General features: G+C 43.8%; 6 protein-coding genes across 11 annotated transcripts; 5 read left to right on the top strand and 1 right to left on the bottom strand.

Moving 5' to 3' along the window:
• Positions 1-3,792: 3,792 nt before the first annotated feature.
• On the top strand, positions 3,793-10,866 carry GCM1 (glial cells missing transcription factor 1; the record flags this gene model as incomplete). The annotated part of the gene is made up of 4 exons (XM_061399388.1): positions 3,793-4,054; positions 5,073-5,185; positions 6,816-6,944; positions 9,053-10,866. Coding segments are annotated over 4 exons (1,239 nt in total), but the record flags the coding sequence as incomplete, so codon positions are not given.
• Positions 10,867-24,893: 14,027 nt separating this feature from the next.
• On the bottom strand, positions 24,894-47,128 carry FBXO9 (F-box protein 9). The gene is given in 16 exon segments (XM_061398451.1): positions 24,894-25,507; positions 27,222-27,373; positions 29,675-29,768; positions 30,229-30,324; positions 30,992-31,082; positions 31,282-31,400; positions 33,957-34,071; positions 34,850-34,980; positions 36,993-37,092; positions 38,861-38,920; positions 41,124-41,277; positions 42,481-42,570; positions 45,979-46,064; positions 46,067-46,207; positions 46,210-46,252; positions 46,255-47,128. Coding segments are annotated over 16 exon segments (1,755 nt in total). The 5' UTR covers positions 46,429-47,128; the 3' UTR covers positions 24,894-25,398.
• Positions 47,129-66,184: 19,056 nt separating this feature from the next.
• LOC133236429 (uncharacterized) lies at positions 66,185-66,438 on the top strand. Its single transcript, XM_061398452.1, has one exon. The coding sequence runs from the start codon at positions 66,185-66,187 to the stop codon at positions 66,302-66,304; it is 120 nt and encodes a 39-aa protein (XP_061254436.1). The 3' UTR covers positions 66,305-66,438.
• On the top strand, positions 66,334-96,594 carry CILK1 (ciliogenesis associated kinase 1). Of its 2 annotated transcripts, none has more exons than XM_061398450.1 (13): positions 66,334-66,434; positions 68,421-68,475; positions 73,134-73,255; positions 74,273-74,352; positions 80,995-81,127; positions 81,954-82,125; positions 82,538-82,705; positions 84,966-85,253; positions 86,328-86,515; positions 86,627-86,775; positions 88,959-89,087; positions 92,130-92,252; positions 93,018-96,594. In XM_061398450.1, exons 1-13 carry the CDS (start codon positions 66,334-66,336, stop codon positions 93,170-93,172), a joined length of 1,863 nt encoding a protein of 620 aa, XP_061254434.1. In that variant the 3' UTR covers positions 93,173-96,594. The 2 variants fall into 2 exon arrangements, with proteins under 2 accessions (XP_061254434.1, XP_061254433.1); XM_061398449.1 differs by having other exon boundaries at positions 84,942-85,253.
• Positions 96,595-100,193: 3,599 nt separating this feature from the next.
• On the top strand, positions 100,194-114,338 carry LOC133236421 (glutathione S-transferase A4). 4 transcript variants are annotated; one of them, XM_061398441.1, is made up of 7 exons: positions 100,194-100,280; positions 101,238-101,342; positions 107,139-107,190; positions 108,755-108,887; positions 109,730-109,871; positions 111,865-111,996; positions 113,740-114,338. In XM_061398441.1, exons 2-7 carry the CDS (start codon positions 101,256-101,258, stop codon positions 113,860-113,862), a joined length of 669 nt encoding a protein of 222 aa, XP_061254425.1. In that variant the 5' UTR covers positions 100,194-100,280; positions 101,238-101,255; the 3' UTR covers positions 113,863-114,338. The 4 variants fall into 4 exon arrangements, 3 of the variants coding, with proteins under 3 accessions (XP_061254425.1, XP_061254426.1, XP_061254424.1); XM_061398442.1 differs by lacking the exon at positions 100,194-100,280 and adding an exon at positions 106,166-106,247 and having other exon boundaries at positions 101,260-101,342; XR_009732885.1 differs by lacking the exons at positions 100,194-100,280; positions 101,238-101,342 and adding exons at positions 101,983-102,193; positions 112,773-112,902 and having other exon boundaries at positions 113,740-113,828.
• Positions 114,339-115,575: 1,237 nt separating this feature from the next.
• On the top strand, positions 115,576-141,702 carry LOC133236424 (glutathione S-transferase A4-like). 2 transcript variants are annotated; one of them, XM_061398446.1, is made up of 7 exons: positions 115,576-115,970; positions 129,238-129,343; positions 131,416-131,467; positions 134,040-134,172; positions 136,994-137,135; positions 138,524-138,655; positions 141,580-141,702. In XM_061398446.1, the coding sequence occupies exons 2-7, from the start codon at positions 129,257-129,259 to the stop codon at positions 141,700-141,702; spliced, it is 669 nt and encodes a 222-aa protein (XP_061254430.1). In that variant the 5' UTR covers positions 115,576-115,970; positions 129,238-129,256. The 2 variants fall into 2 exon arrangements, with proteins under 2 accessions (XP_061254430.1, XP_061254431.1); XM_061398447.1 differs by lacking the exon at positions 115,576-115,970 and adding an exon at positions 128,064-128,167.
• The last annotated feature ends 1,352 nt before the right edge of the window (positions 141,703-143,054 follow it).

Raw genomic sequence — 143,054 nt, 5'->3', positions numbered from 1 at the left:
CATGGATTAAACTGAGAGAGAAAGAAAAGGCAGTTCAGAGTGCTTCTTGCTCCACTGGCAGGGAGTCCTTGCTTTAACTGGAGTATTTGAATTGCTCTCACAAACACTGTAGGTTCCTTCTGGTTTGTGGGGTCTATGCCATTGACCAGACTGAAGGGGCCCCTCACCTTTATTTTATTTATTTTAAAAAAAAAGTATTTATGTATTTACTTGGCTGCACTGGGTCTTATTTGCATCTTCGTTGAAGCATGGGACCTCTTAGTAGCAGTATGTAGGACCGAGTTCCCCAACCGGGGTTTGAATCCAGACCCCTTGCAGTGAGAGCTTGGCATCTTAGGCACTGGACCGCCAGGGAAGTCCCATCCCTCACCTTTAAATCACGGAAATCTCAGCTTTCCTTCAAGACCACCTGTTCTTGTTTCTGCTGCCTTGACATCTGTGCTTTGTATTGGAATAATTCAAATCCACTGGTAGATTTCTGCAGCCCAGATTGTTACAGGTCCACATTTTAACGTTTTAACCTACCTTGTTATTACTTGAGAAGATAAAATGTTATGCTTTTGGCGGCATGTCTGAGGCAGAAGAGAGCACTGTTTAGAGCTTTGGATCAGAAGGAAGAGAAGAGAAGGTGGGTGGAGGAAGCAGGAGGGGCGGAGGGGGCTGCCTCTGGGGGCTGCCCGAGGCTGTGTGTTGAATTAATACCACTCAGATTTACCAGAGAAGCTGGAGGGAGAACTGGAGAACACAGCTCACTCAGCATCTTGGCCCAGCTGGGCCTCTTTCCTAGAAACTAGACGCAGTCGCCTTTGGAGAGGGGAACCCCACCCCGAGACACCACCTCCTTTCCCCTGCCCTTCTGGAGCAGCGTCCCCTTTCCTCACCACTGGACGGCACAGCGGAGCTATCGTTGCACTGTTCTGAGAGAGAAGCTCAAACCCAGGAGCTGTGCCCACGAAGCTTTGGTTTTATAGGGGCCTGGACTCCTGTCTTACATTTGGCTAAACAAGGTTTAAAGTGTCAAGTGACTTCTCTGGGGGTCATCTCCTAAAAGCTGCTGGCCCTCACACCCAGTGGCTGGTGTGTGTTGCCCAAGATCAGAAGACTAACAGCTAACACTGATGTGGAACTTGCTGTGTGCCAGGTACTGGCTTTATTTTTTATTGATGTATAGTAGATTTGCCACGTTGCTTTAGTTTCTGGTATACAGCAAAGTGATTCAGTTATACATTTATCAATATATATTCTTTTCCATATTCCTTTCCATTACGGTTTATTACAGGAAATCAAATAGACGTCCCTGTGCTATACAGTAAGACCTTTTTTTTTTTCTTTTTAGTATATTTTACATATATAGTAGTTTGCATCTGCTAACTCCAAACTCCTAATTTAGCCCTCTCTGCTTTCCTCTTTGGTAAGCATAAGTTTGTTTTCTATGTCTGTGACTTTATTTTTATTTCGTAGATAAATTCGTTTGTATCATTAAAATTTTTTTTTCCTTTTTTTTCCCCCTGCTGCACACAACTTTCAGGATCCTAGTTTCTTGACCAGGGAATGAGCCCAGGGCCTCAGCAATGAAAGCACAGAGTCCTAACCACTGGACCACAAGTCAATTCCCTGTATCTTTTTTTTTTTTTTAGATTCTACATATAAGCGATATGATATTTGTCTTTTTTTTACTTGCTTCAACTTAGTATGATCATCTCTAGGTCCATCCACGCTGCCGCAAATGGTGTTATTTCATTCCTTTTCATGGCTGAATATTCCATGATATGTATGTACTACAACTTCTTTATCCATCCATCTGTCAGTGGACACTGAGGTTGCTTCCATGTCTTGGCTGCTGTGAGTAGCAAGCACTATTTTGAATGTTCTGTGTATGGTAACCTGTTCAGTCTTCAAACATCCCTGTCGGGCAGGTACTCGCACGGCCCCCATCTCACAGAGCAGAAAGTGGAGCCCTGCGCAGGAAGGAACCCTCTCAGGGTAAGGCCCGCACCCTGGCCGAGTGCCTCCACAAGCTGTGCTCCTGCTAGCAGTGGACAAGCTCTCTGTGAAGGGCCAGATAGTAAACAGTTTAGGTTTTGTGGGTCATACAGTCTTGACTGCACCTACTGGACTCTGTCATGGTGTGTAAACGTCTTCACAGACAACACATATGAATGAACATGGCTGGATTCCAATAAAACTTTATTTACGAAAACAGGCACTGGGGACATTCCTGGTGGTCCAGTGGCTAAGACTCTGTGCTCCCACAGCAGGGGCTTGGGTTCGATCCCTGGTCAGGAAACTAGATCCCACATACTGCAACTAAGAGTTCACATGTCAAAACTAAGACCTGATGCAGCCAAATAAATAAATATATTTAAAAAAAAAAGACACTGGACTGGATTTGGCCCATGGTCCTAGCTTGCAGATCCTAGCTCTTCACTGTTAATTAGTACTACCTCTCATGTACATAAAACCTCTCATTTTTATTTCCTCAGACCCATTTCAATCTCCATGAAATTCCATACAAATGACAACTATCATTAATAATATAAAACTTAGTTTACAACACATCTGCTTTTCCAAGTACTTTTGTGGAGAGTGTTTTATCAATATCCCCATTTAAGAGAAGAACAAAATGAGGCTTCAGAGACAGCTGCCTACCCAGAATCGCATGTTACAAAGTTCTTTGGCGTCTTCTACGCTTGAACTCCAACTTGGAGAGACATGACCTCCTGGAGCTGCCCTTCCATCCTGATGTTTGCTTCTCCTTCTCAAACGTCTTGTTTTTCCTTTCTCACATTCTATGCTATGTTTTCTTGCTTGAGGAGCAAAGGAGAAGCACCCTTCTGGAGCTTCTAGAATCTAAACCCTAACCTTCCAGAAGCTTCTTGTTGAAAATGTTTCTTATACCAAGTCTCTGGAAGCTGCAAGAATGGGCACTGCTTAAGTTTGACCACTGAAATTGCTAATGATTCTCACTCTAAGAACTGGCCAAACGTGGCCATGTGCCATAACTTCACTAACATTCAGCCAGAGCTCCCTGCCTGCTAGGTGATGTGCTAAGTACTTTTGATATGTTATCCTATGTAACTCTCAGACCCACTCGAGGTAGGTAGGTCTGGTTATTTCTATTATACACATGAAGAAACAGAGGCACAGAAAGTCAAATAACTTATGCTATGAGGATTAAGTGTCCCGTGTCCCTGCCCACTTAAAGAGGAGAGTTTTGTTTAGTTGGGTATCCATGGGCAGGGAACTGTGTCAGTCCCGGGCAGGAACATGAAAGTTTTCAATCAAGCTCAACTTGTCCTTACTCCTCCACCCCGTTTGAGGTTCACGAACATGAGAGTAGAGCAAAGGGGAGAGAGTTTCCGCAGAGGAGGAAGCGGCTCTCCAGCCTTCCACTGCGTTTCTCAGGTGGTTTTGCATTAAACTCTCCACTTTCTCAACAAGCTAACCACCACTGCCCTGCCCCAGTGCCGTCCACAGCCATTGTGCAAGAGTATCATTGTGTTGCTTCATCCTCCAACATCCTCAGTGAGCAGTGGTCCTCACTCTCATCACCAAAGGCTAGAGGAGCATCAGTCGCGCAGAGGGCTGCATCACAAGCCATTCTGGTCCAGGGGGCAGATGTGGGATGGACCCAGTGGTCACGTGGCTGCAGCCAGGCTGTGCATGCTCAGATCACGTGGTAAGATCCAGCTTGGTCTTTGCCAGAGATACAGCGCCCAGAAGAGCTGCGCACCAGGCCACCTTTATGCCCAGTGGTGACTTCAGCTCAAACTATAATAATCTCCTTTGTGTTTTCATCAGAACGTGAAAAAGACGGACTGGTTCCAGGAGTGGCCTGATGCCTACGAGAAACACATCTACAGCTCCGACGACAGGAACGCACAGCGCCACCTGAGCAGCTGGGCCATGCGCAACACCAACAACCACAACTCCCGCATCCTCAAGAAGTCCTGCCTGGGCGTGGTGGTGTGCGGCCGCGACTGCTCGGTCGCCGAGGGCCGCAAGGTCTACCTGAGGCCAGCCATCTGCGACAAGGCCCGGCAGAAGCAGCAGAGTGAGTAGTGTTCCCGCCCTGAGGGGCCTTAAAGTTCTCCCTCCTCCCAAGGGAGGGTGGAGGAGACCAGGGCTGTTTCTAGAGATCATTTTAAGGACAGCCAGCCAGTCCCCGGGGCCCCTGTATTCCCATAGATCTGCCGTGCCCGCTGCACCCACCGCTAACACTGCTCCCCAGGGTTAAGATCTGATTTGGGGCCTCTGTTAAATGGAAGATGCATCACTCAGGGGACAAACAATAATTCATCAGTGCAGTCACATACATGAATAGTGTAAGAGAAAGTTGTGCATCAGGCTTGCCACCCTACACCTTGGGGAATGGGGTCCCCCAAATGATCTCAGTGAGTGTTTTGATCCGAAGAGGGGACCCGGGACTAAATATGAGGTTAGGCTCAATTCCATGCCATTTAGGTTCAGGCCATCATCACATGCTAATTCTTCATTTTTTTTTATCATATTCATCAGATTGTGAAATAGATGCATTCAGCATTCCCTGTGCATTGCCCACTTCAGACCTCAAGTTCTTTCCTTGTCTTTTGTTTTCCAAACTTGCTCTCAGGGCAGGATGGTATCAGTCATTTACACTTTAGTGGAAATTTAGCAGCTGCATTCTCTCTGTCATGTGGTTTTGCTCCTTGACCCTTAGTTCAAATTGTGAAGTGAAAGGATTTTTTCCTCTTTACAAAGAATTTGAAGTATTGGTAAATAAGGAGAGAAGGATTTTTTTTTTTTTTTTGCTTAAAAGAGCTCCCACCCCCTGCCCACCCCCAACCTGTAAAATATTCCTCTCAGTAAGTAACTGCTTCCTCTACCACCTGTGAGACTGACCTGGGCTGCTTTAGTGGTCTGGTCTCCTAGGCCCAGGAGTCATGCCCAGTGGGTGAAGGTCTGTGAAACTGTGCCCAGGTGGACTCTTTGCTGTGCAGGAGTCAAGTCTGACACAGGCAGAGCTGCACAGACTCAGGGGTCCGCTGGCCGGGCTCTGCCGGGCGTGGTCACCTTCCTCTGCTCTTTTGTAGGAAAACGCTGTCCCAACTGCGACGGGCCCCTGAAGCTCATTCCCTGCCGGGGCCACGGGGGCTTTCCCGTCACCAACTTCTGGAGGCACGACGGACGCTTCATATTTTTCCAGGTTGGATTTACGTTAGCGATTCCGTTTCTCTTTACTTCAAGAACTGTTCACAGAGCACGAGGGAGACTTGCCTCCGTGAGAGGCACAAGTGGAGGGGAGTCTGCACCCTCCCTGGGGGAGCCCTCTGGGCAAATGAACGTCTGTACCTTGAACCTTGAGAGAGGATCCAAGGGCAGAGCCCAGGTTCCAAGGGGGTGACATGCTGTCGGCAACATGAGCCCCCGTGCACTGGCCTTCCGCAGACCAGTAAACGTGGACACATTGCGTTACTCCCCTAAGCCCCAGTTTTTGGTAAAATGTGGTATTAAGGGGTCCTCTCCAGGGAGGTGGTAGAAACAATGGACCCTGAGAGCTGGACTGTTTGGATCTGAGTCCTTCCTAAACCTGCCTCTGAAAAGAAAATGCTCTGAATGTACAGGGTTTGCCAACTTCTGGAATATAACTATTTTCATCATGGGTGATTTCAAGTTGGTTTTCTTTAAGTTAATTATTTTAGTATACATTTTTTCATAATACTTACATGATCATAAGGTTGAACACAGGGTTTCATGGCAAAAGCATATCAAAAATTAATATTGAAGGTAATAGAGAATGAAGATATTAAGCTTGACAGAAATTCTCTGGAAAGATCTCTTTGGTAGAACTGCGCAGGATGACCTGAAATTTTCTTTCCTTGCTTTCCTGTTTGTTCATTCAGTATCTCCAACAAATATATTTTTAAAAATTTTAATTCTATTGGAGTATAGTTGATTTGTGGGGAGCTTCCCAGGTGGTGCTAGTGTTAGAGAAGCTGCTTGCCAAAGCAGGAGACACAAGAGACATGGGTTTGATCCCTGGAGGAAGGTACCTTGGAGGAGGAAACGGCAACCCACTCCAGTATTCTTGCTTAGAAAATCCCATAGACAGAGAAGCCTAGTGGTCCATGGGGTCACAAAGAGTCAGACATGACTGAGCATGCACGCACACCCATAGTCGATTTACAGTGTTGTGTTAATTTCAGGTGTACAGCAAAGTGTCAAGCCATTTTTAACAACCAGCTCACAAAATACCTGAATGGCCAACAGTTGGCTCTCCAGCTGGCTGGCTCTGGCACACTCTGGATCCCAGTTTCCCCACTTTACTGGTGGAGGTTTCCCAGGTGGTAAATCTCTCCATGCCTCCATCGCCTCCTACTCTGTAAGCTGGGGGTGATGGTAATGGTGTGGCCCTCACAACATTGCGCTGAAGATTCAAGAATATGTATAATCAGTGTTACTCATTATCACTATGAATGTGACGTGGCAGGGCTGGGGAGAGGCACCGTGCAAAGAAGGCGTGCCATCAGCAAAGGCCGGCGGGTTGGTGGGCTTCTTGTTCAGTCACTAAGTTGTGTCCGACTCTTTTCAACCCCGTGGACTGCATATAGTATGCCAGGCTTCCCTGTCCCTCACTGTCTCCCGGAGTTTGCTCAACCTCATGTCCATTGAATCAGTGATGCTATCCAACCCTGGGAGGATATTAAAAGGTTGCTCTGATCTTGTGACAACAGTCAACTGCAACAGCACCCAGTCCGACAGCAGAGAACAGGATAAGAGTTTACATACCATAAAGTACGTCTAGTTGTTTATTTCACTGCTTCTTCTCCTTTAAGTCAAAGGGAGAGCATGACCATCCAAAGCCAGAAACCAAATTGGAAGCCGAGGCCAGAAGAGCAGTGAAGAAAACGCACTCGGCGTCTTCCTCAGTCTCCTCGAAGCTGAAACAGAGCCCAGAGATAAAGGTAACCTTGCTCCATGCATCTTCAAAATATATGGGGACTTGCCAGCCCTGTGGTGGCAGCAGTAGATTTCCCTGTCATCACCTACAAATGAGGGCTTCCCACATGCCGCTAGTGGTAAAGAATCCATCTGCTAATACAGGAGACCCAAGAGATATGGGTTCTACCCCTGGGTCAGGAAGATCCCCTGGAATAGGAAATGGCAACGCATTCCAATATGCCTACCTGGAAAATTCCATGGACAGAAGAGCCTAGAAGGTGCAGTCCATGGGGTTGCAAGTCAGACACGACTGAGCACAAATTCCTAGGCAGAATCTATAGCAGGTCTTTGAACCTACAAAGGAGAGCCCCAAATCATATATCTTCAGGCTCACCTATGAGCTAGCATCTGGCAAAGAAACTGAATATGTGACTATGAATACTTTTCCTCTTAATGTCTACCATCCTTGTAGCATGCCCTCAACCATAAAGTCCATATAATTTCAGAATCATCTTCCCTACTATAGTTAAAAAGAGACCTGAATTAGTACTTAACCTGTGTTTGGCACTCTCTGTATTTCTGCTAGAACCAAAAAGAAATGATCTGCATAAAATCTGAGCCTCATACTTCTTCATTCTCCCCCAAAGCCAATGATTTCCTTCGTGCACTTCACCAAGATGAAACAACCAGGCAGTTTTTGAAAACAGTGGTCATCTGGGGACGTGGGGATGCCCACTTCTCCCCACAGTCAAACTGTGCTGTGATGTTCATGGCTTTCTGGGTGTTATACTGTAGGTAGGGTTTGTCTGCTTAATAGTGTTTTACTAATTCCTATACTTTTTCCTAGGCTTCCCAGGTGCTGCTAGTGGTAAAGATCCCGCCTGCCAATGCAGGAGGCACAAGAGATGCAGGTTCAATCCTGGGGTGGGGAAGATCCCCTGGAGGAGGGCATGGCAACTCATTCCAGTATTCTTGCCTGGAGAATCCCATGAACAGAGGAGCCTGGTGGGCTAGAGTCCATAAGGTCACAAAGAGGTGGACACAACTGAAGTGACTGAACAAGCATGCAGCATACTTTTTCTACTGGTCAATGGTCCACGTTTCAGGAGTACAGAAATTGAGCCAGTCCATCCTTGGAGGTTCTAATGTACCTTAAGGGAAAAAAGTCATAATTTGAGTCACAATTTCAGGGAAATAGGAGCCCCTGAATCCCAGCAACGGGTCCCTTATCCCACCTACCAACCCTGGCAGAAGTTGCAGGAGGTTTCTTCTCACTCATCCTTCCTGGTCGGTCTTTCCAACTCCATCCTCTTATTCCTCAGTTGTTGTGGTTGTGTAGTTGCTAAGTTGTGTCCGACTCTTTTGTGACTCCATGGACTGTGGCCTGCCAGGCTCCTCTGTCCATAGCATTTTCCAGGCAAGACTATGGAGTGGGTTGCCATTTCTTTCCCAGGAGATCTTCTCAACCCAGGGGTCCAACTTGCGTCTCCTGCATTGGCAGGCACATTCTTTACCACTGAGCCACCAAGAAAGCCCTATTAGTCAATAGTTTTACATAAACAAGAAGATAACTTAGTCCTCAAGCAGATTCTTTTCTTGTGATTAACTGGAGAATGATATACTTTCTCCATTTAGAAAAAGAAGTTGACCACATCATATGCCAGAGGTCTGTGATTCAACAAAGTGAGCTTGGAGTTTTGAGAAAAAAAATAAACTCTTGGAATCCATTAAAAAGTAGAGAAGTCAAGGAGGAAGTTGAGATTCCTCTGAGGATAATGTAAAACTCTGAAGCTGTGGTTTGATTTGTCTTACATAGCCCCTTACAAGTTTCTCACAGAGGCAATCAGGGTTTCAGATTTGCATTTGAGGTGGAATGTTCTAAACATTCTCCGTTCAAGTAAAAGAAGGGCCATGCAGCCCTTCCTGGTTGGTCAGATTTCGCGTTGAAATGGCAGCAGCCTTGAGTTCTTGCAGGCCTTGTGTGCTTGTGCAAAGCCCTAAGTGTGTTTGTGCTTCGAGTATGTAGGGAATGAGGAAAATGCACAGAGCACTTACTTGTGCAGGGTCACTCATGAGTGCCTGGGGTAGGAGGGTGAGTTTAACTTATTAACACGAGCTTTTGTCTTTCCAGCCTCTTCCAGGTGAAACACAAAGTTGGGAAAATTTAACTTGGTCTTTCCAGGAAGCTGTCCAACTGCCTCCTGGTTACAGCGGACACGTGATAGGTTACACTCCCCAGCAGAAGGCATGGAATGACGGCTCATCCTTCACCGAGAGCTATGGTTTGGGGGGTACCTCTGAGCTGGCAAACCTCACTCCCACTCTGGGCCCCCCTCAGCTCTACGACAAATGGGATTTGTCCCACAGTCGGGTCTCCAGCAGTGGAGACCTGCTCCAGCCCTCCATCTCTGGAGTCTTCTCTGATTACAGTGATCTGCAGACATGGAATAAGAATGTGGCTTTGGGACGAAGTCCTCTGAATGACAATAGTTGCCCCAGTTACCCGTTTCCTCTGACCAGCTGGCCCTACGACTTCTCCCCTTCCCAGAGCTCTTCAGAACCCTTCCACCAGCCGGTTCCAGTGGAACCACCAGCAGTCAAATCCAGCTATCCACCCATATGGCCAAATCAAGGGGGTGAACTTTATGAAGAGAAGGTGCCTGTGGATTTTAACAGCTACCACCCTCCCACCACATGCCATTCACCCCAGGAAGACCCTCTTCTCCTCACCCACACCTCTCAGCCTTATCATCAATATGCCCTGCCTGGCAAGAGCAACAAATGGGATTTTGATGAAGAAATGGGGTGCCTGGGTTTGGATCACTGCAACAATGAGATGCTTCTAAACCTCTGTCCTTTAAGATGATCCAAATCAGAACCCTTGTGCACTGCTGGCGGGAGTGTCATTTGGTACAGCCACTGTGGAAAACAGTATGGAGGTTCCTCAAAAGATCAAAAGTAGAACTATACCAGATGATCCAGTAATCCCACTCCTAGACGAATAACGGAATGAAACCAAATCACTATCCTGAAGAGACATCTGCACCACTGTGCTCACTGCAGCATCATTTACAGTAGCCAAGACATGGAAGCGACCCAAGACAGGTGCACGGGCAAAGAAAATGTGGTGCATGTATATATATACAAATATATATATATATACCATTGAGCTGTAAAAAAGAAGGAAATCAAGTCATTTGCAACAATATGGATGGACCTTGAGGGCATTATGCTAAGCCAGAAAGAGAAAAACAAATATTGTATGATCTTGCTTACATGTGGAATATTAAAATACCCAGATTTATAAGAAATAGAGATCAGATTTGTGATTTTCAGAGGCGGAGGGTGAGGGGTGGGAAAACTGGGTGAAAGTGATCAAGAGGTAGAAACTTCCAGTTTTAATATAAATAAGTCCTGGAGATGTGAGGTACAACATGACTGTTAGCAAGTCTGTGCCATAGTTAACAAGACTGTACCATATATTTGAAAGTTAAGAGAATAGAGCTTAAAAAGTATTGCAAGGGAAAAAAAGCTATAACTGTCTGGTGATGAATATTAACCACTCGTAATGTGGTAAACATTTTGCAGTATATGCATGTATCAGGGCATTATGGTGTACACTTTAAACTTATACAATGTTATTTGTCAATTATATCAATAAAATTATATCTCAACAAAACTGGGGGAGAAAAATGGCTGAAATCTTTTATAGCCATTTAAAAAGCTGGAGGGGATAGTTGGAAGAATTTCTGTAGGAAGTAGTTTTCAAAAGGCAACCACAGATAAGTCAGAATGACAATGGCAAGCAGAAGGCAAGACTTATTTCTTAATGTGAGTAAAATCTTGGCCTGTCCTCCTCCACTCTAGTACTATAGGAGTATTAGAGGAGTCTTCAGGGGTGCTGGAGTACTAAGGGAGTCCTCAGGAGTACTAGAGTAGACTTCAGGAGTACTAGAGTGCTCCACAGTGAGGATTGAAAACTTGTCCAACCTGTGGCAGGCAATTTCCTCTGCTCTTTTTCCCCCCACAATATTTGGGAATCTCAGCATCTAAGCTGCATTATCTGTTCCATTTTCAATGTCCTTTAAATGACCTCAAACCAAGCAGACATGAAAAGCCAACTACCCAGGATCTCAGCTAAGCCTTCTTGGAATGAAGGACCAGAGAGAGTGAAAGAGCTTCAGAGGAGCAGAAAGATGAAGATGCTACCACTGAAGTAGTTAGCACTTTGTCTAGTATGAAACATACAGAGTTGGTTTATAAGATGTGTCCCCTAGTTGATTTCTAAGACTCATCAAGGCAAGGGATAAGACCCAACCCTATTTCCTAAAGACAAAGAGCAGCAAAATTAAACGGCTACACGAAGAGACATTCCAGGGGCACCAAACAGTCTCCTTTCCTTCCTCCTCTCCTCCCTATCTTCCCCTTCCACGAGGGCTCCAGTTTTGTCCCATTTATCTTTATTTTTACAGTGTTGAACAGCACAGTTTCCAAATATGTGCTTGAAAATGTTTGCTTAGAAGAGTCCTTGTATAATTAACATGGCCATGGTCAGGCAGTTTATTTGAATGCCAGTTCATTTTTTTGCTGAAGTACTTTACAATAAAGGTGCGCCCAGACATAAAATCAGGAAAGAACCATGCAATCAGCGAATATTTTCAAAATAAATGCTCTTTTCTATTTGAATAGTAACAAATGCATGTGATACAAAATTGGGCTCCTAGTGTCCTTCTTAAGGCAACGTGGACTATTTTCTTCTCTGCTTTCCAAAGATTAGAGATATTCTCTGCATACAGTAATCCTCCCTTATCCAGGGTGTGGGTATGTTCCAAAACCCCCAATGGATACCTGAAATCACAGAGAGTACTAAACTCTATATATACTAAGTTTTTCCTATATATATCCCTATGGAGGTTTAGTCATTAAGACGTGTCTGACTCTTGCGACCCCATAGACTGTAGTCCGCTAGGCTCCTCTATCCACAGGATTTCCCAGGCAAGAATACTGGAGTGGGTCACCATTTTCTACTCCAGGGGATCTTCCTGACCCAGGGAATGAATTTGGATCTCCTGCATTGCAAGTGGATTCTTTACCAACTGAGCTACCAGGGAAGCCCATACATAACTATGGCAAAACTTAAATCATAAATTAGGTTCAGTAAGATAATATCCGGAGAAGGCAATGGCACCCTACTCCAGTACTCTTGCCTGGAAAATCCCATGGGCGGAGGAGCCTGGTGGGCTGCAGTCCATGGGGTCGCTAAGAGTCGGACACGACTGAGTGACTTGACTTTCACTTTTCACTTTCTTGCACTGGAGAAGGAAATGGCAACTCCAGTGTTCTTGCCTGGAGAATCCCAGGGACGGGGGAGCCTGCTGGGCTGCCGTCTATGGGGTCGCACAGAGTCTGACATGACTGAAGTGACTTAGCAGTAGCAGCAGAAGAAAGATAATATCTGAATTGCTGGCATCATTATTATTACACTTTGGGACCATTATTAAGTAATGGGATTAAGTAATGGGATTCTCCAGGCAAGAACACTGGAGTGGGTTGCCATTTCCTTTTCCAATTATTAAGTAAAATAAGGGTTATTTGAACACAAGGACGGTGATGCTGTAACAGTTGTCTGATAACCAACATGGCCACCAAGTGACTACCGGGTGGGTAGCATATACAGTGTGGAGGCCCTGGACAGAGGGGTGATTCACATCCTGGCTGGGAAGCCAGAAGGATCATCATATTGCTGTGTGTAGCTGAACTTTGATATTTTCATTGCTGCATTAAATTTATTTATTAGTACCTAAAATGCCTTTCCTCCATGCTCTAAGACAGGTGTCTCTGCTCGCTAAACATTTTGGCTCAAACTTCTAGGAAGAAGTGTCTCATGAAATTCACTACTACTTGGAGAGTCCCAGGAGTTTGCAGCCCCCAATCCTGCCTGGTCCTTGAGTGTAAAAAACCAATTAGAGACATGTAACCGTTGGATCCAAGAGTTGGAACAAAGTTTAAAGGTTGCTTGTGCAAGTATCTGAACAGACATGAATCTACTTGATAACTTCTTAAATAGAAGCTTATCCAGCCTGTGTTTATATCTTTGCAGAGAAGAGAAATTCTTTCCTTTAGAGCACAATCAGAATCACAATTTCATCAGGTGCTTTGAATTCAGGTCATTTCAAGGATGCCTTACTGTTCCCTGAGGACAAGGACTAGGTCTTCAGTTGAAAAATATTACAAGCCTACTATATATACCCAAGTAGCAAGACATCTGAATCTGTGTAACTCACAGAAGCAAAGGAAGGCCCTGAATGCTAGTCCTTACTACAACGGTGCAGTGGTCAAAATAACCTAACACAGGCCCTGACCACAACGCATGGAATTTCAAACTTTTGCACAGGATCCAAAGTACGTTTTAGACTGGGGACTGTTTGGCAGCCACAGCGATCACAAAGACGGGCCTTTTAAATTAGGCTCCATTGAATATTCAAAAGGCAAAAAAGAAAAGACAGGCTTAGGGTGGAGCAGGCTATGTATGGGGTGAGGCCATGGGCATGGTGGACACTCCTGGGTCTGGGAGGCTCCCCCTGCACCTCAAGAAATTGTCAAGGAACAGCCCCTACCTGGGTGGGAACTTCAGTTTCTGTTTGGTCCAAGGCTTTCTGGATATTTCAGCTAGTTCACATGTGCCAAACTAGGCACACTGCCCACCCCCTGCCCCAAACCTTATCTCTAGAAATGACAATCTTGATATTTAGCAAAATAAGAACAGAGCCTGAAACATCAGACGGGACCAAAAAACCTTTTACAAATCACAGCCATCCCTACCCAGCCCTCCCCAATCCCAAGTCCTTTTCCCATGCTTCACTTTTAGTGATGGTAGTGGTTTAGTCGCTAAGTCGTGTCCAACTGTTTCGATCCCATGAACTGTAGCCTGTCAGGCTCCTCTGTCCATGGGATTCTCCAGGCAAGAATACTGGAGTGGGTTGCCATTTCCTTCTCCAGGGGATCTTCCCAACCCAGGAATCAAACCCGGGTCTCCTGCATTGCAGGGAGATGATTTACCAGCTGAGCTATGAGGGAAGCCCCATAGCTTTTAGTTATGTTTAGTTTAGTTTTAGGTGTTGCCTGCCTCTAAGTGGCCTTGACTCCTGACAATGTTTTATCAGTCATTGCTTTCTTTTGTCAGCCAGCCCTACCAGTAGAGGTCAAAGGTAAACTGGACCTGGACATCGGGGCTTGGTTGAAAGATGACTGTCTTGGTGGCCAGTTGGGTACCTCCAAGCTCACGGCATGAGTGAGATGCAGAGACTCTTCAGGAGTGGGTGAGGGAGACATAGAGATCAGACTTGTGTTTGTCAAGGAGGGAGAGGGATGGACTGGGTGTTTGGGGTTGGTAAACGCAAACGATTACTTTAGAATGGATAAACAGCAAGGTCCTACTGTATAGCACAGGGAACTATATTTAATCTCCTGGAATGAAACATATTAGAAAAGAATATTTTTAAAAAAGAATATATATGTGTGTGTCTGAGTCACTTTGCTGTACAATGGAGATTGGCACAACATTGTAAATCAACTATGAATGTAAAAGTGTGAGTAGCTCAGTCACATCCGACTCTTTGGCACCCCCTGGACTGTAGCCCACCAGGCTCCTCTATCCATGGGTTTCCCCAGGCAAGAATACTGGAGTGGGTAGCCATTCCCTTCTCCAGGAAATCTTTCCAACCCAGGGATCAAACCCAGGTCTCCTGCATTGGCAAGTGACTGGAGCTACTATAATTTCAATTAAAAGAGTGTGTGATGGGGAGGGTTAGAGGAGATGGAATGGAGGATGAATAATTGCATGTGGGATTCAGAAACAGAGGAGGGAATGAATTTTAAAACCAGAACCAACTCTCAAATTCTCATTCTGTTGTTCAAAATAGAAAGACTCATCGTGCGCATGGATTTTGACCAGAATCCCTCCCTCAAATTGAGAGCATTGTCCGATGAGAAGAGGAGGCTACTGGCCTAGGGGATTTCAGTGGTTTATCCTTCCATCCCACAAATGGATGGACACTTTCTCCAGGGAAGTTTTTCCCTTGACCAGGAGAGAAGAAACGTATCTGACCTAGCTTCCATTGCCTTGCGAAGAAAAAATTATTTTGGAAATCTGAGCTTCGTTTGCTCAGCCTCGGGGTTGTTTATCTAGCTGTCACAGAGAGCTTGTGCTCCTTCTGGCACAAAATAAAATACAGGAACTGGACAGTAACCGCGAGACACAGCGTCCTTCAGGCTGACGCAGGCTGAGATGCGCAGCCTGGCGTTCTCATTCCTTCGTGTTCCTTTTGTGTGACCTCATGTCAGCATTTTCCTCTTGTGCACACGATGGAGCAGAACCCTGTTCTCTTTTCCCCAAGAGAGTAAAGAGCTTGTGTCTAGTTTGCTATCAGCTCAGGCTCCTCATACGCCCCCAGCAGACCTTCCACGGACCTGCCTTTTCCCAGATCTTAGGAACCATTTGGTTTTGCTCCGGTTATAAGGCAGATGGAAAACTGCCTTGAGAGGAACTCAAGTCTGAACTGTCCAGACTCCATCCGACTCCATCCTAAGATGCTGAAAGCTTTTCATGAAGGCTGGGAGAGAAGGTTAAATACTCTGAGACTTTTAAACATAATTTTTATTTTTTTATACGATTTTAAAGGTTACATTCCATTTATAGGTACTGCAATATATTGGCTCTATTCCCCATGTTTTACAATATATCCTTGAACCTACCTTACACCGGATAGTTTGTACCACCCAGTCTCATACCCCTATTGCCTTTCCCCCTCCACTGGCAACCACTATTTTGTCCTCTATTATCTGTGAGTCTGCTTCTTTTTTGTTATATTCACTGGTTTGTTGTATTTTTTAGATTCCACATATAAATGATATCATATAGCACTTGTACTTTCCTTTCTGACTTACTTCACTTAGCACAATGCCCTCCAAGTCAGTCCATGTTGCTGCACATGGCAAGATTTCATTCTTTTTCATGGCTGCGTAGTATTTCACTGTGTGTGTTTGTATATACACCAGTGATGACTGAGTGACCGAAAAACAACATCTTATTTATCCATTCATCAATTGATAGAAATACTCTGAGATTTTTTTATTGAGAATGTAGAATGTGCCAGATATGGTCCCAAATGCTTTCTAGACATTATTTATTCCTTTAAACAACAATGCAGAAAGTATGATTGTCTTCATTTCACAAACAAGAGAACTGAGCTCTGAGATGTTTTGTAACTTAGAAGGACACCCAGGAGACAATGTTGAGTAAGCATCAGTCAGGAGAAGGAGCTTTCAAGGGGGGTGGAGGAATTGGGGAGATGTTGGTCATCCTTGCAGAGAAAGGATGGATAAGTTCTGGGGAGGCGACGCACAGCAGGCGAGATAGACTTCAGGGCAAACTGCTAATGTGATCAGCATCCTTGATACCCAAGCAGGTGAGCTTAAGGTGCATCAGGGCTGCGCCAGTCACTCAGTGCTTAGAGGACTCAGGGCTGCAGTTGAAAACTCACAACATCCAGTGACGTTCATTAAGGACCATGAGAACCTGGCAAAACCACCCCGACAGTACTCCTCTGTGTCCCCGAGGTTCCCACACAAACACACACACCTCTGCACATCAACTGTCATGCTGTCTGCTGTTTCATTGGAATCTCTGTGGCTCCTCCTTCAGCATTTTACTGGTTCTGTGGTAGCAAAAGCCACCAGGGCTTAACCATGGGATGGAGACAAGGCACTCCATGGGGTGAGGTGAAGAATTCTGGGCAGGGTGTGGAAACATGCTTCAGGTGAATGGAGATCAAAAGGATGACTCTTAATGATAGCTTTTTTTAGAAATGCTCGGCATTTCTCAGAAGCCATCAGAGCCTGCCATAGTTTGCATGGCTAAATGATTGTCTTATAAGCAAAAATATGAAGCTGTCTCTCTGGCTTTCAGTTTCTTTGGTCAAGTCACATCATCATGGCATAGATGAGATATAGGTGGAGCAGCGTGCTTTGGGCTCTTAGTAACCCTGAAAGATGCTGCTGGGAAACCCATGAAACACTGGCCATGGAGATCCAGGTCTTCATCTTCACCTCAAGAAACAAAGCATGTTTGGGGGAAGCATCTGGGGTGGTGACAAGGTCAGTTTTGGGTGAAAAAAGCAGATAAAGACTGAAGATTAAGTAACGGACCTGGGCACTCCCATTCTCCTGACTCAGGAGTATGGTGTCAGTGTATTGGAGAAGTAGAAAGAACACAGGACTGGGTGTCAGAGATTTCATGGGGGAGGGAAACTTTTTCCTCTACCCTCTCAGATCTTTGAGCTTCCCCGGTGGCTCAGACGGTAAAGTGTCTGCCTACAGTGCGGGAGACCTGGGTTCAATCCCTGGGTTGGGAAGATCTCCTGGAGAACGAAACGGCAACCCACTCCAGTACTCTTGCTGGGGGCTTTGAGATAAAACTGCTGAAGCCAGTTGAACTGAATAAAGTGATTTATTTCAAATGCATATTGAAGGCCTCACAGAATGAAAGGAAAACCCCACAGAGGTGGTCAGACCCAGAGGTTAATACAAAGGACAATACATCTGTGGAGAAGAGATGAGACAGAGAAGGCCTCTGAGCTTCCAGGTGCGGTGCATGATGGGGTGGTAGACATACAGGAAAACTCATGGAAGATGAGGGTCATTTTAGGAAGGTTTGTGATGTGGATTCCTCTCCGTGCCATCCCTGAACTAATGAGAGTCTAGAGTCCTTTCCAGTGATGAAAAGTCATTTGGCTCTTCCTGGTGCTGGAGGGGAGGGTGGCACCTTCACATGGGAAATTTATTCCCGACTTTTAGGTAATCAGGGGGAAGGCAGAGAGCTTTTCCTGCAGTCCATTGTTTCTCAACTGCATTCAGCTCAAAGCAATCTTTATGTCAAAGTGGCATATTTGGGGAGGCACAATCTGTGTCCCTTTAGCTTCCTGTAACTTACTGACAGTCTCTTCCCTGCTACTCTGGAAGCAAATTGAGGGTAGGACTGGGTCTGTTTGTTCTCCAGACCCCAGCACAGGGCCCGGCCCATTTGTTTGACTGCTAATTAATGGGTGAATGGCTTTGAGCTGCTCTGAGTCTCCGTTTCCTTGTCTGTAAGGTGATGATAGTGCTGCCCAGGTGGCTCAGCAGTAAAGAATCTGCCTGCCAAAGCAGGAGATGTGAGTTTGATCCCTGGGTCAGGAAGATCCCCTGGAGAAGGAAATGGCAACCCACTCCAGTGTTCTTGTCTGGGAAATCCCGTGGACAGAGGAGCCTGGCAGGCTCTGGTCCTTGGGGTCTCTGAGAGTCAAATACAACTTAGCAACTAAAACAAGAAGACAAACATAAAGGTCTTGTCTTAGCAACCAAAGATCCCTTCTTACATTGATTTACTCTGCAGCAAAGGTTCCCAGGTTGGTCATGAGAAGGCAACAGTTTAATCTTTTTTCTTGATTTAAATGGAAGCTCGTCCTTATATGGGGGCTTCTCTGGTGGCTCAGAGGGTGAAGAATCTGCCTATAATGCAGGAGACCTGGGTTCAATCCCTGGGTCAGGAAGTTCCCCTGGAGAAGGAAATGGCAACCCACTCCAGTATTCTTGCCTGGAGAATCCCATGTGCAGGGGAGCCTAGCAGGCTACGTGGGGTTGCAGAGTCGGACAAGACTAAGCAACTAACACTAACACACTTCTTCCTTATCTGAATGTTCCCAGGGAAACATGGCAAGATGTGATGGAGAGCAGAGCAAGACTCATCACAACAAAATACTTGGGAACATTTTCTCATTTCGTCCACTCTTGTGACCAAGGTTTGGCTCAGAGTTTCGACCATGTGGATGCAGACACGCCACACTCATATCCCTTCCGGTAAGGAGATGGCCCAAGGGTGGGGATGGCTGGGACAGCACAGGTTACTCTCCAAATGCTCCATTCACCAAGGCCAGAAGGCAAACCAGTGTCCCAGCTTTGCACAGCTGCAGAATGGACTCTTTGGAAAATGTGGCCTTGAAATATCTCACTTGTGTTTTTATCAGAACGTTTCAAACATTAGTGGCAAATCTCTGGCTCAGTGGAAAACAGTCCTCAAATTTGGAGTTAGGCATCCTGGATCCTCTTGAAGACACTCTCTGCCTTGTCCTTCTTCAAGCAAGCCACACTTCTCTGGGCCTCAGTTTCTTCCTTTGATCTTAATGTCTAGGGCCCTCTTGGGTCCAATTTTTTTTTTTTTTTTTGATTGTGCTGTATCTTCGTTGCTGCCCATGGGCTCTCTCTTGTTGCAGCCGGGGGGCTACTCTTCATTGCAGTGCATAGACTTCTCACTGTGGTAGCTTCTCTTGTTGCAGAGAACAGGCTCTAGGAGCATAGGTGTGTGGGTTTAGTTGCTCCAGCGAATGTGGAATCTTCCCAGACCAGGGATTGAACCCACATCCCTGTGTTGGCAGGCGGATTCTTATCCACAGTATCACGGAAGTCCAGGTGTAATGCTTTAAGGTGGTTGCATCAGTACTAATTTGAATGAACCAAATCCAGGATCTGCTCCCTCAGGCATCTCTTCCCATTCTTGATGATGCTGGTGTCCCACCATCAGTTCAGCAGGACTGGCACCTGGATCTACTTGCTGGGGTGTGGGGTGGTGCTTTGTTCAATCACCTTCCCTGGCCTGAGCCCCCGAGTGATCAAGGACACAGCTAAGAGATGCTGGCCATGGTAAAGGAGAGTGGAACACTGCGGAGGAATGGCAGAGAGATCGGGTGGAGGGGGTGACCAGTGAGTCAATCAGCCATGGTCTTCCAGGTTCAAGTTCAGCCTGGCTGGGATAAACTCAGTTTAGTCCCTCAAAGTTGAAGCTCTCAAGAAGACTTGACATTCATCTGGCACTCACATGGCAGATCTTGGGGTTTAATGGTGGTGGTGGTGGTTGGGGGGTGAGCTGGAGAAGGGAGCTCTGTCCATAAGTCGCTTATAATTATCAAACCTTTTCTCTGAAGCATTCTGATGGGTAGGTCATGCTTGAATGATAGAAACTACAACAGAGATGAAATATAACCCCTTGAGAGCATCCAGCACAAGTAGATTGTGTGTAATTATTTAATCATTCATTGGCTGGAGGCAAATCAGAGAAGACTTCCAGGAAGAGGACTAGAACTTTCAAGGTGGAGCTGCAGGAGCTGGGAGAAAAGGCGTTCCAGAGCCAGCAGAGCAGAGATGCAGAGGAAGGGAGCTGCCTGGAGTGTCCTGGGAACCGGAACTAGTCTTGGCTGGCCGAGGACGTAAGCAGGAAGGGCTCCTGGAAAGGTAGGTCACTGTGAAGTCATCTGAGCCTAGAGTGCAAAGCTCGTGATTTTGGATTTAGCCCCGAAGGTCAAACACTGGTTGCTTCCATTCATCCTGCAGATGGTTTTTGTTTGTGTGTGTCTTTTTAATTTGATACAAATTTTTAAGGTATAGATATTTCACAAATAACCCAGCTTCTTTAGTCATGGGAAGATCTGGCCTCTTGGAGACATTCAGCAGGAGTCCAATAGCTGATTCCTTTCAGACAAGCCACCCAGAGACCCACTAGCCAGTATATGCCCACCTGGCCCACTGTGGCTCATTCGTGCCCTCCTGGGGACCCTGCCAGAGAGAGGAGAGCCAAGCAAGTTTGCGTGATGCCAGCTGGTATCATGGGTGCTAAACATGTTTTTTCTTGTCTCTCTCAGGTCTCAGGCTCTTCTGCCTACCTCTTTTGGGCTGCTCCTGGGTAGAATTAGGAAACCACTGAAAATTTGCCCAGTACACTATCAAGGATTTCCTATGATCTTCATACCATTCCTTTTCTATCAGCCTCTGGAGCATCACGGCCCTCCATTTACTTCCCCTGAGCTGCCCAAAGCCTGAGTGCTGCTCTAGAAGTCCAGACTCTTGCCTGTGTTAAGAGCATTTTTATGCATCAGTCAGTGAGGAACAGGGGGTAACCACATGCCCCCCGGTCCTGCACCCAGGCAGGCATCACTAATCAGTCACAACATGCTTCCGAGTTCAGACTCAGCATCAAAATCTTTCTTGACCACACTCCAGGAAACCCCACCAACTGATCAAGACCAGTCATGGATTTGTCATAAGCTGACTTCCCCTAGGATAAGAGGATTTCTGATATAAACTGCCCAGTCTAGATTAGGTCACAAGTATAGTCTTTGGGCTTTATTTATTTGCTTGTTTCAAGATTGATGGTTTCAGAATCTTTCTGGGGGCTCACAATCGCAGAGCTATTTTCCCCGCCTATGTGAGTGTTACTGTTCTTTTAGATAATCCTAGGTAATAATAGTTTCCATTTATAAAAGCCTATTTTGTGCCAAGGCTTAAGATGTGTAGTACTTCATTGTCATGGCAACCCTGCAGGTTAGTTACCATTATCCCTAGTTTACAAATATGGCTTTAGGTGTTAAGTGTCTTTGACTAAGATAATAAATGCTGGTAAGAGTGATGTTCAAACTCAGAGCTATCCAGCTCCAAAGTCCAGGGCATTTCTACTGTTTTACGCTATTTCCTTACTTCTTCCTTTCAGTTCTGAATTAGGGAGAAACGTTATGCCTTCACATTTGATGGAATAAGATCCTTTCCCTCCTGTTGAGACCCCAGGGACCCAAAGCAATTGTTAAAGTCTGAAGGATACTTAACCAAAAGACCCTTAATCTAAGAAGCCTGGGTGTTTGTAACTGTCACTTGTTCTGAATGGTACGAGCATCTATTCCTGGAGGCTTGACTTGTGGGCCCTGGGCAGGGAACTCGTCCTCTGACACAGTGCTGGTAGAGATGCCAGAGAGGCCGCCCCTCCCCTGCTCCCCGGTCCTGCAGTGACGAGGGTGATCTGATGGGAGTTGGCTGTCGAGCACCTACATGCCTCAGGCTCTGGCCAGGTGCTCTGAGCTCAAGTCCTTCACCCAGTCTGTGGTCTGTGCTCCACACTATGTCACAGCGCTCCCAGTAAACCCACTCCTCCCCATGGTCATGCAGAGTAGGAGCGCACAGACGGGAACAAAGGGAGAAGAAGGCAGGGACAAGGCAGGAAACCTGGCTTCTAGCCGGACACTTGGAGGGAATTCGAGTCACAAGGCAAAGAGAAGACATCTTTTGGCAGCCGTCCACAGTAACCTGGGATTCTGAACAGAATCCTAGATGTGAGAAAAGTGGAAACGGACAAACAGACTCAGCACTTTTTCATGCGGTCAGTGATTCCTGCCCATCAATCAAATGCAGGCATTGGTGACATTCTGAGGGAAGTTATTAGAGCCCAAAGCGGTCACTTCACATACTAGGAAACCATTAGCATCTTTTCTGTCAAGAGGAAGAAAAAGAGATAAGGACAAATAAGCTCATTATAAGTGAAATCTGATGAAAAGCTGGTGGAAGAGCCTTGGCAATGCCTGGTATGTAGAATGACTGTCCATCCCCACTTGCCCAGAACAGTCTCAAGTTAGCTGGTTGTCTCAGCGTAATTACAAAACACACTCTCCTTTCCCCTGAAAAGTGTCCTGATTTTGACGATAAAATGACTACATAGTTACCTTTGCTTCCATAGTAGGTTTCAACTTCCTACCCCTTTGGCCTGTGCACAGTTAACTGGGTTGAATGTATTTCCAGCATTGCAATAAAAGTTAGTCTGCACAGAAATCCATTTCATTAGAAAGAAGCCTCGGGGACTTCTCTGATGGTCCAGTGGTTAAGACTACACGCGTCCATTGCAGGGGGCATGGGTTTGAGCCCTGGTCAGAGAACTAAGACCCCACACTCCGTGTGGTGCAACCAAAATAAATGCATATTAAAAAAAAAAAAAACAACCCATAAAGGAGAATAACAAAGGTCTGACCTAGGGGATTAACATCATTAAACACTAAACACACAAACACAACACACAAAGAAGCCTATACTGTTGAGGAAATTTTCACACTCTCCCCCTCACTCTGCTGCACCCACCCACCCACCCACCCACACACACACACACACACACACACACAGACTCTGGCATCAGTCAAATCTTCGATCAGTCTTGCAAGGTTTTGTGCATCTCAATTCCACAATCACATGTCTATCGGAGTCAGAAGCAGAAGGTGCAGCTATGGAAGCTTTGAGTGGATTTAGGGGTGATGCACTGGGCAGAAGACGTTGGGAAGTAGGGCTCAGGGCCTCCCAAGCACGCAATAATTATCAATCAGACCCTTTGTGTGTGAAATGGGGATAGGTTGGCCACTCTGTGCCCCTTCCCATCTTGCCTACCCCCCTAACCTGCCCCATGATGATTCATCCCAGGATCCTTTTTGTATTCATTCCAAATAGAATATTCAGTTTCCTCCAACAGCCAAGACAAACTGCCAGATAAACACTGGCCAAGAAAACGGGGTTCTTGTTGGTGATTGAGGAGTTATGCATAGCCGGAGTCAGGGCTCTGTCCTCAGGATGGAGTTTCATTCTGGACACACCCTTTAAGTCTTAGCTCCTATCTCATGAAGCTTTGGAGGCCAATCAGAAGGATTTGGGATGCCCCCGTTTTCCTGTGAATGTGTAAACCAGCTCCCTCCCTCACCCTGACTAGGAAAAAAAAACTAACAATGGGACAAGAGCGCCCCCTAGTGTCAAAAAGTGCATTCATTCATTTGAAAATCTAGAGCCCCATTGGAATGTGTACCATTTTCTAGGGATTATTTTATTTAATGTTCACAGCACAGGGGTGCTTTGCGATCAGGAATTTAAGAGAAATAGCCCTCTGTTCTCAAAGAACCCAGTTTTATGGAGGGAGGCTGACATGTTTAAAAAAAAAAAAACAAAAACAGTGTGATAACTGCTGGGATAGTGGGAATATGGGGTATTTTGGGAAAACAAAAAGGGGACGCGCCCTGGTAGAATCAGGGAATGTGTCACAAAGGCAGTGAGCCTAACTAAGTGTTAATTAGCTCCAGTCTTGGCTCACCCATTCCTGTGGAGGTTGAGCTTGGCACAGAATTCACTGGCTTGCACTTTCTTGCAATATGCCTGCATTCCTCATCTCTCAGACCGCTGCAGAAAGCCAACCTAAATGGAATGCTTTTCCCTAAACACATACTGGATGGATGGTTTTCATCTTTTTTTTTTTTCGGTTGTGCCTTGCAGCATGTTCATCTCAGTTCCCTGACCAGGGATTGAACCTGCATTGGAAGCATGAAGTCTCTGAAACACTGAACAGGCAGGGAAGTCCGGTTTTCACGTTTAATATTACATTAGCTTCTCAAAAGGCCGTCCCCACACTGAACTGTAGAACTCATGAAGAATCTTTTAATGCCACTCTGAACTTGGAAAGCAACCGTGGTGGCAGGTATCAACTTCTGAAAGTACACAATACTAGACTTGAGCTGTATTTGAGTCAAAACCAAATCTGAACCTGGTAGAACTGTGCCGGACACAAACTTTGAAATGAAATACTCAGCACTGCAGCTAAGGTGCTAATATACAGGTCAAGGCCAGCTCTTTTCTCAGCTTGAGATCTGGAGGAGCTAGCCCTGGGTTTATAGGATCCTTTCCTGCTCTTTCCCTGGTGCCTCAGACGGTAAAGAACCTGTCTGTAATGCAGGAGACCTGGGTTCGATCCCTGGGTTGGGAAGATCCCCTGGCAAAGGAAGTGGCTACCTACTCCAGTATTCTTGCCTGGAGAATTCCATGGACAGAGCCTGGTGGGCATGGGTTGCAGAGTCTGGACATGGCTGAGCAACTTTCACTTCACTTTCTGCTCTTTCAGAGTCTTGGCCCCAAGGGAGTCTTCTCTTCTCACCTAATGTCACACACATGTAGGGGGCCTGGATGGGGTCCTGGTACAGACACTACAGACTGTAGCTGCCTATAAAGACTGAGATGACTCCTTTATCTGTGAGCCTTCGCTGGCTGCCTTAGGACCGTTCATTACTCTGACGTTTGAAAAAGGCTATCCAAATACATTTTCTTGAAAGAAACCTTTTATTTATGATCTTCACTGGTCAAACAGTTTCAAACAAATTCAGAACAGGGATTCACATTTTGAGCTTTTAGTTAAAAGATGCTATGTCATGCGTGAAATAGATGCTGATCCCATGGGGGTGCTCCCCTGACGCGTTTCAATACTGGGCTGATTGGTCAGAAGACAGCCTATGGGACAGAAGCCTGCTCTGAGGTCTGCTTGCAAAAGGGCATGATTTAAAACCTCATGTGGTTTTTTACAACATAAGTGTCCTGAAACTTAAAATAATTTCAACTTAATTTCAAAACAAACACCCCAAGAATCAACTTTCCCTTTAAATAAAAAAAATAATCAATTTAATACTCTTCTTGAAAGAACTCCGACAATGTAAAATAAGTTCCAATTCCATATATATATATCATATATATATATACATTTATAACTTAGGTTGCTCTGCTTCTCTATATACTTTTACTCATGCAACGCAGTGGGGGCGGACGTGAGGGCTACAGCGGCCTCTCGGAGAACGCGGTGTAGCTCCTCACCCTGGCGAACAGCAGCGGCGTGTACATCTTGTCGATTTCGAACGCTGTGACCGCAGTCTCTCCAGTAGATCTGGAAAGAGAGCCCACAGTCACTCATCACAAGGAGATTTCAGCTCATTTAAAATTCCTGTCTACATTTAGGGGGGGAGTTTAATTTTAGGCATTAGCCTTTTTTTTCATTTTTAGTTCATCTTAGTCAATTCTAAATAATAGGTGCATTGTGGAAAATTCGAAAAACATTAGAAAAGTGTAAAGAAAAATCACTCATTCCCACTCAGACAGGGCCTCAACCTTGATACTGAGCTTCACTGCTGAGGGCATACTTCGCTGCTTTATACATCATGACATAAAGCACTGCCTCACATCATTAAATCTTCAGAAGCCATTTTTGTGGCTGCATATTTCACTGTCTGCTTTTACCACATTTACTTAATCCCCCCTTTGCTGGAGGATTTAGTTTTCAGTGTTTGGCAATTGTAAATGTTTTTGATATCTTTCCTTATGCCCTTTGAAAAGATTCCCAAGGAACAATTTCTAAGTCAAAGGCTCTAGATATTTTATGGCTCTTGTTAAAAAACATATTTTAGAAAGAATTATAATCCTAGAAGAGAATTTAATGATTTAATATTTGCATAATCAACAGCATAATTTCAGGTTGAGGGGGAAGGAGGTGATATATTACCACAGCCTTTTATTTTTCACCTAAAAAAAAAAAGAAAAGAAAAGAAATAAACAAAAACAGAAAATTCCAGTGACTTCATAAATATCATTTGCTTGGCTCTACTTCTGGGTTTAGTTTCTTTGGAAAGAAAAAAAAAAAAGAATTCTACTTCACAATTATTCAGAGAAGCAGAAAGAAGACAGGAGGACCAGTAGATAATGGAGAGAAGCAAGAAAAAAATGGTCTTTTTGTCAAGACCTCCCAGATGAGTAGGAAGAATTACTCCTAAGGTGGAAACGTGACTGAGGAAGCTTTCAGCAACCTGTTTGAGGTCATCAGAGAGGCTGATGGAAGGCGACCGACCTCCAACCTGCCTCTCAGAACTCTGGACTCAACTGGCATGGAATGACCCTCGGGCACACACCAATATTCTTCCAAACCTCACAACAGCTAACATCAGTATCTACATGAACTGAAATTTCACTTTCCTAATTCTTACATTTTACTCATTTCAGTACTGTTCCTTTCTCACACTCTCTCATCTGTTCATTCACTGTTTCACACTAGTAAATCCTAACTCACAGGATAAAAAGTTTAAAATAGGAACCACTAATGGCTTTAAACAGGAACCACTAATTTGGCTTTGAAACACTGGTGATCATCTCAGCAGACTTCCTTTCCTAACTACAATTTACTTTAAAATCTGTGTATAATCCCTGGGGATAAACCAAATGGAAATAAGGTGAAAAATGATGAGACTGAAACATGGAGAAGAAAGAAGTTCAGGTGTTTCACAACTGCCTTGGAAAGCCAATGACTGCAGTCACACTCGTGCAGCTTAGTGGCCAGGCCCCGACAGACTCATGGGGGCTGCTCTCAACCTTACAGGGGAGGTGCCCACCTACGTGTCCATGGACCCTTAGGGGGAGCTCTGGACACTCCACCGGGCCCACTTTTAGTTTTCTTCAGGTTGGCTATTTCTTTGGTTTGCAGAAGATTATACTGTGGTTTTCCTTTGTGATCGAACATTAACTCTGAGGAATCAAACCCTACCTGAGTCCTCAGCTGGACAGGAAGGGCACACGGCGTCTGTACCCTTGAGGTTTTTACGGCATTCACCTACTTGTAAGTAATGTGACAAGAGTGGTGTATCCAGATGAGTTTGTTGAAGCTCTGGTGGCCACTGGAACACAGCTGTAGCCCCACATGAAAGTTCTGATCGGCTTCTTGCACAGGGGCACGGCGAAAATACCGGTATTTATGGTCAAGTGCTTTCTGTAAGAGGGGAGATGTGTGAGCAACAGTGGGGCCTCACTTCCCGGACAGACAGAGAGACAGATGGAGCTGCATCTATGCGGAAATACCTGAGCAATGTATTATCACATAGTTATCTGCACACAGGATAGACAGCTATACTGGTTTATCAACTGCCAACGTGTATCAGTTTGGTTCAGTCGCTCAGTCATGTCTTACTCTGTGACTCCACGGACTGCAGCATGCCAGGTTTCCCTGTCCATCACCAACTCCCGGAGCTTGTTCAAACTCATGTCCATCGAGTCAGTGATACCACCCAACCATCTCATCCTCTGTCATCCCCTTCTCCTCCTGCCTTCAATCTTTCCCAGCATCAGGGTCTTTTCAAATGAGTCAATTCTTCTTATCAGATGGCTAAAGTATTGGAGCTTCAGCTTCAGTCCTTCCAATGAATATTCAGGACTGATCTCCTTTAGAATTGACTGGCTGGATCTTCTTGCAGTCCAAGGGACACTCAGGAGGCTTCTCCAACACCACAGTTCAAAAGCATCAATTCTTCGGTGCTCAGCATTCCTTATGGTCCAACTCTCACATCCATACATGGCTACTGGAAAAACCATAGCTTTGACTAGACAGACTTTTGTGTATGAGTGTATATGTATGAGTGCCTGGAAATACATGAGAGCCTCTAAAAGCAGAAGACTTTTTCCTTTATCACATTATCTCAATCGGGATGACAACCTTAGGTATGACATGTAACCGCATGGTAGCTGTGTGACGGTTGAGGGGATGAGGATCCAGGATGGGCAGCCCAGGGTCAGTGTCGGAGATGGGAACTCAAACTCCCGTCCATCTCTAGGCCTAATATTTTCTTCTACTCGAAAACAGTGGGGCAGAAAGAGCAGAGTATGACTTATCTTTTGCAATAACGGAAAACTAGTCTACGGAGAAACAGATGTGACAAGGTTCACTGGAACCACACTTCTGTGAATGTTGCTAAAACATAAGAATGTCGACACTACATATGGTTTCACTGCGCCAGTCTGGAGTGAAAACTGGGCGTAGGTTGCGAGTGCCTAAACCCTCTTATTAGGTAACATTTTAACAGTGGGGGCCTCACAACTCCCCAGCTCTGATCTCAAGAAACTCAAGGCTATGATCACCATGATAGTAAGAATCTCTGCCCTTCAGATTGTAGCCCCTGATTCCAGGAGCCAGAGGGAGCTGGAGAAGCCACAGCCAAGGGCCACAGGACTCACAGATGAAGGACTAACTATTCCCATTGGAAGGACTGATGCTGAAGCTCCAATACTTTGGCCACCTGATCCGAAGACTGACTCACTGGAAAAGACCCTGTTGCTGGGAAAGATTGAGGGCAGGAGGAGAAGGGGGTGACAAAGGATGAGATGGTTGGATGGTATCACTGACTCAATGGACATGAGTCTGAACAAAGGCCAGGAGACAGTGAAGGGCAGGGAAGCTTGAAGTCCATGGGGTCGCAGAGTTGGACAAGACTGAGCAACTGAACAAAAAACAACAACTATTCCCTATGTGGTCACTGGGAGTGGGGAGTGGACTCAACACAAGACAAACCTCGTTCAGAAACTATATTCATTACAAGAACAACACAGAAATATTTATTCTAACTACCTCACAACTTCTTGGGTCCACATTGTGGTTTTTAACCAGGGTTAAAAAAAATGCACATGGAGAAAAGCTGGAAAATATCAGTCCCTTAATCTGATGAGAGAGTTTAAAATACTCTGGAATGTCACGATTCTGCCATTGTATTTGCTTGGCATTTTTTTTCCTTTTGCAAGAACAAGAAGAAGGAAATTATCTCACTTTAGCTTATTTCCAGGAGAAACTGAAATTCTAAAAATATCTCTGAAAGAATTACCCATATGAGACAATTTAGAAAGAAAATCTCCTATGATTCAAAATGAGAAAAGCCAAAAATACAGTCATATATAATCATACTAGTTATTTCACAGGAAATCCTGGCTTTACATTTTCACATGTAAAAAACCTGGGCCAAAATAGGAAACCTGGAGGACAAATAAGTTGATTTGATAAAAAATAACCACATTTTAGAAACCTTCCAGTTCTCTTCAGAGATACGCTGTTAAGTCAACGCCCGTTTTGTTTAACAGTATAATTTACAAAAGAGTACGTTTCATCCTTTCTAATTGAGAATGATTGAATGATTAAATACAACACTGTAAATCAACTATACTTTAAGAAAGAAATTTTAAGAAGACTCTTGAATGAGCAGGGTATGGAAATTAAAAGAAAACTGCCAATTCTGCCTTGCATACTTACTTCTTCTTTTTTCTTAGTTATCACAGCAAATACTTTGGTCTGATTGTCTGTATCTTGTGACAAGCGATAATGACCCAGTAGAATTGCATCCGTTCTAAAAGCAAAATCAAAAAAACACTTTAAATCTTTTTATCCGTTATGTGTATTTAAGTAACTGAGAAAGTAATGGGTTAGAAGTATTCACTCAATTAGCCTGAGGACAATCAGGTACGATGTGAGTAAACCTAGTTTCCAAGGCCCCAGACTTACTGAAGGAGGGCTTTAGGGAGAGGCCCAGGGGTTGGTATTTGTTGTTGTTTGGGGGGCGGGGGGTGGCGGGGAACTACACTGTGCAGTCTGTGGGATCCTAGCTCCCTGACCAGGGATCAAACACAGGCCCTTAGCAGTGAAAACACCAAGTCCCAGCCACGGGACTGCCAGATAAGTCCCAGGATCAGTTATTTTTCACAAGTGCCCCAGATGATTGCTTCTTTAATCATCCAGTAATAAGTTACATAATCTGCAAGCTACCACCTAGAATGTGAAGCGGACAGGAAACTGCAGAAGGCCACCACCTGGTATTCCTGGTGCGTAAGCGTGGAACAATGGACTGGGGCTCCTCGGGCGTGGTGAGCATCATCACGTGGCCATCCGGGAAGAACCTTACGTACCTGCGGGACAAGGCAGACACCAGAACGCCATGCGCGAATATGAAACGCGTCCCTACTTCCTGGTCCCCAGACCTACTTATGCACGGCTGTGAAACCGAAAGGGAGATGCCGCGGGCCAGAGGACTGGCACACATCACTGACACGGACGTGGCCCGTGAGGCCAGCAGCAGAGAAACAGAGCAGTGTGTTACCTTCCTTAGAGGGAGCCATGGGACTTTTAGTGTCACTCACCGAATAGAAATAAATTGGATTAAACATTGCTCTGTTAAAGTTCTGCATGTTTCTCCCTAAAGCACTACCTAACGTCATACAAAACAGAGGCCCAATGCTGTCTACCCCACAGTAGTCAGCACAGCCGACTTGTTCCTCGGTGACGTGGATACCTGGTGAGGATGAGCCTGAATAGCAGCCCAAGCGCTCTGATAAGACAGAAGACAAGGAGGAGCTCCAAAATACAAAGTAATTCTAGATCTAGAGCCAAGGGGAATTCCCTGATCTATCTTAATCTGTTGGCTCTTTGTCTGCAGTTCCTGTTAGAAACTGGATAAAAACACCAGGGGCCATTTTGTCTATAAACGCAAAAGCCACGTGAAATCAATGTCTGATAACTAATGCACTAACACTTGGAGAGAGAAAATTTTCACTCACTGAGTTACTACAGTTGTACCTGTAATATTCCACTTGGTGCCACGCTCTATAGAAACCATCAAGAGACTGCTCCCCTTGACGAATATAGGTGGTTTTACTGATATACACGCCTACAGAAAGAAATAGATTTTTTAAAAAGAACTTAATAAAAAACTTTTACCATCATGTAACATGTTTCCAGCTTTATTTTTATTGAGGTTTCCTCTAAATATGCTTACAGTACTCAGGTCTGGTATAGAAAAATGAAGACTTATGTATTTATCAAAATCAGCACAACAGATCTCTGTTGCTCTAAAGAGTTCAACTCACCATCAAATCGAACACGGGGCCTTTCCAAAAACATCTCTCTCCAGGATGTGTACGGAACAAGTTTAATACAGCTTCTGCCCCAAACTTTCAAGCAGGCCAAACGCCATATTTCAGGGTCTCTAGGGAATAAAAGCACATCAATATATTTAACAGGTAAGCCCTATCTGCACTCAGACAAGAGGAGCATTTCTGCCAACAGGCATCTTCTATTCAGCAACTTCAGCTACGCACCAGCCAGGCACTGTGCCGAGCACTGGGACAGACGGATGGGCAGGGCAGGGGCCCTGCTTTTTTACAGGGAAAGCAAACGAAAAACAAGAAAATGAGAGAAAAGTTTTAGGCAGTGTGCTCAGTGTGAGAAGAAACAAAGCTGGGTAAAGGACCAGGACCAGGTGGGTGGGAAACAGACTCTCTTTTCCGGGCAGGTGTCTACAGTGACAAGGAAGGGCATCCTGGCAGACGCCACAGCAGGTGAGGCCCAAGGGCTGGAGTGTGGCCAGCATGCTCAACAAGGGGCAAGAAGGATGATGTGGCTGCGGCAAAGTGACCTGGTGAAGTGCAGACGGCATCTGTGGAGAGGTGGTTGGGGACAGGTGAGGTGGAAATTTTGCAGGTGGCGGTGGCTGTTTGAGCGAAGAGGAGGCCACTAGAAGGTTCTAAGTACCACTGATGGTTTTAAAAGATGACTCTGCTGGTCTATGGAGAATGAGCTCAAGTGTAAGAGTGGAAGTTCAGAGACCACACGGGATGCCAATGCCATAATCCAGAGCAGGCCTAGGTGGCTGAGCCAAAATGATACTTAGAGAAACAGTGAAACAATCAGACCGGAGGCAGATTTTGAAGATGGCACCAACCCTAACCGTAACAAGACTTTGTTACAGGATTACTGCAAAAAGCAAAGCAACTGACTTGATTCTAACACAACACAAAATAATTTTAAATTCATCTGTAACTTGAAATAAGACAGAGGAACTATTTATACGGAAGCCAGACTGCAAAAAGAGACATCCCCCAAACAAACACGGCAATGTATTTTTTTTTTAATGAATACTTCTGCAACCAAGTTTTATCCTACCCCTGAAGATCTGTTTTAATTCCCTTTTTACAATGTTTTCTCATATATAATTAAAAGAAAAATTAATGGAGTAACTAGAGAGCTTGACAGGTACTTGTTAAATAGAAATACACACAGAACTATCAAAAAACAAAGCCGTCAAGCAATTCAAATGTTTTACCCAAAAGACAGGACTTCAACTGAAATTAGGTTATTTTAAAACAATGCATTTGAATTTTAAGAACCAAAATTATAAAAAGTTCTAGGGATTTCTTGGTGATCCAGTGGCCAAGACTCTGAGCTCTCAATGCAGGGGGCCCAGGATCGATCCCTGGTCAGGGAACTAGATCCACATGCCTCAACTAACACCTGGCATGGCCAAATAAATAAAGTAAAATAAATAAATATCTAAAAAATGTTCTAGATGCTAAGGATAAAGTATATATTTTTACATAAGGCACCCAGCCCTCATAAAACATTACCTGTCTTAAATGTTATACTAAACTACAATTATTCTTCACATGCAAGATTTTAAATGTATAGGATAACTTTTCCCCAGTTTCATTGAAAAGTATTTGACATACATCACTGTAAAAATTTAAGGTATACAGCATGATGGTTTGATTAACATCTATTGTGAAATAAATCACCATTGGTTTAGTGACCATCCATCATCTCATAGAGCTACAAGGAAAAGAAAAGGTCTCCTGTGATTACAACTCTTAAGGTCCACTCTCTCTTAACAGCCTTCTATCATAGAGTGATGGTAACCACAGCCAGCAGGTTGTACATCACATCCCTAGTACTTACCTTCAAACTGGAAGTTTGTACCTTTTAACCATCTTCCTCTAATCCCTATTCCCTCACCTCTGGTAGCCACAAATCCACAAATTCTCTTTTTCTATGTAGATTACTATATGTAAGATCATATAGTATTTGTCTTTCTCTGACTTAATTTCACTTAACATAAAGCCTTAGAAGTCCATCCATGACCATACATGGTGGCTCAATAATATTCCATTTTATATATGTGGATCTTCTTTATCCATTCATCCATCCGTGCACACTTTGGTTGTTTCCAAGTCTTGGTTACTATAAATAATGTTTCTATGAACAAGAGGCGCAGACGCCTTTTAGAATTAGTGTTTTCATTTCCTTTTTATATATACTCAGAAGTGGAATTGCTGGCTCACATGGTAAATCTATTTTTAATTTTTTGAGGAACTTCCATACTGTTTCCCATAGTAGCTATACCAACTTACAATCATACCAACATCCATGTTTATCTCGTCTTTTGAATGATGGCCATTCAAACAGGCGTGAACTAATATCTCACTATGGTTTTGACTTGCATTTCCCTAATGACGTTGAGCAACTTCTCGTATACCTGTTGGCCATGGAATATCTTTTTTTGAAAAAAACATCTAAGGTCTTTTGTCTATTTTTTAATTAGGTTCCTTGGGGATTTTTGCAACTGTTGTATGAGTTCTTCATATGTTTTGGATATCAATCCCCATCAGATATCTGGTGTGAAAATATTTTTCCCCAGTTCACTGGTTGCTTTTTCATGGTTTCCACCACAGCCAGAGTTGCTTAAAAAAAAGGAAAAAAAAGTAAATACCTGGCACAGATATAGAATCCTCTGCACACCTGTGACAACTGCTCTAATGATCTGAGGTCCAGGTCGCTGGACACCACCCAACGGAAGACGTACATCAGGACCTCCATTGGCAGAGCTGCAAAGGAAACCATCCTCAGTGACTCTCCTCTCCTTCCTACCTGTCACTTGACTGTCACATTCTCAGTGCAGATATTTTTATTCCTAAAATTTTATAAACCACCCTTCAGATCGTCTGGGAGCTGATAAGTGTATTTAACTACCCAAAAGAAATAATGGCTCCTAACATCAAAACACAAATATCTTTGTCTTTTCAGTACAAAACATCTCTGAAGCTACTTTCCCCTTTCCAGTGGAAGATCATTTCATTGTCAAGATATATAAAAATACTAGAAAAAATAATCTAGAATGTACACATATGTATGATCTGCACTGCATTATGTAACATTAAAAGATTATTTTCACCTCCTTGAAAATTTTCAATTGTCCTCCTTTGAAAAGTTCCCAGAGCAAATTAAACAACACTAAACACATGAAAAGAAAGAGAAAACATTCATTTTTAAACACTCAGCCTGTTTCAGGACTACTGTCCAACTTGGCTGAAGTGCCTGAAGATACCAGCATTTCTCCAGTTTTCTTAGGGCTGCCCCACCAACTCAAGATATTCACCCTCTTAGACCATCACTGTAAAGAAGATGGCATCCTCGACCAACTACACTACAAATTCCACTCTACTTCAGACCCTGAGAAGCTTGTCTACACAAATTAATTATAATTAGACCCCCCACTATACTTGGAACTAAAGCTACTGTATGACAGTTATCTGACCTTATAAGTTTGGAAAACTTAAATCTAAGGAAAAGTATTTCTAAGTTACAAGGAGCAAGAAGTCACACCTGATATATGAGTCTGACTGCTCTCAAGTTCAGGCTGACACAGTTTGAGCACAGACTCCTGAAACGTGAGCTGCTGTTGGAAGTAGGACAGGAGGTCTGCCATCTTGCTGTCATCATCAGTATCTTCAATGCTAAGAAAAGAAGGGAGGTGAATAAACCCAGTGCCCCAGTCTATACAACACAGCTTTGAAACTGATTTTTCACAGGACTTTCAAATTTGCTTTAGAAAAAGTCATCTAAAAGCAAACTTCTTACTACTCTTTTTCAAAAACATGGTAAAAGTTTACCCTGCCCTGCAAAGGGGTACCATACCAACTTTTTGAAGGAAAAAGCCTCAGCAATTTTAATTCCCACAGAGGAAGAATTAAAAATTTTTGGATATAGGTGTTGAGATTTAATTAATTAGTTTTATGATAAGGTAGAGATTTCATGAATTAGTAAAAAAGATAATTTCAAATGATTTTTTAAAAATCATATGTAAATATATCCTTTTAAGTGAACATAATCCATTCGAATTGAATAAAAATAAAATATACAGATGTCATCTGAGGTACTTACTTACCAAGAAGGCTTTCTAATATATGTACTTTATAACCCTTCCTTTAGAGGAAAATATATAATTTTAAAAAGCAGGGTCCATGAGTAATCTATTAGCATAAACAAATGTGTAGTTAAGAATTCTAGAAAAATATCTAGCTTTCCAGTTTTGCTGAGGGTAACATTAAAAATGATCAGACTTACAAAAAAGCTGGATGAGGATGAAGTTAGAAAACCAGGAAGGGCTTATTAAAAGACAACAAAATGGACATGTGGCTGAGGCTGGAGGGACTGCAGGGCTCTGCTACCAGCTCTTTACAGGAGGCAAAAAACCAGCAGAGGCTTTTAGGGCCTATTAGGTCTGATAAGAAACAACTATTATTTTGAAGGAATTTTCAGAATACCTGGGTCTGTATGACAGGATGGGAGAGAAAGAAATGCTGTTTTAATACAACCTTTCTTAACAGCACCTGGCATCTATTTATAAAACTGGCTAAGACCTGGGTCTAAACGACTCTCCCTAAATTTCAAGAAGGTTTAGAAAATCCTTGAACAAGTCTTTTTGAGTATGAACTACCTCATGTTGTTAAATCTAATTTGGTGAACAATTATTATTAGCACCAAAGTTCAAACAGGCAACAAATGCTGACTTCAATGGGATATTTTTAATATGGCTTAGTCAAAGCTTAAGTGTTAATACTATAAGCAGTTAAAAAAGGCAGTCAGTATAAGTTATCAATAAAGGTAACTTCTTAACTATTTCATGCCATAGGTTTTGTAAGACTGACTGATATAATATCTTATTACAAAAATTCTACTTTTCTAGGTTTCTTTTATGAGCAACGTCAAAGTATTGGCTTACAAATATGTTAATTTACTCCTTTCAGTAATTACTGCTTTTATTACAAGGAAAAAAAAAAAACTCTTTCATCACCTTATTTTTGTTATATCTGTTTAAAATGTGCATTTCTATATTTTAATCTTAAAATTTCCCTAATTAAAAAATTTCTACAACTTTATAAACAAGTCTTCATACTAAAGCACTTATATCTGGCCCTTATACTTTTAAAGAGATGTTAGTCTTAACAATATTCTATCTACAACCCAGTCTGACTAGAGTCTAGCATTTTCCTAATAAAAAACCTTTTAAAAAATGTATGGTTTCAAACAGATACAAAAGGAGAAAGTCTAATTACTAGTGTAATAAAACCCCATGTACCCAATTTCAACCATTATTAAACCATTATTAACCTTTTTCAGCTTTGGCCTGATTACACTTTAATCATTTTGACTTTATAGATTTCAGAAAGTTGAAACACGTCCATTAATTTACTCTTTTCAGTAATCACCGCTTTTATTAAAAGAAAAAAAAAATCCTCTTTCATTACCTTATTTTTGTTATATCTGTTTAAAATGTGCATTTCTATAATCTTAAAATTTCCCTAATTAAAAAATGTCTACAACTTTATAAACAAGTCTTCATACTAAAGACTATGAAACTTAACAGAATTAGCACTGTCTTCTTATCATACTAAGAGTCAACAGGGCAAAGACGCTTAACTTTAACAAATTCTATATATTACTGTCTATCAAATTATATACGCACTAGCTGTTTCCAACGCCATCACCATCTGGAGACCGGGTATAAGTAATCTTGAACTCTATATCAGGTACAAGTTGCATAGCCCTACGATAAAACTTGATGGCTAAAAGAAGAAATAAAGCTAAATTAGCTATGACCACACATTTTCGTCATTTCCTTTGATTACACTGATCGTGGTTTAATTTGGTAACTTTCTTTACAAACAACCAAATTCCCCTTTTCTATACGCAACATGAGCAGTGAGCAAACCCATTTTCAAACCCTACTAGTTCAGAAATAGTCTTTTTTCTGAAGCACTCACGTTACAGAAACTTAAGATGTTGCATTTTACCCTTATCTTTTAGCCCATCTTTTTCCTCAGCCTCTCACATACTGTCAGAAGTGATTTTATATGTAGTTGTCTTTCTCTGGGCTTTGAAAATGTCACTGCTGTAGCCCCAGCAAAAACAACTTTAAGCAAACTTCTTTCTGGTGTGCAGAGCTTAGGAAAATCAAATACTTCCTCCTGAGTAGAATAAGGTTTCTTTTTTTTTTTTTTTGGAATTTATCCTTCAACTTCATCTTCCTTTACTCCAGCTGCCTGTTACTTAGCTGCTGCTGCTAAGTCACTTCAGTCGTGTCTGACTCCATGTGACCCCATAGGTGGCAGCCCACCAGGCTCCCCCATCCCTGGGAGTCTCCAGGCAAGAACACTGGAGTGGGTTGCCATTTCCTTCTCCAATGCATGAAAGTAAAAAGTGAAAGTGAAGTCACTCAGTCGTGTCTGACTCTTAGCAACCCCATGGACTGCAGCCCACCAGGCTCCTCTACCCATGGGATTTTCCAGGCAAGAGTACTAGAGTGGGCTGCCATTGCCTTCTCCAAATAACCTATAAAACTTGTTTTTAAATAAATCTCCTGGCCAGGTGGTTTAGAACCAGACCAGTGAGAGATCATATAACTTGGGGCTGCAGAAGCTGATTAGTTCTTTTCCCTCAGGCCAAGCCCATTCAGTCCATCCACTCTGCCATGTTCTGCCACTTGGGGTGAGTTACTGAACACCACATGGAGACAGGACTCTCACAGGCTAATAACGACTGAGGAGGGATGTCATCATTTGGGCCCTTTTCGAATGTCAGAGTAAAAACACCACTAGAAGAAACTTGCAAATAAATGCAACAATTCTGAAAATGTTATCTGAGGGGCATTTTCCAATGACTCCAGCGCTAGCATTTTTTCCATGCCCCAATTAATAGCTTTTCTATCACGAAATGAAAGCCTAATTATAAACCTAATCTGGTAAACAGCCTCATCTCTTGGTTTACTTACATATTTCTACGGACCCAACAAAACAGACAATAAAGGCTGAAGGGTATTCCTTCTTGTATAATGTAAATTAAAATTGAGAAAAAATGTACATGTTCTTCAACCTGTCCTATGTATTTTCCTCCTCCAAAGAAACACTGACCTATAAAAAGAGCATATCCTATTTTTTAGTAAGTAACAATATTTTTAAGACTTTAATAATTAATAAATGTTAAATTCTAAATTAGAAAAGGTTATTTTACTCATTCTACCCCCATGACAATGTTTCTTAGCAATATTTTTGGAAAGAGATGGGTTATATAAAAGTACAATTTTTATTTTTCATGCCTTAAAAAAAAAATCTCAAATTTACAGAGACTGATGTTCTCATTTATTCCAGTTTTTAAAAAAAACTGGTCAGTAACAAAGAGCAAATATATTTCAGTTTTTAAAAAACTGGTCAGTAATGAGATGTTATTTAGAAATGTCATGACAAGATGACATTGGCAACCTCTACTCTGGCCTCTATTTCTGTAATATTCAGAATATTACAGAATATTCTGTAATAAAAAATCTGAGTTTTTTACCTTCATAAAGAGCTCCATTTTGTTCTTCTTCTACTGCTTTTAGGAAGAGTTCTCGAGCCTATAAAAACAAACAGTGAAAAACAATATTTGAAAATCTGTATTAAAAATGAGTTTGAGTAGTGTACGGATGGCCTTTTCAACGATCATGCTACAGCAGTTACATATCTACTAGCCAAACAGTGAATTTCAAGATCAACTTCACAGCTTACAGAAAAAAGTAACTCAAAAACGGATCAAGGACTCAAAAGTAAAACTTTAAAAACCTTTAGAAAGAAAAAGAAAAAAAAAACCTGGGAGACTTGGGTGAGGAGTTCTTATATTTGGACACCAAAAGCACAATCCATAAAAGGAAAAGTTGATAAATTGAGCCTCATCAAAATTAGAAACTTTTGCTCTGTGAAGCTCTCTTAAGAAAATGAAAAGACAAGCTACAAAGTGAAAGAACTTACAAGCCACATATTCAACAAAGGACTTGTACTTGGCATGCATAAAGAACTCTTAAAATCCAACAGTAAAAACATGAGCAAATCTGATTAGAAAAGACAAACATTTTTCACAGAGGGGCCTATAAAGATGGGAAACAGCACATGAAGAGTTTTGTAACATCATTAGCCATTAGGGAGACACAAGGACCTATCAGAAAGGCTAATATTAAAAAGTAAAGACAACAAAGGGTGACGGGGATGCGGAGCCACTGAGTCACTCATACACTGCTGGAGGGAACACGAAACGGTGCAGAAGCCCTGGAAAACAGTGCAGTTTCTTTTCACCAAATTGGCACTTACCGTGAAACTCAGCAACTGCACTTACTTAGGCCAGAGAGATGAAACCTTATGTTCATGCTAAAACCTGCACATGAATATTCATAGTGGCTCCAGTAAGAGCAGCCCCCAACTTGAAACCCACGAGTCCCTCAACAGGTGAGTGGTCCCACAAAGTGGGGTATGTACATGCCATGCAACACGAGTGAGCAGTAAAAAAGTGACAAACGACTGACACATACAACAACTGGGAGGGATCTCAAAGGAATTGCACGTTTTCTTGAATATCATATGAATATTACAGAAATAGAGGCCAGAGTAGAGGTTGCCAATGGTTAGGAAGGGCTGTGGAGGAGGTGAGGAAGAGAGCATATAACTAAGGAGGTAGGGGAAGGGGGCCTTGTGGTGACAGAACAGTTCTGTATCTTGATTTTGATGGTAGCTACATCAAGTGACATGTGTAATAAAGTTGCAGAGAACTGTTTATATACACTCCCACAGTCAAGTGCCTGGAAATCTGAATAAGCTCTGGATTGTACCAAGGTTCTATCTACTTCCAAAAAGTCTAGCTGAGGAAGGCATCATCATCAAGGGAGGATGGGAGGCGTGCACAAGACTGTCCTGGGTCATGAACCTGTGAGTATGTCCAAACTAAACTGAAATAAAGCAAATATAGACGTCTTTTGTTGTCACAGTAATGTCAATTATTTAACGGCAAATTTTTGTAAATGAAAACTTGGGTCTAATGGTGTGAAGGTGACAGCCCCTGTGGAGGAAAGGATTTGGTAACCTCCCCACATCCCTGGGCTCAGCATTCTCAGGCTCAACCATCTGCAGATCAGAAATGTTTGAAAAGAATTCCAGAAAGTTTTGAAAAGCAAGACTTGAATTTGCTGCACACTAGCAACTATTTATGTAGTGCTGACATTGTACTTGTGACTATTTACAGAGCATTTACATTGCACTGGGTATTACAAGTCAGCTAGAAAGGATTTAACGTGTACTAGAGGATGTACAAGCTTACACACAAACACTACACTGTATCATACAAGGAAGGTGAGCAGCCAAGGACACAGAGGGACCAGTGTGGTGAAATCTGAAACGGTGGGCTGTGTGTGCTTTGTGTGATCAAGCATGAGAAAGAGGTGAACCACTAGAAAGCATCTGCAATTTTCCAGGATAAGGAAGTAATCACTGCATCACTAAATTTATTCAACTCAAAATATAACCAAATACTACAGTAAGGCTTTTGGGAAAGTGTTAACATTTGAACAAATTTTTCCTCTTTGGGGCTTCTATTAATAAATTCAAAGGAATCTATCTTTTAGAGACCAAATGAACCTCAGGGGTGTTTGCATTACTAAAGAGTCCCAGCAAGACTGTGTACCTGTAGCAAAGGAGGAGTAACATATCATCCAAAGACCTATAAGAAGTCCTGAGGGATGGAGACACTGGCACACTTGTCCACATCTTTCCATGTACAACGCCCATAACACTTAACTTTTCTTCTTTCGCCAGCTCCTGCTTTCCTCTGGTGTCCGCTGCCCTCAGCAAAGAGCCTCGCGCTGCTCTGCACGGTCGAGATTCTAAATTGCCTGAGCCTCCACCCGGGGCAAGTTCAAACATCCACTGAGCTCGGAACCTCTGGAGTTGTGCCTGGGAGGGGGAGAAGGATGCCTTAAGACCTGCCAAGGAAGAGGACCTCACCTCTGGAACAATCTGTCAATAGTCCAACACCAATGTCCACACACATACATATTCTTGGATGAGAAAACACGGTCTTTAAATTACTACCACCAAATACTTGTTATCTTCCAAGATAATTTTTGCTTAAGACTTTGAAGAAACAGTGAAAGTTTGCTAAAATAAGATTTTCTATACAGGAGAAATCTAATGGTACAGGGAAATCAAATTTTAATTGGAATTGAAAATATAAGCCATCACTTAAGAGTCTAAACTTAGATGTTTTCAAGCTTTCTACTTGGAATACATCATCTCAAAATTCTGTGGGTAAGCATCAACTCTGTAATAACCATTCTTTTTTTTTTTTTTTTAAGAAATTATTTTTTTCTAAATATGCATCATTAAAAAATTTTTAAAATACAGAATAAGTGAAGCCTTCCAGTGTGGTGGGCTCTGGTGTGCTGCTTAGATACCCACCTCCACATCTGAACTGTTGGTAGTGCTACCAAACAGCCTTCAGCTGTCTGCCCTGTGGTTAAGGCCTCAGCAAGACCACACTTTCTTCCCAGGTGGGCCCCACCCAAAGACTAATCAATAAAAGTGATCAGTGACTGATAAAATTCTTCTTGTGGCTGATTATCTCTTAAAATGTTTAATTAATAAATGTTTAATATATTACTTATATATTATATATATTATGAATTAATTATATATTAATTTTTTCCATTAGTTGTCCATTTTTATCTATCTTATGTTCTTACTAATTTTATAAGGATATTATATTTACATGAGAGATATCAACCCTCTCTCTCTACATGGTAAATAGTTTTCCCAGCTAATTATTTCTCTTGATTTAGAAGATCTTTTGCTATACATAGATCTCAAACTTTTAGACGGTCAAATCTGTCAATTTTTTTAAGGTGATGGGTGTTACTCATGCTTATGCCTTGAACACTTTAAATCCATAACTGAATGACATAGTAGCTACTGATACTCCTTTTTACAGGAAAAGAAATCCGTAACATAGTTATAATTGAAGCATTTCAAAAACCAGTATGAAAACACAGCTATAGTCAATGCAAATAAGGACCTAAGAATCTTCGTAAGTATGACCAACTCCTGCTTATGTATGGAAACCAACAGAAAAAGAACTGAAGCACAAATGAAGAAACATACCTGCAAATCCGTCTCAGCAGGGCTTTCATTTTCATCATCATCATCTCCTTCCCTGACAGCTTCGGAATGACAATCTTCCTCAGCTTCTGCCTAAGAAGAAGGGAAACAAACAAACGCTGAAGAACATGCAGACACCAGTTTCCCTGGGTAACCTACACTGCCTACTGAGCTGCCTGCCCAGCGAAACACATAGTTGTCTCTCTCCATATAAATTCTTCACAGATGAGGAAAATGATTCCAGTTGGAAAAATCTGGTACTTCAACTTTTTAATACTGTAGAATACACTACTTCACTGATCTCCAGCTTAAAATGTTTGGTAGGTGGTTAAAAAGAACACTTTGTTTCAGATTTGTTTCAGAAAGTAACAGTGAGTGGCAGGACAGAGTTCAAATAGCTTTTGTTTCATGGATCATTTAAGAGAGGATATATAGCCCTCCAATATTTTGATCATCTGAGGCAAAGAGCCAACTCATTGGAAAAGACCCTGATGCTGGGAAAGATTGAGGGCAGGAGGAGAAGAGGGCATCAGAGGATGAGATGGCTGGATGGCATCCCTGACGCAATGGACATGAACTTGGGCAAACTCCAGGAGACGGTGAAGGACAGGGAGGCCTGTTGTGCTGCAGTCCACGGGGTCGCGAAGAGTCAGACACCACTGGGTGACTGGACAACAACATATAGCCCATATATGATTGTCCTTTCTTTATATAAACGGGAATGTTATTAATGTGTGAATGACTTTGTTAATATCTTAAATGTACTAGAAAAACTCATTAAAATCAAAGACATGTTAACAGTGAAGGTTTTTATAAAGAAGTCTCTTCCTTTTAAAAAAAAATAAATCCAGGTTTTTTATATATTGGATTGACTTAAAGTGGAATAAAGGGCTGGAATTACTGTGCATGGCTTAGGACTTAATAGAGGCCCCAGGTCAGTATCCTTCCATTTTATCCTTTTAGTCTCCATAAACGTTTGCTAAATAAAACTGAATCCTACCTTCCACTGAAAATGAAATGCTGCCCAGGTGCAGTCTGTTACCTAACACACCTCTTAGCAAGTAAGACTTGCTCAACACTTTTAAGTGTTCAATCCTATAAAGAAATGCTGCAATCAGGGAAGTGATCTAGAAGGTCAGTTAGAAATAAAAATAATACAATCTATTTAATGTTACTCATTCCAAACACAGGAAGTTTTACAGTTGACAGTTTGGGTTCTAACTTGCTCCTGGGACTAAGATGTTTGTATTAGCACCTATCTTTAAGCACAGCAACCAGATACACTTGCACTACTTCACAGCACAACACAAACAAGCCTGGCTTCCCATCTTATCTCTTGCAAGCAGACTTACCACAGAGGGGCCTGTAAGAGGTGAACTAGTTAGTATATGCTAAAGTGTTTGGCACTCTGGGAAGGCTGAGTGGTGAAGAAATAAACGCGAAAGGCCAGAGACTCAGAGGAACTTCCAGAAAACTGGAAAATATAAGTATTATCAAACACATTTTTTTTTTTTTTTTTGTCTCTTTAAGCTGAGAACTTGCTCAGTCATGTCTGACTTTGCAATCCCATGGACTGTAGTCTACCAGGCTTCTCTGTCCATGGGATTTTCCAGGCAAGAGTACCGGAGTGGGTTGCCATTTCCTTCTCCAGGGGATCTTTCTGACCCAGGGATCAAACCCAGGTCTCCTGCATTGCAGGCAGACGCTTTACCCTCTGAGCCACAAGGGAAGCCCCTTACTAAGAACATCACTAATGCAAATTACACAATAAAAGAGTTTGAATTTATAGATCTAACAAGTGTATTTCTCACCCAAATAAGGGTCTGCTTTATTACTGTAAACGTTAAGGACGGCTAATGGAAGGGGACCTTAGTCCCTGATGTATCTCAGTAATTCAGCCTCCACCTCTAACCCAACAGTCCTCCCAAACTGCCCTCAAGAGCGCCCCCTGCTCTCTCTCCTGCCACCTCCCACCCAATTTTTGCACATGCTACTTCTCTCAGCATCTGGAATGCCAGTGTCCTCTTCCTCCCACTTGGTGACTGCTGCTCATCCTTCAAGACTCAGCTCAGGGACTACCCCAGGAGGAAACATTTTCTGACCCCTTTACTTGCCTCTTTTGTTTTCCCATTACACATGTACTGGTATCACAGCACTGAAGAATTTTGTTGAGCTTTCATCTCTTTCACTAGAATTAGTGCACTGGCAACAAGATCTGGGGTCTGGCACTATGCCAGGCTGATAAGTGCTCAAAAAATTGGCTGAATTAACAAATAAAATGCCATGATAATATATAATGCATATCTCAAGAATGAGGTAAGGAGACAGGAAACGGATAATACAGACAGCATCTTTCTTCTTCCCTGAGTTGTGTGATAATAGAGCTCTAATCCACTGTGACTTTGATTTTGACAGTACGATGACAAAAACAAATCAAATTTGGGGTTTTACTGCATTTTTCAACTCAAATACCACTTGAAATAAGTAGGTCTTCGGCTGTCATGCAGAGATTTTCACTTTGTTTTACATAATTGAGTTTGACCTAACACTTTTCACCAGAGTAGCTTCATGTGTTCATCATTTTACTGTTTCACAGATGGAGTTAATACCCAAAGTTAAGTGCTTAATCCTGGTCAGAGAACTCTAAAAGTTTAGAAGCAGAGTTAGTGTTTTTTACTCTCCAAATTGACTTCATAAACTCATTCAACCATTCATACATTCATAAACACTCGGGTGTTTACTATAAACTAATGAGTTTGGCATCATTTCACTCTTGAAGATTCAACTTGGCCAGAGATTAGTTTCTCGCATCGACAATTTATTGGAAGCCAAAGCAAAGTAGCATGGGGCACAGACGACCTGTGCCAGCACGCAATAGCTCCATGGAACTTGCTTTGTCAATTTCTGGAGCTTTTCAGTCTCTCCACTTGGACTACTCGGGCTTTCAGGGCCCTGAAATGCGACAGAATCCCTCAAACCGCCAGCCAAAACCCTGCCCCGGGCACCACCGCGTCCTGGGACAAGTGCGTCCTAAACTCAGGACGCCTTAAAAGGCCAGAACGGCGGCTCCCTGGGCAGGTTTTGTTTTTGGTTTTTTGCAGGGAGGGGCGGCGATCAACAAGTGTCTCCACTTGCCAAAGCTCCCTCCCGATTTCAAATACTGCGACGGCTCACCTCAATCTATGTTTGCTGCTTTTAATAAAGGCAAGAGATTGGTTAAATATCCTCAGAAGGCCGAAGAGAGGCATTTTTCTCGGCCGTCCAGCAATCACTCTCTGCTAAACTGGAGCCCCCACCGGGGGTGGGGGTGGGCGGTCCGCAGGAAGTAACTCCGGGGATCCGGCAAGGTTGGCACCATCCTCTCCCTCAGGCCAGGACCCCAGGATGGTGGTAGCCTTGCAGACCCCACCCCTCGCAGGTTCCTCCTCCCCACTTCCCGGGGGCTCCCCGCAGGCCCGGGTCCTCCCGTCCGCCGCTCGCCCGAGCCCCTAGGCGCTTTACCATGCTGGCTGGCCGGCCGGCCGCGGCCGAGGGGCTCTCGGCGCCCCCTCGGCACCGCCCCCGCGAGGAGGTGCGCTGGGAGTCCGGTGTCTACTCCTGCCGTCTGCTGCAGCGGGGCTTAGCAGAGTTCTCGGTCGGAGAAGCGCACCAGGCATCGGCAGTAACTGCGGGCCCGGCGTACGGCAGCCATCTTCGCGGGGCAGAGGGCCAGATCGTGGCGCGCTGGGCGGCGGCCGGGGACTCGCGGAGCGCAGGGACGCCGGGGGCCCGCCGAGAGGCCAAGGACTCTGCGCGAACCGGAGCGCCGGCCCTGCTGGAAACCCCGGACGCCGCAGCGGAGCTGCTAGTCTGCTGCGGAAACCTGCGCCGGCGCGGCGAGCATGCGCACTGCCGACCCGCCGTCGCACGGCTCCGCGGCCCCCTTGCTGCCCGGTGGAGGGCGAGGGACATTCACTGGGTTTGCGCGCGAGGCACAGGCCGGGTTAGGTCATCGGGTGTCCAAAGGCCAAACTCGACGTAGTGTTCGGTTCAGTGAACTTATGCAAACTTGCTGCTGCTGCTGCTGCTAAGTCGCTTCAGTCGTGTCCGACTGTATGCGACCCCATAGGCGGCAGCCCACCAGGCTCGCCCGTCCCTGGGATTCTCAAGGCAAGAACACTGGAGTGGGTTGCCATTTCCTTCTCCAATGCGTGAAAGTGAAGTCGCTCAGTCGTGTCCGACTCTTAGCGACCCCATGGACTGTAACCCATCAGGCTCCTCCATCCATTGGGATTTTCCAGGCAAGAGTACTGGAGTGGGGTGCTCAAACTTCGAGTTAAGACCCTCAGGCAAGCGGTCCTAAGGTATCGAATTGGGTGCTCGGGATGGTCGCTACACGGTTCTCGGCGACAGTGGCTAGAATCCCAATCCAGGACTACAAGGAAACAGTGGAATTCCACTATCGTAAGGCTGTTATAATTACTAAGCTTCTCAAAAACACCTTTTTCTGGAGGCTGAGAAAAAGAGGCGCTCAGGAAAAAGCAGGAGAGAAAACTTAGCCCCCGACCCCCTGCAACGCAAGTCGCACTGCAAACCCCATCATGCAACGCGAGGAGGACGCTGGGGCTCTACGGCCCCGATAGACTGCAGCGACGGCTCCCGTGGCACACTGGGATTTGTAGTCAGCCGTTCCACGTAGAGCGCCGGTACTCACACGCTGTTCTGGCCCCGCCTCTTAAAGTCCAAACACCTGGTTTCACTTCCGCAGAAGGCATTCCGGTTTGGCTGGCAGTATATTACTTTCCAACACTGGACATTGTTTAAAATGCTGACTTTGGCATGCTGTGTGTAAACCTATCCTTGGAGCTTCTTACCTTCTTTAAGGAAACATTTATGGAGTTTCTGAGGTTTCTACTAGGTGTGGGTTACTAATAGTCACCAGGTTTTCAAGACCCTACTCGTGATTCCACGAATTCACAAGAGTTTAAATCTCTTATCCGTTATTTTATTCTGTTTATTTAGATCTTAGTAATGCAGTACATTTTTCTGCAGAAAAACAAAGGCAAAAGAAAGGGAGGGGTGCAGAATGGTGAGCTATATTATGGAAGCCCCAAGTACTATCTTTTAATATTAGGATCCATCGTTCTCATGGGTATGTTTTCATTTGCCTAAGTCAGCCACCTGTAAAAAGTACATTCTTACTTGAGAGACTAAAAATTTACCGGTTTGTAGTTTTTAAAGGAGACTGTAGAGCTTAGGTCTTTTAATAATGATTTTCCTCCCAATGGCCTCTTCTAAATCATATTTTGAAATTAAAACGGGGGAAAGACTAGATGTAGTCTAAAAGTAGAAGGAAATGCTATGTGTGATTTATGAATACAAAAGATCGGTTTTGCAAATGAGGAATAGGGTATTGAAATATTTTCAGAACTAGTCTATTTCATTAAACTGGTTGAATGCTCATGACATTATTTCTATTCTAATAAATGAACAACAAAGTTTAATAAAATAATTAGTATTTGTAACAATAAATTGAGCATCTACTTTATTAAAATGCTGTCATCTAAAATTTTAGAGAAGTATCCACTCTATCCACTGGACCCTTTTACATGGTTGTATTATTTCATCATATTATGTAATACTCACATGGTTATAATTTTCCCTAGGCTAGGACTACTGACCTAAGCCACTTACTAGCCCAGTGGACCCTTGTTAAAGGTAGATCAGGACAGTCCATTTGCCAATTGCTTGATCAACTGAGTTTGACTAAAACTGATCATTTTAAATACTTCAAAAATCACTTTTCATAGGGGTGATTATATGATTTGTTAGGCTGCTTCCTGTCTCCATATCTTTTCATTGATAATGACTTTCAATTCTCATTTGCCATATGGTTTGGGTGTTATGTAGGTAAACATGAATGTAGATAATTGTTATACAATTGCCAAGTGGACAGATGACCCTTTCCCATTTGGGACAGGAAGTCTAAGGAAGCTTGGCAGTCTTGTATCTTGTTTCTTCAACAGAAGCAAGGGAAAAGAGGGATTCGGGCCTTTTGCATAGATTCTTTTTGGAAATAATTTTTTCAGTTCTTAGAATTTAAAAACAAAGACAGTGAGAGAAAACTGGTATGAGCTGGGAGATCTAAACTCAGAGAAAGGATTACTGCTTTATTAATTTAAATTGTGTTGTTTAGGGCAATGTGTTTCTCCTGACCAGTAGTATTAGCACCAGAATTCTGGGGGAGAGGCCCCAGCAATCTGTTTTCACAGGCTCTTGGGGGTGATTCTGATGCCTCCAGCTAAAGTGTGAGAACCCTTGGCTTGGGGCAATTATGTGAATTTAAATCGAGGACCTCGATGCAATTTATTTTTTCAAAGCGGTTCAGAGCCAGGCCTCATAGGGATGATTTACCTTTGCAATATAACCAAGGACACAAGTGATGGCGTTTAAGCAGTGTTAAATTTCAAATAACTAGTTACACCCTGAGACCGATCTGTAGAGCGTTACCTAGAGTGTTCTCCACCTGAGTAACAATCCAGTTTTCCAAACTAAAGTTGCTCACAACATAAAAACTCTTGAAGTTCCAATGGATGCTAACACGCAGTCTGGTTTTTATTTTAAATATTTTTTATTATGGTTAAGTATGATGCAATTTGCTATCTTTAACCACGTTTCAGTGGCATTACAGATATGTTTTTTAAAGCCAGGAAAGCGTGTCCACCATGATCATCTGTAATGGGATGTCCTTTGAACGTGTATCCTCGGCCTGCATCTCTCCATCCTGATGCCCTAGACGGCCGTGTGGAGCTGGAGAGCTCCTCGGCGGTAGGCGGGACACAGGGCCCCTGGGCTACCGCGGGGCCGGGGTGGAGAGCCGAGCGCGGGGCTCGGCGCCCCAGGCGGTCTGGCCGCGGTGCAGGGACGCGCGGGGCCAGCGAGGGGAGCTGCAGGGTAACTTTTCCCAGGGAAAGCGACCGGTCGTCCCCACCACAAGCCTCTGAGCCTTTTGTTTGTTTTCCTGCCGGAGGCTGGAGAGCGGCCGGATCCCCGCTGCTCACCATGCGCCGGGCGGCCCGCGCCCCTCGCCGGCGCCCCCGGGCGTCTCTGCGCGGACCCCTCGGCCCGTCCTAGCGGGGGTCGCCCTGCCCCGGCTTCAGCTCCCTGGCCGGCCCCGTGCCCGCCCTCCGAGGAACCGCGCTCCCCGCAGGGGCGGGCCCTCGCCTGTGCCGCGGCGCCGGTAAGTGGGGTCGGAGATGAGGGGCTTCCGCCGGGTGACCTGTCACTGGGGGTGATGGACCCGAGCCGCGAGGGTCTCCCCCACCCCCTGCGGTGGCCCCACGAGGGAATGGAGGGCGAGAAGGAGGCTCTCGGGTTGTAGTTTCTCTCGGCGGTCCTGTGGGTCTCTCCTTGGCAGAAAAACTCCCATTTCCTCCGAGTCGGGAAGATTTTGCTGGCTGTTTACCTTTTAGCGTCAAAGGAGGGGAAAGATCCCGGCCGGATTTGAAGCCCCTTTAGTAGAAGGTGGAGGGACTTGCTTTTGGAATTTACCCGACTAGGCCTTTGGCTGTCCCGCAAGGGGTCTGAGCAAATCTTCACACATTTCTGTGCAACCATTTTTCACTGGGTTTCTTTCTGCTCTGATTTCTTTCTTACTAATCTGAGTAGATGTTATGAGAGAGATGTTGAAGGATTTTTCAGAACCGCCGTTTCTTTTGTTAATGCACCTTTTAAAGTTTGACAGTAGCATTGAGGGCTTTTACTTTTAAATATAAAAGTGGCTGAATGCCTTATTTTTCGGAAAAGAGTATTCGTTTCCACTTATAACTAAATAAAGAACTGCTCTTGCTGAAGCTGGATTATAGAGAGAAAATATCACCCTGAATTTTGCATCCAGGGCTAGATTTCTCTAAGGTATTGACACTTGTGTTCTTTATTTTAGCCTGGAGCACTTTTTGTACTGTTTGATAGCTATAGTTTTCATTTCTCACATTTTCCAGTGAGTGGGTTTTCAGGATGTGCCTCCAAAGTGAATTGTACTATTGCCGAATATAAAATTAAACCGAGTTTTAAACTTGTGTAGTTAACATATAAATTATTAAGAAGAATTTGTGCCTCAACCATATGTTAGCTGTGCTAGAAGTTAATGTATTCATAAATATGCACATTTGAAATAGTTTCCGAACAAAGCACTGCAATTTGGTAAAGAATTTGGCCTTCCTGTCTGTTTGAGAACAAGTAATTGTGGGTGTAGAAATAAGAACCATGTTGGGATTCTTTATTTAAAATAATATACCACTGCTTGTTCCCTAAGGTCCAGCCCTCTACAGTGACCCTGCCTGTCCATTTTGCCTTGTCCCCTTCTCCAAAGTTAAAACTAGTGGCAGGGCAGGAATGGGCAGCCACATTTCTAAGTGAGACCAGTTTAATTTCAGGTGATGGAAGATGTGTTGGAGGGTTGATGGAGCCTATCTGAGTGGGCAGAGGGCTGTCCTAGCTAAGGGAACTCAACATTCAGTCACAGAGAAATGCTTTTTCTCACTGAGACTTCTTACCTATAGACTGTGTGTAAAGAAGCTAAAAAAAACCCAGCCTTTGGGGGTTTTATTTGTTGACTGTTTGACATCATCAAAGCTCTTTTTTCTATTTTCATTGTTTTCTTCTTGTTGTTTTTTGAGGTTCCTAGTTATGGTGGAAATCCTGTCAGTCTTGAACCTTTGGAATTATCTTTAGCCATCTTTTCCTTCATTTCCTTCATCCTTTCTGTCAGTGAGTCAACAAGACCTTTGACCTGTGGTTTACATAGAACCCTTCCTGCATATTCTAATCCAGAGCCTCACCCTTCCACCCCACAGTTGGGGGCAGCCTCCCAAGCTGGCTCAGTAAAGTAAAAGTGAGAGTCACTCAGTTGACTCTCTGCAACCCCATGGACTATACAGTCCGTGGAATTTTCCAGGCCAGAATACTGGAGTGGGTAGCCTTTCCCTTCTCCACAGGACCTTCCCAACCCAGGGATTGAACCCAGGTCTCCCACATTACAGGCGGGTTCTTTACCGGCGGAGCCACAAGGGAAGCCTGGCTCTTAGTAAGTCCTCATTAAATGTTTGCTGAGTGAGTGGATGGTTAGGTGGGTGGATGGATAAATGAATGAATGAATGAATGAGACACACCACCCCCTTTCTGGTCTCTTCAGCTTCTTGTCCATCTAGTCTCTTAAAACTGTCACTTTCTCATGTCTCTCTTTGCCTTGCAACCCTCAGGTTATCTCCCTTCTCAGCTATCCCAAGTCTAAAATAATTTGCCTGATTTTTTGAAGCCTTTCATAACCAGGCCTCACCCCTCCCATCTAAGTCTGATTTTCAGGTCAGCATACATCTTTGCACTCTGTGGGCGTAGTCTTCTTGCTGGTCTGTTCTACTAAAAGGGGCCAGGATGGTCCCTGCTCAGATCACTGACCTAGAAACCCCCACACTTCTCCCCTCTTTCCTGTGAAAATCTTACCCTTCTTCGGGGAAAGAACCTAAGTCCTCACTTCTTTTATAACATCTTCTCTGTTCATTTCTCTAGCAAGTTTCCAGATATTTGTTTGTTAGGCCCTTGTTATTTTAACTGTATTGATCTCTAATTGATTTAGGTTATTTTAAGCCTCTTTAGGGTTAGTTTTAGTTTAGTCACTCAGTCATGTCCATCTCTTTGCAACCCCATGGACTGTAGCCTACCAGGCTCCTCCGTCCATGGGATTTTCCAGGCAAGAATACTGGAGTGGGTTGCCACTTCTTTCTCCAGAGGATCTTCCCCACCTAGGAATCGAACCCGGGTCTCCCATGTTGTAGGCAGATGCTTTACCGTCTGAGCCACCAGGGAAGTCTCTTTAGGGTTGGAGTGGTATTTTTCTGCATGGTAATGTGGGGCTGTGGGCTTTGAACTCAAGCAGAATTGAGATTGGGGCTCATCCTCTGTACTCATGTGGCCTTATGGATTCTTCAAGCATTAGGTTGGTTGCATGTTCATGCTCAATCGCTAAGTCGTGTTGGACTCTTTGTGACTTCATGGGCTGTAGCCCTCCAGGCTCCTCTGTCCCTGGGATTTTCCTGGCAAGAATACAGGAGCAGGTTGCTACTTCCTCCTCCATGGGATCTTCTGGACGCAGGGATCAAACCCGGGTCTCCTGCGTATCCTGCCCTGGCAGGCAGATTTTTTATCACTGAGCTACCTGGGAAGCCAGTCGTCGTATGTAAGATAGGGGAGATGCCTCCCCATCTGGCTGCAGTATGGAGATGGTCTAGGTACCTGAACAGTGCCTGGAGCACACCTGACAAAAAATCTGTTCATCCCTCCAGAGTGACTTGAAGAGCCCTGAACACAGCAGATATTTGGTAGATGTTTGTCGACTGACTTGGAGTCAAGTCATGGCTCAGCTTGGAGGCCTAGATGATGGCAACCATGTAGAATCCTTAGTAAGTGTTATCCTGCCCTTACTTAAAACGGCTTGAGCTTGGGTTATTCCTGGCTACAGCTCTGCTTCTGGGATCTGCTGCTGTTTTTCCATGTGAACCTTGCCAGGAACAAGGACGCCTTCAAATTTTTTTCTTCTTTTTCACTGCTTCTTTGCAGCAAGCTCCTCCATTTCATTTTGCAGGATCTTGCTGAGTTGGAGTTGTACATAGCACTTCTGTCTTTCTGATCGTGGGGGTATGTGTGAGTGTGTGTATTTATGGAAGGACGAGTTGCCTAGCGGTTTCTGGGCAGAATTCTGGGCACAGTGACCTTTCTGTGCATGTTGATCTGTCAGCCTGTGGATAGTGTCTTACTTAACCATAAATTGTTCCATCAGCTCTCTTGGATGACCATGGCCTTCTGAGAAAGGCCTGTAACTAGAGCATCAGAAACCTCCTATCTGCGGACCTCAGTGCCTGTGGTTTCTGTGGGTGCCTGGGAAGATGTACAGAGATGTGTGCCAGGTGACTTACACACATATCTACAGTGTAACTGGGTCCTAGACTGACTGTGCTTACCCTGAAACAGTTTTAACATCTTGATGTGTACAGAGTGTTTGAGAAAATTACCTGGTGAAAACAATTTACTGAAGCAAATCAATTTCAGGGGCAAATTACATTGAAGTGCTAAGTGTTATGGCAGGTAGAAATCAGAAACACCTTTACCGGTAGCCAAGAAGTAGAAGCAGCAGCAGAGGGTCCTCTCAAGATGGTAACCAAGGCTGATGTAAAATTCACACTCACTGTCTCTGCTCTTGGTGAGGTGCTGTCTGATGCTAGGAAAATTCTGCTGCTTACGAGAATCCAAGGGAAACACTCAGTCCAAGCAGAGAGCTTCCTTTCTTGATTCCTTCCAAGGAAACAAGCATCCTTGTGCATTAAGTACCTGGCTCGCTGTGCTTTGAGAGTTGAAACTTTCATAGAAAGGGTGCCTGGGTTTGAACTCACGGGTGCAGCTGGCTTCAGACCCTGGGAGCGCTGACTTGTGAAGCCAACTCAGAGTTTGAAAAAAGCACATCTTTGGAGAGCTGTCACTTTTTTTGTATGTCATTTCAGGGTTAGTAGCCTTCCTATCCGGAGAAGGCGATGGCAACCCACTCCAGTACTCTTGACTGGAAAATCCCATGGATGGAGGAGCCTGGAAGGCTGCAGTCCATGGGATTGCTGAGGGTTGGACACAACTGAGTGACTTCACTTTCAATTTTCACTTTCATGCATTGGAAAAGGAAATGCAACCCACTCCAGTGTTCTTGCCTGGAGAATCCCAGGGACGGGGGAGCCTGGTGGGCTGCCATCTGTGGGGTCGCACAGAGTCGGACACGACTGAAGTGACTTAGCAGTAGTAGCAGCAGCAGCCTTCCTATCTGAGACGGCAATGGCACACTCCAGTCCTCTTCCCTGGGAAATCCCACGGACGGAGGAGCCTGGTAGGCTACAGTCCATGGAGTCGCACAGAGTCGGACACGACTGACGTGACTTAGCAGCAGCAGCAGCCTTCCTATACTTTTTACAAAAGGGGAAGTGGGCATCTTTAATCGAATATGGAAACAGTGTCCAAGTGTTCTCCTGGACACCCTTTGCTTTGAAAGTGAATTTATTAATGATTGATTTAACTCACAAAAGTGAGTGAGGAAAAAGTAAGCCATATATACCTACGTATTACCTTGGCTGTTAAAAAGCACATGTTTTCCTAAATTGTTGTTAAACTTTTGAGAAGGATTCATAATTTTTATGCCCTGGTCACTATAGAGCTGTTCAGTTTTGCAAATTATATATGAGGGATGGCGGCAGAAGTGGGGTTGATGGTATAGGAAAATTGTGTTAAGTTGCTTCAGTCGTGTCCAACTCTTCGACAGCCAACTCTTCGAGACTCTTATGGACTGTAGCCACCAGGTTCCTCTGTCCATAGGACTCTCCAGGCAAGAATACTGGAGTGGGTTGCCATTTCCTCCTCCAGGGAATCTCCCTGACCCAGGGATTGAACCCGCATCTCTTACGTCTCCTACAGGGGCTGGAGGGTTCTTTACCACTGTGACCTGTGCTTGGTCACTTATTGTGTTCCACTCTTTGCGACACCATAGACTGTACCCCTCCAGGTTCCTCTGTCCATGGGGATTTTTCAAGCAAAAATACTGGAGTGGGTTGCCATGCCCTCCTCCAGGGGATCTTCCCAACCCAGGGATCAAACCAGGTCTCCCACATTGCAGGCAGATTGTTTACTGTCTGAGCAACCAGGGAAGCCACTAGCGCCCCCAAATTGACAACAGTCAAAATGACCCTTTACAAACTCATAAGTTATTCATTCATTCATTCATTCATTCAACATCTTTATTATGGGCACCTATTCAGGCCAACTGGATGCCAGGTATCTATCTGGGTTCTAGGAATACAGTTGTGAAAGGAACAAAACCTCTGCCCTTAGGGAGCTTGTATTCCCAAGATACACACAGTCTGTATATGTAACCCTGTGACTCAGGGGTAAATGCGGGTTATGCAAAAAAAGCTCGAGTGCTTCTGCCTCTTTGCGGGGTTTCCCTGTGTTTAAAGGGTCCGCACACCATGCCCTGCATGTCCTGCCTGCCGCCTGTTTTTGAAAACAGACTGGTACTGGATGTAGCCATGCCCATTGGTTTGCGTGTCATCTGTGATGGCTTTTGTGCTACAGCAGAGGACTTGAGTAGTTGTGACAGAGACATGTCACCCTCACAGCCCAACGAGTTTACTGGCCCTTTACAGAAAACATTTGCTGACCACTGCTCTGTTTTATTTTTATGTTAAGCATTTTCTTCCTTAATGTGTCATTGATTTGTTTTGTTATTATGCATGATTGTGAAGCATCTTAATGTTGCATGAGCTCTGCTGTGATTTAAATGTGCGCTGATATTTGAGTAGCACTTGAATATGAGACATGTTATGACTACCTCCCTCATCTTCACCTCAACCTCTCTTGCCCACCCTTAGGACAGAGGGTGGTCAACAGGTGAGCAGCTGAGGCCCAGACCACGACCACCGCCTCCATGAAGCTGGGAGACTCTCACCCGGGCTCATACGCAATTTCCCATTAGTCAGCGGCAAGTTATTCTTCCTCTGGGTCTTCAATATTTCCTTTCTCTTTGGTTCTTCACAGCCCTCAACCTACATAGAATGAAGGTTCCTGTTGTTCAGTTGCTAAGTCATGTCCAACTCTCTGCAACCCTGTGGACTGCATCACACCAGGCTCCTTTTTCTTTCACTGTCTTCCAGAGTTTGCTTAGATTCATGTCCATTGGGTAGGTGATGCCATCCAACCATCCCATCCTCTGCCGCCCTCTTCTCCTTTTGCCTTCAATCTTTCCCAGCATCAGGGTCTTTTCCAATGAGTCGGCTCTTTGCATCAGGTGGCCAAAGTATTGGAGCTTCTATGGGTCCTAGTCTAGAAATAATCTACAAGCAGTGGAAGACTTTCCTTTGGGATCAAGGCATCTGGCCCTTTGCAGGAGAAGTGATAGAAGGTTCTAGAACTTTCTCCTGGGACCCAAGACCTGGTGTTTGAGTTCTTCTCTCAGGAGCTCAGGCTGAAGGAGGAGAGGGAGGTCAGGGTATGAAACAGCCTCTGTGAAATAGCAGAGGGCAACCCAGGTAACGGTTTTCTTCTTCCATCCTTTCAGTTAAAGGCAATGTGTGCATGATCGGTCGCTCAGCCGTGTCTGACTTTTGTGACCTCATGGACTGGAGCTTACAAAGCTTCTCTGTCCATGGGATTTTCCAGGCAAGAATACTGGAGCAGGTTCCCATTTCCTTCTCCAGGGGGTCTTCCCAACCCAGATATCGAACCCACATTTCCTGCACTGTAGGTGGATTCTTTACCACTGAGCGACCAGGGAGGCCCAAGACAGTAGCCAGAAGCATCTCTAATATGCTCCTTGGCACAGGAATGGCACAGCAAGACCCACAACAAAGAAGGCTCTTTTGGCCTTGTAGCTGCTGCCCCCAGTGCAGAAAAAAGCACTAGTCCAAGAGGCCAAATACTCAAAGGACATTTTTGCTTGAAATATGTATGGGGAGCAGAATTAGGTCCCAGAAAAAAGAAAAAAAAGAACGAAATAGATGTACTACTTTTAGTACCCTTTTAAAAGAAGTGTAACAGTATTAACTTTACTCTTGTAAAGTTAGGACACCTGTGAACCTAGATTTCATGCCACTTGAGGTAAAACGGAACTCAGAGGTAGCAGAAGAAGGGCCCTTGAGTAATTTTGCACATGATCCAGTTTTCCTATGAGGACAGGTGAAAGCAGTGGCATCTTTTCAGTGGAAAACAATCAAGGCTCAGAGAGACAAGCGTGCCATACAAGTCTGAATGGGGGAAGAGGGGCTGGTAAACTGCAATTTCCAAAGATGCCCACTTGTACATACAATTATGGGAATACCAGACCACCTGATCTGCCTCTTGGGAAATTTGTATGCAGGTCAAGAAGCAACAGTTAGAACTGGACATAGAACAACAGACTGGTTCCAAATAGGAAAAGGAGTTCGTCAAGGCTGTATATTGTCACCCTGTTTATTTAACTTATATGCAGAGTACATCATGAGAAACGCTGGACTGGAAGAAACACAAGCTGGAATCAAGGTTGCCGGGAGAAATATCAATAACCTCAGATATGCAGATGACACCAGCCTTATGGCAGAAAGTAAAGAGGAACTAAAAAGCCTCTTGATGAAACTGAAAGTGGAGAGTGAAAAAGTTGGCTTAAAGCTCAACATTCAGAGAACGAAGATCATGGCATCCGGTCCCACCACTTCATGGGAAATGGATGGGGAAACAGTGGAAACAGTGTCAGACTTTATTTTTCTGGGCTCCAAAATCACTGCAGATGGTGACTGCAGCCATGAAATTAAAAGACGCTTACTCCTTGGAAGGAAAGTTATGACCAACCTAGATAGCATATTCAAAAGCAGAGACGTTACTTTGCCAGCAAAGGTTTGTCTAGTCAAGGCTATGGTTTTTCCTGTGGTCATGTATGGATGTGAGAGTTGGACTGTGAAGAAGGCTGAGTGCCGAAGAATTGATGCTTTTGAACTGTGGTGTTGGAGAAGACTCTTGAGAGTCCCTTGGACTGCAAGGAGATCCAACCAGTCCATTCTGAAGGAGATCAGCCCTGGGATTTCTTTGGAAGGAATGATGCTAAAGCTGAAATTCCAGTACTTTGGCCACCTCATGCAAAGAGTTGACTCATTGGAAAAGACTCTGATGCTGGGAGGGATTGGGGGCAGGAGGAGAAGGGGACGACAGAGGATGAGATGGCTGGATGGCATCACTGACTCGATGGACGTGAGTCTCAGTGAACTCCCGGAGTTCGTGATGGACAGGGCGGCCTGGCATGCTGCGATTTATGGGGTCGCAAAAAGTCGGACACGACTGAGCGACTGATCTGATCTGATCTTTAAAAAAGTAATTGTGTCATTTACTCAGTGGCTCTCAAGTTTTCAAAAATAAAGAGTGGACCACCCTGTGTCCAGACGGGTTCCCAGGCTGGGGATGAGCAGGGCACCCAGCATGCACTGCTGGCCATGAGCAGATGGGAGTGTCCCTCTGAGGACGGAACCGGGAGTGAGGGGCAGTTGGGACAGACTGCAGGGAGGTTTCCCCAAAGTCACCTAGCCCCCAGATCCATAGCATTCATTTCAAAGTTTGACTGGAACCCTGTGAAATTGAAATATAGCTGTATCACTCTGTGAGTTGGGTACAGCCTAGCCCAGAGGCCACAGGCCTGATCTGACTACCCTGCGGGGGCTTTGCTGTGATTCTCTGTGACCCAGTAATTCCAGCACTGTGGTGGGAGGTCTCAGGCAGCCTGCCTGCTTTAATCTTTCTGCAGTATTTACTATTCTCCTGTCTCAGAACTTCAGAACATTTCTGCTCAGGGCAGACCCTCTGGTTGCCATGACTTTGCACATGAAGAAATAGAAGCACTGTGTTTTGAGGTACTTACCAAGGGTGGTATAAGACATACCTAGCAACAACTGAAATTCATATTCTGACCATTCAAACCATGAGAACCTGCTGGTGAAAGCAAACCAGGAGGTGTGAGAACAGAGATGAAGGGAGTATGGTGAGTGTCTGGGGTGGGGCTGTATGTCACTGACCACTGAGGAGGTGGGGTCAGGGCGCTGTGACCTCTCGTGGAGAGAGCTGTTGGCTGTGTCTGCGTGTGTTGGGACAGGAGGCCCTGAGGAGGTGATGTAAACAGTCCACCTGCAATGCAGAAGACTCAGTAGACGTGGGTTCGATCCCTGGGTCGGGAAGATCCTCTGGAGGAGGAAATGGCAACCCACTGCAGTATTTTTGCCTGGAGAATCCCATGGACAGAGGAGCCTGGCAGGCTACCGTCCATGGGGTCGCAAAGAGTCAGACACAACTGAGCTACTGAGCACGAACATCTCAAAGTTCATTCATGTTGTAGCATATGACAGGAGTCTCAGGACTCAGAGGGAGAGAAGGAGTAGATTCGGAGCTTTGGGGTCTGGCTGAGGCAGTGGGACTCTTGTCCCGCTCTGGGCGGGAGATGATGTACAGCACATGGGGTCCCTCTGGGAAATCATCTGCCCTTCGCTAGCTTTTGTGCGTGTGATTGGAAAGGTGGAAATGTCGATCCTTTTTTTTCCCCCTAGCCAAGTGCTAGCTTGATTCCTGACCCAGAGAGTCACAGAACCACAGAGCATTAGAGCAGGAAACAACCTCACTTCATCAAGTCTCTCTTCCTAACTTCACGGAAATTAACCCGAGGACCGAGAGATGCTCTGAGGCACAGGGGGTCTGAGCCAAGTGCAAACTGGGACTTCGTCCCTTTTTGTCCACAATCAGTCGCCTCCGCTGTAGGCAGTGGGTGCAGGCAAGGTCCCTGCTGGGTCCGCCGAAGCTTGATTGTAGAATGAGGCCAACTGGAGCATGGCCACATCAGTGGTTTCCGTATTTGAACTTTGAGCTACAAAGTACTCCTTTTAATTCCTCTCGTTTTCAGATCCTCAAAAGATTTCATGACCTTTGGATCTTTTGCAATCGCTCCCTTGAGTTTGGTGCAGTGGGCCTGGGTTCCTGTCTCAGTGCCATCGCTGATTAGTTGCATAACCTTGAACAAGTAGCTGTGTCTCCGGTTCCTTATCTGTAAAGTAGGGTAATAATAATAGTACCTACTGGGCACCATTGTGAGGACTGAATAGATTAATATATACAAAGCACTTATCATACTACTGTGTACATAGTAAGTTCTAGAATTATTATTACCACCTTTTTGGCTTATTTGAAGATGTGATTAAATTATTTGAGATGGGGAGATAAACCTCGGTTATCTGAGTGGGTGACTGTGTGTGCTTAGTTGCTTCAGTCATGTCCGACTCTTTGCAACCCTATGGGCTGTAGCCCTCCAGGCTCCTCTGACTGGGATTCTCCAGGCAAAAATACAGTGGAGTGGGTTGCCAAGCCCTCCTCCAGGGGACCTTCCTGACCCAGGGATTAAACGTGCCTCTCCTGTGTCTCCTGCACTGACAGGCAGATTCGTTACCACTGAGCCACCGAAGAAGCCCTACCTGAGTGAGCCCTAAATGCAAACACTAGTCTTCATAAGAGAGAAGCAAAGGGAGATTTGACACAGAGAGTGAAGGCAGTGTGGCCACAGAGGCAGGGACTGGCTGATGTGGCCATGCGCCGAGGAGCACCAGCAGCCACCAGTTGCCGGAAGAGACAATGAATGAATTCCTCCATCAGCCTCTAGAGAAAGTGCTAATACCTTGACCTCAGTCCAGTGATCCTGGTTGCAGCCTTTGGCCTCCAGAAACATGAGAGAATAAATTTCTGTTGTTTTAAGTCACCAAATTTACGGTAATTTGTGAACAGCCGCTGTGGGAAACTAACATCATTGGTAAGGAAAATTTTAAAAACTTGGTTTTTGTCAGTGATGCGTGGATCAGTAACTGACATGTCCTTGACAAGAGAAATTAGCCATTATTTAGAAACCAGTGGCTCTAAGCCTTCTTTGAGATTCCTGGCCAGTGGTCCACACGGTGACTTCTTCCTTGTGCAGCTGTAGCACTGTGGTCGTCTCCACCCCGCCAGGAACTTACCCCAGCTGCCGTGTCCCGGTCACTGTACGTGTTCCACAGGAATGCTTTCATTTGTCCTTGATGGAATACCTGATGGTGGAAGACTTTTGAGTAGGCCATAGAACAAGAAATCTACAGCAGATATTTTCAGGGATCATGCAGCAGCCCAGTGATGTCATCCAGGACTCAGCTTCTTTCTTTGCGTCCATCCTCAGCAGTTGGGATTCTCATCTTGAGACCTGGCATTTCATCATCACCAGAAGACTGTCTCAGCTCTAAACATCACAGCTTTATACAACCATGTTCAAGGCAGAAACACAGGCCAACCTCTTGGCCAACTGCCTCTGCTGCTGCTGCTGCTTAGTCGCTTCAGTCGTGTCCAACTCTGTGCGACCCCATGGACTGTAGCCCGCCAGGCTCCTCTGTCCATGGGGATTCTCCAGGCAAGAAGACTGGAGTGGGTTGCCATGCCCTCCTCCAGGGGATCTTCCTGACCCAGGGATCAAACCCGGGTCTCCTGCATTGCAAGCAGATTCTTTACCGCTGAGCCACGAGGGAAGCCCCAACTGTGTCTATCAGGGAGTAGATTCCCCCTCAGAAGACTTTCTCTTCCGTTGCCGGCTCACTTTTCCCTTCCCATCGTCCCACTCCTAAATAGTATTCAATAGGAAGTAGAATTGCTTGGCTTGGCTTCGAGTGATCCTAGTTCATGCCTTGAGGCTGTAGTAGGTGGCTGCCATCCCTGATTATATTGAATCCTGAATAAAATTAAGCAGCAAGAGGAGCATGGCTGTCGGGCGTTGACATCTCATATGGTCCTTCTTTCTCCTAGTGTGTTGTCCATCACCCTGTTGCTTTCCCAGAGCGGCAGTGAGTTTTTGTTGTTTCCTTTCAGAGCATAACATGAGTCATTACATTCAGGCCACCACAAAAATGATGAACAGCTGAACAATACTGATCTCAAATGTCATTAACCACTTCTTGCTAGGTTATGTTCTGAATTGACTGTGGTCAAGTGATACTTTTTGTCTAATGTTAATTTTCATAATGCCACTTCTTTTCTTTTTAGGCTAGAAAGTAATTTACTAGAGCATAGACAACTCAGATAGCTGTCCTGGTTCTGTCCTCTGGATTCATATATAATGTAACTAATCCTTCTCTCCAGTACCCCTCTGTATACTTGAAATAATCAACATGGCTTCCTAAGTCTCCTTTTCTTCCTGTATTCTGTTGTTTTTTCAGCTACTCTTCTTATGCTTTCATTTAGACCCTTAGTATGTTCTTTAATTTCTTTCTTGAAGTTTGTCATCCAGAGTTGAACAGTAATTCAGGTGTATGTTGAGACTGTCCCATGTCCCTTATTCTGGATGCACAGCTGCCATGTTGCAAAACTCCAGTGGATACCATTCATGTAGTGTTCTATGATACCCCAGAGTTTTGCAATATATTAGCCCTGTCTGAATGCTGTCCTCCTAATAAGAACTCCAATAATGCACTATCTTTGGGGGAGAAAAATAGAACAGCTTAAGAGTATCTCCAATGAGAGGTTTTGTACACACTTCAAATTCAACCCCATAGAAAATAGATCCCATAGTGTCTCCTACCCTAACTTTCATCCTGTCTGGTACCTTTATTGAGACCTAACTATTGCGGTACTCTCAAACTTGTCTGTCTGCTCAAGTCTCTCTATTCTAACATCAGTTTGAATAGTCAAGGGGGATCTTCCTCACGTGATTTCCCTGCTTAAAAACCCCAGAGAGTTCCCATGTCGCAGGGTAAAGACCAAATTCCTGCATGACAAATATACCTTTTCACAACTAGACCCCACTCAAAGTGGCCTGCATTTCCTTACTGCCCTCCATGGCTTTTATGCCCTAGCCTTGTACTTCACAGTTGGGCTGCACATTGGAATCCCCTGGAGGGCTTTCGAAACTACCAGAGCTCAGCCCCTACCCTTGACCTTCTCTTAGAAATGGGACTTGGGCATCAACATCTGTTAAAAATTTCCCAAGTGATTCTACAGTTTACACAGGGTAGGAATGACTAGGCATTTGCCCCCTTGTGAGCATAGCAAGCTCTTATACCCACCAACCTTTGGCAGAGTTTTTTTTCCATCTGTAAGTCCTTTCTCTCCCTTTTCTGTATAATAAAACTTTGCTCATTGTTCAAACCTCAATACTGCTTTTGCTCTGAAGGGTTGTCAGATCTCTCCCTCCTCCCAAGAATTGGCTGCTCTCTCTACTGTGGGCTCATAGTGTTCCTGCAACTTCCACGTATGTGACAGCTGTGAGTCATTTAAAGGAAGGACCTTTCCCTTATCCATAATGTACCCCAGAAGCCTTGCATAGTGCTTGGCATCTCGATATGAATACAATTAGACACTGTCAACCTGACTTCAGTGCCCGAAGAGACTAGTCCGATCCATTTTACAACAGTATGTGATTACTCGAAATAAAATTAAAAAGCATCTGCTATGGTGTGTTGAGGGTCAAATCTTGCCAGAGTAATTGAGTTTTGTTCTATGATAATGTGACTGATGGTAGCAAGGAGGAATCATAGGGTGACTGTATACTGAATGAATGACCCACTCTATCATGATTTTGATAAAGCTCTTAATTTTTTCCAGAGAGCTTTCTCAATGGTAATCTAGGAAGACATTTTCCCAATTATACAATTTTAGTAGATGAGGAAGTAACTATCAAAGAAAGGCTTCTATGATTAATAATAGATATGAATTATTATTATCATAGTATAATGCCCATTGTCCCCCCCGCCAAAAAAAAGGGAAAGCCCACATGCTACTGGAATGTAGATGGTTATTAAATTTTGGTCACCATAGTTCATCAAGGAGATGGAAAAATGTGTGAGGATTCAGAGATGAATGCCAAAGATAATTAAAGGAGTGGAAAAATGGGTCCTATGAGGAAAGGTTGTGTAATTACAGCAAGAGGAGGCTGAGAGATACACATCTGATTACTAATTTGATGATCATACACATTTTCATGAGATAGTTTTTTTATGTCCACAAAAAATGCAGCATGAGGAAATTAGAATAGTCAGGTTTAAGTTGGACATTAAGAAGAATATTCTAACTAACTAGATTACTAAATGCAGATCTGATCATGTTATTTTCTTGTTTAAAAAAAATGACTTCCCACTGTCTCTAGGTCAAAGCCTACTTTAAAAAAAAATAAAGCATGTAATTTATTAGTTAGCTGATTTTTGACAGATCAAAGTTCCAGTGATTTTTTTTTTTTTTTAAGGAAGATGACATACAACAATGGTTTGGGAATTTTAACTTGGAAAATGAAATTATGAATCATGCAAAAACCATATTGTCATATCAAAAATGTTGTCTAGTCTCTAAGTTGTATCTGACTCTTTGTGACCCCATGGACGGTAGACTGCCAGTCTTCTCTGTCTTGATGGGATTCTCCAAGCAAGAATACTGGAGTGGGTTGCCATTCCCTTCACCAGGGGATCTGGTTAGTTCACCCAACCCAGGGATTGAACTAGAATCTCATGCATCTCCTGCATTGACAGGCAGATTCTTTACAGCTGAGCCACCTGGGAAACCCCATATAAAAAATAGATGGAGATAAATATAAACAAGAAGGAAAAACACAGAGCCCCAAATTGCTTATGTTGTGGCCCAAATGCTGTTTCTATGTTGAGACACAGCTTGAATCCAAAATAGTCCACAGTGCACTAATCGTGAAGTGGAGAAGCCATGATGTGTGATGTGTTCTGTCTTATGAACAAGTTCATATTAGGTTTTATTGAGTAAATCCACATTAAAATATTTTAGGCTGAAAAAATGCTTAAGATACATACTATCTTTTTAAAGATTTCCTTCCTCTACCATTTTGAGAATTTTTTTCAACTTTTAGTCTATAATAATTCAAACATACTACAGAGTTGCCAGGACAGTACAAAGAATACGTAGACACCTTTTCCCTGATTTACCTTAAGTGATATCATACAGTATTTATCTTTCTCGGACTTATTTCACCTGACTTTATGTTCCCTGTTTCTCCCCAAACATTCATCAACCAATATTTGCATCCATCCGCGAATCTTGTCTGTAACAAATTGTGAAGTTTGCTTAGTAGTGAATTTCTTAATTCCTTCTTTCCTTCTACATTTATTGATTGGAATTCTTTTGGAAGGAGAAGTTGCATTGACTGGATTTAGTTGTAGAATGTCATGTATTTCTAACCATTCTTTTCTGATCTTTTAACTTTTCAGATTATTAGTTTGACAGATGTATTTTTAATGCCTTTAGTGTTCTTATTTAAAGGATTTACATTTTATTAATGTTTGCCTAAAGGCATTGCAATCACTTAAGTTATGTACTACATTTTCTTCATTATAGGCAGACTGAATGACACTTAGTTTTATAAATGAAAAAAATCAATGACTTATCTTTTTAAAAAAACACAAGTGAATGACTTTAAAAGAGACACACCCTGCATGCAGGCCTTAAAAAAATTACTAGTTCTTTGTTTAGCTTCCGAATGTCTAGTAATAAAAATAGTAAAATACTGTCTTTGCTTAGCCACAAACAGTTCATGGAGCACATGTAAGTTCTATATCAGGAGAACCTTAATTTAAACATTTCTTGGCTTTTGTGTATTTACATTGTTATTGTAGCTAAATTACACAGAACACAGCATATTTAGCATGGATTTTTGTAGCTCAGCAATTTCCATCGGCCATAGTTATCATGTAGTGTTTGCTTATGGTGGTTAGTCAGCAGAAAGGCATCGAATTGCAGCTGATTAATTTCTGAGTCAGTGGTGAAATCACTTTCCAAGAATTCTATTTCTTGTTTTATAAAAAATTAGAAAAGAACATTATTTAGACCAGAAGTGGACAAACATTTTTTTGTAAAGGGCACAGTAATACGTCCCTTAGGCTTTGTGCACCATACAGTCCATGTCACACCTACTTGGCTGTGTAGCATGAAAAGAGCTGCCAATAATATGCAAGTGAGTGGGCAGGACTGTGTGCCAATAAAACTTTATTTACAAATAACGGATGGTGAGTTGGGGGGTTACAGCCGGCTCCTGATTTAGATAGACTCAGAAATGTCCATTAACATTTATCCTTGGCTCTTATCGTTCTCTACAGGCAGAAGACTCATCTTGGAAAATATGTATTTGGAAGATAGTTGCGTTCTATTGAATACCTTGTGCTGGTGCTGCCATAGAAAAATCTGGTTACACTCTGGGGAGGTTGGCTGCGGCTGCAGGACTGATCCGCCTTGGCCCTGAGATGAGTGTGCGGCCTGAGCGGGCACACCATGAATAGATACACAACCATCAAGCAACTCGGGGATGGAACCTACGGTTCCGTCCTGCTGGGAAGAAGCATCGAGTCTGGGGAACTGATTGCTATTAAAAAGTGAGTTTTATCCTTCATACTCGTGGTTCTTAGCCCAGCTGTCTGTTATTAGATTCCCTGCTCCCTGCCCTAGTTTCCTGAAATTAACTTCCCAGTAAACTCCCTGCATCCAAGTCCTTGCCTCAGACTGTACTTTCAAAGAACCCAAACTAGGAGCTTTTAATCTCTTCCTATCAGATGTAAGACCAAGCCCCCAGTTTTACAGATCTGCCCCTTCCTGTTTTCTTTGGTGTATCTCCTCCCACTAACCACTTGTCTACTTCATCCCAGCCACTCTGGCCTTTGGCTTCTTGAACTCACCAGATGGCTTTCTGCCCTGTGCCTTCCTATGCAACTCCCTACCCCACGCCTCCAACTGGTCCAAATTCCCCTGGTCCTTCAGGTCTTGGTTTAATACCACTTCCCTGGACAACTGTTCCATGATACCTTAGATAAGGTTAGGTCGCTTTGGGGCCCAGTTTCACAATGCCCTGACCATCTCCTCCATAGCACTCAACACAGAAGATGGTTGATCACCTGCCTTTCTGTTCCGAGGTCAGTGCCATGAGGAATGTCTCTCTAGTGCCTGGGCCTCTGCCACATAGCAGGGGCTAAAAAAATACCTAGGGCATGAATAAAAGGACTGATCACTCAACTGAGGAGCAACGTGACATCGGGGACAGACTTGTCAGAGTGAGAAGGAGAGATGAGAGTTGGTCTCTCAGTAGCCAGCGATGAGACCTTGGGGAAATGGCATAACTTCTCTGTTTCTTAGTTTCCTCCCATCCCATCTGTCTCGTGGGGCTGCCATAAGATTCAAATGAGAGGATGTGGTTGAAGTGCTGTGAAAGCGGGAACCCTTAGCTTTCTGGCCAGCTCACCGGGCTCTCTGTCTCTCTCCTCAGGCTCTGGGCCAGGGGTTGGCACACTTTTCCTGCAAAGGGCCAAGCAGTAAATATTTTGGGCTTTGTAGGCCATACGGTCTCCGTCACAAGCTAGCTCTGCTGTTGTAGTGGGAAGGCAGCCACTTCCCACTATATATATTATATATATATGATATATATATATCATATAGATCATATAGATCTACAGATCATATCGATCATATAGAAACAAACGGGTGTGATTGTGTTCCAGCAAAACTTCATTTGTGGAAACTGAAGCTTGAATTTCAGATCACTTTCACATGTCATGATTTACTCTTTTTCTTTTGTTTTCTGCAACCATTTAGAAACATCGGTGAGGGACTTCCCTGGTGGGTCAGTGGCTAAGACTCCATGCTCCCAGTGCAAGTTCAATCCCTGGTCAGGGAACTAGGTCCCACATGCCACAGTGAAGAGTGAAGATCCCATGTGCAGCAACTGAGACCCAAATAAATAAATATTTTTACAATAAAATAAAACAAAAGATAAGTGCCCTTCTTGTCTTGTGGGCTGTATCAAATCAGATGGTCGGTGGGAGCTGGCCCATGGGTCATAGTTTGCCAACCCCTATACCAGAGGCCTGGCCTTGTGCAGTCCAACATGGCAGCAAGTAATCATGTGTCATTTAAATTTAAAATTTAAATTAAGAATTCAGTTTCTGTGCTGCACTAGCCTCACTCCAACTGCTCAGTAGTCACGTGCGTCTAATGGCTCCCATACTGGACAGCACAGAACATTCCCACCAATACAGAAAGTTCGATTGGACAGCTCTGGTCTAGATAAAATAAGCCCATGGAATTTTCCCATGGTCAGCTAATTAGTGACAGAGCAAGACATCAGTCTGGACCTCTTTGCAGTACCCTGTGCTAACTCTCCTGGGGAATTTTTGTGCTGCAAAATTGATTGCACTGCCAGGTTTCTAAGTAGAGTGCTGTTTTGGATAGTATAATATTTGGTAGAAATTGGAACCCACTTTAAGCACTGTTCATTAGATCCAGAATGAAAACATTTTTTTTTTTTTAAAGATAAAGCATAGCCTGTTACTGGGAGTAAGCATGCTGTTTGTTTTTCTCTTCTCTTTTAGAATGAAAAGAAAGTTTTATTCCTGGGAAGAATGCATGAACCTTCGGGAGGTCAAGGTATTTATTAACACATGAGGGAATAATTTACATATGGTTGCTTAAAATTGCTTTATACACGGTAGATTTATAGTTGATACAGTTAGAATTGTTTCACTGAAGCTGAAAGACGAGGCAGATGATAACAAAACAGTTAAAAGCTAAGAGAAGAAGATTGTGGTGTTATATTAGTGCATGTACTTTTTGTAAAAGTTTTTTCGTGTGTATTCATGTACTTTATTTAAATCTTGGTAATAGACTGTTAACCACAGATTTATTCAGCTTTCACTTGTTTCTCACTAATGTCCCTTTTCTTTGAAGTTACGATGAAACGTACATAATATTTACCTTTTTAAACACTTTTTAAAAGATTTATACCACTTTGTTTACATAGTAAACTAAACGGTATTAGAAAATCTGCCGTACCACCCAGAAACTGAAATATGCAGTAATCATATTGTATAGTCGTCTCTGAGGAAAGCTTTTTTGCACATTTTCCACAAACAATGCCTGTGCATTAAGGTTAACACAAACTCAAAGGAAAATGGCAGATTGCCAGGTAGATAGTCGGAGAAATAGCGGACACTATTGGAATGACAAAGGTGTCCCATGCTAGAACCCAGAGGGCTCAAAATAGATTCAGAATTGTGTATTTGACCTAAAAATGGTACAGTTCAATGACATTAAGTATATACATTATTATACTGCCATCAGCAGCATCCATCTCCGGGACTCTTTTCATCTTGCAAAGCTGAAACTCTTTATCCATTAAACAGAAATTCCCCATGAATCGCTCCCCGCAGCCCCTGGCCAGCACCATTCTACATTCTATCTGTATGAATTCACCTACACTAGGTGCTTCATATAAGTGCAAACATACAGTATCTGTCTTTTTTGTGACTGGCTTATTTCACTTAGAATGTCTTCAAGATTCATCCTCGTATCAGGATTTCCTTCCTTTTTAAGGCTGATTAACAGTCCACTGTGTGGATCTATTATATGTTGTTTATCCATTCATCCATCGATGGACACTGAGACTCCTTTGGCTATTATGAACCTTCCCATATCTTTAAACTCCTTTCCACTGGCTCCTTGTCTTCCATCCATCAATGTGCCCATTGTTCTCTCTAACCAGACTCAAACCTCCCTCCCCTGGACCTCCCCCCCATCCCTCTTCCTGACCTCACTTTCCAGGCTCCCCCTCTGCCATCACTTCCCCCCACCACTGACTTGCCACTTCACTGTATTAGGCGTTCTGCCGAAGCTGCTCTCCTAGCAGCCACAAGCTGCTCTCCTAGCTGCCAAGTCCAGGATCATTTTCTCAGGCATTTTCTTGTCTGTGGACTACATCCTCCTCTCCTCCCCTCCTCTCCCATGTCTGTGGACTCTGCTTTGACCCACCTCTTCTTCTTTCTTGCCTTTCACCAATGGTTGTATGGGTTCACCCTTTAAATAATGATAATTTCTCACACTCTCTTTTCAGCAGTTTTTTTCCTTTGCTTTGACTTCTCCTTCCAAGGGATTTTATTCGTTCCTCTTCTTTCAGCAGCCCCTTTCACATCTTTTATCTTACTTATGCATTTAGATCAGGGGTCAATAAATAGCCTACTGCCTGTTTTTACTTTTAAAAAATTGTTGGAATGCAGCCATGTCCATTTGTTTGCATATTATCTATGGCTGGTTTCATGCTACACTGGCCAAGCTGAGTGGTTGCAGCGGGGACTATATATGACCAGGAAAGCCTAAGATTTATACTGTCTGTTCCTTGACAGAAAAGTTTGCTAACCCCTGCTTCAGGTCCATCTATCCAACTGCTTAGTGGACATGAGTGCCTGAATTCTCTAGATTGTCTGCCTCCCCCAGGGCTCATCATTGCTCCCTCTTCTGTCATAATTACCGTTTACCCTCCACTCAGAAACCACAGCTCATGGCAGTGGCGTGTGTGACCCCACTCCCCACACATCTCGTCTCCCCAGCTCTCAGCTATTCACACACCATCTACCATTTACTGAGTAGCTGTTACAGGCCAGGCAGTACCTTAGGTGCTCTACACGCTCGGTCTTATTTCATCCCCACAACCACCTGATGAGGAAAGTCTTGGCATCTTGAGTTACATGATGACAAGACCTGAGATCCAGAGACTCAGTAATTTGCTGGAGGGAAACACAGCTCGAGGCAGCAAGGCTTGGTCTCAAGCCCAGGGTCTGGCATCCAGACAGTTCTCTTCCCTCAGACACTGGGTGGCCACTTGCTCTCTCACCTGACCTCTGAGGGTCTCCCTCCTGACACACGGTTGCTCCCCTGACCTAGCTTGTCTGGGCCTGACTTTCTTTAAGTGACGTGGATGAGACTCACTGACCACTCAGAGCCTGCAGGTTACTTACTCCTCCCTGAAGCATCTCTGTTGTGCTCCTTCTTCTCTGCCTGATGCAGCTGACCTGCCTCTCTTTGGAAGCCTTTGCCAAGCCAAAACAAGATGCCTTCTTTCTGGAAGTATGTCTCTCGAAAATGAGTCACGTGAGGTCCTCCACAAAATTGGTCCTTTTTTTATATTACTTCCTTTCTATTAAACTGATAGAGACTTTAATTGGCCCCTGAACCTCACTTAGATGCGAGAGCTGCGGCCACTCTAAGACTTGGACTGGTAATTCACACTCAAAGCAAACATCTGGCTAATAGTGGAAGGTACCCTACTCCTTGCCTGGAAGTCTCTTCTCTCAAACCTCTAAAACCGACTTCATCTTCCTCTGAATGAATCTGCCCAGTTCATCCTGCTGCTCGTCCACCAGATGCCTCAGCCATGGCTGGTGGTGCATTTTAAGCAAAGAGACAGGAAAGACGACTGCAGTCCATGAGAGTCTGGTGAATGCTTACAAGTTAGCAGTGTTTGCTACTCATGAAGAACCAGAAATCCAACCCAACTAGAAGCAGTAATCAGGATTTGGCCATTTGGCCAAAACAGCTGAGGATTTCCTGCCAGAGAGGCGCTTGGCAAAAGCTTGTCTTTCAGGGAAGAGGTTCCAGACGTCTTATTTTGTTCCTATTCACTGGCCATATTTCCTCCCTCTTCCCAGCTGCTGAAGTAACTCAGTCACATTACACATTCCCCTTGGGTGCTTGTTATCGAGTGTCCTTCCAGGTTTGGACACTCACGTTATCACTTTCATCTTCAAACATTCTGGTTGTTTGTTTTATAGAAGGAATGTTGTTTTGAAGGAAGTTCAGAGATAAAGAGGGCTTTACAATTTATTATTGTCAGACTCACGTCTCCATGAGGAAAAGGCTTTTTGAGTTAAAGGGCTTAACCCACTGCCACAGTGACTCCTTGAGGCATTCTTGAAAGAGACGTTCTGTCAAATTCTGATCAGCTGGTGAGCAAACCTGCAGTTGGGTGTCTGGTCCTTGCACATGAACTGGATTGCTGCTCACCGTTATGAAAGCGTATTTGTTCACTGTGGACAGAGCTAGTTATGCAAACAGAAAACAGCTTGCACGTGGCTGCACTCACATGTATGTTCCAGGAAGAGGAAAACCACACGTGTGCATGGGGAATAATCAGAAGGTCACTCACCATTTTCTGAGCCGCCCACTCTGTTTCTCATCCCCCGCTTGACTTTTTTGCCTTTGCTGTTCTTGGAAGCAAAGGTCTCTCTCATCTCACTTCATGGTCTTTCCAATGAAATTTCTCCTCCTTCTCCCCTCCTTCTTTGCCTTCTTCTTTAACACTTACCTTGTAAGAAGAGCTATATGTCCCAGGGACACACATGAGTCAGAAGAAAGTTGAGAGAACTGGGCTGTCAGCCTCTGTCTATTTGAGCAGTTTCCTGCTCAGCATATCTGCAGACTGCTGGCTGGGGACCTCAGCTCCTAGCAGCTGCCTCTCCAATATCAGTCAAAGCCTCAGTGGTTTCCTGTCTGGTCACTTTCATGGCGTGAATTCCATCACCTGGAGGGAGTACACCTAAAATAGCCCTGGCCCTGTACCTTGTGCTAGGGGAAGCCAGCAGCTCCAGTTATGGTCACGTTCTTACCTCCTGGTTCGTTAACTGAAATAGTTTTTCTATGTAAAGTTACTACCAATTCAGAGAAATACCGTTTATTAAAATATTGTCAGTATAATATGAATTGTGCCACTTTGCTGCAGTTCTAGAATTAGGTGCTTCTTCCTGTTTGTGGTATTCAGTTTAGTTCAGTTGCTCAGTCGTGTCCTGACTCTGCGACCCCATGAACCGCAGCACAGCCAGGCCTCCCTGTCCATCACCAACTCCCGGAGCCCACCCAGACCCATGTCCATCAAGTTGATGATGCCATCCAGCCATCTCATCCTCTGTCGTCCCCTTCTCCTACTGCCTTCAATCTTGCCCAGCATCAGGGTCTTTTCCAGTGAGTCAGCTCTTCGCATCAGGTGGGCCAAAGTATTAGAGTTTCAGCTTCAACATCAGTCCTTCCAATCAACACCCAGGACTGATCTCCTTTAGGATGGACTGGTTGGATCTCCTTGCTGTCCAAGGGACTCTCAAGAGTCTTCTCCAACACCACAGTTCAAAAGCGTCAATTCTTCGGCACTCAGCTTTCTTTATAGTCCACCTCTGGTTTTGATTTGTGGGATTGCTTTTCTTTTTTCAACAACAGACTTAACTCTAATTTTTATGGTTTTTTTTTTTTTCATTACCTTTCAGTCTTTAAAGAAGCTCAACCATGCCAATGTAGTAAAATTAAAAGAAGTTATCAGGGAAAACGATCATCTTTATTTTATCTTTGAGTACATGAAGGAGAATCTTTACCAGCTCATTAAAGAAAGGTACATATGATGACCACCATATTCTTAGAAAGAAATTGTATTCTTAGAAATGAATGTTGCAACGTGCATGTGTTTTCTTTCTGCTTTTGTTTATTGTGGGCATGCTGCTTGAGCTTGGCTGTTTAAAGCTGCCAGGAGATGAGGGGCCGCCACCTGCAGTCCTGCTTGGGAGGCCCTGGGATAGCTGGGGAGAAAACTGCTTTCAGAGCAGTCATTATGAATGTCTTAATGGGTGATTCACCCAAACAGACTCCGAGGTTTTGAAGATAACTCTGCAGGTCTCCTTTCCCCGGGACAGTATGGGCTGAGTGACTACAGGTGAAAAGTGCAGTGGAGTCATTCATTCTGAGCCATCCGTGGGATACTTCCAGGTCCCTTACAGTGCCTGTCTTGCTACAGTGCTCAGGGCTCGCATACTGGGAAGACAAAGAAACAAATAAAAAATTTACCTGCAGTGGTCATTTTGAACTTTAAAAGCGAACCATGTGGAACCTGTTGGGCACATTTTCTTGGTAGCAGGTGAATGCCATTTGGAGCATCCCTCTGAGTAATTTCAGTGAACAAATACCATTTTCATTGTCAGGAATAGCAGTGAAGTTGTATGGCTTGCACAACCAAGGGAAAATGTCACTATCCACTGTGTCTCCTAAGACCTTCATGTGAAAGACCTCAGATTTTCCCCATCAAAAATTTGTTACGCTTTAATTATGGAGAGAGGTGATTTTTTATAAGATATCTTGGAAGGAATTTTTCTAGGTTTATTATTTAATTTTTAATCGTTTCTTCTTTGTAACATAACTGAATATATTTGGTACTTATAAGGTATGCTTTGTTACATGGATAAGCAGTTGCTTTTCTTTGGTCTTTATGATCCAAGGATCTGATCAAATTAGCATGTAAGCAAGTGTTTTCTTATGTTCTTTTGGTTATGCTAAGAATTTGAGGACAGGGAATTTGTTTTGATAAACAAATTTCAAAAATTGAGATTTAAAACTTTTCTTCCTCTGCCCCACACAGAAATAAGTTGTTTCCCGAGTCTGCTATAAGAAATATCATGTATCAGATACTGCAAGGACTTGCATTTATTCACAAACACGGTAGGTGATTGGAGTATTGTGCTTTTGAATAACAATGAAATGTTGTCCTCAGGTAGAAGGTGTAGGATGCATCAGTGTCTTTTGTAATTGACTCCCAGAAAAAATTGAAGAGTTGTGAGGCTGATAGTGGATTTTGGAATATGTTATCTTCTGTGGCTTGATTTCTGAATTTCCCTCATTATTTATCATTTCTGCATGTTCTTATTCTCTAGGCTTTAACATCAAGCTTGTTAGTTATATGTTGAAGAATTATTCCTGACCATTAACGGGTGTATTAATGAGAAGCCTCATTTAGAATTCAGACAAGCTCCATCCACAGATGATGTTTAACCCCCCTTAACTAGCACTGTTTTGCTGTGGTTTCTCATTTTCTTAGTATATTTAATTTCAGCTTGTTCAGAAGGGTGCAAAGTGGTCTAATAAGATTTATGCAATCCAGGAAAATAAAATACACTTAAAATAAGCAAAGAAAAAGCAAAACAAGGCACGGATGTAGCCAGGGGCGAGGTTACTCCATGAAATACATGTCAGCAAGTCTTGTTTAAGTAGAAGAAACAGGCTACAGATGTGAGTCTGCGTTTGTTGTCAGACAATGCAGAACATGAAACACGACTTGGAACCTACTTGGTTCCAATTGCAACCTACTTGGTCTCTCAATGTATGAACAGTTCAGTTGCCCAAGAGAAGCAGAGCTATTCCTGATACTGATACCAGAGAGGTTTCTCTCATGGATCTTTACATAACGTTACCCTCACAGTAAACACAGCAATGGGTTACATGAGATAGTTCCAGGTCCTCTCCCTCAACATAGGCCAATTGCATCACCTGATCAGAGAAAATGGTCCTACTGGGGCCCAGTATGACTCACTCTAGGGATGATCTGGTTAGTCCAGGGAGAGATTTAGAGCATCCAGAGGAATGGATGGTCACATACCCATCAGGAAATCCTCTATCACTGTTGTTCTTAGCTGGGCTTTTGTACCGGACTGAGTAGGATTAGTAATCATTAGTAGGCATTACTAGTCTGGGTTCCTAACTGGCCACAGACCCAACTGAGGTTGGGTTGATACCTTCTTATGAGCACAGATCCTCAGGATGGACATATGTGTCTACCAGGGAAGTAAGGAGTCCCTCAGGAGGCCATTTGGGGTGACTTTGACATCCAGACAGATGGACAAGCTGATATTACACAGGCAGAAATCTGTTCCCTCCCAGTCTAAAGGTATCACTGCCTTTGCAAATATTGCACCAGCAAATGCAATATTACTGATTCATTACCCAATTCATTACCCAACAAGGAAGCTGGGCAGAAGCCCATTGATGTTGTCAGTTCAGATGTGATGCAAATTGGCAGCGAGGGGAAAAGACACTGTGCCACATGGTAAGTCTGGGACCCTTCCCAGTCTTCTCTGTGACCCCTAAGCAGCACCTCACACTTAGAGGTCAAACGCAACAGACAGCAGAGGCTGTTCATCCGTGGAAGCCGTGGGTATGTGCTGAATAATTCAAGAGTGATATGCAAGCCCGTGAACCAATTCTATAAAAACTCTTCAGTAACAGGTATCATCTCTGATTCCACTGACACAGGTTGAAGGAACACTTTTGACACAAGAATTCCCAAGGGATGGTATGAGTTTGCAAAATGCTGAAAACTTCTGGTGTGGTGTCTTACAGACAGATAGGAGGACAAGGAGCACTTACTAGATCTGAGAGTTCAGGAGAAAGAAATGGTGAGAAATCAAAGGGAATCTCCAAAGAGAAAGGTCAACTAGACATGTTCCAATAGGGACCCATCATAGTGTCTCAGTTACCGGGGCTCTTTGCTCAGAGGACTGCGTGGTGGGTCTGTAAGAAAGTTAATATGTGTTGGCTTTCTCTTCCTTTCCTTTTTGTTGCTCTTTGTGAGGCTCGGTTGTTGTCAGGAAGAACTTACGTCCTTTTATTCAGGTCTCTACCAAATCCCATCAAATCAACCCACATATGCTCACACATACATGCACCCATATGTGCACACACATGTACACTTGCATCTACATATATACTCTCCCCCAACACCCACCAGGGCACATATATGCACACACACACAATGCATATTCATATCCAGTAATTTAGCATCCATAAATGACTGTGTGAAAACAGCTCTTGGGAACCTTGCATTATCAGTGTCCCTTGCATGCCTTACACACTTGGATTGTACTCGGAAATGGTGCAAGGGAAGGCTCAGTTTATGGTGGTCAGACCTCCTTTGCTCTTCTAATCCCAGCACCATGCTTCTTCCTCAGATTCTCGTGGACACTCTCCCCCAGCTAAGTGCCCGTTCTGGTTTGAGCTTAATGTTATTTCATCCATTGCCTTTTGTGTTTCCTTGCCAGGTTCTCAGGTAGAGAGAACAGATGGTGTCTTTTCCTTTCAAAGAAGAGGAAGAGGTTCAGAGAGGTTTAAAGACCTGCCAAAGGCCCCACTGCCTTAGAGCAGTAGAGTGGAGGCTAGTTCCCATGTCTGTGTCCATTTGCCATGCTTCTCTAGAAAAACCTGTCTGTTCTCACAGAGAGCAGAGAATCAGAGGTGAAGAAAGTCGTAATGATGATTAGAAAGTCGTGAACTTCCCCAGGGGTCCTGTGGTAAAGAATCCATCTGCCATGCAGGGCACACAGTTCAATCCCTGACTTGGAAAGATTCCACATGCCGCGGGGCAGCTAAGACCACGTATCTGCTGAGTTGGCTGTCTAGAACCAGTGCTCTGCAACAAGAGAAGTCACCACAGTGAGAAGCTCATGAACCGCAACTAGAGAGTAGCCGCTGCCCGCTGCAATTGGAGAAAGCCCGCGCGCAGCAGCGAAGACCCAGTGCAGCCAAAAATAAATAGTAAAATCAATTAATTAATTTTTAAAATTAATTAAAAATAATTGGAGGTGGGATAGATACTTATTTTGCGGGTTCTGTCTCATTTTCATTCATAAAGGATTTTTGAAAACTTTTGAATGGTTTTGTATGGTGTTGACTGAACTTTGGAGCTTTATACTGTTCCTTTTGTCCAGTCATGGAAAAAAAATAATTGAAAGCACTTCACAGGTTTGTTCTGTGAGTTCCAGGCTCTTCCCTGCTGGCTGGTTCTCACTGTGTGAAGGTGCTGTCTGTCCCTGGGAGCAGACTCCTTGGGGAGCAGAGCACAGAGCCGCAGGTGGTTGCCATGGCCATGGCTAATGTCAGTGACTACCTCCTCCTACTGGGAATGAAAACACAGCTCCATTGGTGCTGAGAGCAATGCCAAAGCATATGCACTTTGCAGAAGTTAAATAATGAATGCAAAGTGTGTTTCATCCTTGCCCTGCACTTAAAAATATCCGTGCAGGAAATCTGAAGTGCATTAGGTGGCGTAAAGGAAAATGTTTGGCCCAAAGAGGCGGTTCTCTGCTTCGTGTTTCTCCCCTGTCTTGCTGTACATGTATGTCCTTGAGTCAGCCCTTGGCCTTTGTGTGTGTCGCTGTCCCTCCTGGCTTTCTTGATAAAAGCACTGTCGGTTTAAATTCAGTAATATCTGTGAAATTACAACTTCCCCAGTAGGAAGGTGCACTGTAGAAATCCATAGTGTTTAAGTATTCTCTGGTTATTTCCGTGTATTCCTATCAGATTCCTCATGAACATGTGGAGCCTTCTTTGTGGCTTGATGTTTTTCTTGCCCAAGGGTTGTTAGTGAAAAAGAAAGCACAACACATTTTCTGCCAGGATGAAAGAGAAAATCCCTCTGTTATTCGACTGGCATGGGGTACCCTGAAATAAAATTGAAGGTCTGTTCCTGTGTTCTGAAAGCCAAACAGTTTCGAACAGGAAGATTCTGTGTTAACAGCACTTTGCTGTTTCACGATCTGTGAACAACCCAGCTATAAGGGTTTTCATTGTGAATCAGAAGCACAGAGGAAGACGTGGGCTCATTGTTATAAGCCCGAGTGCACACATCAGCAGACCATGGATTGGGCCAGGAATCAGATCAGAGCTTAGCGCCACCTCCTCACAGGTTGTGGTGGTGGAGGCAGGGGGATGGTGCGGCACATCACCAGCTTCATGAACTTTAATTCTTTTTGCAAAAAAATGGAGCTAGGGTGTCTGCCTGCCCCCTTTGCCAGGTTGTCGAGACTATGAAATGAGAGGAGAGGTACTACGAACAATGACAAGCTCCTGCAAGATGCTGATGTGTCAAGCACTGCACTAAAAGCTCTGCAAAATATTACCATGTGAATCCTGCAAAACAACCCCACAAGGTAGATGCTGTTACATCCCCATTTTATAGGGGGCAACTCATTTGCCAGCCAGTGAACAGAACTGGGATTTGAAATTAGGCAACCCAATCAGTCTGCCTACTTAACTATTACGAAGCATTACCTCTCATAGTAATAAAATAGTGATGCTTTGTTAAAATAGAGATGAAAAGTAAGGTACGTGACAAGAGGGCCTTAGACCTTTAATTAACGAATAGAACTCATGAGTTTAAGGTTGATCATAGTTGTTGCTATTACTCAGGCCAGATATTCTACAAACATATTCACAAATGCTTCCTAGTTAAAAAAGGCTTATCCTCAAATACCGTATGACAGATGACATATGTCAACTGACAAATACAGTTTTCATTAGTCATTTTTAAGAGTCTGTTTGCAATTAAACTTTTTCCCTAGCCATTTTTTCTCTGATACTTTATTTGGGGCCTGAAGTTTGATCCTTCAGGATCAAAGGAAAGCTGCTTAGAGGGATATGAGGAACCAGAATCTTACCCCTCCTCATTTCATTAGTGCCCACCTTCTCTGTGGAAGTAGGATTAAAGACCAGTTAGCAGGAAAGGATAAAGCTTGACTGATGGGAGCAGTTTGTCGGTGTGTACCGGAGCATGACCTGGGTGGAAGCAAGCTACAGGGTCTGGAGTGCAGGGATGATGCTTGTATCTGAGTACAGTTGATGTGATAGGGTGGACTGGACAAGAGAAGATGCAGGATTGTTGAGTGAGTGTTATGGCTGGTGGCAGGGAAGGTGGCAGTGGCACCTGGATGTGGAGGACATTTCAGTGTCAGAGAAATGCCACGTAAGTTTGGAAATAACAGTGTAGCCCAACTAGAAGAGAAAAGGGCAGTCTAAGAGGAGAAACAGGGTTAATCTGGACTTGAAAGGACCAGCCCCACAAATCAAGGTTTTGGCCATCTGGATTGAGAGGGACAGAACAGAGCCAGAAAGTACAAGAGCTCTGACACACTGCTTGGTGGGATTGTGACTCATTCAGCCCTCATCCGCTTGTGACTCACTTTCCCCATCTGTTCGGTAAGAAAATGATGTTTGTGGTCTCTTTTTTTCATGCTTTTGATGCTCTGAGTGTTTAGGAAGAGAAACCATCATCTATAGATCATATGTTTCAGGGGTCATGAAGGCTTCCTGGGTGCACTGGCAAAAGATCCCATTCTCATAACTGCATGCATATTTACACATTTTTAAGTCAGAGAAAGGGCAGAAAGGACCCAAAGGAAGTACTTTGATGAAAACTATGAGCCAAGTCTGTTACTCTCTGGGGAAAGATGGATCCAACATAACTACAAGCTACCTGGATATCATATCAAAAGTTTGAGAAAGAGAGATGATTTGGGAGAGGAGAAGAGTGGTTTGGGACAGGTTAATATGGGGGTGACACCAGCTGTTGTCCCTCCTGTCAGAGATAGGAATCTGGAGAGGGGCAGCAGGCACATTAGAGATGCAGACATGACCACATGAGCACAGAGGTAGTTGAGGAACAGTCAGCATGTCAGGGATGGCTCTTACTTCTTCCCATAATGTGCTACTTCGAATCCAGCTTCACAGCATTGGTTGTGATCGTAGATGACAAATAACCCCATCAGCAGTACTGACAGAGTTGTATTCCCTGTTTTGGCGACCCATTCAGGTTTAGACTCATGCAGAATGATGTCTGCCAGTGATACTCTCCGCAGGAGGAAGGCATGTGATGCTGATCAGTGGGTGTTTAGGTCTCTCCTGTATGTACCCCTGAAGCCCTGCTGTAGCTGAGACAGGCTTCCCACTTGATGAGTTATCTCTGCCTTTCACAGTGTGGATTACAGATCTACAATGTGCTTTTCACTGGGCAAAGTAATCAGTATTTGACATTTAAACATATTTGCAATACACATCATGATCTCAGATATGAGTAGGTCATATTCATAAATCCCTTGTTTCTTAAACAAAAGTTGTAATTGTGTTTCTGCAGCAGTGTAAACTCCTAGTATCCCAGTACCATGTTTTAATGGTTTTAATCTCATATTCTTTCCGCTGACTTGAACAACGTACGCATGGTATTTTTTCCTAGCGTGACAATTTCTTTTTGCCAGGTTATCTCAGCCCATAATGGAGTTTTGGTATTTTAAAAGAAGTTTGTTCTCTTGGGGGAAAAAAAAAAAATTATGAAGACAACTTTAAAGGACTTGACATTTTGAATTCATCAAAGGAAAATGAATGGCCCAAAGGGCTTTGTATTATCATTATCATTGGGATGAATGTACAGAGCCTTCAGTGTCCTACCAGACTATCACTGTCATGAAAAGAGCAATACAGCTGCAAAGAGTGATGCAGACACGATCTTGCCTCTGAATTCCTTTCCCGCTTCCTCTGCAGGCTTTTTCCATCGGGACTTAAAGCCAGAGAACCTCCTCTGTATGGGACCCGAACTTGTGAAAATTGCAGACTTTGGATTGGCCCGAGAAATCCGATCAAGACCTCCATACACAGACTATGTATCTACCAGATGGTGAGTACAATCTTCCTCAAGAGGATTTAATTGGATTTCTTATATTTAAAGACCATGCAATTATACTGAGGAGAGTATAAATGTCACAAATACTAACTTTCCACTAAGAGCACCATTTGAAAACACCTATGTGTAGGAATGTTGGTATTGTACAAGCTTTAAAAGCTTGTGTTGTAAATAATTTTAGAAGCAAGTTCAACAGGGAACTATATTCAGGATCTTGTAGTAAACTATAATAGAAAAGAATCTGAAAAAGAATGTATATGTATCTGAATCACTTTGCTGTATACCAGAAACAAACACAACATTGTAAATAAACTATACTTAAATAAAAAATATTATAGGAAATCCATTATGCTTTTCTGTAATCTAAATATTCTGTATATAGAGCTTCCTAAAGACTGTTTCCTAAAAGAGTTGTGTAAAAGATTTTCCAAAGGCCTGTTGGAAAATCAACTAACTGGCATTATTAAAACTTTCAGACCCTAAGCATTTGATTTAAGCAGTTGGCCATGACCAAGAAGAGCCTACAGATGACGAGCTCTATATTCTCTCTAGCTCGCTCTCTGCCTGCTCTCTCTCACTATTTGTATTTCTCAAAAATGCTGTAGAGAAGAGACCTGTTGAGAAATGCTCAACAGAAAATTCTGTGATACAGAAGAGCCCAGCTTTATGCTGCAGCCACAGCTGTTGGCTTTACAAATTAACACACCACCCTGAACAAGACAGAAAACAGAAATACACAAACGTTCTCCTAGAGAGCTCATTGTGTGTTTAGTTTTCTTCTGGCCATTGGGTGGGAACTAGCTTCTCCTCCTTCCCGCAGGTACCGGGCTCCGGAGGTGCTCCTGCGGTCCACCAGCTACAGCTCGCCCATCGACATCTGGGCTGTGGGCTGCATCATGGCAGAGGTGTACACCCTCCGGCCGCTCTTCCCCGGGGCCAGTGAGATCGATACTATCTTCAAAATCTGCCAAGTACTGGGGACACCCAAAAAGGTAAATGATGTGGGCCAAAGCAGCAGCTTCCCGTGGTCCCTGCCACCTCCCTGGGCAGCACGGGCTCGTTCTGGAATCTTCCTCGCCCTGGTAGTCTTCCACACCGTCCTCCTACCCTGCAGTGGAAAACTTCCTGGCTCCTTCTGCTTTTCTCCCCACGCCTCTCTGCTCCCTTCTGTGCTCTCATGGCCACAACTCTTACCCATGCAGAAGTCCCGTAATGTGATCCTTAGCCCTCCTCCGCTCCTTTATAACCCTGGTCACAAATTTACACCTACCTCTGGGATGGTCCACCATAGTGAGTAGGGATGTGGTAATGACAAGTCACCCTTCTGTTATGGGCACATGTGCCGGAATATAAAGTCCTATTTCAGCAGTTGGCTGGGGAACACTCTCTATCTTTTCCTTTCAGACTGACTGGCCTGAAGGCTACCAACTGTCAAATGCGATGAACTTCCGCTGGCCCCAGTGTGTGCCCAATAACTTGAAGACCCTCATTCCAAATGCCAGCAGCGAAGCAGTTCAGCTCCTGAGAGACATGCTACAGTGGGATCCCAAGAAACGGCCAACAGCTAGTCAGGTTTCCTTCCATTTTCTTCTGATGCATTCCTCATGAAGTTCATGTCTAATTGTGAATGATTCCTATATAGATTATGGGAACTATTTTATTAGGTAATATGGGTGAAAAATAGTACTGAATACCACTAATCGTGAACTATATAAGGTGTAAGAATTCAAAATAGTTTGAAACTCTTTATGTCTAAAGCAGTAAAGGTTTAAACAACATAGTTCCTTTGAAAATTGCTGTACAGTTCACATCATATATCAATACTATGTGGAAATGAAAACAGATATATCCACCTGTCTTTGGCAAATGTTTTCAAATATATTCTGAGTTAGGGTGATATGTAACAGTGTGTTTATAAGGCAGTACTGGTTGTTGAAAGGTAGTTTGAAAATATCTTGTAAGATCCATATCACTCATTTTATAGATGACAGAGGAAGAGAGCTAGGAAAATAACTGTAATTAGCATTTTATAGCACTTGACAGTTTGCAGATGCTTTTGTTTGTTTTTATGTGATATTAATCTCATGAAGGCTCCATGAGATAGGTGTTACTGGTTTCATTCTATAAACGAGAAAATTAAATCTCAGAAAGTTTAAGTGATTTGCAAAAAAAAAAAAAATAGGAAGTTAATGTGATTTGCCTTATTAACTCCACCAGTAGCTGGTACAGACAGTGTACCATCAACAACAGTTCTGCCATGTGGCTGACATGCCTTCTGGCTCCTGTTTTTCCAACCTGTCCTCCTTCAGGCCAATTTGACTTAGATTATAAAGCACACCCAAAGGAAGCATGTGGTGCTGTGGACTTCAACCATTCCTGGACCCCCTGCCAGCCTCTGTTTGTGTTGTACCTGGCCCCTTCTCAGCTTGTCTCACTGATAAATCCATTACCCAGAGGATGAAAAAGCAGACCAATTGTAATCTGAGTCAACGACTTGGCTGAGCAGAAGTGACGGACGAAGTCACTTGAGGACAGGGCCCATGTGATGTTAGAATTTGCAAGAGCTGAGAGCTGACAGTTGGAGGGGATTAAGGTATGGGGGGAAAGCAGCTTTCCAATGGTTCAAAGAAGAAAGAGCCAAGACTCTAGATGGCTCAAGAAGGTTAGAGAGTGCTCAGAAATGCACTTCTGGTGATGCAATTCACAAGTGTGTTCAGGCCACAGAAGGACGCTGTCTGGTGAACCCAGTTTTCTAAAGAATACACAGGGGCTATGAAAATAAAAAGGTTCAGTAACAAGGAACCAAGAGAGAATGTTTACTTTTTAGGAATAGTATCAGAAAAGCTAAAAATACCCCGAATTCAGTTGAGACTTGCAAAAAATACCTGGGACTAAAGAGAAGACTTCCTGAGCTAGATGTCAGAGTCCAGGACCTCTGTGGGAGTGTCCACGTTATCTGTGTCTATATCTACACTTCCTTATCATCATTACAGGTGTTTATGGCTAGGTCCCAGTCACTGAGAAAGGTTATGTTATATTCAGTGACTTCCACTCAAAAAGACTAGGGAATATTTCAGAGAGAATTGCAAACCCCAGCACTTTATGATTTATTCCTTGGTGATGCAGAAAGCACAATTATCTTGATGGACAAGGTTTAACTATAGTATGTTTGACACTTTCGGCATTTTTGATGTTAAAGCAGATGTACCTGCTTATTTTTATTTTTATTAAAGTATAGCTGATTTACAGTATTGTGTTAATTTCAGGTATACAGCAAAGTGATAGTTTTGCATATTTTTTTCTCAATTCTTTTCCATGACAGGTTGTTACAAGATACTGGAGATAGTTCCCTGTGATACACAGCAAACCCTTGTTGTCTGCTGTATCTTCTTATTTTATATTTGATTTTTCAGAGTCCTCTTAGATCATTATATTGGCTCTCTCCATCTTATTTGTTTTCTTTCTATGGAATGAAGAAATGGACTTAGAATGGTGAAATACTGTATTTAAGACACCAAGCAAATAAGTTACAAAGCCAGAATATTGGCAGAAGTAGCAAAGGGCACAGCAGTGAACCTGGCTGCTTTACCCAAATAATTTTGAGTGTGGCAACCAGTCCATACATTTTACACTATTTGGGACAAGGAGAATCCCAAGGGGTATGACAGATTCAGGATGCTGTTTTCTAGTTGGTTTGGGCAAGCTACTGCAGCAGACTGGTTAATATGAAACCTAGCCTGTGACCCTGAATGGTGTCAACCTTTCCAGCCAGATTCTTCTTCTGAAACAGCCTCATGTGTCATTCCAGGCTCTTCGATATCCTTACTTCCAGGTGGGGCACCCCCTGGGCAGCACTGCTCACAGCCTCCAGGAGTCAGGAAAATCTCAGAAGGACGTTCTGGAAAAGGCAGCCGCACCGCCTCACGTAAAGCCGGTCCCTCCTGCCCAGCCCCCAGCCAAGCCACACACACGCATTTCTTCCAGACAGCATCAAGCCGGCCAGCCCCCTCAGCATCTCATGTACCCCTATAAAGCCGAGGCTCCCAGGACGGACCACCTACCAGAGGACAAGCCCAGCCCTTTGCTCTTGCCATCACTCCACCCAAAGCATCCTCAGGCAGTAAGCAGGACAGTTCACTCAGGAGCCCTGTCTGGCTGCTCCTTTGCTGACCCTACTTCTTCTTCTTTTTTTTTTTTTTAATAATTTTATGTATTTATTTTGACTGTACTGGGTCTTCATTGCTTGTGTGGGCTTTTCTCTGGTTGCAGTGCCTGGGCTTCTCACTGCAGTGGCTTCTCTGTAGAGCACAGTCTCTAGGCACACGGACTCAGTAGTTGCGGCTCCCAGGCTCTAGAGCACAGGCTCAATAGTTGTGGTGCACGGCTTAGTTGCTCTGTGGCGTGTGGGATCTTCCCAGATCAGAGATCCAACCCATGTCTCCTGCATTGGCAGGTGGATTCTTCATCCCTGAGCTACCAGGGAAGGCCCTGACCGTACTTGTTGCGTAATATTTTCTTTTCAGCATAAAAGGTCTAATTATAATAGATTCGCCTTTTTGATATCATGGAATTGTGAAAGGAGCCTTGGCTTTGTAGTTAAAGGTCTAAATTCAGGTTCTGGCTCTCCCTGTGAATTATGGGGGTAGTGTCTCCAGACTGTCCACTTGACCCCAACCCACCTAAAGCAGCAGTGTGTGTTTATAAATTTCCTATTGTAGCTAATTCTGTAGTTAAATAGGATCCAGGTCTGCTGACAAGGCAAATAAGGTATTAATTGCATTGTTTTTCATAAAAGAGCAGGTGATTGGCACTTTAATTACATTCTCTTATATTCTATTTAGGACAGTGTCAATCATGCTAACTCTTTCAGAGATGAGCCCTGGATGAGAATCCAGCTACCTTCCTCGTATGCAAGAAATGCCCTAAATATCCTTTTTTAAAGCCTTACTTACACAGCTTAGTGTCCCTATTGAGTAGAAACTGATGTAACCTGTGCAGAATAAGTGAGAGAGGTTGGAGACTGTTTCCCACCATTGCCTTTTCCAATAAGCAGTGCATATTGGGGAAGACTACACCCCAGGACCGTCGTCTACACAACCGAGGAAGTTCAGAATGGGGCTGACTCATGGGTGAGCTTCACTAATGCCAAGTATTGCTTCTCCTCCCCACCCCCCTACCCCCTTGTAATACACAGAAAATTCTCACTGGCCTGGAGCACAAAAATGGTGAGATCAAGCCAAAGAGTAGGAGAAGATGGGGTCTCGTTTCCAGGTCAACGAAGGATTCCGATGACTGGGCTGACTTGGATGACTCGGACTTCAGTCCATCCTTCACCAGGATTGACCTGAAAAACAAAAGACAGAGCGATGAGACGCTGTGCAGGCAAGTGTGGGCTCCCATCTGCGCACGGACTACCTCTGGGTGTCTGAGGTTGTCTTCACATCCCATGCGCTGCCAGCTCGTGCTGACCAGAACCTTCTTTTCCCCGTTCAGATTCGAGAGCATTCTGGACCTGAAGCCCTCGGAGCCCGTGGGCACCGGAAATAGCGCCCCCACCCAGACGTCCTATCCCCGGCGCGACACGCCCACCCTGCGGTCGGCGGCCAAGCAGCACTATCTGAAGCACTCTCGGTACCTGCCTGGTAATAACACTTTCTGCCTGTGCTCTGGTCCCTGATGAGAAATCGTGTCCCCGGAATCTCGAGTTTTGCAAAGCTTCTGTTTTGGACAGTGGTGGCACCACCGTAGAAATATTTGCTGGGCTTTCCAGGTGCTGCTAGTAGTAAAGAACCCGCTTGCCAGTGCAGGAGATGTAAGAGACGCGGGTTCGATCCCTGGAGTGGGGAAGATCCCCTGGAGGAGGGCACAGTCAACCCAGCTTCACTATTCAGGCCTGGAGGATCTCATGGACAGAGGGGCCTGGCAGGCTATAGTCCATAGGGCCACAAAGAGACGGACACGACCGAAGCCACTTAGTACACACAGGCTTTATATTTTCTTTTTCTTTTTGGCTGCACCTCGCTGCATGCGGGATCTTAGTTCCCTGACCAGGGATGGAATCCGTGTCCTCTGCAGTGGAAACTCGGAGTCCTAACCACTAGCCCGCCAGGGAAGTCCCAGGCTTCACATTCTTTTCTTGCCTAAGATGAGAAATTTGGTAGAGGAAATGGGGTCCAGTCCAAGGGAGTGAGGAACCAGGAAGAGCCAGGCAGCTCACCGGGGGTCTCTCCAGCCCTGTATGCTCTCAGGAAGCCAGATGGGAGCTTAGCCCCCCCATCTGGCTTTATGTACCACAGGGGTTAAGTGAAGACACTCTAGTTGGAGAGTGCCCAGGCGTCTCTCCAGGTTCTCTGTATTCTAAGCATATAGCATCAGCCCACTGTTCATTCACAGATTCATTCCATCGGTCAATCTGTATTGACATCGTTTTGTGCAGGGCGCTGAGAATATGGTGGACAAAACAGCCAACTGGGGCCGCTGGGTTGCCCATCTTCCAGGGTCTCTGTTCATGTCACAGTCTATGCAGTGACTTTAGCCAGCAACCTGTAGACAGTATCCTCATCCTCATATTTTCTAGTGGTGGGAGACAGACCCTAAATAAGTGGGCACACAGTAGTTGCAGATGATGACAGCGGTTGTTAAGGGTGATGTAATGGTGGCAGGAGCTGGGCCCCAGAGATTAGGAGGGAGCTCCATGTGCAAAGGGATGTGAGAACAGCATGCCCAGCAGAGGGAACGGCCAGTGCAAAGGCCAGGAGGCAGGAAAGGGCTTGGCTTGTGAGAGCCCGCATAGCCCGATCACTGTCAGAGGTGGAGGATGTATTAGGACATAGGAGGCATCTTTGGGGTCTTGTAAGAAATTTGGATTTTATTTCATGAGCAACAGGAAGCTCTTGAAGGGTTGTAACTGGAGGAGTGACATGGTGTTAGCAACACCTGTGTGCTGTGTGGGCGAGGGACCCACAGGTTGTCACTGTCATCCAGTTTGGGGCAGTGGTGCTCAGGTTGAGGGGGTGGAGTCCCAGGGCAGGGGATGGAGGCCCAGCTGACTCACTGCTTCCCCCCTGCCTTCTGCCATGATTGGAAACAGGCCTCCTAAATACTGCCAGACCTCGTCAGGGATGGCACTGTGGCCTTAGGAGATTGGCCTGAAGGGAGACCTATTTCTTCTTGACTCTAGAGGAAGAAGAAGGATAAAGAATGGATTCAGTCTTTCTGTTCTGAAAGATGGCTGTGATGCCTGATGGCCATGGGAAGTGGGTGGTCCGGGGGTAGGGGGGCAGTGGTTTGTCTTGCAGCTGAGATCAAGGCAGCCTGAGAAGTGGGGGAGTCAGTGACGGTTGTTGGTAGAGATCAGAATCAGCACGATGATGATGGTCCATGTGAGGTGAGGGGATGGAATCTCAGAATTCAGAAGGAGGCGAGCACAGGGCTGCAGAGCTAGGTGTGGCGTTCTAGAGGGACAGAGAAGAACTTGGGCAGCTGATGGAAAGGCAGTGGTCTGCAAAGGTGGGTGAGTAGGAAGGCCAAGGGGCACTGAAGCCCAGGAAGGCACCAGGAGGTCAAGACATCAGATGTGGACAGATCTGTTGGTAGATGGTGAAGACACTTCTGTCAGGCCACCCACCAGTGAGACAACCCTGTCACCCCAGAGACAGCATCTTTCCTCTGCCACCTATCCAGTGGCGTCATCACAGTCAAGTTTTTGATTGTTGAACCATAGGAGGTCTTTGACAAATCAGACTCTGCATTCATCTCATCTCTGACATGTGGTACAAGACTGAATATAAATTTTGCATTTGAAAAAACATTTTTGCCCTATTAGGAATAAATATAAGAAATGGTGTACTCCCGAATCCAGGCAAGGATTTTATTCCACCTAATCCGTGGTCCAGTTCTGGTTTGTCTGGAAAATCTTCAGGGACTGTATCAGTGATCAGCAAAATAACTTCAGGTGAGTAATGACGTTTACTCCTTAAATGATAAGAAGCAGTTTCTCCGGGTGTGGCTGGGTGAGTGCAGAGAGACAGGGGATGACAAGCTGTGGAACCATGAGGGCCTCTCAGTGTGGAAACCCTGACCTTTTTTCCAGGCCTGTGCCCCTTTCTCTCACATGGTAGCAGGCCCTGGGGGCTTGACCAGCTCCCTCGGGCTCTGCCATCGGGAGTAGCAGGGGAGGACATCAGAATTCCTTGGCTTGAGGGAAAAACAGTCTTACAGAGTCTGGTGGGCTTCCCAGGTAGCGCTAGTTGTAAAGAACCCACTTACCCATGCAGGAGACATAAGAGACTTGGGTCTGATCCCTGGGTCAGGAAGATCCCCTGGAGGAGGGCATGGCAACCCACTCCAGTATCCTTGCTTGGAGAATCCCCATGGACAGAGGAGCCTGGCAGGCTACAGTCGATAGGGTCACAAAGAGTCAAAGGTGACTGAAGCGACTTACTTGAACGCACACACAGAGTCTGGTTTCTGAGGCCCTGCTCTGTGGTCTGCGACCTCTGGGTATCACAGGGTCTGCCTTGTTCTGGCTTGTCCCTTCCATCTCATGGCTCAGCCTCAGCCCAGGGCATCGTTGGAAGGTAGACAGTTTGGAAGGCGCTGCCCATGCTTTTTCAATAGATGAATGAATTTCAGATGCACCCCACACAGGCAGCCCCTACCATGCGTGGCTTCTCCTTCCACATGCCAGGTAAACCCCTGGGCTTCTCTTCTCTCTGCCTTTGTCCATTCTGTGTTCATGTATTTTAAGGAGTTTGAAAGGGAAAGAAAGAACATATCCACACCCACGTACTCATCACCCAGCATACAAAGTCAGACTCTGCAAACACACACGATTGCCTTTCCTTCCTTTGTGGCCTTCCCCTCCACCCCCAACTGTGTCCAAATTGGGTGTTTATTATTTCCACAACTTTTTTTTTTTTTTAGAATACAAGAAATACCTAGCATGGTTTTGCATGTTTTAAAATTTATATGCATATAATCCTGGATCTCCACTCATGTTAATAATGCATATATGCATTAATAATATATACAGCAATTATACACACATAGAATATGTTTCACATTTGTGTAGAATGACATATGCAATGTATATGTATATGATACCATTTATTATTTATACTAGAATATAACTTTTTTTAAAGTTCAGGTATAGTTGCTGATCAATATTATGTAAGTTACAGGTGTGTGATATAGTGATTCACAATTTTTAAAGGTTATGTTCCTTTTATAGTCATAAAATATTGCCTATATCTTCTGTCATGTACAATATATCCTTGTGACTTATTTTATACTTAATAATTTATACTCCTTAATCCCCTGCCACTCTCTTGTCCCTTTCCTCTTTCCTCTCTCCATTGGCAATGATTAGTTCTCTATATCTGTCATTCTGCTTTTTTGTTATATTCACTAGTTTGCTTTATTTTTTTATACTCCATGTGTAAGTGATATCATAAAGTATTTGTCTTTCTCTGACTTAGCATAATGCCCTCCAAGTTCATCCATGTTGCCACAAATGGCAAGATTTTGTTCTTTTTTACGCCAAGTAATATTCTGTGGTGTATATGTACCATATCTTTATCCATTCATCTGTTGATGGACACTTAGAGCATTTAATTTATTCATCTGGTCTCTTCTTGAACATGAAGGCTGTTGATCATTTTTTAATTTATTCATCCGGTCTCTTCTTGAACATGAAGGCTGTTGATCATTTTTACAGTTAGAAAGAGTGCTGGAGTGAATACTGATGCCCCCTATAGGTGTGCACGTGTGATATGATCACGTTAGGTTAAAGGCTGTGCTCATCTTTGACTTCACAGATTTTGCCCAACTGCTGTCTGGCAGGGTGCAGGAGTTGTGCCGTGTCCTTGATGCCTCTTGATACCGTCAAGATTGCAGATGTGTGCTCATCTGAGGGTGTGCAATGGCATCTTACTGTGGCTTCCACCCGCATGCCCCATTGCTAATGAGGGTTGAGCATTTTCTCTTGTGTTTACTGACTCTACCTTTTCTCTGTCTGTGATTTCCTTGTTCTGATCCTCTTTCCATTTTTCTTATTTAGTCACCAAAGTTGCAAAAGGTGCTTCAGCTGACCAACACAGCTCCTGATACATGAGCTCCAGACTGTTTTTTCCACTCTGCCTTAAGTAGTTGCCAAGAATGCTCTGTGTTGGGAAGACACAGAACAACTCTTCCTCTCATGTGCTCTTCCTAACGGGTCTAACTTCCTAGTGGATCTGTGTTATTTGTATAACATCCTTCATTATTCCACATGCACCTTTGAGCCTTCGTAATAAGGCTCATTATAGATACCCATACAGCAGGTATTGATTACTTGCTATGAGTAAGGCTTTCCAGTGACCTCCTGGAACACTAAGATGAGTAGGACCCAGTTCCTGCCCTTAAAACACTCTCAAGGCAGAAATGACATAAAAAGTGAATGTATTTAGTGAATTTTAATAATGACTGATTTTCTGGTTCTGGACAAGAATATCTCTGGTGTAGAATTACTTATGATGGCTAAACAATTAACATAACCTGTATGCTAATCAATAAGAGAAACCTATATGCTGATCAATAAGAGAATGGTTAAATGAGTTATGGTTTAACCATACTCTGAAATTCGTCCATACTAACATGGAAGGCTAACTCTTCTATATTATTGAGTGGAAAAGAGAAAATTCCAGAACAGGTTAAACTGATTATTACAAAAAGAAAGAAAATTCTAAATGTCTCCTTTTTTTAACAAACAAACCCACCAGCCTCCTTGTGGGTGCAGGCTACAGTCTCAACACTGTCTGTACACCTCGCCCCCCATCCCCCCGTCTTTCTAACAGTGTGGTGTGGTGGAATGTTCTGCTCCGAATTCCCTCTTTCCTAATGCTTTCCCCCTGAAAATCAAAACCCAGTTCTCTGTTGCCCTGCGCCCCTGTCCTTTACCCTTGTCGGTGTCCTGTGCATATCTTTGCAGTAATGAGCTTTTTCTTTTGCAAATCAGTTGGTTCCAGCTCTACAAGTTCTAGTGGACTGGCTGGAAACTATATCCCTTCCTTTCTGAAAAAAGAAATCAGTTCTGCTCTGCAGAGGGTCCACTTGGCACCTATTCCCGACCCTTCCCCGGGTAAGTTCTATTTGGGATTATTATTATTTGTGAATTTATTCAAAAATACTTATTAAACAAGTGCTTTGTGTCAAACGTGGTAGGCCTAGGATCCACAAATGAAGGAGACAACAAAATTCCTTGTCCTCCTGGAACCTGTACTGCACAGACAGCAAGTAAACCAAATAAGATGCTCCAAAGTGCTAAGGGGAAAATAAAGCAGGGAGCAGGAAGCATGGGGGCAGGAGTGTAGGGTACAGACGGGCATTTTACACAGGGCGGCCGAAGGAGACCTCACTGCAGAGGAGCCATTGGGTAAAGATCAACAGGAGATGAACAAGCAAACTCTGTATTTTGGGCTCTTAGTGCGTGGGCCTGCAGGCAGAATGGGCCTGGCAGATGCAAGGAAATAGCAACCCACTTACAGTATTCTTGCCTGGAAAATTCCATGGGCAGAGGAGCCTGAGGGTCTACAGTCCAAGGGTTTGCAAGAGTTGGACACAACTCAGCGACTAAACCACCACAAATTCCATGGGCAGAGGAGCCTGGGGAGCTACCGTCCATTGAGCCGCAAAGAGCTGGACATGACTGAGCACACACCGGAATGACACGAGTGTCTCTGGCCTGCCTGATACAGGATGAGGGTGTCCTTAATTGGGAGGGCCAACTCCAAGGGCGTGGCTTCTCTTGAGCTCTGCTTTTCTGATATTTATGTCACCAAGATGCTCTTTGCTGTACTTTGTCTGGGCCCAAATCAATCAGACCCACCCTTCTCTTTCCCTACAGGCTATTCTTCCTTGAAGGCTGTGAGACCTCATCCTGGACGACCGTTTTTCCACACCCAGCCTAGAAGCACTCCTGGGTTGCTGCCCCGGCCTCCAGCCGCCCAGCCTGTACACGGCAGGACGGACTGGATCGCTAAGTACGCGTCTCGGCGATGACTGTCACGAAACCTTTTGTAGGGCACAGTAGGACCCTGTCCCTTGGCCAGCTGGTATTCCACCTGCAACAGACTTTCGGTTGGTGGAAAAGCAAACACTTTATAGTTATTCTTCTGAACTGAGACATTTCAATATTCTTTTTTAAAGTTTTTTTTTTTTAATATTGATTTGAATGCAGTACTTTTTTTTTGTACAAAGTTATTTTATTCTAAAACTGGGTCCCATTATTTTCTTAAACAGCAGCATTTTGTATATATGGATTATGTTTTAGCATTTTATACAGTCAACTTTGTAAGGAACTTTTTAAAGATTAATTGATTTTCCTTTGGGGTTCCAGATAATATTTTATACAGATTTTTAAAAATATAATAATATTGATGCAGTATTGCAACAGGGGTGCAATTTACAGCTACGCGATAAAGGGTTATTTCCTCAATGTGTGTGGATATTTGTGAAGTGGTTAAATTTTAAATGTGGCATGTTCGGTACTTTAAGCTTTTCTGGACTGACGTCAGCGCTAGAAAACTGACCATCTGCCGTTTCTCAATACCGTGTTATTGGTTTGACTTTTTAATACCGCTGTGCTGTTCTGAAAGTACTATTACATAATTCACTTTGTTTTCTTTTTACTCCCCAGATGAAAAAACTCTAAGTAAATATTTTTAGAAATGTTTACAACGCGTTTTTTGGTGGCTGGTGATAATCCAGCTGAAACCAAGCTATGCCATCACATTCTATTTTCTTCCATTTTTGAAGTCACTTTCTATAAGTACCCATAAAAGGGAAGCTTTTGAAGCCAAAAGGTTCTCCACATAAAGGTTAACACAGTGACTTAAACTTATATCCCTGCCAAGATACATGACCCAAAAGCAAAGTTTCAAAGTAGCACAACCCTTAGAATGTTGCATTTAGCTCAGTCCTCCAGGCCTGGCCAGAGATAGACGATGAATAGTCATTGTCTGCCCTCTGGTCCGATTATCAGGGCAATTTGGGGAGCAAGAAAAAAATAGATGGCAGAGGTCCCACTGGTCTGTGAAGCCACAGTTACCATGATGTCAAGTGTCCGTCACGTGCCACATTTGAAGAACTCTAAACCCTTGTGTAGTTTCTTTCAACAGTGAGAACTCCATTGGGCAGAGGCTGTTCCATTGAGAGGAATGTTTACAGCAGTTTTGAAAATGACAAAGCTAGTTTGGAGACAGAAAAAGGAAGTCCACTCTGATCCACTCTGTCAGGCACACTCACCTCCACTCGTAATTACCTGAAAGACAAGAAAGAAGGTCACTGCCAGTGAACGCGACATCATCTCTAGAGTGTATAGACTCACTTTTTCCCAGGGCTCAAGTCACTTTTGTTTGGTTCTAGGATATAGCAAGTGGAGTCAATGAAATTGTCATTTTTGTAAGTTAAAATGATAGGTGAAAATGAATATTGGTACTTTGATATGGTTCAGCCTAATAAGTGGATACATTTCTGTGTTGATGTATTAATAATATGTTGCAGCCCATGGTTCCCAAAGGGCCCTCACCTAAAATCAGGGAGCAATTTGTGTCTTCGAGAATCTGACTCAAAAAGGTACTTAACCAAGCACCATGATTGCTGGGGGCATGAGAAAAGCAAATGATAGATGTGGATTTGAGAGGTCATATTTTCCTGTTAACAAACTGGCAGCAAAGCTTCAGGAAATAAATATGTATATGTAAGCACAACTTGAAGCTGAATTTATTTCTGTATTATATTCTCATTATCTCAATCAACAGAGAATGTGTTTTCAGAGATGAGTCCTTTACTATGCGGTTAATATTTATTTCCCCTTTCTGTATTAGGAATAAAAAGTAAGTTAATCTGAACGCTTACCCACCTTGCTAGAAAGCTGGTTTAAAATCGTAAATACCCACTAGAGAACCAGATGGATTATGAATGCCATATTCCTGGTCCTCTAGCTTATGTTAAGGTCATTACATTTTAATTGGAAAACCTACTTACCTGGTTACTATACATTATAAAATTGTTTTTCTATTACTTTTGTAGGGCCTCAATACAGAAAATATTTGTCTTTTCATCCTCTTCCTCTTTCCTTTGTTTATCAGCAGACAATTTCCCTTATTCATTTGAAAGTCGAGAAGCTGACACTGCATTGAGTAAAATAGAAGGCTGAAAAAAACAAGATCAGTTCTAAAGAACTAGCAAAATCCTCTAAAGTTCTTTTATTCTCACCCTGAAATGGGTAAAGGATGCACTGAGCATACAAGCTGATTACTGTAGAAAGGGAAAAGTCACCAATACTTTGTTAAGTAAAAAGAAAATACTGCCTGTTTCTTGTATTTTTAGTTACTATAAGATTATAAAATCTACAAGACACCAAGAGGAATGATAAGTTTAACTATACCTACCCACGACTGTACCTCATGTCAGGCATAAAGTTTTAGGGGACTTCAGGAGATGGTATAGTGCCCAAGGGTTCAGTGACAGTGGTTATGCCAAAGGGTATGCGTGTGAACTGCAGGGAAAGTCGCATGAGCCTAAAAGCTATTCTTCGTGTGATTGTTCATTTCACAGTAAGCTGCCATTAATTACTAAGCCCTCAGCCAGCTCATATATGATTTAAATAGGAAGAAAACCGATTTTCTCAAGCAGTTTCTTACAGATCTCTTGCTTCAAGGACCATAAACGTCTAGTAAACGGATGCTGTGTCATATTCTGGAATGATAAAAAATTAAACACTTGACTCCAGACAAGCCATGTAAAACAGAATTGTTTTTAAGTACAAATCACCAGTACTGTTGGAGTTCACAGGCACCATGTTTTCTTACGAAGTGGCATCAAGCCATTGTTTTGTGCCATTTAGGAGAGAAAAAGAATACAGGCTGTATGTTTTAGCTCAGTGTGTGATCCAAAGCAATATGTTTATAAGAAAATGTTTGATGTACTAATTATTTTCTATCATTTAAAGCATACTGTAGCAACTTGTTTAAGATATGTGGTTAATTTTTAGAATTATTTTTACAATTTCCAACCAAAGTACTGTATTTTATATAATTTATTGTGAGGACCTTCTCATGGAAACCAACAGAAGACAAACTGGGGGGGCAAATATCACCTTAATCTGTATTATCAGTTTCTTACAGACACTGCTAATGTGAATTTAAAATGGCCTGAATAGTCTTCTGATCTTGGATAGTTCAGTACTGACAGCAATTTCGTCACCTGATTTGATTACAAGGGAGCAACTAAGAATATATTTAATTATAAAGCAAATATTCATAATGATGAGAAGATAGGAGGACCGAAAACTATTTACTCAAGCCCCTTCTGAAATAAAATGTTCCTTTTTGAATAGTTTGTCCTAAGGTGTTTAAAAATGTTAACTTTACTTAAGGAAAATTCTGCTCCAAATAAAGTTACAGTTTAAGAAAAATTGATTTGAATGTTCTATTTTTGTTGTTATGTTCTTCCATCAAACAATAACATTACTATTTCCTAATTTGAAATTTTCATATTTTATAATTTCTTAACACCTATTAGAGTGTTTACTGCTGTGAAATTGATAGCATATACTTAGACCAGCAGTAGGAAGCGGTATTTTGCAATGTGGAGACTATTTAAATTTAGCTTTTAGCAAATTAGGTGACTAGGAATATTTTGACAAAACAAAAAGCACATCAAAACAATTTCTTGTTGCTGATTTCATCATGACAAATACCTACCTTGTATTTTTCTAGCTTTCACAGTATAGTCACATGTACAATATAAACATGTACAGTATAAACCTTCAAAAGAAGCTCATACCTTCATGAATTCCATACAGGATTCCACAGAAAATTCATTTACCAAACATTCTTTGAGTCCTTGAAAGAATTTTGAGGGACAATGATTTACCAATCAACCTTGTATTGGTGAATCCATAAATGTGCCCTAGCCTATCAGAACACCCCCAACCTGAGTGTGTCATCACCCCGTTCGTCTAATGACCCCCCATCTCCCCTCAGCCCTTCAGATGCCCCACAGATTCAAGCTCTCAGTCTTCCTTCCTGCTATCAAAGCCTGCTGTTAGAACAGCTGGGACTGAATTTAAACCATTGTGACTCTCTTTCTGGAATGTTTACTTAGAAAAGCTCCTCTTAAACTGATTTTTAAAGCTCTTGATTTTTGTTAAGGCAATTTTACCTGCTACTGAGTGGGTGGGGGGAAGGGTCAAAGGCTGAGACAAGTTCCCATGGCCTCTGAATTTAAATATATATATCCAGTAGGTAGAAAGACACCGAGAATAAGACTGTCCCAGGTTGAGAGCAACTCCAAGGGTCTCCAGGAATAAAATAATTTCAGGGGCTTCCAAGGAGCAGAATGACCTAAGGGTACTTTCATAGAATGGCAGAATTAAACAGGATTTTTTTTTTATTTCTCCACAAGCATGTTTAATGAGAGTCTTATGACACTGCCTTAGTTTCTCTTTCAGGTAAACAAGATTGCTAGGATGATGTAACTTCTATTAGGTTGGACATAGAAGTGTCCTTTTTTTTTTTAAAAAAAGAAAATAGTAAAATACCAGCAATTTGATATGGTTCAACCAATTAGAAGAAGCAAATAGATATAGAGATTTAACTGATCAACAAAGTTGATAATAGTGCTCTTCCTGTATAGTTCAATGAAAGTGAATCTTTGCAGAAAGGTGAGCTGGAAAAAACTGATAAAGATCACCACCTCCAGCAGGTTTGAAAAATATGGCTTGCCTACCTATGTCAAACTGAGTAATGTCTGTGTTAAGTCAGAATTAGAAAGATGAAATTGAATATGTACTATTATTCCTGTTTGAAAATGACTTCCTGTTCTAGGGGTGCCCAGCTGTTCTTGTTTGCTTTTCTTCTTACTTTACACACTTGCTCTGGATACTTTGTTTTACTGCCAGATGAATCCATCTCAGTCCTCTCTTCTGAGTTGTCACTGGCCTCTTTTTAAATTAAAAAAAAAAAAGAGAATTTTATTTTTTTAGTTGAAGTATAGTTGATTCATAGTATTATGTTAATTTCTGCTATACAGCAAAGTGCTTCAGTTATACATAATTCTTATTTACTATTCTTTTCCCTTACGGTTTATCACAGGACATTGAATATAGTTCTCTGTGCTGTACTGTAGGACCTCGTTGTTTATCCATTCTATATGTAACAGCTTATATCTGCTAACCCTAACCTCCCGCTGGCCTTTCAACTGTCTAGTGACATTTACAAGTGTGTGGCTTGTGAGAATAAAAGACAAACCCATTCATTATGTCCCCCAAATCTCTATGGAGCTAGAAACCAAAGCATCGTTCATTGTTTGTTTCCACAAGTGTTCTCTGAATGTCTTCTCTGCCCTAAGCATTATTCTAGGATCAGGGTATACAAAGGTACATTTTAAGAAATATGAAAACCCCCTAACCTGTTGGAATTTACATTCTATCAAAATTCCAGATAGATATCAAAATAAATATATAGTATATTATATGACAATAAATGTTCAGAAAAGTAAATGAGGATGGAAAAGAAAGTGTGTGTGTGCTTAGGGAGAGGACATCAGTTTAGACTTCTCTTCCTCCCATCCACCCCCTTAATATCTTACCTTTTCTTATCTATCTTCTTCTAATTTATGATGCTATACTATAATACACACGGATATTTCCAGGTTTCTCTTTCCCCACCCTGAACAGTCCCAGGTCATTCTCCCTGTTTCTGCCAGAGAAATCTACAGAAAATAAAATCTGATCTTGTCAGTTGCTGTAATTGATCAGCAGCACAGGCTTCTCAAGCCAGGTAATTTCAAGAACCCCTCCTGGGTGAAAACAATAATTAACATCTATAGTCTGCGAAATAGGAGAGGCTGCCTCAGGAAACAAGAAATAGGCCTTTTGGAGGCATACATTTTTAACCTTAAAATTTGTGTGAATTTTTCTATAATAATTTTGATAGTCTTAAAATATTTTTTAAAGCTCTAGCTTAATTACCACCCAGATTATAGTTGTAGCCCCACTGACACCTCTACCCCAAGGCCCCCACTTCCTCCCATCCAAGAAGGTGCTGTGGATTAAACCAGTTTTGTCGAAAGTGTAGGAAATGAAGGAGAGGCTCAAGAGGATTCACTGAGTCAAGGAAGAAAGGAGGAAAGAGGAAATACATATATATATAAACTAAAAATACATGAAGAATAAACTATATACAATTATGTATTAATTGTATTATATGTGCTGCTGCTGCTAAGTCGCTTCAGTCATGTCCGACTCTGTGCGACCCCATGGACTGCAGTCTTCCAGGCAAGGGTACTGGAGTGGGGTGCCATTGCCTTCTCCGTATTATATGTAAGTATGTATAAACATTCATTATACATTTTACACACACAAAGTGTGAAATTAAGTTCTAATAATGTTAATAGAAAAATTGTAAAATAGTCAAAAGAAAGGCAGACTGCCACGTGCAGCGCCTCATTTGGATGTGTCTGGAGTCTTGGAAGCTTGACTACCCTACGTTCTCCTACAAATGGACCTTGAGAGCTTGTTTGGAGGTTCTAGCAGGGGAGCGCAGCTACTCGTATACCCTTGACCGAAGACCGGTCCTCCTCTAGCGGGGATGGTCGTCCTCTTCGACCGAGCGCGCAGCTTCGGGAGGGACGCACATGGAGCGGTGAGGGAGGAAGGGGACACCCGCCTAGCCAGCCAGATCAGCCGAATCAACCCTGGCGATCAATGGGGTGACAGATGTCGCAACCAGATCGCCCTCACATCCGAAAACCTGTGGTAGTTCGCGCAGTATATAAACTACAAGAAACTTCTGTCTTTAAGGATATGTCGACTTTTTCTTTGTTTTCTAAATGCCGGATCTCTAAAATATATCTTAAACTAAGGTCCAAACCTAACTAACACTTAAAAATTATTCCCTCAAATTGCAAAAATTGCTGTTAAAACGGGCTTGATTTGGAGTTGCATCCAGCATGCCTTGCAGATGGGTGGAGCATGCTAAATATTGCCGTCTCTATTGGTGAAATATTCTGGAGCCTCGCCCACCGGCGCCCTCGGGTCCCCCGGCTGCAGACCGCTCGCTGGGCGCCTTTGTGCGGTTCTGGTCACTCCGAGTGGAGCCAGGTCTGTCTCCCTCTTGTCACTCCCACCTCCCCTTCCCCCCTCTTCTTGTTTCTCGCGGCTCCGAGTCTCTCACGCTCCTTCCTCATCCTGGAATCACCCCGCATTCATCCTATCTATCCCTGTCTCGCTCCCGCGGCCCTGTTCCTATCCCGGCAGACACGGACCCCTGGGTTGGGGTGAGGGGTCTTGCTTGGTCGGCGTGCGTATCCTTATTAACCCGTTCTGTGCAGTCCAGAGCCCTGGGTGGAAGGCAAGCTCTGATGGTCTCCCAGCGCGGACTGAGCGGCCGCGCGGAGCGCTGAGAGCCTGTCTCGGGTGCCGAGCGGTGGCCTGGGCGCAAGAAGGGCCTGGGGGCTTCTGTCCAGGGGGGGCGGGGGTGTGCAGGGCCCGGGGCCACCACCCCGGGCCCTGCCCGCAGACGCACGTCTTGCGGACAATAGTAATAATTGACCCCTCCTTCTTCTGTTGCTGTGAGGCTCGAATCTGATGCATGTGAAAGTGAATTTTTGCAGAGGTTCCATGGGTGTGGACGTCTCTTCCGCGGTCCTTGGTCTGGCCTGTACAGGCCGAATTTGGGAAATCTGAGATTTTCAAGGTTAAAGTATATGGTGTGGTGATTCTGTGAAGTCCTGTGCTGCTAGCCCAAATGTCTTTACAGGAAATAGCCCCCCGCTTCCCAAGATCCAGAATAATAAATCATAAAGCTATGAAACTATTTGAAAGGCAAAGGTGGTGGTTGTTTTTTAAGGTTTTAAAATGGTAGTCTGTTTTTATTGATTGAGGGCAAACGCAGTTTAAAAACAAAAAACAGAAACCCACAAAATCCCTCCTCCCCCAACCCCCACAGAACCCCCCAGTTTGTCAAAACCCTGAATATTCAGTTAGCCCCTGAATACTGGACTGAGAACGCGAAATTGAGGCTGTTCTTTTGCGAGGAGTGCTGCGTTTGTATTTCAGAAAACCTGAAAGGCCGTGATGGCCACGAAACCCAAGCTCCACTATCCCAACGGACGAGGCCGGATGGAATCTGTGCGATGGGTGTTAGCTGCTGCCGGAGTCGAGGTACCCTAGCTATACTGGTGTTTCTGCACAGATTTGTCTTATAACGTTGAGCTCTGTCCTCTCCCGGTAATATTACAGACCTGCTTCAGTGAGTCAGAAGAGTCCTTCCTCTCAAGAATTTTTCTTTTTCTAAATGGAGTGTAGTTGATGAAATTCTCTTTTACTTTAAGCCTTAATCATTTGCTTCTGATCTACCACCAGTAAGTATTTATAATGAGGAAAACAGGCATGAACCTGCAATTTGCCAATTACACCCAGAACTTGGTGACTATAAAATCTCTAGGTTTAGATCTGTTTCCTATTTACTTTAGTGACTTCAGGCTTGAAGCCCCTGCATGCCCATATCCTTTGGCCCACAGTGGTTTTGGTCTTATTTTTGCTCCGTTCTTGGAGCTGCTTCTTGATAGAAACATAAAACAGATATTAGTAGTCACGATTTGGGTGCGTGTCTGTGGTTGTTCCTGGGGCGACTTGTGGAAGTAACTGCTTGTCAAATGCCCCTCATTCTGAATTTGATGGATTTACTCTCATTTTAACCTGTTCCCCTCTTCTGTCTGTTTCCTGTAAACTACTAATTGGATCCAGAAGTCTGATCAAATCCAGGCTCCTTTTTCTCCTTCTCTTTTTTTTTCCCTGCCAGACTGCAGCAAAAGTGGTAGTGTGAACATGTTTCTCATATGCGACATCACGGGCACGTGACGTCAACCTGTCTCGTTTTCAGCGTTGCTGAGTGTGATCATTGTGTTTCCTTGACATCAGCCTGTTCCCACAGTATGAAGTTTTCCTCTGTTACCCTTTCAGCCACCGTCTTTGCAGCCTTGATCATCACCGTTGTTAGGGGTTACAAAATGGTGATTTTTCTATTTCTGTTATTTCACCTAAGTTGAACTGTGATTCTCTTATAAAGAGTATTTGTTCACTGGTTATGTTCTTAATTACCTTAAAGCACATTACAGTTCACTTAAGAAAAGCAGAATAAATGCTTGATTCTATCAATTTTCAGAATAATGAGTCATGACCCTACCAAACTCCAAAGGTGATAAATGAACATAGTTGGGTTTGGGGTTTTGTTTTTTATTTATTGGTTTGGTTAGGCTTTGGTTTCCTTGCCTGTCATTATATCTCACCACACAGCATTTTACAGTTTTCTAAGTTAGTTGATACCATTTTTATATACAGATTCTGATTTCTGACTTCTCTTGAGAAGTTGGAAGATCTGATGCTCCTAGGGCCTCATTTTCATAGGGCAGCCGTTGCTGACTCTAAGAGGGACAGCCCCTGCAGATGGACCTTTCTAGTTTATGTAGTCTCCACCATTCCCTATGATCTCAGAACACTTTCTCTAGTTGTGTTGAGAAGAGAGGGCAACAGTTCTTGATCCCTTGACTTGAGCCTATTTGGCTTGTTTATGTCACCTGTCTGACCCTGTGTGCTTCTGAGCTTGCAGTTGCTGTCTTGTATATGTAGATACTGGAAGCCCTTGTCCGAATCCCTTCCTCCCTAGCTTCATTCTGTGCTTCCTACTCAGCTGTGGGTCAGGATTCTTGGTTACACTCATAGCAACCCAACCCTAAGTAAGTTAAACAAAAGGGAGCATGAGTCCTATTATCCACCTCCCCCAGACCAGGCAGGCAGGTAGGGTAGGGTACTTACTTAGCCCAGTGTGGGGCATGGGTCTCAAGTCCACTCTGACCAGGTTCTCTAACCAGGAGAAAGACTGGCCTCCCTCATGAGGGCTGACCACGTGGTTTACAGGAGCAATGCCCCAAAGTTGGTTTCAGGGATCCCTCCCATGTCTGCGCCCAAAGACATTTTCAGCCACATCTGTGTTCAGTCAGGTCTGCAATAGTCAGGAGGGCCGGGCTACAGCAGCTGGGTGAGTTCGTGATTTCCAGGGTCACAGTGTCAGGTAGAGCCTGACATGTAAAGCACACACATCCCAGTAACCAGGTGCCTCACACCTGCTGGGAGGCAGCCTGGCCTAATTCCAGGAGTCAGCATCTTCCAACTCATACTTGGTTTGAGTCCTCAGACCCTGCTGTGTCCTGGATGCTGCGTCTTGGCTGCTTGGAGCTTCATTTGCCCAAAGACTCCCCAAACCCGGTCAGATCCTCCTTGTGAAGAGGGGGAATGAACAGTGTAAAAGAGAAGACATAAAGAGACACAGATGCGTAGAACAGTCTTTTGGACTCTGGGAGAGGGCCAGAGTGGGATGATTTGGGAGAATGGCACTGAAACATGTATAATATCATATGTGAAATGAATCGCCAGTCCAGGTTCGATGCAGGATACAGGATGCTCGGGGCTGGTGCACTGGGATGACTCAGAGGGATGGTACGGGGAGGGAGGTGGGAGGGGATTCAGGATGGGGAACACGTGTACACCCGTGGTGGATTCATGTTGATGTATGGCAAAACCAATACAATATTGTAAAGTAATTAGCCTCCAATTAAAATAAATAAACATATTAAAAAATAACCAAAAAAAAAAAAAAAAGAGAAGACTTGAAGGCCACACACTCCTCATTCAGGACTTCCGGGCAGTTCGCTCAGAAGAAGAGGGTGTGTGGAGAGGGAGGGAGTGCATGATGTGGATGGGGGCACGTCTCCAGAGGATCCCCTGGGGGATCAGCACCCCGTCAGGGAACAGAGACCGCTGATTGTGTGGACAGAAACCACACACTGTCTGTCCTTACAGCCCCGGGGCAGCCCCCAGACAGTCTCCAGCTCCTCCAAGCTCAGCCTCCTGCGCTTTTTACCTTCCTCCGTCTCCCGCCGTCTCACCTCCTGTTCCGGTGCCAGTTTCTTCTTACAGACCAATAGTATTATAAAGTTTGACACGAGAGAGTTTCTCTAGTGAGAGAGAGCATGCATTTTGCTACATGTTCCCAGGAGTCAAAACCCAGAATCGGAGGCATTTGGAAGGAATTAAAAAGAAATTTTATTGAAGTATATTTGATTTATACTATTTCAGGTGTACAGCAAAGTGATTCAGTTATAAATATTTTTGAGATTCTTTTCCAATATAGGTTATTACAAGATACTGAATGTAGTTCTCTGCACTATACATTAGATCCTTGTTGTTTATCTATTTTGTATATCTGCTAATACTACTAATATTTTGTATATCTGCTAATCCCAAACCCCTAATGTGTCCCTCCTGCGCCCTCTTCCCCACGCTGGTAACCATAAGTTTGTGTACTATGTCTGAACGTGGTTCTATTTTATAAACAGGTTCATTTGTGGCATTTTTTTTCAAGATTTCACATATAAATGGTGTCAGATGATATTTTTCTTTGACTTACTGCATTTAGTATGTTAATCTCTAGGTCCATCCACGTTGCTTGGAAAGGCTTGTTTGTTTTTTTTTTTAATGCACATTCCTGGTCTCTCCCAGCTATTGGACGTGAATCTTTGAGGGATGGGCCTGGGTTCTGGCACATACACACGCTTTCTCATGTGCTTTATACATGATCAGGCTCATTAAAGTGTGAGAGCAGTGGTGCAGTGGAAACACCTCGGCATCACGGCTGACCGCCTGAGCATTCAAACGCCCAGAACATTCTTACCCTGAGGCTACTGTTTCCTGGGCCCCAGATGGAGTGCCTCTAGGGGCACCGAGGCCCTCTCCTCACACAGGAGGGCTGGGAATAGGAGAAGCCATGCCTTCACCCCATCATCTTGATGCCCCTCTGGTCGACTAGGTGAGGTAGACGAAAGAATGGCCAGGCCTGTGCTGCGGCTCTGTCCTTCCTGGGATGACGTGGGGTGAGGGGCAGCGCAAGGCACAGGCTCGACTGGGAACCACCCAGGGACTTGGGGCCTCAGTGGGCATGAGAAGGACATCAGTATATTCGAGCATGTTGTATATGTCACAAGAAAAGGGACTTTCCAGTGTTTCTTTTCCTCCCCAACTTTTAGTTTGGAAACTTTAAAACTTACAGAAAAGTTGTAATAGTAAAATGGATACCTTTCAACTAAACTCACCAGGTGCTAACATTTTGCTGTTTGCCTCCTTCCTTCGTCTGTCTCTGCTTTTTTTTATTCTTAATCATTTGAAAGTAAGTTGCAGACATCAGCATGTGTCTTCCTGTTAAGAAAAAAATAAAATTGTCCCCATAACTGTAATATCATTGTCACAACTAAGAAAATAACATCAGTTTTACAACATATTATATACAACCCAAATTCAGAAGTTGCCTCTTGTGCCCCAAATGTCTATATAGCTGTTAAATGTATCTCTTTAGTAGTTATAACTACCACTCCCTCATCCAAGATCTAATCAAGATTTAGACACTTGGTGGTTGTCTCTATTCTCTTTTCATCTAGAGCAGAATCTACATTTTGTTCTTTTCTTTCATACTCTTCACTTAACAGAGAAGGAATGTGTGATGGAGGAATTGAATCTCTTGAATGAATTTCTGCCAAGAGAAATAAAGAGTCAGTAATGTGACTTGGAGGCCAAATGGCCTAAAGAATTTTCAGAGGAGGTTTACCTAGCTACAGTCGAATCCCTTGTAAATAAAGATTTGCCCTTGAGAGCAGGGCTCATGCTTTCAGTCGGGAAGTAGATGGATGTCTAGGAAAACGGGAGCCAGACAAGTGATGAAGACCACAGAGCGGGAGCCGCAAAGGCAGAAAGTCTGTCCCCCCAACTGGCTTCCAAACCTGCGCGTCCTGGAGGAGCTTAAAAAAAAACAGTTCTGGAGGTTGGAAAGAGTGCAGACCATTTGTATACTGCAGAGTGTCGCACATTCTGGATACGCCCCCGTCTCACCTTGCAGCTCCGTCCAGGTTAAACTGGTTGGGATGCTGTTTCTGCAGGTCGCTGTATCTTCACTGTCCCAGCAGAGAGCGTGGGATGCCTCAAGGTGGCCCCAGTGGAGAACTGAGCTTGACCACTTGGGTAGGTGGATGGTGGGATTTCCACATCTGCAGAGACATTTTTTCTTTGTCATAATAAGTAACCTGCGGGATGATGCTTTGTGTAAATACTCTATGCCCAATGACCCAACGATTTCAGCATCTTGATCCTTATCAGAGTCAGTTATTACATTATAGGGTGAAAATTGGTGATTTTCTAATTTTATCATTAATTAGGAACAATTCTGCATTAATTAGTGCTAATTCTGGAAAAGAGAGCTTTCTTTCTTCTTTTTTTTTTGAATCATCATTTATGGACACAAGGATTTTTTTGGTTGATCCTTGGACTGCAAGGAGATCCAACCAGTCCATTCTGAAGGAGATCAGCCCTGGGATTTCTTTGGAAGGAATGATGCTAAAACTGAAACTCCAGTACTTTGGCCACCTCATGTGAAGAGTTGACTCATTGGAAAAGATTCTGATGCTGGGAGGGACTGAGGGCAGGAGGAGAAGGGGACGACAGAGAATGAGATGGCTGGATGGCATCACGGACTCGATGGACGTGAGTTTCAGTGAACTCCGGGAGTTGGTGATGGACAGGGAGGCCTGGCGTGCTGCGATTCATGGGGTCGCAAAGAGTCAGACACGACTGAGCGACTGATCTGATCTGATTCTCATCTATGCCTGATATCACTTGAATTGTCCCAAACGTGGCTAGGGCTTTGACATATATCTGTTTGTCTTTGAGTACATCCTCACTTTTTGACATAACAGAATCAAATTTTACCCGTGGGAGCCCAGGGATATTTAGAAACCAAGATATGGGTACTGAGTATGTTCTTTCTGTCTGTTTTTTGGGCAGTTTAACTTGGTATTTTTGGTCCTAAAACCATAATGACATTTCCCTTCTTTTTTTGGGGGGTGTCTTTTTTAGTTTGACGAAGAATTTTTAGAAACAAAAGAACAGTTGCAGAAGTTGCAGGATGGTGAGTATAAAAATGTATTACTGTCAATAATGCTGATTTTTTAATGTCGATAATGCTGATTTAAGTGGAAGGACAAAGATTCAGCTGACACTAAACGTCCAGAACAGTATCCTAAAACCAGATAAGCAAGAAGGAACAGTGGCCGAAATTGCTAGAAAATCACTTGATTTTCAGTAGTTCTATAAAAGCCAATCAGAGGGGGAGTAGTTCTTCCCTCTGTCCACTGAGCAGCCCTTTTCCATCTCTCTCTCCTCCCCGACCTTCCTCTGCCTTTTCCCCTCTTTCTTCCACTCCCTCATCCCTTCCCTCCTCAATTTCCACCTCTTACATATTACCTGAAGCATCTGCTTGAAGTGTGCAGATAATAGTCCCCGTTTACACTGGGCTGCTTTCTCAAGTAAGTACCAAACGGATGAGACAGCAGTGAAAGGCCTGCCTTTAACTCCTGGTCCCACCCTCCCTCCACACCCAGACCCCTGTAAGCAGCTTCCTTCCTTGCCATCAGCAGGGTCCTGAGGCCCAACTCAGGGATCCCTGGAGAGGGACCAGCTCTGCAGGGCTGTGATGTCTCCATCAGGAGTGACACTGCGCATGTGCTGAGTATATATCTGCCCTCAACCCGCCTCAAGCCCTCCAGGACTGGGCTGTGTGCTATGCTTGTGACTCTTCCTGGGGTTTGGTGTAGGTAAAGTGTTTGAGACAGTCTTCTTGAAGAAAGGAAGGGGTGACTTTTTGACCGGTGACTGCGTATTTGGCAGTAGGTGGGCTGTGGAAGTGGATGCCTGTACGTTGGGCTTCATCATCAGACTGACCAAGTGACACAGTCATAGACATTCTACACAGATGGGTTGTTGTGTTCTACACTGGCCGTTGCAGGAGCCACCAGCCATACGTGACTCCTGAGCACTTGTGTCCATGGGGACGAAGGAAATGACTTTTAAATTTTTCAAAAGTTTTAGGACTTTGCTGGTGACTCAGTGGTTAAGACTCTGCACTTCCACTGCAGTGGGGCTTGGAATCAACCTCCACTCAGGGAGCTAAGATTCTGCATGCCCCATGGCACAGGCACAGCCAAAAAAAATATTAAGCTTTAAAATTTTTAATTGATTTAGAGTTCCCTGGTGGCTTAGTGGTTAGGATTCTAGGCTTTCAGTCTTGTGGGCCCAGGTTCAATCCCTAATCAGGGAACTAAGATCCTGCAAGCTGCATGCCTCAGCCACACACACACACAAAAAAATAAAAAGTTCAATTTAAATTAAGGCTTAATTATATGCATGCCACTACTGGCTACTGTATTGGCCAGCACAGCTCTGTAAAGAGATGTCTTCACTGTGTTACCCCTCACCCCTTACACTGAGACTAAGTGTTTTTCCTGGGGTGAAAATTGAAAGGTTTATGTCCATGCTAGTTTTAAGTCTTGTTTTATGGCTAAATCAGCACCCCTGAATGAAGTTGGGGGAGCTTTACACTATTTCTTAAGGCTGTGGCCCCATTCAGCAGAGTATTTTTTGAGGGATGGGGGAAAGGGGAGAGAGCACGTCTAACTCCGGGCTTCCGTTCCCAGGTAACCACCTGCTGTTTCAGCAAGTGCCAATGGTTGAAATCGACGGGATGAAGCTGGTGCAGACCCGGAGCATCCTCCACTACATCGCAGACAAGCACCATCTCTTCGGCAAAGACCTCAAGGAGAGAACCCTGTACTGTGGCTCCTCCGGGGTGTTCTCAATTGTACCTCTAGCAATGCTTAGCTCATTAGCCACCCTCCACAGCCCCCTGGTCCACTGCATGTCCTGTATCGTTAGTACAAACAAGGAACAAACCTCCAGAAAGGTCATCAAGACCACTTGGAAAGTCAGTACAGAGAGTCTGAGTAAAATGAGGGGAAAGGATTGAATTTGGGTATTAGAGACTGTGTCTGGGGTGTGGTGAGGTTTCTGCATCCTTAAATGTTTTGATTTTTTTTTTTTTTTTACTGTTCTTGCAAATCTATTATCACTGAGTATTAGGAATCAGAAGCTGCTGTGACATTCAAGGCCCAGAATACTGTGCACTGGCTTATAATTTGAACTCAGAGCCTGGTCTTTGTACCTCCTGGATCATGTCCCTGGGCAAAGTGTTAGGCTCTAGTGTCCTGATGAGTTTCCAGTGTGATGAGGGTACTAATAGTATATTCCTCATAATGCTGTAGGATTCAATGAAATATTAGATGTAGGGTATTTAGCACCACTCCTCGTACACACCAAGTATTCTGTAAATGGTACCCACTATTTTTACAAATGTGAAGTTGTACCCATACTGAGCATGGGTGAAAGGACATCCATGACTCTGGTACTTCGAGATTTGTGATGGGTTTCTCTGAAGAAGTTTTCTGATTTATAACTAGAATTGACTTTGCATCTTTGCTGTTAAGGGACAGGTGGAGATGAATGCTTCTTGATATTTAAGTAGCCCGAGCTGTAAGAGAAAAGCATTCTGGATATTTAGCTGTGGGAGCCAATGAGGGGCCACTGAGAAAATGCTTTGTGTGTGTGTTTTGAAGGATTGACATGTATGTGGAGGGGACCCTGGATCTTCTGGAACTGCTTATCATGCATCCTTTCCTCAAACCAGACGATCAGCAAAAGGAAGTGGCTAATATGGCCCAGAAGGCTATAATTAGATACTTTCCTGTGTTCGAAAAGGTAGGTGGCAGCTAAGCCTATGGAGACAGCATCACCAGACCACAAAACACCCCTCTTCTGCTCAGGCAGAGTAAAAGCTGAGCCCTGCTAGACCAGCCCTCTGGGTTCCAAAGAGCTGACGGTTGCGTCAGCACAAAGCCAGCATGTCTTGGAGCCTCCCCTACTCTTCCAGAGTCTTCCATGCTCTCTGGCCAAGATACAGGCTCACCTCTGTATGCACTGTCATTGCTTGCCTTTGCCAGGTGGCACCCTGTACAGGACACAGGAGAGCAGAAGCCAGCTCCTTCCTTCCTTCTTTCGTTCCATCCTACTTGATAGTTGGATATGAAGAGAAGAACCGTGGCTGTTTTATTTCTCTTCCCTTTTGTTCTCTTTCTTGTCTCATTACGGTATCTGTTTTACTGAACTTCAACTCCTCCTCTCTTTTCCTCAATGGAGAAGGATTATTTTAAATGCCTCAGTTAAAAAACAAGAGCAAGTAAAAGCCGGGAATTGGCAGATTTCCTCTGGCCATTGACGTGGAAGTAGATAAGAAGGAAGAGAGGTGCTTTCTGAGTGTTTCTGCCCTTGGTTTCATGGTCTCTTGCCTGCAGGAACTTTGTGAATGTAAAATAGGATGATGCAGAAATGGGCTGTGGTGAGGGAGGAACAGGTGTCTCGGATAAGGGTCACTGCCAGCTTCTGTCTCCCTGTGAGTCAGACTACGTCAGAACTCCGCCAAACATACGGGCTAAAAGTTATTACTTTCTTATTTAGTTAGTTATTTAGGGCTGCACTGGGTATTTGTGGCTGCACACCGGCTTTCTCGGGTTGTGGTGAATGAGGGCTTCTCTCTAGGTGTAGCGCGTGGGCTTATCATCATGGTGGTTTCTCCCGTTGCCAAGCTCTAGGGTGCGTGGGCTTCAGTAGTTGAGACACGAGGGCTTAGTTGCTCCGCAGCACGTGGAAACTTCCCAGACCAGGGATCAAACTCGTGTCCCCTTCATTGACAGGCAGATTCTTACCCACTGGACCACCAATCCTGTTACCTTCTTTTTACACATAATGAAATAGAACCACAGAGAGACTGCGTGACATGCCTAAGGTGGGAGCCAGGACTGGAACTCTGGCCTCTGACTACATTCCAGACTCTGTCTTTCTCCAGTCTGGCTCCAGTCACTCTGTTTGATTTGGAATCATCTTAGAGTCCCTCTCTCTCTCTCATACACACACACATGCACGCACATACACATATCTGCAAAGGGGCTCTCCCCTGGTCTCCCCCTGTTCCTTGCTTCTTTCCAATCGCCATCTATTCCTGTGAATCTCCGCACCTAACCCTCAATATGGGAGTCAGGATGAATTCTCATTCTTTTAATTTTCTTGGTCTTGAAAGTGAAGTGAAAATATTAGTCGCTCCATCGTGTCTGACTCTTTGCGACTCCACAGATTGTAGCCTCTGTCCATGGGATTCTCCAGGCAAGAATACCGGAGTAGGCAGCCATTCCCTTCTCCAGGGGATCTTAGATGTTAAAGGAAGCCTGCTTTTTTTTTTTCTTCTTCACTGTCGTGTCTAGTTTACGACTGTGAGTCCTGACAGTCATAGAAACACAGAACTGGGAAATAGATTAGACTCCTTGGACAGGACCAGTGGCTTACTTCTTACATCCTTCCCACCATCTCCTGAATGCATCAGGACTAATTCTTTTCTGCTGACGCATTTACAGAATAGCTGTATCCTTTTAAAGCACCAGATGCTATATCCAGAATTAATACTTCCTTCTGCTTTTCAGGGTCTCATTCTGTTATAAAGCAGAGACCTATGGATGCTGTCATTTCTACACCTTTTTTGCTCATTCTCTCTTAGGGAACTTCCTCTTAGTTGATGTTATTTGTAAAAAGATAAAAGAAAAAGGCCATGGTTTCAGCTCTTAGATGCTGCACTGATTCCATAGCTATATTAGTTTCTCCATGTCGACCATTGTAACCGATGTAAAACATTTATACCCTGCAGGTTTTACGGGGTCATGGACAAAGGTTTCTTGTTGGTAATCAGCTGAGTCTTGCAGACATAATTCTACTCCAGACCATTTTGGCTCTAGAAGAGAAAATTCCTAATATCCTGTCTGCCTTCCCTCACCTCCAGGTAAATAAACTAATGTTTTAGAAGATTGACCCACAACTCTTAGGCCTTCCTTCAATGTCTGTTGATTGATTGGCTCTGTGTTTGTGTGTGTGTATGTAATATTTTTGGTTCTCATTATGGTGGTGGTGTTGTGCAGTCTCTTGAGTTGTGTCCAACTGTTTTGTGACCCCATAAATTGTACCCTGCCAGGTTCCTCTGTCCATGGGATTTCCCAGGCAAGAATCCTGGAGTGGGTTGCTATTTCCTTTCCTTCTCCAGGGGATCTTCCAGATCCAGGGATCAAACCTGCTTCTGGCAGGCAGGTTCTTTACCACTGAGCCATCGGGGAAGCTAGATTCTAGTTATTAAAATGAAATGAAAGTACAGACTTGAAATTGGTTTTCTGGTTCCCAGGCCCTTAGAGCTGAGCAGTTGTTTACACATGAAAGAAGTTGTCTCTCGACTTTGCTGCGTGACTACACTCTTGGAACAAATTCCATACTAGAGTTTTTGTTAATATTAGTGACATATGTGTGAATACTTCTGTATAATGTTTGTACACATGCTTAATTAAGGCTGTGCTTTGTACACAGGAGACATTTGGTAAATGGTAGCTTTTTAAGTAAATGACCTCTTTATTTTGAAAGATTTTATTAGAATAATTATAGACAATGGATGTTCAGTTCCCATATAATTTAGAATTTTTACCAGATCAAATGGATTTTTCCTCTCAATTACTGAAAATTGTTAAGATTTGACTCTATGAATGAAAACAGATTTCTTTTTCTTCTTTGCAGTTTACATGAATATCTGGTGTCTTGAACCCTACGTTACAAAAATGCAACTGGCCATCGTCCACACATAGCTGGAAAGAGAATTCATTTGTTAATAGAAGTAAAAATGTCCAAGGAAGCTGAACCTTAAAATGTAACTTGTACTGTCTGATGAATTTTAAAAGTATTTCTATTTAAACTTTCTTCTTAGAGCAATATATTTGAGGTACTTAAATGGCACCCCACTCCAGTACTCTTGCCTGGGAAATCCCATGGACGGAGGAGCCTGGTGGGCTGCAGTCCACGGGGTCTCGAAGAATTGGACACGACTGAGCGACTTCACTTTCACTTTTCACTCTCATGCATTGGAGAAGGAAATGGCAACCCACTCCAGTGTTCTTGCCTGGAGAATCCCAGGGACAAGGGAGCCTGGTGGGCGGCCGTCTATGGGGTCGCACAGAGTCGGACACGACTGAAGCGACTTAGCAGCAGCAGCATGTCTTTTTTGTCCTTCTTTTTTCTTTAAGCAAGTATAATCCCATTCTAAGTATCTTTTTTATTTTGCTGTCTCTGAAAAAAGTTGACATCGTGGTGTGGATTTGCATAAAGCCTGGTCTAGATCCCAGCCACTGTGGCAGATTGTAAATAATACCAACAGATCAGCCCCTCAACAGATGTTGGATTATGGCTCTGTTCGGATCCCTGTAACAAATATTTATTGCAGACACTTTGATGGGCCATTTTGCAGCACCGTATTTTCATAGAATGGCTCAGCCAGTAAAGAATCCACCTACAGTGCAGGAGACCTGGGTTTGATACCTGGGTTGGGAAGATACCCTGGAGAAGGGAACAGCTACCCACTCCAGTATTCCGGCCTGGAGATCGCCATGGACTGTATAGTCCATGGGGTCGCAAAGAGTCGGACATGACTGAGCAGCTTTGAAGTTCAAGTTCAATTTTAGCCTTGAACTTTTGCGTTTTCTCTTTTCAGGAGTACACAGTGAAAATCAGTAATATCCCTACAATTAAGAAATTCCTTGAACCTGGCAGCAAGAAGAAGCCTCCCCCCGATGACATCTACGTGAGAACCGTGTACAACATCTTCATGCCATAGGACAGCAGTACAGCTGTGACTGAGCACTGCCCCCAGAGATTGATGTGTCCACAGTAGTGTCTTAATTGAAGCCAGGCTGCCGTGATCCAGCTCTGTCGTGGTGCTGTGTATATTGTTCCTAAGTTGGTCTTTCATGTCCTAATATCTCTTTGAGAAACATCGACCTGTTTTTTTGGTCCAGTGAGTGATTGTTACAGGACCTCTTCTGAAATATTTTTGGAGAGATCAGCCTTTAAGTTAGATCTGCTCTGTCTGTTCATTTCCTGGTACAGGGATGGGTAGGACCTTGTATCGTCTGTCCCCTGAGCTTTTGTCCTCTCCTTATCCCATTCTAAACTCCCTCCAGTCTCTTCCTGTTTTTAGTGTCTAATAACAATGGAGTTTTTACTAGATAGTAACTCTCCTCTGAGCTATAATAGATCCGTGGTAGTGATGAATGCCTTTGATATTCACTAAAATAAAGGATTTACAAATCATTGCCCTGCTGCTAGAATTTTTAAGTTAAATTATTTGGAATATATAATGCATTCACATGGTTCAAAAATCAAAAATATACAAAAGGCTATACAAGAACTTCCATGGTGGCCCAGTGGTTAAGAGTCTGCCTACCAATGAAGGGGACACAGGTTTGATCCCTGGTCCCGGACCTAAAATCCCACATGCCATGGAGCAACTAAGCGCACGCACCACTACTACTGAAGCCTATGTGCTCTAGAGCCCATGCTCCACAACGAGAGGAGCCACCTCAGTGAGAATCTCACCCACTGCAACCAGAGAGTAGCCCCTGCTCGCTGCACCTAGAGAAATCCCGTGCGCAGCAACAAAGACCCAGCACAGCCAAAAATAAATGAACTTATATTGTTGGAAGTGTTTCCAGCTCTGCCTCCCAGTTCTTTTCAGTTCTGCTCCCTGCAGGTAAACATCATTATCCTTTGTATATCCTTCCAGTTATATTTGACATAAGTGTAAGAAAATATGAATATATATAACTTTTATCCTGTTATTACCCAAATGGTTATTTAGGGACTTCTAGTTTTTTTTGCACTTCAGAACTAAAAGTATGACTTAGTACTGTTTTAAACATGTATTGACTTGCATCTTAAATATTAATTGAGCTCCTATTATGTGCCAGGCAGGGTGCCAGAAGGCAAAACCCTAAAACAGAGCCCTGCTTTAGAAAAAAGTCACCACGCAGTAGGCAAGATAGATGCATCAATAGCAGAAGTAATTTTAGAAAAGAAAAAATTGCCACTCGAGAGTAGCTAATACTTGGGAATTTAAAAACTGGAGAAAGGCAAGTATTTGATCCGCGTCTCATAAAGAAAACACACTCATTTCTTACTGCAAGAGGGATTTCTGCCCAGATGTAAAGAAACAGTCCCGAGGTGACCCTTCATGCCTGTCACAATCAATGCAAGGCCCTTGGAGTTTTATTAGAGGAAAATCCAACACAGATGTGGAGATGGTTTTCTGCCTTCACATTTTTACAATTTGAACACTCAGTCATCACTCAGATACTTAGAACTGCTGAAGGAGCAAGGGCTGGCAGCAGGTGCATCACCGGGAAGGCCTGGGGAGCACTGGTGTCCAGGCTGATGCTCCCACCAGCCTCCTGGGAGCAAAAGAACAAAAAGAAGAAACTGAATGGGTGTGGGGGTGGGGATGCAGAAAGAATCACCTTCCCCACGTACAGGTCTGGCCTTGGCTTCAGGAAGCTGATCTCTAAGCCTTAGAATCTCTCTTACCATTTACTATTCGGAGACATGCCTGATAGGAGTATCTTTGTTTGCCAGGGGCCCTGGGCCAGGTAGATAACAATGGCTATATGATTTCAAGCATAGGCTTTGAGCCAGGGCAACCGTGCGATGGAGGGCGGGGCTCTGGGTCATGTGGTGTCAGCCCCACCCTGGAGGGGGCTGGAGACAGATCAGCCACGTGGGTGGTCAGTCATGCCCACGTGATGGAGCTCCAGTAAAACCCTGGACTTCCGGTTCTGCCGAATGAGGACATCTGGACACTCTGAGCCTGGAACCCTTCTGGACTCAGTCCTGTGCATCTCTTCCCTTGACAGATTTTCATCTGTGTCCTCTCCGTAGTAAACCGTTGCTGTGAGTATGACCATTTTCTGTGAGTTCTGTGAGTCTTTCCAGCAGACTGTTCGGGCATGAGGCCGTTTGAGGGACACTCCGAGGGCTTTCCAGGTGGCACTAGTGGTACAGAACCTACCTGCAAGTGCAGGAGAAGTAAGAGACATGGGTGTGATCCCGGGTCAGGAAGATCCCCTGGAGTAGGAAATGGCAGCCCACTCCAGGATTCTTGCCTGGAGAATTCCATGGACAGAGGAGCCTGGCGGGCTACAGTCCATGGGGGTCACAAGAGTCAGACACGACTGAACAATTAAACCACCACCACCGTGAACCTGCTGTTGGTGTCAGAGCAAGGGCGGTCTTGGATTGCTCCCTTCCAATGCTTCAGTGAGGGCAAACACTTTACCCTCACTCGGAGATTAATTTACACATGGGAGCAGACACTGACTTGGTAACAAGATCTCTGTGGTTGAGTTGTGTAAGACAGCAGGAAATGGGAGCTGTTATATGACTGGGTGGGATTTCAATACCCAGGGCCATTGCCTGATAGATTATTCGAGCAGACCAGAAGCCATTGTGCAAACAGTGCTCTGGGGGTTTTAATTCTCTCAGACACAAGGGGGCCCTCAAGGCTGGCTCTTGGAGAAGACAACCAGTGAGGAAGTTGGGTCTATGCTGAATTGGAGGATTAGTGAAAATAAAGACAAAAGCCAAGCTGCCTCCAGTGAAGACAGGTTCCCATACCGCTCTGTTCAGGGTTATACGACCTTAAATCATTCAGTTCACTTCCCATGTTGGAGACAAGCTCCCCCTCCCCCATCCTGCACAAGTGCAGTTTCCTGGCCTTGTCACAAGCTTTTTGGGGGGTCCAGACCTTTTAGTCTCAACAGCCTCCACCATCCCATCTTCACAAGCCGCCAGACTCTGGTAAAAGAGCCAGGAGGTCAGGCAGCAGATGGTTGTCCTCAAAGATGTCAGCATGCTGTGTTCAGGAAGGAATCAGACGTGTGAGGCAGGGAGACAGGGCAGAGGGGGCCCATGAGGCTCACGGGCTAGACCCCACAGCAGCTGAGCCAATGGGGTGAAAGGGCACCCCGGGGGTAAACGGGGCACTTGTGGGGGCTCCAGTGTCCTCTGGGACAAAAGGAGGAGCTGAACGGTGTGGGGTTCTGGTGTCTGTCAGAGGAGGAGGTGCAGCACCTAATGAGCCCAGGACCCAATATCAGCTGCTTAGAGGGCTTTGGCAGACTGGGTGCCCAAAGGAACCCGTGACACTCCTGCCTGGGTCCCTGAGGAGGGTGGGTATGGAAGGGCCTGTGGATGCAACAGCAGAAGGTGAATTCCAGCCTCTGCAGCAAATGGCTACCAGCCCAGGCTCTCGTACTTGCTGGTGTTCCCACTTTGTTGTATGTGCATTTTATTCCTTTACCCAAATTGTCTGCCCAGAAGATTCCGTGGCGGGATCCTTGTTCCATCAGCTTCAATGTTCCCACTAAGGGAATCTTCTGATCATGAACTCGGTGGCCCAACCCCGCACCCCATGTTTCTTTCTCATCATCCATCTCATCTCTCATGTTCTCATCATTTTATTTTCTTCAAAGCACTTGACACCCACCATCAATCTCTCTGTTTAATCAGTCTGTGTCTTTAAAGTGGGTTTCTTACAGAAAACCAAAAATAGGGTCTTGTTTTAAAATCCACTCATGAATGTTTACAACATTCATATGGAGCTCTGTATCACGGTCACAGGTGTAAAGCCTTATGTGGAGGCCACACAGGTGGAGCCCTGCACCAAGGTCATCTCCGAACTGACCAAGTCCCACAGTAACCATTGCCATGAGCCTCCCTGATCTAAACTGGCCAGCTCCCTTACCCCATATTAGGAAAATATACTCACCCAATTACCCACCCTATAGCACCCTAACTAATCACCTAATGCTACCCTTCCAGCAGGAATTTTCTTTGTCTTGAGACTATAAAAATTGGCTACTAATCCATGAAAGGAGTCCGCTCTTCCTTGAGCCAGCCCGCTGTTCTAACAGTATCTCCTGCTTTAATAAACTCTATACTCCTCTCATTCTGCCTCTAGAATCTGTGTCTAGAGATTCTTTTCCAACTTGTGCACAGACCACGACAATTCACATTTAAAGTGATTATTGATGTGGTTGCATTAATCTCTACTCTTTTCTTTTTTGTGTGACTCTTTTCTATTTGTTGCCTTGGTTCTTCACCCCCCACTGTTTTTGCTTTGTCTTCTACTTTTTTTCTGCCCTGTCTGTTTTAATTGAGCATGTTATATAATTCTATTTTTTCTCCTTTCTTAGCATGTCAGTTATAGTTTGTATTTTTCTAGTTTTAGTGGTTGTTCTGAAGTTTGTAATATTTATATACAACAACACTAAGGCCTCTTCCAACAACACTGTATCACTTCACAGGTGATGCAGGTACCTTATCAGTTCAGTTCAGTTGCTCAGTTGTGTCTGACTCTTTGCGACCCCATGGACTGCAGCACACCAGGCTTCCCTGTCCATCACCAACTCCTGAAGCTTACTCAAACTCATGTCCATCGAATCAGTGATGCCATCCAACCATCTCGTCCTCTGTCGTCCCCTTCTCCAGCCTTCAATCTTTCCTAGCATCAGGGTCTTTTCCAATGAGTCAGTTCTTCGCATCAGGTGGCCAAAGTATTGGAGTTTCAGCTTCAGCATCAATCCTTCCAATGAATATTCAGGACTGATTTCCTTTAGGATGGACTGGTTGGATCTCCTTGCAGTCCAAGGGACTCTCAACAGTCTTCTCCAACGCCACACTTCAAAAGCATCAATTCTTAGCGCTCAGCTTTCTTTATAGTCCAACTCTCACATCCTTACATAACTACTGGAAAAACCATAGCCTTAACGAGATGGACCTTTGTTGGCAAAGTAATGTCTCTGCTTTTTAATATGCTGTCTAGGTTGGTCATAACTTTTCTTCCAAGGAGTAAGCGTCTTTAAATTTCATGGCTACAGTCACCATCTGCAGTGATTTTGGAGCCCCCAAAAATAAAGTCTGTCACTGTTTCCACTGTTTCTCCATCTATTTGCCATGAAGTGATGGGACCGGATGCCATGATCTTAGTTTTCTGAATGTTGAGCTTTAAGCCAACTTTTTCACTGTCTTCTTTCACTTTCATCAAGAGTCTCTTTAGTTCTTCGCTTTCTGCCATAAAGGTGGTGTCATCTGTGAATCTGAGGTTATTGATATTTCTCCCAGCAATATTGATTCCAGCTTGTGCTTCATCCAGCCTGGCATTTCGCATGATGTATTGTGCACATAAGTTTAAATAAGCAGGATGACAATATACAGCCTTGACGTACTCCTTTTCCTATTTGGAACCAGTCTGTTGTTCCATGTCCACTTCTAACTGTTGCTTCTTGATCTGCATACAGACTTCTCAGGTACCTTATAACTGCTTATAATTCCTCCGTCCTACCCCTTATAACACTGTTGTCATAGATTTCTTTTATCCGTAAGCTATAATCATCTGATACATTGTTGGCATTATTATTTTGAACACCTCGCACTTATTTGCGTATATATTCATACAGCCTGTTTTCCCCAACTAGAATGTAAGCAGTACCACCAATGCAGGAATTGAGTCTGACATATGTAACACCGTAGACCCTGGGACTAAAACAGTACCAGGCACAGAGTGGTACTCAGTAAATATTTGTTGCATGAGCCAGTGGAATCTTTCTTTCAACTTACTTGAGTAACCTGATCTAACATCCAAACAATGGATGTAAAGTGAAGCCCTAGAGGTATGTACAAACTCGAATGCTCATTGGCCAATCCCTTGAAGGGGTAGAGCGTTCAATTAGAAAAGAAAGGGGTATAAATCCTCACGTAATCCCCCTGAAGCACCCCAGAGAGGAGATCCAGGAAGAGATAAGGTTAGTGGTGAAGTTCTTATCTGTTCTTTTTAGGCTTGGTTGGATAGTTTATTTTGTGACCAAATTTGTCACTTGTAGTCAGAAATTTTTGTGATTTTATGGTTAACTTAATGACCATTATTTACTTTTATTTTTGTTGAAGTATAGTTGATTTAAGATGCTGTTCCAGTCTCTGCTCTACAGTTATGACTATTTCTAAACTTGCTTATATCAAACAAAAGGAATGGGTATTTTTTTCTGCAGAGTAGATACACCTATGAAAATGAAATAGCATATGTACATCTAAACAAGGCCTTTGAAGACTATCATTTCGATGCATGAAATGTGCATTATGTCAGACATTCAAATGCCCTCAAAACTGTGTTACATATTAAGTGTAATTTCAAAAATAAGTATGTAAGAGTCAAGTGGTATTTCAGTTGATTGGTGGACATAACGCCCTTGGTGGAACTTAAGCGTTCGTTAATTTTTGAGCCATGACATTTTTTCCTCCTTGGCCAAATTGCATGGTTTTGAACACAGCTGGAAAGAACACAGAAATCACCCGCTCTGTGCTGGGTGCCTACAGGTAAACTCAATCTCCTGCATCCCTTGTATGCGTGGAAGATTCAGTTCAAATGATCTGACACTGGGGTCTTCCCCTGGGGTCTTGCTTCCTCAGGGGATGGCGCCAAGTTGAAAGCAGGAGTCCCTAAGTCAAACCCTGACACAGATTTTTCTAGAATTTGCCCCAGTTTTTAACAGCAGTGGGCCATGTTGTGGTTCACTTTGTTTATCCTCCAAGGAGCGTGGGATGAAAGTCTTCTCCCTCAGCTATATTTTTCATTTAAGTAAGTTTGTTAACCTTGCGAGGATAGGTCAACATGAATCAATCTGTTAGACTTTAATGCAAAGGAAATTTCATTTCTGTAACTGAAATATAGAAGATGCTTACTTAGCATGTGAACTTGGAACAAAATTACCTCCCTCATCATGCTATAAGTAATCCCCACTCCCACCTCACCCAGGAATAGGGTTCAGCTATTTGTGTCTTTAAAATGTCATGTAAACACTGCTGCTGCTGCTGCTGCTAAGTCACTTCAGTCGTGTCCTACTCTGTGAGATCCCATAGACGGCAGCCCACCAGGCTCCCCGTCCCTGGGATTCTCCAGGCAAGAACACTGGAGTGGGTTGCCATTTCCTTCTCCAATGCACGAAAGTGAAAAGTGAAAGGGAAGTCGCTCAGTCATGTCCAACTCTTAGTGACCCCATGGACTGCAGCCTACCAGGCTCCTCCATCCATGGGATTTTCCAGGCAAGAGTACTGGAGTGGGGTGCCATTGCCTTCTCTACATGTAAACACTAACGCAGCTCTTTTGGTGAGGGTGGAGTGGGGGTGGGGGCTCCATGTAGGAGACTTTCCCTCTGATAGCATGTCAAACCCAACTAACTAAGGTGTCAGATCCAGGAACTTCCCTGGGGGTCCAGTGTTCAAGACTCTGTACTCCCAGTACAGGGGGCACAGGTTCGATCCCTGGCTGGGAAACTAAGAGCCCATGCGCTGCTCTGCTTTGTCATGAAGGTAGACGGTTCTGATCCATTGGAGAAGCAGAATAAATGTCAAGGATATTTCTAGTGATAATAGATTCAAAATTCGCCTCTTGTATTCTGGCCCAAAACATCTGCTAAAACTGGCAACTTCTTTAGTTAATCTCTCAAAACTTTCATTATCTTAAAAACTCAATAAAAGCCTGCTTTTTGCCTAACTGAAATCAAGGAAAATGTGCATTGATATGCCTAAATTATCCAGAACAACTGTTAACATTGTCAGCAGAATTTCACACCCATCGCCCCCAAAAGACTGGCTGATTTCCCAACATGTATGTTCAGCAGATAGGAGCAAAGGGCGAATGAATATAGGGGAAAAGAAGTAAGATCAGAAAGACTGTTAAAGCTGAGAAAAGGAAGATGATTGAACTCTGAACCAACTCCTCATTTTACAGTTGAAGAAACTGACATCTGTTTTTCCAGATCTGCCCAAGAGCTTGGATCTACACACCTGGTACTTGGTTAATTTTGGAGATTGGAGGAGGCCTTGCATCCTAGGAATTCCTCTCTTTAAGGGGGTCAGTGTAAATGATTCAACATAGGAAATAGAATTCTGCCTGATTCTCTCTCCCCTTCCCTTTCTCTATTCTGGCCCCACACCCTCCTGCACATCACCATTTGCTCAACCTGCTTTTTAAACATCAGATTCTGTATTTTGTGCCTGTGCAGCAAATCCTGGGAGAACCTGGGGCCACACCCTGAGTCCCAGGTGTAGTGTAGTTGGGCTTTCACTCTAGATCTGGCTTCTCAAGCTTAATTTTAGTACAGGCACATCTCGTTTTATTGTGCTCTGCAGCTATTGCACTGTTTCTTTGTTTTACTTTTTTTTCACAAATAGTAGTTTTGTGAAACCCTGCTTCAAGCAAGTTTGTCAGCATCATTTTTCCAATTAGCATTTGTTCACTTTGTGTCTCTGTATCACATTTTGGTAAATATCATGATATTTCAAATTTTTTCATTATTATTAACTTGTTATGATGATAAGTGATTTTTGATGTTACTATTGCAAGAAGATTATGACTTGCTGAAAGTTCAGGTGATGGCAAGCATTTTTTAGCAATAAAGTATTTTCTAATTAAGCTATGTACATTTTTTTAGACATAACGGTATATAGCACAGTTAAAAAATACAGTATAGTACGAGCATAACTTTTATATGCACTGCTGCTGCTACTGCTGCTGCTAAGTCGCTTCAGTCGTGTCCGACTCTGTGCGTCCCCATAGAGGGCAGCCCACCAGGCTTCCCCGTCCCTGGGATTTTCCAGGCAAGAACACTGGAGTGGGTTGCCATTTCCTTCTCCAGTGCATGAAAGTGAAAAGTGAAAGGGATGTCGCTCAGCCGTGTCTGACTCTTAGCAACCCCATGGACTGCAGCCTACCAGGCTCCTCCGTCCATGGGATTTTCCAGGCAAGAGTACTGGAGTGGGGTGCCACTGCCTTCTCCACTAGATGGGGTCTAAAAGTTCTTCCAGATATAATTCCACAGACTCAAGTCGGCAAAAGCACCCTTAGCTTCAGGGACATCCTAAGGAAATCATAATGTCTTTACCTTGAAAATGAGGACTGGGGAGGTGGTAGTTTTTCAGAGAGGAAATGTCACTTGGGTCCTTCCTGCACTGGGAGCTGCCCTAGGAAACAAACCAAAAAAGCGTGACTCACTTTATTCCAGTATTCACTTTATTGCCGTGGTCTGGAACCAAATCCGCAATTTCTCCGGGCTCTGCCTGTGTTCAAATGAATCCCTTGGGGGGTCTTGTGAAAAATGCAGCCTTTGATTCAGTAGATCCAGCCCAGGAACTGAGATTCTGCATTTCTAACAAGTTCCTTGACAAAGCTGATGCTGCAGGTCCAGTGTTCAGGTCTCTATGCTTCCACAGCAGGGGGCATGGTTCAGTCCCTAGTCAGGGAACTACGATCCCGCATGCCACACAGCCAAAGAAACAAAGCAGAAAACAACAACAAATACACTTCTAAAGAACGCCTTCCACTTCCATTGATTTTTTTTTTCTCACATGTGACTGTTGCTACAATCTGGAGATATAGGTGTGTGTATGCGTGTGTGTGGGGGGGTGGGGCGCAGGTGCCATTTTTTGAGTCCTTACTATGTTCAGCAGTTTGCACACTTTCACATTTCTGCTGCTGCTGCTAAGTCGCGTCAGTCGTGTCCGACTCTGTGCGACCCCATAGACGGCAGCCCAGCAGGCTCCCCGTCCCTGGGATTCTCCAGGCAAGAACACTGGAGTGGGTTGCCATCACATTTCTACCACTAACCAAATGATTTAGGGACTATAAGGAAACTGTAGCTGAGAGAGGTTTAAAAAACTTACTCAAGTGAGAGAGGAGCTGAAATCTAGACATAGGTCTTTGCTTTTCCTGGTATCCAGGGCCCGACTCAGATACATGTTCTTCCACATTTTCTAAAATTGTTTTTTTAATTTTAGTTTTATCTGCTCAAATTTTTGCCCACTGGGTTTTTTTTTTTTTTTTTTGTCCACTGGTTTTAAGTGTTGTTTTTTATTTTTTATTATTGAGGTACAAGTGTTCTTTATACATTCTGGATGAGTTCCTTAAATCAGGTACGCTTTGTAAATAATTTCTCCCAATATTTGATTTGCCTTTTCTTTTTGTTAAAAAATACCTTTTGAAAAGCAAAGTTTTAAGTACTGGTAAGTGCAATTTTTTAAAATTTGTGGGTTTTGTTTTCTGTTTTTTATCACATAAGTCATTGCTTAATTTACGGTCACAAAAAAAAAAGAAAGAAAAAGAAATTTAGGGCATGCTTATTACTGAAAGACCACACACCGAATATCCAAAGGCTGTCATACCATCATGGCTGCTTTCTGCCCACCTTGCCTTGGGCACCTGGGGTTCTAAGTGAGGTGTGCATAATCCTGCTCACCTCAGGTAAAGCTGCACACAGGAGAAGTTCAACACCCCTGAGTGATGAGTCTCAATTCCCAATGTCAAAAGAGTCATGTGGGGAGGGCTTCCCTGGTGGCTCAGCAGTAAAGAATCCGCCTGCCAATGCAGGAGACATAGGTTCGATCCCTGATCCAGGAAGATCCCACGTGCCGCGGAGCAACTAAGCCCGTGTGCCACAACTACTGAGCCCACGTGCTGCAACTGCTGAAGCCCTCGTGCCCTAGAGTCTGTGCTCCTCAACAAGAGACGCCACCACAATGAGAAGCCTTCACACCATGACTCTAGAGTAGCCCCCACTCCCTGCAACTAGAGAAAAGCTCACATGGCAACAAAGACTCAGCACAGCCAAAATAAATGAATAAATAAAATTATTTTTGTAAAAGGAGTCAGGCAAGGAGTCTACTTTGGGAACAAGGTGTATTTAATTCAGGACACACCTGTTGGTCAAGGTCAACACAAAAAGCAGACTTGAAGAGATGCGAGTGAATTTATACTCAGCGTGACTCCTCAGGCTCTTGTTCTTCCAGCAAGCTGTGTTCTCAGAGCTGTTTGCATTTGGGATGAAATCCAGAAAGAATTCTTTTGTTCTTGGCTTCTTTGTTTCCCACAAGCAGGATGAATATTTCCATCACACCTGTTCTTTCAAGCTTTGACAATGTTCTTTTTTTTAAACAATGAGAATGGGGTTTACTTTCTGAAGCATAAACTTGGGCCTCTGTGTTACCAAGTTGTGGTTTGAAATTAATTTTTGTTGAAATTCATTACAGGTCAAGGATAAAGGACTAAAGAAGTTGATTTAGGCCATTAATCTATAATGCCTTGGGAGTAGGGAGAGGTGGGGGCTCAAGGAACCAAACATATTTATATATACCTAATCTGTAAGGCTCTGTCCCTGTAATACTATATTATGCTTTTCGTAAACACTTATTCTGACTTACCTCTTCATGGTCTGGATATTTCCATCACTAGATATAAGGTTTTCAATGGCAGAAACCACATCTTATTTATCTTTGTATGACTGGAGTGTGCAGCCTAGGACTATAGCCAAAGAAGGAGATCCATAAACATTTAATGTTGAAAGAATGAATGATCAAACACAGAAATCTTAACAAATGAAAAAACTGGTCTTTGTATGTGGCTCATTGAGGTAATAGCTGCCATATGTCTAGGATAATGCTGGGTTGGTTCTGCAGGAGATGGAAGAACTATGTCACGACTCCTGCCTACCAGGAGCTTAATATATTGTGGTATTGAATCCAGGGGAGCAGTTCATCCTGGGCTATGGTGTGAGATTGTAAGATGTACTGGGCCCCTTGTCTGTCTCTGCTATTCTAGAAGGAACAGTTCCTCCTGGGAGGGGTTGAGTGGGGACCAGAGTCCTGTTGAGACTCCATCATTCACCTGAGAGCCCAATTCAGAACGTTGTGGAGCGCGGGCTGAGAGGTGAGGAAGAGCGGCTAGTTGGCTAGAGGCAGCCATCAATGGGGCACATGAACACTTGCTGGGATTTTTATAAGAAGTGGTGGCTGGTTACTAACAACTAGAAAAAAAGTTTTCTTTCTTTTGGACTGGAAGGTAAGATTGCAGGCTATGGTCCTGTTTATCTGAAATGAGTTCTCCTTCATTGTAACCCTGGGCTTTGGGGGCTCCCTTGGGCACCAGGGAAGACTTGGAGGTAGTGGTGGGGAGGGGAGTTGATTCATCCTTTAACTTCCTACACATCTTGAGAATGTTTGTGGGTCAGGCCGAAGTAAGTGGGTGGGGGAGGGAAATTGTGAACACAAAGGGTCACATTAAATTCCCAAATACACTTCTTTACAGCAGCAAACCCTGCACGTGCTCCAATTACCCTCATAACCACAAATGAAGGCAAAAACCACACCAGTTTTTACATTTTAAATATCTTCTATTGCAATATCTGATCAAATTTCCAAAAGTTTTAGCTCTCTTTTACAAGTATCAGTTGCGTTTGTGACAAACATAAGTCATGTGTAAAACAAGCCAATCTTAGCATAAAAAACTCTAAGAAAATACCATATCCACCTGTAATTTGATTAAAGAAGCATGGAAGACTCTAGTTGATATGGGTGAGACATGATGGTATGTATTTTATCTATTAATTTTTTTCAATCCTTGGTCTTCACAACAACTCTCTGAGGCAGGGAGTACAACCACTACCCCCATCTTAAGGATTAGGAGACAGAGGCCTAGAGAGATGGAATAAGGTTGTACAATAGTGAGGACTCATGACTCTAAAGCACAGAGCCCCCAGCCTTTGAAGGATGGGAGTAGTCACACTCACTTATCATTTCTGTTTGAGCATCCAACCCCATGTCTAACACAGAGCAAGCTGTACCTGAACAGAATCAGATCCAAACTTGGGTCCACTTGCCTATGTTCAATAAAGCCATTCTACTGACACTGGGCTGTGGTAACGGAAAGAGTAGCACTTATTGCAGGGTACCAAGCAAGGTGTCCAGGACAGCTAGTGCTCAAAAAGCGCAAACTCTCCGATGGATTTCAGCAAAGCATTTTTAAAGGCCAGGTGAGGGTGGGGGCTGGTATCACGTTATCAGTCCTCAGGCTCTGGTAGGTCTGGGGCCTATGTGCTCGTGATCATCAAGTAATTAGTTTCTCCCATTTGGTGGTGGTTTTAGCATCTGTAAAACAACTCGGGAATGTCCATCAGATGCTGTTAGCTAGGTACTTCAGAAAGGAGTGACAACAGAAGACAGGAGAAAAGGGATCTGTTCCCAGAAGGCCCCACAAAGTCCTACAGTGAGTCACAAGCTTTCTCACTGTTCATTCTCTTGGACGGGCCCAAGGGGTTGTTAGCCACATCCAGGAGGTTGTACTCAACGGAGCCCAGGCCTCCCTCTCACTCAGTGACTCTCCCCTCATTCCATTCCTGACGCCAGACTGCTCTCGACTTGTCCGATGTTTGCAGCTTCTCACTGATTCCACCTCGAAAGCATGTATGTCTACATCCCTTCGAATATCAACTGCCATGCCAACAAGAAGCTTGTCCCATTCTTAATACGTTTAGAATGGCATTTTGCTTACAGTCCTTTTGTCTGAGAGTTCTGTATCATTGGCACCATTGGTAGCTCACTCTTGACAAGAACTAATACATAATCTGGAGCCTCCAAGTCATGACACTCAGTGGCCACATGAGGTGCCCATCCTGTGAGCAGTCCAGGGCTGTGAGGTTTCATCTCACTAAGAGAATAACCAGACAGAAGAAAGACTATTCAGCCTATACTTTGGCACCCACTGCTCAGAAACAGCTTTCTGGAAGCTACCAGAGATGCCTGTATTTAGATCCATGGTTTCTAAACCAAAAGGTAAATTTCAACTTTGGCTAACTAGGGGAGCAGAATAGAATCACTATAAAAATAGTCCCATTGGGTTTATTTCAAACAGAATCTGGACCAAACATTTCAGGGAGACAGAATGACGGGAAGCAACCTCAGAGCAGCCCCAGTTTGACTTACATCCTCATCCCTGTTTCTCAGGGCAGGTAGAGAGGGGTCAAATGTGGGAGCACTGTGCACCCAAGAGAGAGGAAGATGGAGCTTCCTAAGTGAGACACCAGCATTTGACTTCACCAGTATTGCCTGATTTTTATCTGAAAGCTGCAGAATGCCTGCAGACCTGGAGGGGGTGCTCTGAGCCAGGACCCATTTGTCAGTTGCCAGTTTCATTTGCCTCCTGACACATGATCAGGACCTGGAAGCTGGCCATCTGGATGTGAATGTCCCAGGCACAGGAACCAACTGTATGTATTTGGCTGCACCTTCTTCCTTTTGATTTCTAAGAGTATGAGGGGCTGCTTCTATCTGGTCCTTAATCATCCTATAAGGGATGCTCCAGGAGATCAGAGGATTCAGGAGTTATCTTGTTGGAGAGAGGTTAAGAAGAAGACATAGTCACTGTCTCCTCTTCTCATATTTTCTCCACATTCGGTTTATTGTACAATTTGTTTCAAGGTTTGTTAGTAGTGAGCTGCTGGACCTAAGCATAGTTTCTCTAATCAGAGAACCGTGGTACCTTTTTAATCATTGTGTCTTCCGGGACAATACAGTGGTGGGTTTTCAAGAAGCTCTTGAAATTGTCATGCAAGAGCTAACCAGGCAGTTTAAAAGGAATGAATCTTGACAACCAAACATAGCCAGTGCCCAGGAAGTGGCAAGATGGCAGGAAAGGAATCAAACTTCTCCAAGAGTTAAACTGTAAATCCAATGCAGAGGAGAAGTGGCTGGCTGTGGGGAAATGGCTTCAAAAACCTCAGGACTTGAGAACCCAAGTGACTCCGTTCGCATATGATTGTGGGTATTAACAGTTACGTTTCTCATCATAAACTGACTACTGTTATTCTGATTTTCTTACTTCCTTGCGAGTTTTGTTAGCATAAGCAGCCACTGAAAGTGGGATCCTGGCTAGCATGTAATGCAGGGCAGTTTGGGGCTTAACTGGTTTGTTTGTTCTTTTCCTATTTCTTAAATTGTGAGACAGAGCATACACACAGGAAAGTGCAAGAGTATTTCTATACAGTTTAAAGATTAATTATAAAGGCTAATTACTAATTCTGTTTCAGAAACAGAACGTTATTAGCATCCCAGAACCCCCATACCCCGATCCAATCAGCCCCCATTTCTCCTCACTAGAGGTAACCACCATCTTGTGTCTGTCATAATTATTTCCTTGCTTCTCTTCATACTTTTGCCTCCTATGTATGCATCCCTAAATAATAGTTTTGTTTCACCAATTTTGGAATTAAGGGGAGATACACCATATAGTCTGTGCTAGTTTGTTCTTTTAAACACATGTTCTTATTTTGCCCTTCAGAAAACCCAAGCCAGCAGTCATGGCGGCCAAACCCAAGCTCTGGTACTTCCACGGCCGAGGCAGGATGGAGTCTATCCGCTGGCTGCTGGCTGCAGCTGGTGTGGAGGTGGGTTCCCGATTGGGAAATGGAAGTGGGGCGGGTAATCTGGGTGAGACTGAAGTGGTCCTCTTCACCTTTCAAAAGTCAGGATGGTGCCTTTCAATCTGTATCCACTCTTTCCCTTTCCAACTGCCTTCTTGAGGTGAAGGTGGGCTCATAGTCCTCTGCTTAAACAGGGGTAGGAAGGGAGAAGCCTAGGGAGGTGTTCTGGAAGCTTCCTGAGCCTAGAAAGATCTTCAGTTCAGTTCAGTCACTCAGTCATGTCCGACTCTTTGCGACCCCATGAATCGCAGCATGCCAGGCCTCCCTGTCCATCACCAACTCCCAGAGTTCACTCAAACTCACGTCCATCAGGTTGGTGATGCTATCCAGCCATCTCATCCTCTGTCGTCCCCTTCTCCTCCTGCCCCCAATCCCTCCCAGCATCAGGGTCTTTTCCAATGAGTCAACTCTTTGCATGAGGTGGCCAAAGTACTGGAGTTTCAGCCTCAGGATCATTCCTTCCCATGAACACCAAGGACTGGTCTCCTTTAGAATGGACTGGTTGGATCCCCCTGCAGTCCAAGGGACTCTCAAGAGTCTTCTCCAACACCACAGTTCAAAAGCATCAATTCTTCAGCACTCAGCTTTCTTCACAGTCCAACTCTCACAATCCATACATGACCACTGGAAAAACCATAGCCTTGACTAGATGGACCTTTGTTGGCAAAGTAATGTCTCTGCTTTTGAATATGCTATCTAGGTTGGTCATAACTTTCCTTCCAAGGAGTAAGTGTCTTTTAACTTCATGGCTGCAATTACCATCTGCAGTGATTTTGGAGCCCCCAAAATAAAGTCTGTCACTGTTTCCACTGTTTCCCCATCTATTTGCCATGAAGTGATGGGACCAGATGCCATGATCTTCGTTTTCTGAATGTTGAGCTTTAAGCCAACTTTTTTACTCTCCTCTTTCACTTTCATCAAGAGGCTTTTGAGTTCCTCTTCACTTTCTGCCATAATCTTGGTGGATCACAAATTGAGGAGATAGAAGAGACTCACATTTGAATCATTCTCTCAGTTGAGACCAGCTCATTTCCCAGGGTCTTTCCAACTCTGGTCAGCACTTCAGTCCTGTTCTACCCATGGCTGTCCACTGGAACTTCAGGCCCAGCTGCAGCTTGCCCACCACCCCTTGACCCTTCTCCTAAAGGCTTACCCCACAGGGATCTTTCCCTAATTTCAGTATTTTTTCTTAACCCTCTCTCTGACTTTTTCATAGATTTTTTACAAGTGCTTTGGAATTGTTCTGTTTCATGCAGGTATAGACTCCCTTGTCCCTGATTGAATGCCACCTCCTCTAGAACATGGACTTAGGATCTTCTTTATTTTGCTTTATTTACTCCCCTTATCTTAAGCCCCATTTCAAGGTTTGGTGTACAAAAAATCACTCTGTCCCACAAAAGCTCTGGAAACTCCATCAGTAAATGATGATACTCCCACTTGAGTAATGATCTTTGGGTCCCTTTCACTGAGTATGTGAGCAAAAAGAAATGCCTAATTTGACCTGATATGGAGGGAAGAGGATGCAGAAGAGAGAGAAGAAAAAAAGAGAAGAAAGGGAAGAGGAGAAATCAGGGGGCAATTGGAGGAGAGGGCAAGAGTTTGGAGAGAAGGTAGAGCTAAGATGAGGACAAGGAAATATATGAATGGGGGCTTGGGGATATCCTTTAATTAGGAAGGGTGCCTGTCCCATGTTAGCCTAAGCTACTCTTACATGCATGGTCTGTCAGAGTTTTCAGCTACATGATAGTTGATAACTTTGTGGTCTTTTCTTTCTTTTTTTGTGGGGGGGTTCAAGGTGATTTTTTTATTTGAAAATGAATATGTATGTTTATGCAGGAGATGCAAACACACTTATCCACTTAAAGGAGGGACGGATCCTCTCAGTAACAAATTCTTGAACAGGTGCTAATTTTTTAAACTAATTTTTATAATATTTTCATTCTGGAAGATGTTGGGAATTTTATACTATAAGCATTTCTTTTCTTTCTCTCACCTTAGGTTTATAACAATGTATCCTGTTTATTTTTTTTTTTTAGTTTGAAGAAGAATTTCTTGAAACAAGAGAACAATATGAGAAGTTGCAGAAGGGTGAGCCTAGATTTATTCAATGTTATCTTACGGGAAAAATAAAATATGTTCCCAGAAATATTCATTTCAGCACAGAACTCTAGAATGACAACCATTAGAAAAGGCAAACAGCATGATTGCTAATACTAACTGTTCACTTTGCCCCCAGTGTAGAGCTAAATGTGTCATCTGCTCTGCCTCCTTAGCCTCATAAAAAGGTATCGAGTAGGTTATGACTCTGGCCTCAACTTAGCAACAGCCTGGGTTGATCCAGTGCCAACTGGTTCAATAATCCCCATCCCACCAGAGAAGGCTTCAAGGATTCTTCACAATGATCCAGTGGGCCAGAGGAGAGGGAAAAAAAGGGCAGGTGAATTAGATCTAAAATATTCCCTGGTTCTCGTGGTTCATATTCACTTTTTCTTAGTGGTTTTAGCAGATTAACAGAGATAATTTTACCAGGTCACAACTGTAGAATCAAAACTATAGAAAAGATCCAAATTTGATTACATTCAGAAGTTCTTAATCCCTACAATTCCCCGATTTTCTCCCACTAAGAGAGAAGACTGATATTTCTCCAGTCCTACTTCTCACAGCCATAATGTTATTTTTTTTATCTAAGGAAACCCAGGGTCCCCATCGTTGCTGATAAGCAGTCATGAAATTACCACAGATTATTTTTTAAGAAAGACTTTCAGCGAATCATCAGCAGACCTGCCATTTACAAACTGCATGGCTTTGGTCAAGACCTTTCATTTCTCTTCATCCTGTCTTCTTGCCATACAATAAGAGAATCTTTCTTGTCTTGACTGCAGAGTACCAGGAAATCTCATGGAGAGGGAAGACCTGCTTAACCCTTCCCCAGTTTTCATTCAGGACCTTTATTATCTAGAATCCCTCTGAAGCGTCTCTTCCCCTCTTCCTCTTCATTTCTGCCCCATTTTACTCTAAATAAGGACAGTCACATAGTAGTGGTTAAATACCTATGCATTGAATAAATAAATGGATGTTGTTGTATAAACTCCTCCATGATCAATCTGGCAGGAAATGCCAGGGATTTCCCTGGCACTCCTAGTATTCCCTAGAAATGCAGGAAATCCTAGGGAACCCTCCATCCCTCGCTGGGTCTGTGAGGCTGTTGAGGACAGCCTCCTGGGCATTGCTGCCATCTGTGAGCAGTCCCGAGAGAGCACTGGACTGGGAGTCAGGAGGCCCCCTTCTGCTGGCTTAGCTGTCCTCTCTGGGTCCGAGCAAGTCACTTTGCCGCACTGGCCTCCACAGTGCACTGTCCGTAATATGAACAAACTGAACTAAATGATCTCAAAGGTCCTCTCCTGTGTTCTTGATCTGAGATTTTCTTCAATTCTTCCGAAGAGGATCATCAGCTCCTAGAAGCAGGGATCATTTCTAACGGCTGTTTGCATCATTCATAAACAGCAACACAGAGCTCAGCTTTAGATGTTTATTCAATTTTGGACAAATGTAGAACTGTCTCAGGAAATGGAGGTTTAGTAGTCTCTCCGCTAAAAATAGTATTGATATTTCTGAAGTACGAGCTTGCCCAAAGAAACTCAGTAAAATGGGCAGAACAGATACTGTTACAGATCAGAAAACAGGCTCGGAGAAGTTAAAGATGTGTCTAAAGTCCTCCATCACCCCCAAAAGACAGGGACACTGGCTCCCTGGAAAGCTGCCAGTGGTGCCTGTGCTAGCTCTCTGCCACCACGTTCCCACGTCTCATTAGGTCAATTATTGGAAGCTGGGGAGATTAACTGTGGCCTTTGCCAGTGCACTAGTGAAATCTGACTCCTATTCTGGGTAAAATTCCTTATTCTCATTCATGTACAGGTGTTTATGAAAATTTAAAGGCTATTCATTCCTTCAAGACCCCATGAAAAAGTACATCTTTAAATAAATTATTTATACAGGCAGTTCACTCAGAAAGAAGAAAAATTTGATTTTACTGAACCTTGATTGTTGACAGTTTTCAGTGTTATACTTATGTTATGATGTTTCATCTTTTCAAAATCCTGCTCGATGGATATTACAGCTATTTTAGAGAAAAGGAAACTGGAGCTCAGATAGGTCATTTATTTAAAGTCACAGGGCTCGAAGGGCCAAAGCTAACATGTGGGCCTGGGACCTGGGTTCTTGCTGTCACATCCATCCCATTGCCATGCAGACCTAGAGTGATACCTGTTGTACTTTTTAAAGAATTCAGACTCCATCCCTGAATCAGAGTATCTGGAGGGTGGGGTGAGTATTTTTAACAACCACCTCTTCCAGGTGATTCTGATACACCTGAAACTTTGAAAACCAAAAACACTGATACTATAATACAGTCAGAGCAAATGTAGAAAGCCTTAAATAACCATGATTAACCAACATGCAAAAACCCATGTACCTATCAAGCAAATCTCACATTTTCCATTAAACAAATGGTAGGCATTTCCTCAACAACCGGGGTCTTAAACTCACCCCTTTGGATGAAAACTAAGAATTACTCAACAAAATTAGAAGTGGATCCTCCTGTAGGCTGACCACAACCATAGAGGGAGAGTCTCTTAACCTAATCTCTTCGCTCAAACCACAGACGGACGCCTGCTTTTTGGCCAGGTGCCTCTGGTTGAAATTGATGGAATGGAGCTGACACAGACAAGAGCCATCCTCAGCTATCTTGCTGCCAAGTACAACTTGCATGGGAAGGACCTGAAGGAGACAGTCAGGTACCAGAGTGCCCGTGCCAATACTTGGTTCTTCTCCAAGCTCTGTCTTCCTATACGGAGACCCAGATCAGATGCAGCCTTTCAGCCTGGAGGGAGGGGAGGAGACAAGGAGACAAGGGAAGATGCTTGTGCTACCCCAGTATATCTTGGGCATGCTCTGAACACCTGCTCCTGGACGCCCCTTCTACTCTTCACAGTGGTCTGCATTTGACATTCTCATATTCTCTCCCCACTCCTAACAAAGTGTGTTTTCATAAAATGATCTCATAAACTACTCTGCACAACGGTGGCAATGACTGACTCAGCAAACAAATATTGAGCATTGTATCAACGGCCTATTACTGCAAATAATGCTGTATAACATGTCACCCTGAAGCCCAGGGACTTAAGTCAGCAAGGACTTGTTATTGCTCACTGGTCTATGGGGGAAGCCTTGGTGGCTCAGTAAAGAATCTGCTTGGCAATGCAGGAGACTTGGGTTTGATCCTTGGGCCAGGAAGATCCCCTGGAGAAGGAAATGACAACCCACTCCAGAATTCTTGCCTAGGAAATCCCACAGACAGAGAAGTGTGGCAGGCTACAGTCAATGGGATCGCAAAAGAGTTGGATACGACCGAGTGACTAAACAATGCCACCAGTCAACGGGTCATCTGGGTGTCAGCATTTTCAGGCCAGGCTTGATGTATCTTGGCTGGACTCACTCCTAGGTCTGTGGTCACCTGGTAGTCAGCAAGGAGAATCTAGTTGGGGTGCTGGCTGACCATCAATTGGTGAGCAAGTGGCCACCTGTCTCTTGTCCTCTTTTCCTGAGCTTGTTCTGATTGCAGCCAGGTAGGGTTCTCAGAAAGCACACAGGCTGTTAGCTTCTGGGCTCAGAACTGGGACATCATTCTAGTGGTCAAATTGAGTCATGAGGTCAGCCCAAGCAGCAGACGCCATCTACTAATGGAAGAGCTGCCAAGCTTTACCACAAATACTGAAGAGTGAAGATTTGTGGCCTTTTTTTTGCGTTTCTACACCACAGGGATCCAGTCTGTGCTATGCACTGTGCTAGGCCTGGCTGAGCATGGCTGGGTTCTTTCTCCCAGGAATAGTGCAGTTTTACAGGAAATGAGCAAACTTAAAATGAAGACTTGCAACAGTAAAAATTTTCCTGGATTTGTGGTCGGGGACCTGTTCAGGGGACCTATCACAAATTATACTCAATATTTTGTAATAACCTATAAGGAAAAAATAAATATATCTTATGTACTTATAACTGAATCACTTTTCTGTACACTTGATACTAGCACAATACTGTAAGTCAATTCTACTTCAATAATTAAAAAAATAAATAAGTCATCTGTTCCAATATCTCAGTTCAGTTCAGTTCAGTTGCTCAGTCGTGTCTGACTCTTTGCGACCGCATTGAACCATAGCATGCCAGGCCTCCCTGTCCATCACCAGCTCCCGGAGTCCACCCAAACCCATGTCCGTTGAGTTGATGATGCCATCCAACCATCTCATCCTCTGTCGTCCCCTTCTCTTCCTGCCCTCAATCTTTCCCAGTATCAGGGTCTTTTCCAATGAGGCAGGTCTTCACATCAGGTGGCCAAAGTATTAGAGGTTCAGCCTCAACATCAGTCCTTCCAATGAACACCCAGGACTGATCGCCTTTAGGATGGACTGGTTGGATCTCCTTGCAGTCCAAGGGACTCTCAAGAGTCTTCTCCAACACCAAAGTTCAAAAGCATCAATTCTTTGGCACTCAGCTGTCTTTATAGTCCAACTCTCACATCTATACATGACCACTGGAAAAACCATAGCCTTGACTAGACGGACCTTTGTTGGCAAAGTAATGTCTCTGCTTTTTAATATGCTGTCTAGGTTGGTCATAACTTTCCTTCCAAGGAGTAAGCGTCTTTTAATTTCATGGCTGCAATCACCATCTTCAGTGATTTTGGAGCCCAGAAAAGTAAAGTCAACCACTGTTTCCACTGTTTCCCCATCTATCTGCCATGAAATGATGGGACCGGATGCCATGATCTTCGTTTTCTGAATGTTGAGCTTTAAGCCAACTTTTTCACTCTTCTCTTTCACTTTCATCAACAGGCTCTTTAGTTCTTCACTTTCTGCCGTAAGGGTGGTGTCATCTGCATATCTGAGGTTATTGATATTTCTGCCGGCAATCTTGATTCCAGCTTGTGCTTCCTCCAGCCCAGTGTTTCTCATGATGTACTCTGCATATAAGTTAAATAAGCAGGATGACAATATACAGCCTTGACGTACTCCTTTTCCTATTTGGAAACAGTCTGTTGTTCCATGCCCAGTTCTAACTGTTGTTTCCTGACCTGCATACAGGTTTCTCAAGAGGCAGGTCAAGTGGTCTGATGTGCCCATCTCTTTCAGAATTTTCCAGTTTATTGTGATCCACACAGTCAAAGGCTTTGGCATAGTCAATAAAGCAAAAATAGATGTTTTTCTGGAACTCTCTTGCTTTTTCGATGATCCATCGGATGTTGACAATTTGATCTCTGGTTCCTCTGCCTTTTCTAAAACCAGCTTGAACTTCTGGAAGTTCATGGTTCACGTATTGCTGAAGCCTGGCTTGGAGAATTTTAAGTATTACTTTACTAGCATGTGAGATGAGCGTAATTGTGCGGTAGTTTGAGCATTCTTTGGCATTGCCTTTCTTTAGGATTGGAATGAAAACTGACCTTTTCCAGTCCTGTGGCCACTGCTGAGTTTTCCATATTTGCTAGTCACACCAAAAAAAGTAGTGGATCAGGAAACCCCTCACACAAAGGTTTCTCTTGGATTGAGAGTTCCACTGTTTTGTCAGGATCGACATGTACGCCGACGGCACCCTGGACCTCATGCTGATGGTGGCGCTGGCTGCGTTCAAACCCCCGGAGGAAAAAGAGGAGAGCCTGGCTTTAGCCGTGAAGAAAGCTAAAACCCGGTACTTCCCCGTCTTTGAAAAGGTAGGCTGCAGGGATCCAGTTTGGCCGAGGCAGTGAGACCCAGCGTGAGGGTCTGTGACAGCTGGGAGTCAGATCCTCCAGGGGAGCAGGGCAGGGCTGACATCTACGAGGGTGACTCTCCCAAGTCCCCGCCCCCCGGGTCCTCCCCCTGAGCCCAGGCGGCAGTGGGGGTAGGGGCGGGTGAGAATTGGGGGAGGGGCGTACACAGCCCAGCAAGTCCGCTGGTCTACCTCCCAGGCTGCAGGGATCGGGGACAGTGACGTTCCCTATTGCTGATAAGAGTAAAGACTGACATCTTAAAAGGCAGAAGCTGTGTTAGAGCTGTACTGCATTTGGACCAAAACTTTAATAAGGATTCCCAAATAAATGACGTAAAATTATGGAACCTCTAACCAAACAAAATTGGAATAAACCAAGGTCAGTGAAGGACTGATGCTGAAGCTGAAGCTTCAATACTTTGGCCACCTGATGCAAAGAGCAGACTCATTGGAAAAGACCCTGATGCTGGGAAACATTGAGGGCAGGAGGAGTAGGGGATGACAGAGGATGGGATGGTTGGATGGCATCATCGATTCAATGGATATGAGTTTGAGCAAACTCCAAGAGGTGGTGAAGGACAGGGAAGCCTGGCATGCTGCAGTCTATGGGGTCACAAAGAGTTGGACATGACTGAGTGACTGAATAACAACAAATTTACCTTTGTTCCTTATTCATGGAATAAAGTCGTGTTTTTTACATCTGCTACTCAAAGCAGCACCTGAGGAATTTTTATATTCATTTTTCACTGGATGGTGAAAAGGCTCATGTTTGAGCTTCTGGTATCCCACTGGTACCTTATCTGTGGTGTAGTAGCCAGATTCTAGTTAATTATGACCTTTATGTCTTCTATGCTGGTGGGTACAGCCAGCTCTAGGCTCACAACAGGAGCTCCACTCCAGCACTTCACCACCCAAATTGTCTTGATCATCACTGTCAAATTTCCAAGAAGATTGTGTGGATTACGACAATGTATAAGGGTGTTAGTCGTTCAGTCGTGTGATTCTCACAGATGTGGGTTCGATCCAGCAATCTTCCTGGGTCAGAAAGCTTCCCTGGAGAGGGGAATGGCTACCCACACCAGTATTCTTGCCTGCGGAATTCCATGGACAGAGGAGCCTGGTAGGCTACAGTCCACGGGGTCCAAAGAGTCAGACACGACTTGAGTGACTAACACACACACATAAAGGTGTTAGTTTCATTCTCTCCTTGCAAGCATTCTTGGAGATTATCAAGAAAAAGATTCTTAAGTAAATTTGATCTATACAAAAAACCCCATGCTTTTGTTAAGTGTTTAGCCAGGCAAAATAGTCTTTAGTTTTATTTGATATTCTTTATTTTTCTTTCTGTAGATTTTGAAAGACCACGGAGAGGATTTTCTCGTTGGCAACAAATTTAGCTGGGCAGACATACAGCTCCTGGAAGCTATTTTAACAATGGAAGAACTTGATGCTTCTGTTCTTTCCGATTTCCCTCTGCTAAAGGTAGAGTTTTAGCATCCACCCAGAGTCCAGGGAAACACGAACAGACACAAAGACTGAAACAAAATATGCCCCCTGGCCAATCTCAAAAGAAAGGTTAAAAGACTGTTTTAAAAATCATTACTTCACTCATTTTGGTAATTGTCTCCTGCTCACAGAATAGGATGATTAGGAAGTAAAACCTTATGGAGGGAGAAGGAAGATTTTAATTTCTACCATGAACATTTAATGCTTTCCGTTTTTTGTGGTGCTTTGAATGTTCTTCCTGGCTGATGGGTCTGCTTGTGTTGTTTTCCTCTCCAGCTCCTACCAGACCACTTTGTCCCCTTTCCTCCCCCTGATGCTATCTGTCCAGTCAGTTCAGTCACTCAGTTGTGTCCGACTCTTTGCGACCCCATGGACTGCAGCACGCCAGGCTTCCCTGTCCATCACCAACTCCCAGAGCTTACTCAAACTCATGTCCATTGAGTTGGTGATGGCATCCAACCATCTCATCCTCTGTCATCCCCTTCTCCTCCTGCCTTCAAACTTTCCCAGCATCAGGGCCTTTTCCAGTGAGTCAGTTCTTCACATCAGGTGGCCAAAGTATTGGAGTTTCAGCTCCAGCATCAGTCCTTCCAATGAATATTCAGGACTGATTTCCTTTAGGATGGACTGGTTGGCTCTTCCTTGCAGTCCAAGGGACTCTCAAGAGTCTTCTCTGACACCACAGTTCAAAAGCATCAATTCTTTAGCGCTCAGCCTCTTTATAGTCCAACTCTCACATCCATACATGACCACTGGAAAAACCATAGCTTTGACTAGATGGACCTTTGTTGGCAAAGTATGTCTCTGCTTTTTAATATGCTGTCTAGATTGGTCATAACTTTTCTTCCAAGGAGCAAGCATCTTTTAATTTCATGGCTACAGTCATCATCTGCAGTGATTTTGGAGCCCCCCAAAATAATGTCTGTTACTGTTTCTATTGTTTCCCCATCTATTTGACATGAAGTGATGGGACCAGATGCCATGATCTTCATTTTATGAATGTTGAGTTTTAAGCCAACTTTTTCACTCTCTTTCACTTTCATCAAGAGGCTTTTTAGTTCTTCCTTGATTGTGTCATCTGCATATCTGGAATATATGCAGGTGACTGATATTTCTCACAGCAATCTTGATTTTAGCTTGTGCTTCATCCAGTCCAGCATTTCTCATGATGTATTCTGCATAGAAGTTAAATAAACAGGGTGATAATATACAGTCTTGATGTGCTTCTTTCCTGATTTGGAACCAGTCTGTTGTTCCATGTCCAGTTTCTTCTTGACCTGCATACAGATTTCTCAGGAGGCAGGTCAGGTGGTCTGGTATTCCCATCTCTTGAAGAATTTTCCACAGTTGTGATCCACACAGTCAAAGGCTTTGTCATAGTCAATAAAGCAGAAGTAGATGTTTTTCTGGAACTTTCTTGCTTTTTTAATGATCCAATGGATGTTGGCAATTTGATCTCTGGTTCCTCTGCCTTTTCTAAATCCAGCTTGAACACCTGATGCTATGCAGGCCCTCAATTGCTCAGAGCCTCTGCTGAGAGGGTACCGCCTCTGATCAGTCAGGACAACTGAGCGACTAACACACACACAAGGGTGTGTGTGTGTGTCTGTGTGCCTATGTGCCTGCCTCTCTCCTACCACACTGCTAGTCCTCAGACCTCTCTCTGAATCCTGACACTGCCAGACCTTACCTAGCTTCTGTTTCAGTTCCTTACAAAGATTTTCTCTAATAGGTGACCATAGGTTTTGTACTTCAAGAATAGCATTTTTTATTTTTTGGCTTTGCCACACAACATGTGGGATCTCAGTTCCCCGACCAAGGATCGAACCTGTGCATTTGCAATGCAAGTGCAAGGTCTTAACCACCAGACCCCCAGGGAAGTTCCAGAGCAACATTTTTTAATAACAAAAAAAAAGTACATACGCATTTATATAAACCTCCCCCCCCCAAAAAAAAGACCTATAATCCTACCAACCAAATGGTTCTGCATTAGACTTCCCAACGTCTTATTTTACATTTTCCCCCCAAATGGTGTCATGCTAAATATTGTTCTGTGGCCTGCTTGTAACATTTTTTAATTTATCATAAATATATTTACAGTCAATGCATATTCTTCTGCAATCTAATTTTATTTTCTTTTATTAGGCAGTAGAGTCACATCTTTTTGAAAAATCAGAACTTATAAAATGAAATTTCATTCTCACCACTGCCCTCCTACATTCTCACCTCTATAATCTCTTTTATTGGCTCCTGTGTGCCCATCCAGTGTTTATGCAGATACAAGGAAATATGAATTATATATTTGTCTCCCCTCCTGCCACTTTCTCACACAAAATGGAAAATTGTGTATATTATGTTCTACCCTGGGCTATTTTTTTTAAACTAAACAATGCAATGCAGTTCAATCCCTGTCAATACAGGGATCTTCCTCTTTTCTTTTATATCTAAAACATCATTTTAAATTACTGACCTATTTCTTTTAGGGATATAACATAATTTATATACAGTTTTATTTTCCGAGAAATATAAATTATTTCCAATTTTTCATTGTGGTAACATTCTTATAGTTATCTCACACTCTTACTTATTCTCATATAATTAATTTTTAGAAAGGAACTGATACTTCAAAAAATATGAATTTCTAGAGTTATTGATATGCACTACCTAATGGTGTTAATGATTTTTCACTAAGAAAATTTTACTTATGCCAAACAGGCCTGCAATTGTATTACTTTCTCAGGAATACCCAGCAAACATGTTTCAAGGGATTGACTTGGATTCAACATTCTAGGCGTCACCAATTGAGGATCTAAGCTTTCCACCTCTTGTAACAAAGTTTTGGGCTCCCTTAAAGATTGTGACTGCTCTTAAGAGCCTGATTTTACTATTTCTCATTTCAGGAATTTAAGACAAGAATCAGCAACATTCCTACCATTAAGAAGTTCCTGCAGCCTGGGAGTCAGAGGAAGCCGCCCCCGGATAGCCACTATGTTGAGGTTGTCAGGAACACCTTGCAGTTCTAAAGGCAGCAGTCTTACGATGGCAGACTAATGAACCAGTTGCAGCACTGGCTCCTGTCGTGAAGCAAAGCAAATGGTGTAGATTCTAGGAGCAATCTAAGTGTAGATTCTAAGTAATCCAAGTGTAGATTCTAGGAGTAACGTGTCCAAAAAGAACAAAACCATATTGCCATCAGCAGCAAATGCCAAGTAAATGCAATAAAAAAAAATAAAAAAGCCATTCTGATGTGTGATTAAATTTTTAAGCTTGTCAATTGTGGATGATGGTTACAACTTTTATTAAATTACTACTCTGAGTAAATAAAGAGGAAGTTGATACCAAAAAAAAAAAACACAAAAAAACAAGAGCTTCTCTGATGGCTCAGATGGTTAACAATCTGCCTTCTCAGTCAGACACAACTGAGTGATTAACACGGTCAACACACCCTGATATAAAATTCTTCAGGCAGAGGCTTACAGAGGGCACTGTTCTTGCTTTCTGCATCTACACCGGGACCATTAAGGGAAGTGGAAGTGAAAGTCACTCAGTCATGTCCGACTCTTTGTGACCTCATGGAATTCTCCAGGCCAGAACACTGGAGTGGGTAGCCTTTCCCTTCTCCAGGGAATCTTCCCAACCCAAGTATTAAACCTAGGTCTCCCACATGGCAGGCAGATTCTTTACAAGTTGAACCACAAGGGAAGCCAGTGAGTGGTGATTTGAGAGGGCAGGATCTCTCCAACACCCACAATGATTCTGAGTATTGGGGACAGAAAAAAGTGGCAAATGACAAATCAGGAGTAAGATGATGTTGACACTAGTTAATCCTAAGAGGAAGCATGGGGGACAGAGAGGGTCCAGAAAACATTTTACAGCCATGGAAAAATCGTGGACAATTAGACAACCTTATTCTACTTAACGGAGACACCTGAGGCTAGGTTTTTCCTTGGTTGAACAATTCCAACTACAGTGACACTGAGATTAGATGCAGTGTTAGTTAAACTAGTTACTCAGTTGTGTCTGACTCTTTGTGACCCCATGGACTGTATGTAGTCCACGAGGCACCTCTGTCCATGGATTCTCCAGAGAATACTGGAGTGGGTTTCCATTCCTTTCTCCAGGGGATCTTCCTGATCCAGGGATTGAACCTGGGTCTCCCTCACTGGCAAGCAGATTTTTTTACCATCTGAGCCACACAGAAGCATAACCGATGAATAATTACACAAATTGACCAAAGTTTCCCTAGCCTTGATATACTTTCTTTAAAGGTGATTATTAAGTTCCCAAGTTGTGAAATTTGAAAATCAACCCCAGTTCAGGGCTCTGTTGAGGGAGGGATGAAGAGCTATTTAGGGTGATGTTCCAAGCCTTCCCC

This window comes from Bos javanicus, chromosome 23 (genome assembly GCF_032452875.1).
Source record: "Bos javanicus breed banteng chromosome 23, ARS-OSU_banteng_1.0, whole genome shotgun sequence".
Lineage (NCBI taxonomy): Eukaryota > Metazoa > Chordata > Mammalia > Artiodactyla > Bovidae > Bos > Bos javanicus.
This window is presented reverse-complemented; position numbering and strand designations above follow the sequence as displayed.

Coding starts and splice junctions, on each gene's coding strand:
- LOC133236421 (XM_061398440.1), top strand. CDS start 102,020: ATGCGACATCACGGGCACGTGACGTCAACCTGTCTCGTTTTCAGCGTT. Junction 108,888..109,729: donor GACCTCAAGGAGAGAACCCT/GTACTGTGGCTC, acceptor TGTGTTTTGAAG/GATTGACATGTATGTGGAGG. Junction 109,872..111,864: donor ACTTTCCTGTGTTCGAAAAG/GTAGGTGGCAGC, acceptor TATACCCTGCAG/GTTTTACGGGGTCATGGACA.
- LOC133236424 (XM_061398446.1), top strand. CDS start 129,257: ATGGCGGCCAAACCCAAGCTCTGGTACTTCCACGGCCGAGGCAGGATG. Junction 129,344..131,415: donor TGGCTGCAGCTGGTGTGGAG/GTGGGTTCCCGA, acceptor TTTTTTTTTTAG/TTTGAAGAAGAATTTCTTGA. Junction 134,173..136,993: donor GACCTGAAGGAGACAGTCAG/GTACCAGAGTGC, acceptor CTGTTTTGTCAG/GATCGACATGTACGCCGACG.
- LOC133236429 (XM_061398452.1), top strand. CDS start 66,185: ATGTATTTGGAAGATAGTTGCGTTCTATTGAATACCTTGTGCTGGTGC.
- CILK1 (XM_061398449.1), top strand. CDS start 66,334: ATGAATAGATACACAACCATCAAGCAACTCGGGGATGGAACCTACGGT. Junction 86,776..88,958: donor GCACTCTCGGTACCTGCCTG/GTAATAACACTT, acceptor TTGCCCTATTAG/GAATAAATATAAGAAATGGT. Junction 92,253..93,017: donor TATTCCCGACCCTTCCCCGG/GTAAGTTCTATT, acceptor CTTTCCCTACAG/GCTATTCTTCCTTGAAGGCT.